Raw genomic sequence first — 144179 nt, 5'->3', positions numbered from 1 at the left:
TTTAGAGAATCTGATCGTATGACCCTGTTATCTGTATCATCAATAACATAATTCAAGGTGCCAAGAAGAATCAAACTTACTTATCCTGACACTCATTTCCAAAACCCCAGAGCACTAAAATCAGATGTTATTTTCTTAAGGACGATTTAACCACCATTGGGAACAAGAGAAACTACTACCTGGGAAAAAATATTAAATAGCAAAGTAAACTATTTTGAGTCTCATGTATCTAACATTTATTGAGCATTTACTATGTGCCTGTCACTGCTCTGAGAACTAGGGATACAAAATTGAATAAGTCCTCTGAACAAAGAGAGTGTAGAGTGGTGGCAATTTCCGCCAATTCAATATGCTGTGTTTTTGTTTTGTTTTATTTTAACTGAAAATGTATTTTTAAAGAATGTTTGGGAATTATAGCCCTACGATAAACTATGTTTTGTTTCACTTCCTTTAGCCGCTATTTTATGACAGCACTGACCTTCTGACCAAAAGCAAAATTCTGGCCTCTCTGAATATCCCATATTGGCTGGGCTTACTGGGTTTTCAAAATAAATGGATTAGATTTCTCGACCTGTCAAAATACAGAACACGAGGGCTTCTTTAAACTTGGGGGCCTGCTCTGAGTGCAGATTCAGAGTTCACTCATCTGAGCAGGAGGGCTGAAGTCCAGCTTCTCAGCAACTTGTTATTTTTGATGGAAGCAGAGGTGACTAGAACAAAGAAATTTGCTCAGGCTGGTCAGACTAACTGAAACTTGATGTCACTGGGGCAATCAAGGCATCAGATGCCTTGGACTTCCTCAGGAGCATATTTCAGAGGATCCTATCTCAGATGTAAGCCTAATCTCCTGAGCGTTCCTGTGGTTACATCCCAGGGAGGGGTCCAGGGAGGAGGTGGGGCCCCTGGGAAGATGGTCTGAGGTGCCCAGTGCACCACAACAAATAGGGATAGCTATACAATGATGGACTGTGTTGTCAATAATGGAAGGATGGAAAGACGCTTAGAACAACCTGGATTTGCACCTCCGCTTCACTACTTTCTAGCTATATGACCTTGAGGAAGACCTCAGTTTCCTCATCTGTGCAATGGGGCTGATAACAGTACCAACTTTATAGGACTGTGAAGCTAGCAGGCCGGGCGCAGTGGCTCATGCCTGTAATCCCAGCACTTTGGGGGACCAAGGCGGGCGGATCACTTGAGCTCAGGAATTTGAGACCAGCCTGGGCAACATAATGAGATCTCGTCTCTAAAAAATAAAATAAAATAAATAATAATAATACTTTTCTATCTTCAATAATAAATTAACCTTAGCTTACTATACCTCTTTTACTTTATAAACTTTTAGATTTTTTAAACTTTTTGGCTCTTGTGTAATAACATTTAGCTTACAAAAATATTTGTACGAGTATACAAAAATATTTTCTTTATGTTCTTATTCTATAAGCTTTTTTCTATTTTTAAATTTTTTACTTTTTAAACCTTTTTGTTAACAAGACACAGAGCTGGGCATGATGGCTCATGCCTGTAATCCCAGTAACCTGGGAGGCTGAGAAGGGAGGATCACTTGAGTCCAGGAGATCGAGGTCAGCTTGAGCAACACAGCGAGACGCAGGCTCTACAGAAATTTTGTAAAAGTTAGCTGGGCATGGTGGTGCTTGCCTGTAGTCCCAGCTACTTGGAAGGCTGAGGCTGGACGATCGCTGGAGCCCAGGAGTTCAAGGCTGGAGTGAGCTATGATGTCACCACTGTACTCCAGCCTGGGCAACAGAGCAAGACCTTGTCCTTAAAAAATGTGTAATTAAAAAAATTTAAAAATTTTAAAAAAACAAAGACACAAATACATGATTAGCCTAGGCTTACACAGTCAGGATCATCAAGACATCACTAGGTGATGGGAATTTTTCAGCTCCATTAGAACAGTATGGGACCACTGTCCGTCACTGACCAAAGTGTCATTATTACGTGCATAACTACATATTAGAAAATGCCAAAACTGGGTCAAACAGAAATTGTGATGCTCTAACAATTAAATTCTTTTTTTCTTTTCTTTTTTTTTTTTGAGATGAAGTCTTGCTCTGTTGCCCAGGCTGGAGTGCAGAGGGGCAGTCTCGGCTCACTGCAACCTTCGCCTCCCAAGTTCAAGTGATGCTTGTGCCTCAGCCCCCTGAGTAGCTGGGACCACAGGCATGCACTACCATGCCTGGCTAATTTTTGTATTTTTAGTAGAGACTGGGTTTCACCATGCTGGCCAGACTGACCTTGAACTCCTGACCGCAAGTGATCTGCCTGCCTTGGCCTCCCAAAGTGCTGGGATTACAGGTGTGAACCACCACACCCCGTCTAATGGTTAAAGTCTGTTGTTGTATTGTTGTGGCTATATGCCAACGCTTACTCAGAGATAACGTATAACGTCAAATTTGAAATATTTTGTGAATGTGAGGCTGCTGGGAAATGACTGACCCCTCCACCCCACCCCTGACCCTGCCCTGAGGCCCTGATCTCTCCTTGTATATGAGAAGGCTTCAGGAGTGTTTAAGGTTTGGCTCACCTTATCTTCTCCCCACTACCTTGTCGCTGTGTAACTTTTTAGGACCTGAGCCCAAAGCATGGGGAAAGAGAGAAGCAAATCCCAGAGTCCATTTACGGCATGTGTAGGAACAGCAAAGGCCTCACAAAGAGGGGAACTCCGCTGCAGGAAGTGCGTTTATTTCGCAATTTACAAAGGGAAAGGGAAACCTTTCTGGAGTGTGCTTTGCCCTCCAAGGCCACAGGATTTAAACTTCTCTGCCCCACCGCCATTGCTTTGAATGAATTATGGGGGCCAATTATCCTGTGGGCATGTGTTTCCTCTATTGTAACAGACTCCATGGTGCTTTCTGTACCTTTCTACACGGTCAGGGTGGGGGGATCTTGCCAAGGTGAGCCAGAAGCATCCTATATGACTGCATGAAGACCCAAAGTCTTCGTAAAGAGAGGGGAGAGGGGTGGCAGGCAAGGACAAGAAAGGAAGTGCAGGAGAGAGGAATGGAGCCACCCCCCCTTTTTTTTTTTTTTTTTTTGAGACTCCTCTGTTGCCCAGGCAGAAGTGTAGTGGCGCAATCTTGGTTCACTGCAACCTCCACCTCCCAGGTTCTCCTGCCTCAGCCTCCCAACGAGCTGGGATTACAGGCACCCGCTACCACACCCAGCTAATTTTTGTATTTTTGGTAGATTCAGAGTTTTGCCATGTTGGCCAGGCCGGTCTCAAACTCCTGACCTCAAGTGATCCACCTGCTTCAGCCTCCCAAAGTGCTGGGATTATAGGCGTAAGCCACCACGCCCGGCCTGGAGCCACTTATTAATTCCATCTGGCCACAACCAACAGCTCACCCAAGACATTTGCAGAGTGGTTTTGGGATCACAGAACACATCTCAGAAAGAGGCACATGAAAATCCAGCTCCGGCTCTGCCGCGGTGGGGTGCAGAAGCCCAGTGGAATAATTCCACACTTTCATTTTGCTGGCTCTAGTTCCTAGCAGATCATTAAATGGACATCAAGAGCTGTCCCAGGTGTTGGGAATTATATGATAGAAGGGTTTCCCAGCTAGGAAGTGAAATAAATCATGGAATGAATGCCCACAGACAAAGGGAAGTGCCTATCAGCACTAGGCCAGTGAACAACCTGGGAGCCACAGGAGCGTAAACCAGAGAGGGTTGACGCTGCCAGTTTATATGCTTCTGTCTAACTGTTACTGTGAATTGGGAGCCAGGGAGCAATGTCTGTAGCATCTTGAACTGAAAAAGAATCGTCCATGGTGTTCCCAAGTTTGTCTTCTTTATATTCTTTATTATCACCATTACCTTGACCTTCCCCATCAACATTGCTATCATCATTATCGATCATTTTTATCATCATCCCTGGCCTGTGCACAGTCTCTCACAGTTTACAGAGAACTTCTGCACCCACTATGACAATTGGATCATCACACTAACTCTTTGACGTGGACACAGCAGGATTAGTATCTCCATTTTTCCAAAGTGTAAACCAAGGCTTAGAGAAGGTAAATGGTGGGCCCTAAGTCACACTCAAGTTCAAGTCTCATGTAAGTACTGTCAATTTACAACACTAAAACTTTACCTTGAGAATATCAAAATACTTAACAACTGATAAGGTATGGGTACTAACCAGTCAGGACAAACACCAGCCATAAACAGTGAATGTGGCCATTCTGATTCATGTATTCGAATCTCTCCCAGATATTTGACCCAAAGCCACTACTCTCAACACCACAACTGTGTATCTTTGGGTCCTTCTCTGCCACTTCACATAAGCTCTTCTGTTCCCAAATAACACTGCAAGATGAAGCCCTAAGAGGTGAGATGGTGAGTTATTATAATAAAGAGGGGGCTCTCAATCTTGTCTTCCTTAATGATCTTGAGACAAGGAAGAGGGGAAAATGGCTTAGAGGGGTTCTAGAGGACATGACAGCTAGGACATGGGATTGTGGGCTGAAAGAAGTCACCACTCTTGAGAGCTGGAAGGTTGACTTCAGACCAAGTCTTTAGAGTGTCATGAGGGAATCACAGGTGTTTGTTTGTTTGTTTGTTTGAGATAGAGTCTCTCTCTGTTGCCCAGACTGGAATGCAGTGGTGTCATCTCAGCTTACTGCAACCTAAACCTCCCAAATCCAAGAAATTCTCCTGCCTCAGCCTCCCAAGTAGCTGGGATTCCAGGCACCCACTACCACCCCCAGCTAATTGTTGTATTTTTAGTAGAGCCAGGGTTTCACCATATTGACCAGGCTGGTCTCAAACTCCTCACCTCAAGTGGTCCTCCTGCCTTGGCCTCCCAAAGTGCTGGGATTACAGACATGAGCCTGTAATCAAAGACAGGAGAAAAAGCCAGGAATCAGGAGCCAGGTGGAAATAGGATTGGAGTGGGAGCCAATTGCGAATCAAATGAGAAACCTATTTTCCCACTGGAAAAGAGTCTGCTACTTGCTTCTCTTGGTAACATATCTGGCAAGTAGATATGTTGGCTTAGATACAAGGATGGGGATAGATAACAGGTAGTCAGTGCTTTCATTAAAACTAACAGAAAATGTACACAATAGGAACTCAGAAATTAATAGAAGTTCACCAGATTTTTCACTTTCTCAGAAGCCACTCTATTTTCCATTAAAGAATGCTAATTTTTCTATTTTTCCTTAGTTTTATCAACTCTTCCTATGTACTCTTCTTTGAAAAAGATCTTTTTTGGTCAGGCATGGTGGCTCACACCTGTAATCCCAGCATTTGGGGAAGCCAAGGCAAGTGGATCACTTGAGCCCAAGAGTTCAAGACCAGCCTGGCCCACATTATGAAACCCCGTCTCTACCAAAAATACAAAAAATTAGCCAGGAGTGGTGGCACATGCCTGCAGTCCCAGCTACTTAGGGGGCTGAGGTGGGAGGATTACCTGAGCCCAGGAGGTTGAGGCTGCAATAATCTGTGATCACATCACTGCACTCCATCCTAGTGGACCAGAGTGAGACCCTGTCTGAAAAAAAAAAAAGAAAAATATCTTCTTAAATTCAAAAGTAATATTCACTCATGGAGAAAAATTAATACAGATAAGCAAAAAAAAAAAAAGACAAAGAAAATTAAAATAACCTATGATTTCTTTATTAAGAAATAATATGGCTTAATATGTTTATATACATCTTTCCTGACATTGTCCCATACATAAAACTATCATCATAATTATTATGATTTATAAAAATTTAGCTGTTTTATGCCTAATGTTTTGTCTACCTACCGTTCTTGAAGTTCAGGGCCATTATCTTTGTTTGACAATATAGACTTAACATGAGGAGTCTGGAAATATTTTATTGCTTTGGTATCTTGTTGATATCATAAAATCAGAGACAGAATAATATTTGTTAGAAATATCCAAGCACAGGGCTCAGAAACAAATCGCTGGTGCCTGAGCAGCATTCTGTGTTTTCAAAGTGGCCATGTAAAACACGAAGCCCGGTGGAACTATATATCACCACTACATAAACAATAATAACAATTCTTGATGTGTATCTTCATATTTTCTGCCTTGTTCTTGCAGAAAAGTTGGTAAAAGCTGATTAGACTGTTACACCTACTTTTTTAGCAGATGGAAGATAGGAGAAAATATTACCACGATGAAAGTGGGGGAAAGCCCAAAGGAAAATGTGTTTTTTAAAAATCGAGGACTTGTCAGCATGATGCACAGCTCTGAAGATTAGAGCAAAGCAAAACAAATGTGTGAGTTATTTCTTGGATCAAAAGTTTCAATCATCTTTTGAGCTTACTTCTCAGGTATTGGGATATCTATAAATGCTAAGCAAGATGGCAAACTGAAAAAAAAAAATTTAATCCAGAATGAGGGGCTTTCAGGTAAAATGGTCTTTAGCCATGTTTCTGGCTGTGGTCTTCATCAAAAGAATTTCTAACAGCAGGGGGAGCAGAGTTTAACATTAAGATGAAGGTGTGTTTCTTTTTTATGATTATAATCCTGCTGAATTGATATGAGGCAGAAATGTGTGCAGAGATATGACACCAAACAAAGGACCCTGTTTCTCTGTTTAAACAGAGGCACCCGGAAGAAATTATTCTGCAGGATTTTTGAGAACACATATTATTCTTAGGTCGGTGCAAAAGTAATTGCGGTTTTTGCCATTGAAAGTAATGGCCAATAATATTATGTGATAAAGGCCAGTAATATTATGTGATTACTTCTAATAAAATTTCCTCACAAAAAGTGCTTGGTTAATTAAATTTTGTATGCTGTAGGGTACTAACAATTTCAGAATCCACTGATTCGGAATTTATGACATTTTAAGCATAGCATGCCTGAGTCTTATTGGATTTTTAAAAGGGCTGCTGACCAACCCTCTAGTGTTTATTGAGATTTACTTGTCCGGAACTCAACCAACCACTCTCTGGGTTAGAAGAGAACTTCTGTTCTTAGAGAGCCTATATTTTCATTGACGAGAAAAGTCTTACTCATAGGAAAACACAAGACCAAGAAAACACCGTGTTGAGCTGCCATTGAGGTTTCAGAAAAGAAAAATAAAATTGTTGTGGGCTGGAGAACTGAATCCTAACACTGCTTTTTACATGCTAAAAGCAATAAGAAGGGGAAAGAAAAGAAAACCAAAAAGAGCAAAAATGGATGTTCTACTCCATGGTTTCATATTTCATGAAAAACGGAAATGGAAGAAAATCCAGGCAAAAGGTGATATCAAGTGGGGGTACCAGAATCAGCAAAAAGCGAAAAGGATGCTGGGAACAGAAGAAACATTTACGATGCTCTTTTAAAAAAAATTTACTGAGGACCTATTATGTGCCAGACACTATAGTAGGTGTAAGATAGACATGGCCCTGGTCTTCATGGGGCTTAAATGAGTGGAAGAGGCAATAACCAAGTAAACAAATACATAGACCTAAAACTATAAAATATTTAGAAGAAAACGTAGAAATAAATCTTTGTGGCCTTGGTTCAGGTGATGGTTTCTTAGATACAACACCAAAGCACAGGCAACAAAAGAAGAAAAAGATATATTGGAGTTCTCAAAAAATTAAAAATGTTTGTGCGTCAGTGCACACTACCAAGAAAGTAAAAACATACCCATAAGAATGGGAGATAATATCTGCAAATCATATATCTGATAAGGGACTTGTATGCAGAATATATAAAGAACGCCTACCCTCAATAATAAAAAGGCAACCCAACTTTTCAAATGGGCAAAGAACATGAAGAGACATTTCTCCAAAGAAAATATAAAAATGACCAATAAGCACATGAAAAGATGCTCAACATCACTAATCATTAAAAAAATGCAAATCAAAACCACAATGATACCCCTTCATATCCACTAGGATGACTATGTTCAAAAAGACAGACCATAACAAGTGTTGGCAAGGATGTGGGGAAATTGGTGGGTTGCTGGCGGGTTGTAAAATAATGCAGCCACTTTGGAAAACAATTTGACAGCCCATAAAAAATGTTAAACATGGAGTTATTACATGACCCAGCAATTCCACTTCTAAGTATGTACCTGAAAGAACTGAAAACCTAAGTCCATATAAAATATTGTACACAAATGTTCATAGCAGCATCATTCATAAGAGCCAAAAAGCAGAAAAAAACTCAAGGATTCATCAGCTGATGAATGGTAAACAAAATGCATTATATGCGTGCAATGTAATATTATTTGGCTGTAAAAATGAATAGAATCCTGATACATGCTACAACATACATGAACCTTAAAAATATTATGCTAATTGAAAGAAGTCAGTTTTGTATGATTGCATTTACATGAAATATCCAGAATAGGCAAATCCATAGAGAAAGAAAATAGATTAGTTGTTGCCAGAACTAAGAGAAAATAGATTAGCTGTTGCACTCCTTCTGGGGAGAAGGAGGAATAAGGAGCTAATGAGTATGGGGTTCCTTTTTGAGGCTATTGAAATGTAAAATTAGATAGTAGTAATGGTTGCACAACTCCGTGAGTATACTCAAGAATGCTTTAAACGGGTGCATTTTATAATATGTGAATTATATCTCAATAAAGTTGTTACAAAAACAACCAACCAGGCAGGGCATGATGGCTCACGCCTATAGTGCCAGCACTTTGGGAGGCCAAGACAGGCAGATCACCTGAGGTCAGGGGTTCGAGACCAGCTTGGCCAACATGGTAAACCCTGTCTTACCAAAAACACAAACTTATTCGGGCGTGGTGATGCATGCCTATAATCCCAGCTATTCGGGAGGCTGAGGCAAGAGAATTGCCTGAACCCGGGAGACGGAGGTTGCAGTGAGCCAAGATCGTACCATTGAACTCCAACCTGGGTGATGAGTGAAACTCCATCCCAAAAACAAACAAACAAAAACAACGAACTGAAATGACAAAATAGGTCACCTTACTGCTCTATGGGGGAAAGGGAAAAAGAGTCATAGAAGGAGGAAAGTGGAAGCAGAGTAGCACAGAAGAGGCTGGTGCATTAAGGATTTTCTGGGGTAGAAATTTTTAAAAATGAAAAAGATAAATAAATAAATAATTAAATGTAAAAGAAAGAAGCTACTGCAGCCATCAAAGTAACAAGTGACAGTGATTCACGTGGGGGTAGTGGTAAAGGAAGGGGGAATCATGGGGTTTCGGCTTGGGTACATGGGTGTAGGGTGGGGCCATGTCCCATCCTCCATCAGCAAGAAATTCAGGTCTGGGTCCAAACAAAAAAACCCACATCGAATCATAATCCTAATGCTATGAGGTAGGTATGACTATCCCCATTTATAATTTTCTAAAACAGCTTTATTGAGGCCAGGCACAGTGGCTCAAGCCTGTAATCCCAGCACTTTGGGAGGTCAAGGTAAGTGGATCACCTGAAGTCAGGAGTTTGAGACCAGCCTGTCCAACATGGCAAATCCCCATCTCCCCATTGCTACTAAAAATACAAAAGTAAGCCGGGCATGGTGGCGGGCACCTGTAATCCCAGCAACTTGGCAGGCTGGGGTAGGAGAATCAAATGAACCCAGGAGGCAGAGGTTGCAGTGAGCCAAGATTGGCCACTGCATTCCATCCTGGGTGACAGAATGAGACTACATCTCAACAAATAAATAAATAAATAAAACAGCTTTATTGAGATCTAATTGACATGCAATAACTGCACATATTTAAGGTGTACAATTTGAATAAAAAAATAAAGTGTACAATTTGATAAGTTTTTAGTTTTATTTTTTTAGAGATGGGGGCTTGCTATGTTGTCCAGGCTGGAGTACAATGACTACTCACAGGCACAACTATAAAGCACTACAGCCTTTAACTTCTGGGCTCAAGCAATTCTCCCACCTTAGCCTCTCGATTAGCCTGGACTACAGGTGAACACAACCACACCCAGTTTCCCTATTTACAATTGAATAAATAAATGTGGTTCAAATAAGTTAAAATACACACCCTAATAAACCTTACTGCTGTGATTAATGACAGCCTGACTCACACCCAGACTCTTTACTGTAGTCTATATAAGGAGACATTTTAGAAAGAAAATTAAAAAGGAGGAAGAGAGAAAGAAATTGTAGGTACAATACTTCTAGTCAAGAAGGAGGGGTCAGGCATTCACATGGAACATTTTTGTCCCCTTTGGTTTTGGCCTAATATCTTGCACATACTGTCATTAAGAACCAGAGAACTCCCCAAATATTATCCTCAGCTTCCAGCCTGTAGCCAGAGGTTGTTAATTCTTCCCAAATGTGTTTACAGCTCTCTCCATTCACGATGCTGTGGCTTTCTTAGTTCAGTGTCCCCTCATCTCTTCCAGGAGGTATTGCAACACCCTCCTAACATCCAGGGAGTTGGATTCTCCCTGCATCCAACCCTAGCTACCACACCATCCCTTCCCCAGCACATTGGTGGTGGAATGTGCATGCACGCACATGCACACGCACCCACACACACATACACACACCCATCCTTCTTGATCCCTTCTCCAGCTGGGATGCTCTTTCTAAAATGCAAACCTGTTCCATTCACCACCTTCCTTAAAACCCTTCAGAGATACCTACTGTGGCTCAGGATCAAGCCTAAAGTCCTTAACACAACTCCCACGGCCCTTCCCAAGCTTGACCCTGCACACCTCTCCAGCCTCTTCCTCATTCTCCCTCCCCATGTGCACACCCTATGCCCTATGTGCCAGCCACACTAAACTACTTCCATTCCCCTGAATGTGCCATGTTCCACTGACCTCAGGTCTTTGCACATGCTATTGCATTCCTGCCAACTGCTTGCATAGCTAACTCCTACATATCCTTTAGTCTTCCTGACCCTCCAATTCAGGACCAGGTACCCTTTAAGCCAGCCTCAGGGTACTCTGTACAGCCCCCATGAGCAGAGAGGGGTTAAGGGGTGACGAGCTGATCAACCACCTGGGGCAGAAATCTACAAGTGGGAATAAAAATCATAGGAGGTGTAACAAGATTAGAAAAATTTTATCTCCTAGAACCACTCAGGATAATACACTATGTGGTTAGAAATAATATGCTGATAAGTCCCTCAAGGTTGGGGGTAATGTGCCCCAAGGGGCATGCCCTCCAAGGGTGTCACCCCCATTTTACTATAGACTGGTTGTTTGGTCCAGTGGGGAATGTGAGTTTGGGGCCAGAGTGGAATTGCTCAGACCTTTGGATGTCAGGCTGAGTGTTGACATCAACAGGCCTCCTTTCTTCATCCTTCCCTCCTGATAGGGTCCCAACATATGTTATAATATATATGTCTAGCGTACATGCTAGAAAGCTCTAGAGGAAGGGAAAGTACCACCAAAAAACTCTGGTGGGTGAGCAGCAGTCCTACCTCCCCAAGTGCTCAGCCTCTTCTGTAACAAAAACTGAATAAATGGCCAAGTGTGGTGGCTCATGACTGTAATCTCAACATTTTGGAAGGCTAAGGTGGAAGGACTGCTTGAGCTGGGAGTTCAAGACCAGCCTGGGCAACATAACGAGACCTTGTCTATGCAAAAATTTTAAAAATTAGCCAGATGTGCTGGCACATGCCTGTGGTCCCAGTTACTTGTGAAGCTGAAGGGGAAGGATCGCTTGAGTCTAGGAGGTCGAGTCTGCAGTGAGCCATGATGGCACCACTGCACTCCAGCCTAGATGACAGAGCGAGACGCTGTTACAAAAAACCCAAAACTGAATAAAGATTTACAGCACATTGATTCGATAAAGTTTCTATTTATTAACCTGTCCAGGTGCTCACATATGCCAGTCTGGATGCGCCCATCAAAGCATCCATCACATAATAGTAACTTACTTGTGGCCCTGCTGGAAAGGCTGTACCATGATAATCATGATGAACATTTGAGTGGTTAATACCAAGTGTTAATTCACTTAGTTATCAAAATAATTCCTTCGGGTGAATGCTATTTCACCCCCATTTTATAGTTGAGGAAACGGAGGCATAACAAAGTAAAGTAATTGGCAAGGCTGGATTTCAAACCCAGACAGTCTGGCCCCACCTGGTGCTCCAACCAGGATGACACACTCCCCCTTAGGATGGGACTGAGTCCTCCTTTCACCTGAAACAGCCTCTGCAGCCGAGCACAGACCTAACACACAGGAAAATTTAATAAATGTTAGTTGAATGAATCTTCAATTAGTAGAAGACTGTTTATTCACTTCTTCAGTAAATATTTATCAAGTGCCTTCTAGGTGGCCAGCATTATTCTGGGCACTGGCACAAAGTGGTGACAAGACGGCTGCATGCCTGAGTGGCCTCTTGTTCAGCCTGACACACGATGCAGAAACCCCTTCTCCCACATTCCCACCTGATGGCCATCCCACCTCTGGTTCAGGAGATGGAAAGGCCATTGCTGTTAGATTATTTTTTGTTTAAGAGACTGGCCTTCCTTGGCCTTCCACTTGAAGACGCACAAACTTGCACCACAACCTCATGCCTACAACAGCCTTTTACGTCTTGCAAGATAGTTGTAGCTCCTTCAGGTCTTCTTTCTTCTAGGCTGGACTAAGCTTCCTCCTTAGTTCACATTCTGATTACATTTCTGCAGGAGACAGCCTTCATTTACTCACTCACTCATTCATTTAAACTTTACTGACTGGGTGTGGTGGCTCGGCCTGTAGTCCCAGCACTTTGGGAGGCCAAGGTAGGCAGATCGCTTGAGCTCAGGAGTTTGAGACTGACCTGGGCAACATGGCAAAAACCCTGTCTCTACTAAAAATACAAAAATTAGCCGGGTGTGGTGGCGTGTGCCTGTAGTCCCAGCTAGTCGAGAGGCTGAGGCAGGAGGATCTCTTAAGCCTGGCAGAGGTTGCAGTGAGCCAAGATCGTGCCACTGCATTCCAGCCTGGGCCACAGAGCCAGACTCTCTCTCAAAAAAAAAAAAAAAAAAGCTTTACCAATGACTTACCATTAATATGTACTGGGTACTTTGCTAGGCCCTATGAATGCAGAAATGAAGGGCATGGTTTCTTCCCTCAAGAAATGCAGGGTCCACTGGGAGAATGAGGCATTTAGGGAAATAATTTCAACATTTCCTAGGTGACAAGTGTAATACAGATACAGTTATACTGAGTAGAACCACTCAGTGCTACAATTAGACTTTAAGCCGGCCACGCCGGGATCATTCAGTGTGGCCATGTTTATCTTGCATAGTGGCCACCAGAATAAAAAGAAGAGCTAGGAAATAAACATCTCCACTATTCTGACATGAGTGTTGTCATTTAAAAGATGCAGTCCAGAACTGTAACTGATTTATTTAGCAGGTGGCTAACTTTAAAAAAAAACCCAGTATTAATTTCATGAAATTAATAATTAATTAATAATCAGGCCCATCCTACACTAATGAAATGAGAGATAGATGAGAGATAGATTAGATAGATAGATAGATAGATAGATAGATAGATAGATAGATAAACATTTTGCATGTTTCATCCCTGGTAAATATCCTCTTATTTCAATCTAGCAAACCTCTCATATACAATACCAGGCCTTAGGAATCAAGGTCCAATTTCCAGCTCCATTATTGCAACCTCCAGGACCTACCTCATAGGTCTGTTGAGGGCATTAAAAGAAACAGTGAATGAAATGATCTGGCATGTTGTAAGCCCCATAGTTGGTGCTCAATAAATGCTAGTAATATTCATTGAGATTCTTTAAAATCTGAGTCTGGACACCCAACGTATGAGACTGCGCGCCAGCTTCATATCAACTGCAAACCTGACAGTGTGTCTTCTAATTTTCAATAATCACTCCACTCCCAACTCCATTCCTCATCCGCATCTGCTTCCCTTCTGTTTCCATCTTTGCTCGGCCCAAGTATCAGGTGCTATCTCAGAAGGTTGACAAACCAGCATTGCCACCTGGAGGACAGCATGAGAATCTGGGTGACAGAACAATTTCATGGCACCAGATCAACCAACTCAGCTGTTCCGTGCCGGCACTAACGAGGCCAAGTTCACAGGTTCATCCCCAAAGGGACCAATTAGCTTTACACCAAGAGGCACTCTGGAGTGCAGCCCCAGCCTCTAACCTTGGCCCTCAAGTCACACGTGTGAGGCTGTTGGTTAGAAGTGATTCATCAATCCAATCCCATTTTCCATAATTTCTTTAAAACCCAGTCGTAAGGCAGTGTGGAAACAACAAAAACGCACAAGACCTTCTTCTTCCTCTTAAAGAAGCTTCAGCCTGCAACAGTGTTTCCCCAAATGAGTCCCGAGACATTAACAGGAGTTATGAGAATAAGTGGCTCCAGTGTTAAATCAGTTTGGAAAATAATGATCTAATCAAAGTCGAGGGGCTTGTTTAAAAGGGCTTCGCAGAGCTTGCTACTTGCTAACGTGCACATGCTAATTTTCCAAGAAGGAAATGCAATGTGCAGAATTTTGCAGATTTGGGCGGCCATGGGCATCAGCACCTTTAAAAAAAAAAATAAAAGAATAGTAACTAAACCACTAGCCTAGGATATGGCTACTTTCAATGGAACATCTATTTTAAGAAGCAATTCATCCATGGGAAAGGTTCACAGTCTATTACTAAGTTTAAAAAAGCAGGGAGGGGGAAGCATACTGTAGAACAGTATCACATTTTGAAAAGATAGAAAAAGATGTACATATACTTGGGAGAATAAAAAACAAAAAGACACAAACCAAAATGTTAGCAGCCGCGATCTTTTTGTTGGAGTGGTGGTTCTCTGTGCTCTGCTTTTCAAGTTTTCTGCCGTAAACATACAGCACATGTCAATTTTAATATAAAACCACCGGCCGGGCATGGTGGCTCATGCCTGTAATCCCAGCACTTTAGGAGGCCGAGATGGGCAGATCACCTGAGGTCAGGAGTTCGAGACCAGCCTCACCAAAATGGCAAAACCCCATTTCTACCAAAAATACAAAAATTAGCCAGGTATGGTGGCATGCACCTGTAATCCCAGCTACTTGGGAGGCTGAGACAGAAGAATCGCTTGAACCCTGGAGGCAGAGGTTGCAGTGAGCCAAGATCATGCCACTGCACTCCAGCCTGGGTGACACAGCAAGACTCCATCTCAAAAAAAATTAAAAATTTAAAAAATTTAAAAATAAAACCACAAAGCCCTTATTTTAGGACAGTATACCATCTTCATATGACTATTATTGTGGAATGCAAATGTTTCTTACTTACAATGGGGTTACATCTTGATAAACTAAGTTGAAAATATCCTAAGTCAAAAATGCATTTAAGGCCGGGCACGGTGGCTCAGGCCTTTAATCCCAGCACTTTGTGAGGCTGAGGCGGGCAGATCACGAGGTCAGACGATCGAGACCATCCTGGCTAACATGGTGAAACCCCGTCTCTACTAAAAATACAAAAAAAATTAGCCAGGCATGGTGGTGGGCACCTGTAGTCCCAGCTACTCGGGAGGCTGAGGCAGGAGAATGGCATGAACCCGGGAGGTGGAGCTTGCAGTGAATCGAGATGGCGCCGCTGCACTCCAGCCTGGGTGACAGAGCGAGACTGCGTCTCAAAATAAATAACTAAATAAATACGCATTTAGTACATCTAAGCTACTGAACATCATAGCTTAGCCTCGTCTACTCAGACATGCTCAGAACACTTAAATCAGCCTACAGTTAAGCAATAGCATCTAACATGAAGCCTATTTTATAATAAAGTGTTGACTATCTCATTTCCATTTTAACATTACCAAAAGTGAAAAACAGAATGGTTGCCTGGGTACTTGAAGTATGGTTGCTGCTGAACGTGTATCACTTTCACGCCACTGCAAAGCTGAAAAATTCTAAGCGGAACCATCGTAAGTCAGGGACCATCTACACTCCTAAGAGCTAACATTTAATGAAGAATAACTAAATGCCCGAATTACAAATTGCCTAGACTATTTCATCCAATCTTCATGTAAATCTTATAAGACAAGGTACCATTTTCTTGCCCCAATTTAAAGATGAAAGGCCAGGCATAGTGGCTCACGCCTGTAATCCTAGCACTTTGGGATGCTGAGGCAGGTGGATCACCTGAGGTGAGGAGTTCAAGATCAGACCGGCCAAGATGGCAAAACCCTATCTCTACCAAAAATACAAAAATTAGCTATGTATGGAGGTGCGCACCTGTAATCCCAGCTACTCGGGAGGCTGAGGCAGGAGAATTGTTTGAACCTGGGAGCCGGAGGTTGCAGTGAGCTGAAATTGCACCATTGCTCTCCAGCCTGGGCAACAGATCGAGACTCCATCTAAATAAATAAGTAAATAACTTGAAGAAACAGAGAAATAAACCTGATGGAGCCAGAATTTGGACCCATTACATCCCTGTGTGCCATCTACCTCTATGCCCCAACACACACACATACACACACACACACACACACACAGAGAGAGAGAGAGAGAGAGAGAGAGAGGACACTGACACTGTTCCTCCATGGAGAGATACTACACTTGGCCAACAAGATAGCTTTGCTATCTCATTGGCTACTGGCTGCCATTTATTAAGGGCTCACTGGTGCCTTTTATTTTGCTGGATGGAGCAATTCAGCTCTTTCCAGCTTCTATGCATATATTGTACTGCCGCCCCTCCTCAATACATCCAAACACCATGGCTGTGCTCTGTTAAGTAGCAGATCTACCTGATCTCACGCTAGTGCATGCACACATCCTCTCGCTTTCTCTTTCTCTCTCCCCCTCTCCCTCCCTGAGTGCTTCTGTGTCATGTGTACTCTCTATCACTTCTGGGGAAGGGCACAAACGAAAAATGAATTTTCTCGCTGATATGAAGTGTGTCTACCTCCCTTAAAAGGCAGAAGTGGCTGTAGTCAGTTTGGTTTAATACACTATTTTTATTTTCCATTACACATACATTATCCAAGTAGGTTATTTTATTAATTGGATTTTACAGATGAGGAAACTGAGGTCAGATAACTTGTCTGAAGCACCAAGGCAGATGGACCTTTGTTTAAACCAGGCCTGTCTGACTTCACATCTTGATGTCACTAAGATGTAAAGAAGAATGAGTACACTCTAAGCTTCAGGACATGAGAAAGTCCCCTGAAGAAGTGGTTCTTAAAGCATGAAAAGGCTGACTCAGTTTCTTCAATGTTAGCAAGGACAAACTGGTTAGAAGAGACCCCAACTAAAGCAAGCACACAATTCTTCACCCTTCAGGTCAGAAATCTGGTCCCACAAACCAGTTTAAAATGATTAACCTGACTGCTTACCTCACTGATAGCCGTGGCCTTCTAAGAGAAAATTCCTCCTTTTTCTCTTCCCCTGCCCCACTCTGGATTCCTCTTTAGGAGCCAGGCCATCACCCACATTTGAAAACTACTTCATTGTGCTTTTTTTTTTTTTTTTTTTGTATTTTTGATAGAGACAGGGTTTCACCATGTTGCCCAGGCTGGTCTCAAACTCCTGAGCTCAAGCGATCTGCGGGCTTTGGCCCCCCAAAGTGCTGGAATTACAGGTGTGAGCCACCACACCCAGTATTGTTGTGCTTAGTCTTAAAAAAAAAAAAAAGCCAGGCTCGGTGGCTCACGCCTGTAATCCCAGCAGTTTGGGAGGCCAAGGCAGGAAGATCACCTAAGGTTGGGAGATCGAGACCAGCCTGGCCAACATGGAGAAACCCTGTCTCTACTAAAAATACAAAAAATTAGCCAGGTGTGGTAGTGCACGCTTGTAATCCCAGCTACTCGGGAGGCTGAGGCAGGAGAATCGTTTGAACCCAGGAGGCAGAGGTTACGGTGAGCCGAGATGGTGCCATTGTACTCCAGCCTGGGCAACAAGAGCAAAACTCTGTCTCAAAAAAAAAAAAAATTCTGAGAGATCTTTTTCTTTGCCTCCTTAGGTCTAAGGAAAGGTGGTGACTTGGCCCTTTCCTTGACTGTGTGGTACCTTTTAACCAGACTCCTGCAAAGCTGAATAAACAAGTTTTTTGCCCTTCCACTGCCTTCTAGGTGAGTTTGTAGCTAAATTTTCCCACCAGCCTGGTCTCAAAGGTTGAGCAGGGCTCAGGGCAGAAGGCATAACAAAACAATCTTAGACAATATGGGTTCTTCATTACGTCTGCAAAATGGCACTAGCACCTTTGACCAACCGTTAATATTGCATGACGCTGACATCCTGTGATGTAGCTGGAGTTTGAGAAATGGAGCTGAGGGTTGATTCTGGTCCAAAAAATAAATCTTTTCTATTGCCATGGAGCAGTTGCAGTTGCACAACTGAAATACCAGCCCTTTGGAAAAGCTATCAAACCCACTCGTGCAGTTGGGTAATATCATCATCCGAAGCATTTCTTAGATGCCTGTGTTGGAAGCACAGGACAGAGTAAGTTAAGCGGATACAATCTATTATGTGAGACATTTCCAAGACAGGATGTAAGTTTCTGGTGCAAGCAGTGAGACTGGTTGAGACAGGCCAGCGTGGTATCTTATAATAATAATAATAACCAACATTTATTGGACCCCTTCCCTTTGTCAGGTCTGAGCTATATGTCTCACATACACTGTCTCACATAATCCTCAGAGCAACCCATGAGGGAGGGGCTATTACTACCCCCGTTCTACAGATAAAGAAACACAGACTGCTAGATGTTGAGTAACTGGCCCAAGACAATAGAGCTAGTAAATGGTGGAGTATAACTCAAGTCCCAATCCCTCTTCCACCACAGTCCTCACAATTGACCACTGCACCCTACCTGTATGATCCATGCAGAGTAGCTCCAGCATGAATTTTAGAGTTGGATAGCCCTAGATTCAAATTCTGGTTGCATTACACAACTGGATCAGGTATAGAACCTCTGTAAACTTTAGTCACCCCATCTGCAAAAATTAGTGGTGACACTAATACCCAGCTTGCAGGGAAGTAAAGAAAGAAATATTTTGTAACTGTATTGCATCCAAAGGCCCACATGGATGGGTCCCAGAACCCAAATCCTTTTTTCAATGCACAGCAGGAGGAAAAAGACTCCAATGTCGATAGTTGTTGTTTTGTTTCATTTCTAAAACCTCTAGCCCATGGGCTGGGCATAGTGGCTCACCCCTGTAATCCTAGCATTTTGGGAGGCTGAGGTAGGAGGATCTTGAGGCCAGGAGTTCAAGACCAGCCTGGGCAACACAGCAAGACCCTGTCTCTACTTTTTTTTTAATTAAAAAAAATTTTTAATTTTTCTTTTTTTTTTTGAGATGGAGTCTCAGTCTGTTGCCCAGACTGGAATGCAGTGGCGCAATATTGACTCACTGCAACCTCCAGCTCCCAGGTTCAAGCAATTCTTCTGCCTCAACCTCCCAAGTACTGGAATTACATGTGCCCGCCACCATGACTGGCTAATTTTTGCATTTTTGGTAGATACGGGGTTTCACCATGTTGGCCAAGCTGGTCTCAAACTCCTGACCTCAGGCGATCTGCCTGCTTTGGCCTCCCAGACTGCTGGGATTACAGGCATGAGTCACCACACCTGGCCAAAAATTATTTTTAAAAAAAGAACAAACAAACAAAACCCTCTAGCCCATGGTAGGCATCCAGTAAGTTGTAGCTATTATAACTATTTTTTTTACAAGTTATATCTTTAAATAACTAGCCCAATTCATCTAATTGAAATGCTATTTCAATCATCCTACTTTTCCCCCACCACTACTTTTCTTAGAACCTCTAAACTGTTTCTACTAATTTGCACTAAAACAGAACAGGATGAGTAGCAGAAGCTCCATCATAGCAGCACCAAGCTATGTTCCCTCAAAATTTTAGATTGGGCTGGGGACGGTGGCTCGTGGTTATAATCCCAGCACTTCAGGAGGCTGAGGTGGGAGGATTGCTTGAGCCCAGGAGTTCAAGACCAATCTGGGCAGCATCGTAACAGTCTGTCTCTGTAAAATACAAAATAAAACAAAATTTTAGACTAATCTGTACCAGTTTGGAAATCTGAATAAAGGAACCCCCTCAAAGCTCTCCAGGCAAAGAAGTTTTATTTATAAAACCTCTAGCTCATGGGCTAGGTGCAGTGGCTCTCACCTGTAAGAAAGCTTGGTCCAAAGAGGTGAGACCCACCCACCAGCTTGGTTTAAGTACAAATACAACTTCAGGGTTGGAGAGGAGAGATAGGTATTTGACACATAGATTTTCTGTGGGCCCAGCACTTGAGAATTTGTGTCTAATTTGAGACAGCAATCTGTACTTCTTCCTTGATCCAAGACTTTTCCTGCATGCATAAATATCACCAGTAGTTTCCTTCTGTTACGAAAGCTGAGGGTGGTCTAGCTAGGGACCCACAAGACCAATGCCATCAGGAGAGAAGCACCTGGATCTGCAGCACACACTCTGCCTTTCCTCCTGTTAGGATGGGGAAAAAAGCAACCAGGTCCTGTGCCCAGGACCCCATCTGTCATCACTTTCTCAAGGATTTTATTTCTACAGGTTATCTTTTTATCTCCTGCAGGGTTCAAGTCCTCCTTCTCCTCTGTATCACTGCTATCTGTATACAAACATCTCTTAAAAGTTATCTAGGACCAGGCGTGATGGCTGACCTCTATAATCCCAGCACTTTGGGAGGCCAAGGTGGGAGGATCACTTGAGCTCTGGAATTCAAGACCAGCCTGGGCAACATGACAACACCCCATCTCTACCAAAAATACAAAATACTAGCCGGACATGGTGGCAGGCACCTGTGGTCCCAGCTTCTTGGGAGGCTGAGGTGGGAGGATGATTTGAGCCTGGGAGGCAGAGGTTGCAGTGAGCTGTGATCACACAACTATACTCTAGCCTGGGTGACAGAGAGAGATCTTGTTTAAAAAAAAAAAAAAGAAAAAAATTATCTGGACCATCTATCTGTTCCCTACACTGCTCCTTTGCACAAAAAAGCTCTGAAAGAGTTGCTTATATCTCACCTCCCATCCTTTTCCTTTTCTCAGCCTACTCAGATGAGGCTTCTGTGCCCCAGCTACCCGCTATTCCACTAAAACAGCTCTAATCAAGGTGCCAAAGGCCACGCCTCTGTCTTCATCTTAATTGCCTTACTAGCAGCCCCTTGCTTGATCATCTTCTTCCTGAAAAGTATTCCTCCTGAGGGCTCCATGAACTCCTGCTTGCTTGGCCTTTTCCTACCTTACTTTATACCTCCTTCATCTGCTGGTTGTCTCCTCCTCATTCACCACCAGCCCTCTAAATGTCGGAGTGCTCCAGTCTCCATCCTCAAAACTCTTCTCTTTCTTTTTTTTAAATGTATTTATTTTTATTTTTTGAGACGGAGTCTCTCACTCTGTCACCCAGGCTGGAATGCAGTGGTGCAATCTCAGCTCACTTCAATCTCTGCCTCCCAGGTTCAAGTGATTCTCCTGCCTCAGCCTCCCAAGTACCTGAGACTACAGGCATGTGCCACCATGCCTGGTCAATTTTTGTATTTTTTTAATTTTTATTTTACTTTAAGTTCTGGGATACATGTGCAGAACATGCAGGTTTGTTACATAGGTATACATGTGCCATGGTGGTTTGCTGCACCTATCAACCCATCATCTTGGTTTTAAGCCCTGCAGCATTAGGTATTTCTCCTAGTGCTGTCCCTCCCCTTGCCCCCCACCCCCTGACAGGCCCTGGTGTGTGTTGTTTCCCTCCCTGTGTCCATGTGTTCTCATTGTTCAACTCCCACTTTTTTTTTTTTTTTTTTTTGAGACGGAGTTTGGCTCTTTTTGCCCAGGCTGGAGTGCAATGGCGCTATCTCGGCTCACCACAACCTCCGCCTCCTGGGTTCAAGCCATTCTCCTGCCTCAGGCTCCCGAGTAGCTGGGATTACAGGCATGCGCCACCATGCCTGGCTAATTTTGTATTTTTAGTAGAGACGGGGTTTCTCCATGTTGGTCAGGCTGGTCTTGAACTCCCGACATCAGATAATCCACCTGCCTCGGCCTCCCAAAGTGCTGGGATTACAGGCGTGAGCCACTGCACCCGGCCACAACTCCCACTTATGAGTGAGAACATGTGGTGTTTGGTTTTCTGTTCCTGTGTTAGTTTGCTGAGAATGATGGCTTCCAGTTTCATCTATGTCCCTGAAAAGGACATGAACTCATTCTTTTTTATGGCTGCAAAAAAAATACAAAAGTATTTTTGTTTTTTTGTTTTGTTTTGTTTTGTTTTGTTTTTTGAGACGGAGTCTCGCTCTGTCGCCCAGGCTGGGGTGCAGTGGCCGGATCTCAGCTCACTGCAAGCTCCGCCTCCCGGGTTCCCGCCATTCTCCTGCCTCAGCCTCCCGAGTAGCTGGGACTACAGGCGCCCGCCATCCCGCCCGGCTAGTTTTTTGTATTTTTTTAGTAGAGACGGAGTTTCACCAGGTTAGCCAGGATGGCCTCGATCTCCTGACCTGTGATCCGCCCGCCTCGGCCTCGCAAAGTGCTGGGATTACAGGCTTAAGCCACCGCGCGCGGCCATTTTTGTATTTTTAATAGAGACGGGGTTTCACCACGTTGGCCGGGCTGGTCTCAAACCCCTGAGCTCAAGGGATCCGTCCGCCTCAGCCTCCCAAAGTGCTGGGATTACAGCTATGAGCCACCTCGAAGCTCTTTATGGGTGCTACTCGCAAGTTTCACCTAACCTCAATGCCTGCTTTAAACACCTTTCACAGATGCCTTGTGAACACCAGTGCCTCTCAAACACTTCTCTGTAGTCCAGAACTCATCCCTGAACCCAGATACAGATACTACTACTATTGTCCACTTCACTTCTGCACTTAGAAGGATGCCTAGCATGTGCTTCAAACTCAACAGTGTCAAAATAAAGCTATGGTCTTTCCCCCAAATCCACTCCCCTTCAATCCTGTGCCACCTGAGTAGATGGCACCACTGCCCACACATTTGCCCAGGCCCCAAACCCAAGAGTCCCCTTATTTTTCTTCCCCTCGTGTTCCAATTCCAATGCATCAGTAAACCCTATCAGATCACTCTCCATAAGAGATCTTGAATCCAACTTCCTTCTGTGACAACTGCTCCCATCTTATCCCAAACAACCACCATTTGTTGCCTGAACTGTTTCAACTACCTCCTAACTAGTCTCATGACCATAACTCTTGTCTTAACTATAATACATCCTCCACACAGCAGCCACAGTGATCTTTCCAAGGTGTAACTGGGATCATGCCGGGCCCGCTTCCCTATTTAAAACCTCCGGTAGCTTCCCATTATGTTGATAAACCCAGCCTCTTTGTCGTGGCTTACAAAATCCTATGTGATATGGTCCCGCCTACCTTTCCAGTCATTTCCTTCTTCCTCTTTGTTCACTACACTCCAGCTACAACAGCTGCCTTCTGTCATTCCTGGCTAAGGGCCTCTACCCTTGCTGTTCTTCCTGCCTAGAATACCACCTTGACTAAAACAGCCTTCCTAGGAACTCTCCACTTGTTATCCTATGCTATCTTTCTTTATAGGACTCAGCAGCGTGTGAAATTAACTTATTTACTCACCTAGTCTCATTGGCATGTAAACTCCTGGGATCGAGAATAATAGCTGGAGAGCAGAGGCACACACTGTGGCTTGCACGCACCTCCCTGGATTCAACCGCTGCTCTACACGTCGGATTTCAGCACAGCTTCTGCCTACCCTGACTTGGTGACCCATGTGGATTGCATTGTCTGGTTTTTGACGCCCGCTCCCCATTTGACTGTTGGCTCAGCAGGTTCCCTGTATTTCAGCAGTGCTCAAAGCCTTGCTTGACAGACACTTCCTCTGCCATCTTGGACCCCAGACCTATTTCTCTGTGAAGAGAGTTCTGTCTGAGGTCAGTTAGCCCACCGGGTGCAACAGTCTAAACTGGCCCTCTAAACTATAAGAAGGCTTCACCTGAGGCCAGGCACAGTGGCTCACACCTGTAATCCCAGGACTTTGGGAGGCCCAGGAGGGCAGATCACTTAAGATCACGAGTTTGAGACCAGCCTGGCCAACATGGCCAAACCCCGTCGCTACTACAAATAAAAAAATTAGCCAGGCGTGGTGGCACCTAGCTACTCAGGAGGCTGAGGTGGGATAATCGCTGTAACCTGGGAGGTGGAGGTTGCAGTGAGCCAAGATCACACCACTGCACTCCAACCTGGGTGACAGAGTGAGACTCCGTCTCAATAAAAAAGAAAAAAGAAAAAAAGAAAAAAAAAGAAAAAAAAGAAAGAAAAAAAAGAAGTATTCACCTGAATAGGCCCACTTCGACCACTGGGTCTTGAAGCAACTAAAGCAAAAAAAGAAACTCAAACCACTCCAAGGGAAGTGAGATTATTTCTTTCTTTTGTAAATTTTTTTTGAGACAGAGTCTTGCTCTGTTGTCCAGGCTAGAATGCGTTGGCATGATCACAGCTCACTGCAGCCTTGACCTCCTGGGCTGAAGCAATCCTCCCACTTCAGCCTCCCCAGTAGCTGGGACCATAGGCGCATGTCACCACACCTGGCTAATTTTTTTGTTTTGTTTTTTAGGGATGGGGGTCTCACTATGTTGCCCATGCAGAAGGTTCCTTTTTTGTGATTTTCCGCATGCTAAGCAGCCAAAACCCACTAGGCTATCCATAAAACTGGACTGTCAGGATGTGGCTGAAGCTCACGTGACCAGAGAAATTGTCTGGCCCTGGAACAATGCATCCATCTCATCCCAATGGTGGCCGCCTGGAATAGTCTGTCAAGCATGATGTTACACAATGGTCTGAAGCCCTATTCCCTACTTCACAAAGACAGCACCAATAATAATGAATACAATGAATGAATGCGATGTGCTGAGCCTATTACTCAATACTAAGTGTCGCGTGCTTTACGTTTATTATCTTGCTTAATTCTCACAACAAAATCAAGGTAGGTTATTATTCTTATTTAACAGATGAGAAAACCAAGGCTCAGAGACAGGTGAAAGAATTTGCCCCAGGTCATATAACAAATGAGTAGGAGATGAGTATAACAGATGAGTAGGGAGCCTGCATTTCTGACTCCAAAGCCCATGCTCACAACCCTTACCCTCTAAATAGTTGGTTATGAGTGCATTCACACACCCCCACACACCAAATTATATACTCCTTAAGAGCTAGGAGTTTATTTTTGTTCCATAAAATCCTTAAGAACTAGGAATCTTTTTTTGTTCATCATCACAAAGCACAGGGACTGATGCTGAATGGATATCAGCACATTTTGGTGAATGAATTCCTAGTACTATTGCATTTGTACTTTTTTTTTTTTTTTTTTTTTGAGACAGAGTCTCACTCTGTTGCCCAGGCTGGAGTGCAGTGGCATGATCTCAGCTCACTGCAACCTCTGCTTCCCAGGCTCAAGCAATTTTCCTGCCTCAGGCTCCCAAGTAGCTGGGATTACAGGTGCCCGCCACTACGCCCAGACTAACTTTTGTATTTTTAGTAGAGACGGGGTTTTACCATGTTGGCCAGGCTCATCGTGGGCTTCTGACCTCAAGTGATCCGCCAGCCTCAGCTTTCCAAAGTGCTGGGATTACAGGCGTGAGCCACTGCGCCCAGCTGCAACTGTACTATTAATTAACTTTTTTATTTATTTATTTTTTAGAGACGAGGTCTTGCTCTGTCACCCAGGCTGGAGTGCAGTGGCACCATCATAGCTCACTGCAGTCTCGAACTCCTGGCCTCAAGAGATCCTCCCACCTCAGCCTCCTGTGTAGCTGCTATTGCATCAGTGTTATGATGTATACATAGTATTATTAATAGATCAATATAAATATCCATTGCCATAACACCACTGTTGGCTTTCCTATTCCCTGCTGTTGGTCATTTGGGCTATTTCTATAGTGTGTGTGTGTGTGTGTGTGTGTGTGTGTGTGTGTGTGTGTGTGTGTTTTGTTTTGTTTTTAAGACGGAGTCTTGTTCTGTCGCCCAGGCTGGAATGCAGTGGTGTGATCTCAGCTCACTGCAACCTCCGCCTCCCAGGTCCAAGTGATTCTCCTGTCTCAGCCTCCTGAGTAGCTGGGATTACAGGTGCACACTACCATGCCTGGTTAACTTTTGTATTTTTAGTAAAAACGGGATTTCACCATGTTAGTCAGGCTGGTCTCAAACTCCTGACTTTGTGATCTGCCCACCACAGCCTCCCAAAGTGCTGGGATTATAGGCGTGAGCCACCACACCTGGCCTAATTTTTAGTTTTAATGTACAGTACAGTAATTTGCTCTTACTGGAACATGGAATGGGAAAGAAAAGTGGAAGATGAACCTAATGAAAGAAAAATAACATGCTGCATCGTTCATGAGACTATTCAGGTGAATCCAATTAAATGATATGCTAATTATACAATGGAGAAACAATTATGGAATTACAATAATAAAATTACTAGCCTTTTCTAGTAAATGTAAGTACCACAATTTTCACTAGAAAAACACATTTAATATAGTGTGTGAAATACACAGTACTCCCACCCCCAACCTAGGTTAGATTCAAAAAATTTTCAAAAGTGAGTATAAGAATACAAATGAGATTCTAACTTGGCCAGGCATGGCAGTTCATACCTGTAATCCTGGCATTTTGGGATTACACTTTGGAAGGCCAAGGCAGGAAGATCACTTGAGTCCAGAAGTTCGAGACCTGCCTGGGCAACACACAGTAAGACCCTGTCTCTGAAAAAAAGAAAAAAAATTAAAAACAAATAAACAAAAAGCAAATGGAAGAGTATCCGAATTCTATAATTTAGTGGGAAAAAAATGTGGCTATCTTTTAGCAAAATGAATTTGGTTAATAATGTACCAGAAGTGTGTGTGTATATATCACTCTAGGACTGTGGTTTCTAGTTTAAATTTTTAAATTTGCTCTCCCAAGTTCTTTTATTGAATAACTCTCAAGTACCCTCTGGTGGATGAGATGAAGAATACTTTGGTACCAGATGTGCCGTCTGTCACCTATTCATGTATTATGTGCCTAAAAGTAATCATAACCCACATTGTTAGGTTTACATATATAAAAGATACAGGAATAATGATTATTTTTAAAGAAGTGCTTTAGATATTTATAGTCATAGCTAATGGCGAGGATTTACATTTATTTTCTGAGGTGGGATCCCCCTATGTTGCCCAGGCTGGAGTGCAGTGGCTATTCATAAGGGTGATCATAGCTCACAATAGCCTTGGACTCCTGGGCTCCTGCATCAGCCTCCTGAGTAGCTGGGACTGTAGGTGTGCACCGCCATGGCTGGCTAGAGTTTACTTTTATATTTATTAATATTAATTGTTAAAATTAATTGACAAGCCAAAATATATCAGATAATTAATAATTAATTATTAGATAATAGTATTAATACATTATATTTTTGACTTGTCAATTTATTTTAAATAACTGCCACTGGAAATTTCCCTCTTACTACTATCTTTGGAGTAAAAAATTAATATGATGGTTTTAGTCACCTTAAATAGTCATTAAACATCTTTTCAAAGGACCCATAGGTAGGTTAAAGAAAAATATTAACTTTCACTCAAATGTAAATAATTTAAAAGACTACATAACCTAACTATAATTTCTGCTTTAAGAAAACCTAAAAATGGGAAACAAAAAGTCCACATTTTCCCAAATGTGTGCTGTAAGAAACTAGTTCCCTGATGTGCTGGAGGGGGAGTAAGAGAAGGGTACTCTTTTAGTTGAGAGACATTTCAGAAGATTAATTTCCTCCCTTTGTTTTGTTTCCACACTCAGATTGTAAGTTTCTGACAATTTGCTTTTCGTGCTACTTGCTCATGGGAAGAGCATGTCCTGGGCCACACAACACAAATTTTCCAGTTTGCTTCACAGCTCAAGTTAGCCTTGTGAAGTTAAATGTCAGCATTCATGGTCAGGCATGGTGGCTCACACCTGTAATTCTAGCACTTTGGGAGACCGAGGCAGGAGGACCACTTGAGGTCAGGAGTTCGAGACCAGCCTGGCCAACATGGCGAAACTCTGTCTCTACCAAAAATTCAAAAATTAGCCAGGCGTGGTGGCACATGCCTGTAGTCCCAGCTACTCGGGAGGCTGAGGCACAAGAATCACTTAACACAGTAGGTAGAGGTTGCAGTGAGCCAAGATGGCACCACTGCACTCCAGCCTGGGCGACAGAGTGAGACCATGCCTCAAAAAATAAATAAAAAATAAATGTCAGCATTTATATTTATATAAAAACATATATGCATGTGTTCTTGTATACATATAGTGATTTAGCTGAGTAGTTAATTTAGTCATAGCAAATACGCTTAACACTTAACAGACTTTTTTCTTCTTTAAGTGGAAGGGCCATAGTGGCGGACTTTCACCTTCAAAGCTATACTTTCTCTAATATTTGAAATTTTTACAATAGCGTGTTTAATGTATATAACCAAAATATATACATATATTTAAGTTACCTTTTCACTTGTAGAATTTGAGAGGTAAAAAATATTTTCCCAAAAATGTTCCCAAATGCACCTCTCAAGCTTCCACCTGCCCAGACTAGCAGAAAATCCAGTTTTCCTAAGCACAGCCCGCCTACCTCCTTTTCTGCAAAATTCCCCTGCCTCTGCTTGTAGTCAAAGGAAAAACCCTGTCGGGATGCTCTTGCCAAGTCCCTAGAACTGAAGCTTAGAGCGCCCCCTTGAGGCTTGAGGGGCATCCACAGTACTGCCCAGCTCTGATTCTTTAATATGCAACCCACAAAGGTGACTTGGTATAAGAGACCCTCTTGTCAATGCTGCTGCTGTTACTCCTCCCAGTGACCTTAGAGTTCTTTATAGAAATAGTTTCTCTCACTGAAAAATATAAAAGTCATCTTCACCAGACTCTAAACTTTTCTGTTTTTTTTTTTTTTCAAGACAAGCTCTCACTCCGTCACCCAGGCTGTAGTGCCATGGCACAATCTCAGCTCACTGTAACCACCGCCTCCAGGGCTCAAGCGATCCTCTCACTTCAGCCTCACCACCCCGAGTAGCTGGCACTACAGGCATGCGCCACCACGCCTGGCTAGTTTTTTTTTTTTTTTTTTTTTTTTTTAATAGAGACAGGGTTTCACCACATCACCCAGGCTGGTCTTGAACTCTTAGACTCAAGCAATCCACCTGCCTCAGCTTCCCAAAGTGCTGGGATTACAAGCGTGAGCCACCATGCCCGGCCTTATGTATTATTTGTTTAAACTTCACAACATACCGCTATGATAGGTGCTATTCTTCCCATTTTATAGATGAGAAGACTGAGATTTGGAGAACATAAATAAAGGAGTTTAAGGAGACATTGCATGAATGCTCAACTTCTTGGATAAATAGGACACGAAACCCATATGGAGGTGATTCTGTCAAAAGCATCTACTCAAGGGGTCTTCAGTCTACACTTAGGATGGGCTAAGCCTAGGTTTTCCACACTAGGATGTGTGGACTTCCTGGAATAAGCAGAATCCCATAGGTACTGATACTGCAGGTAAACACAGTGCATCATCTAGGAGTATGTATTAGTCCATTTTCACCTTACTATAAAGACATATCCAAGACTGGGTAATTTATAAAGAAAAGAGGTTTAATTGACTCACAATTCTGTATAGATGGGGAGGCCTCAGGAAACGTACAATCATGGCAGAAGGCAAAGGGGAAGCAAGGCACGTCTTACATGGCAGCAAGTGAGAAAGAGAAGACAGGGGAAACTGCCAAACACTTTTACAGCTTCATGAAAACTCACATATACCGTCACGGGAACATCTTGGGAGAAACCGCCCCCATGATCCAATCACCTTCCACCAGGTCCCTGCCTTGACATATGGGGATTACAGTTCGAGATGAGATTTGGGAGGGGACACAGAGCCAAACCATATCAGTTTTCCTTCAAGGTTTTTTGGGGGAAATGTTATTTTGTAGTAAGACCACTGGCTATATTAAGGAGTATAAATAAAACATTGTAAAATATTTTGAGATAAAAAAGCAAAAAGATAAAACTAAAGCCATCCCGTTGGTGAAAGGTTGCATCACAAAATCCTTTAGGACAATGCTTCTCATGCTTTCACGTGCAGATGTCTCTCCTGTGGGCAGGGCCAGCTCCACAGATGTGAGGCCTGTGGAGTCGCACCTACACTTGCAGATCCTGATTCAGGATGGCTGGGCTAAGGCTGCGACTTTGCAGTTCTAATGAGTCCCACGTAATATCTGTTGTTGGTCCAAAGACCACATGTTGAGTGGCAAGACCCAGCCTTTCTCTCTATTCCTCTATTTGTAAGACTTAACTTGGAAAGTTTAAGAAGCAGTAGAGAAAGAGGGCAGTGAATCACAGCAGTCAAAATCATATAGTGAAAAGCATGGGTCTTTACCGCCACTTACTCTGTAAAATACCACAGATTGCTTTTCTCCTGCCTGATGGCTCAGTTTCCTCATCTGCAAAATGAGAGTAGCAGTCACCTCACAGAATAGCTGTGGCAGTTAAATGTGTGTAAAGCATCTCACATTCACAGTGTTCAGTAAAGACAGCTACTTTCAGGCTTTAAATGGTAGCTAAACATGAGATCATAGTGGAAAAGAAAACATTCAGGATGCTTCTTTCTTTACGTTAATCACACTTCCTATTTTCCAGTCTCTCCTCCTTGCACCTAGGAAAAAATACTCTTGGAGACAGCAATTCTGTAAAGGAAATATCACAGGACCTGCTTATTCTTTTTGTTTGTTTGTTTGTTTTTTTGTTTTTTGAGACAGAGTCTTGCTCTGTTGCCCAGGCTGTAGTGCAATCTTGGCTCACTGCAACCTCTGCCTCAAGGTTTCAAGCGATTCTCCTGTCTCAGCCTCCAAAGTAACTGGAATTACAAGTGCAGGCCACCATACCCAGGTGATTTTCTTATTTTTTTAGTAGAGGCAGGATTTCACCATGTTGGCAAAGTTGGTCTCGAACCCCTGACCTGAACTGATCCACCTGCCTCAGCCTCCCGAAGTGCTGGGATTACAGGCGTGAGCAGCCAGGCCCTGCTTATTCTTCATGCAAAACTATTTTGTTGATTTCATGGGAAATATTATTAGTAGCAAGAGCTACAAGTACAAGATTAGTTTACTAGGGTTGTCATAACAAAGTAGCACAGACTAGGTGGTTTAAACAACAGAAATCTGTTTCCTTGCAGTTCTAGAGGCTAGATGGCCAAACTCAAGTCATTGGCAGGTTTGGTTTCATGCTAAGGCCTATTTCCTTGGCTCGTAAATGGTTATTTTCTTAGTTCAAGCTGCTACCACAAATTACCATAACTGGTTGGCGTGAACAACAAACATTTATTTCTCACAATTCTGGAGGCTGGCAAGTCCAAGATCATGACACTACCAAACCCAGTGTCTGGTGAGGACCTGCTTCCTGGTTTACAGGTGGTCATCTTCTCATTATATCTTCACATGGCAGAAAGCAGACAGAGAGGAAGCTAGCTCTCTCCTCATAGGAGCACCAGTCCCAGCATGAGAGCTCCACGCTTATGATTGAATTACCTGCCAAAGTTCCCTTCCTAATGCCATCCCAGTAGGGGTTAGGGTCCAATATAAGAATCTGAGGGGAGGCCAGGTGCAGTGCCTCATACCTGTAATCCCAGCACTTTGAGAGGCCAAGGCCAGGGGATTGCTTAAGCCCAGGAGTTCAAAACCAACCTGGGCAACATAGCGAGACCCCATCCCTACAAAAAAAAAAAAAATGTTTAAATAGCTGGGCATAGTAGTGCATGCCTGTAGACCCATCTACTTGGGAGGCTGAGGTAGGAGCATCACTTGAGCCTAGGAAGTTGGGGCTGCAGTGAACTGTGACCATGCCACTGTACTCCAGCCTGGGAAACAGAGTGAGACCCTATATCAAAAAAGAAAGAAAGAAAGAGAGAAAGAGAGAGAAAGAAAGGAAGGAAGGAAGGAAGGAAGGAAGGAAGGAAGGAAGGAAGGAAGGAAGGAAGGGAGGGAGGGAGGGAGGGAGGGAGGGAGGGAGGGAGGGAGAGAGAGAGAGAGAGAGAGAGAGAAAGAAAGAAAGAAAGAAAGAAAGAAAGAAAGAAAGAAAGAAAGAAAGAAAGAAGGAAAGAAAGAAAGAAAGAAAGAAAGAAAGAAAGAAAGAAAGAAAGAAAGAAAGAAAGAAAGAAAGAAAGAAAGAAAGAAAGAAAGGAGGGAGGGAGGGAGGGAGGGAGGGAGGGAAGGAAGGGAAAGAAAGAAAGAAAGAAAGAAAGAGAGAGAGAGAGAAAGAAAGAAAGAACGAACAAACTTGGGAGGGAATGCAAACATGCAGTTTATAACAGTCGTTTTCTCCCTACAACTTCACATGGTCTTCCCTCTGTGCACATCTGTGTCCTGATCTCCTCTTCTTTTGTTTTTTTGAGATGGAATCTTACTCTGTCACCCAGGCTGGAGTTCAGTGATGCAATCTTGGCTCACTGCAACCACCGCCTTCAGGTTCAAGCAATTCTCGTGCCTCAGCCTCCTGAGTAGCTGGGACTACAGGTGCCCGCAGCCACGCCCAGCTAATTTTTGTATTTTTAGTACAGACAGGGTTTCACCATGTTGGTCAAGCTGGTCTCAAGCTCCTGACCTCAGGTGATCCACCAGCCTCCACCTCCCCAATTGCTGGGATTATAGGCGTGAGCCACCACGCCCAGCCGAACCTAATCTCTTCTTATAAAGACACCAGCCATTGGATTGGATTAGGGCCCATACATATGGCCTCATTTTACCTTAATTACCTCTTTAAAGACCCTATCTCCAAATACAGTCACATTGTTCAGTACTGGGGTTTAGGACTTCAACAAAGCAATTGGGAGGGAGAAGCACACAATTCAGCCCATCACAAACACAGAGGACAAATCCAAACATAAATAATATCAGTGAGTTAATATGAAACCCATCCTTGATTTTGGCATTCTTTGTAATATATCCTTTATTCTTAAGTGAATATTACTCATTGAGGACAGGGGGCTCTTTCCATGGAAGTGAGGCAGCATGTGCGAGAGCTTTCAGTCCGATAGAACTGATTTTGATTTGCCACTCTGCTACTGACCACTGAAAACGTGGGCAATTACTTTATGCCACTAAGCCTTAGTATTCTTAACTATCAAATGAGAATAACAATAATGCCTACTTCACAGAATTATTGTGAAGATCATATGAGATAATCTGTGTGTAACAGATTTTTTTTTTTCTTTCTTATTCAGCAAAGGAAGCTGCCAGCAGTTTAATATAGGTTACCTTTGTTCTTGTTCTGAGACAGGGTCTCACTGTGTCACTCAGGCTGGAGTGCAGTGGCTCTATCTTGGCTCACTGCAACCTTCACCTGCCAGGCTCAGGTACTTTTCTTGCTTCAGCCTCCTGAGTAGCTGGGATTACAGGTGCATGCCACCATATCCAGCTAATTTTTGTATTTTTTGTAGAGACAGGGGTCTTGCCATGTTGCCCAGGCTGGTCTAGAATTCCCAAGATCAAGTGATCTGCCCACCTGGGCCTCCCAAAGTGCTGAGATTACAGGCATAAGCCACCTCACCCAGCCTGTAGGTTACCTTTAAATGTATCTTTTTAAAAAATTTATTTTGTATTTTTTTGCTCACTCCATCACCCAGGCTGGAGTGCAGTGGTGCAATCTCAGCTCACTGCAACCTCCGCCTCCCAGGTTCAAGCCATTCTCCTGCCTCAGCCTCTTGAGTAGCTGAGACTACAGGCACGTGCCATCACGCCCAGCTAATTTTTGTATTTTTAGTAGACACGGGGTTTCACCATGTTGGCCAGGCTGGTCTAGAACTTCTGACCTCAAGTGATCCGCCCGCCTCAGCCTCTCAAATTGCTGGGATAACAGGCACGAGCCACTGTGCCTGGCCTGAAGATATCTTTAGAGTCTTCCTTCCTTAAATGTGGAGGCCGAAGCAATGCCTTTTTGGAGCTGACTCCCTGTTGCACCATGTTGACTTCTGATTAACCCCAGTTCCAGGAAAGCCTCTAAAAGTTTTGTTTGTCTATTGTTCTTTGTGTGAGAGCACCTACTTACTGTAAATCCTGCCCTTAGGTTAAAACAACTTTGTTGATTCATGAGTAAATCATGTGGCTAAGTTAAATCAAACCTCTCCTTTGCCTGAAATAGCCAGAAAATAAAATGTGAATCTGACTATGAGGTTTTCTTAAATTGGCCTAGTAATTTTGAAGGTATTATAAGAATTGAGAAAAAGGAGACATTGTCATTTCAAAGAGTTCTTCTCTTAAGATGTAATATGAAAATATCGAACAATCTTGATTTTGCCTTCTAACTGTTCATGTATTGATATATGACATTTGTAAATATTTATGGGTTACATGTGATGTTTTGCTACATGAATGCAATGTGTAATGATCAAAGCAGGGTATTTAGCATATCTATCACCTTGAAATTTATCATTTCTTTGTGTTGGGAACATTTCAAATCTTCTAGCTCTTTTGAAATATAAAATGGATTATTATTAACTATTTTTTAAAAAAACCTTGATGTAATTGTACTTCATTTGTCGTACATATTTTTTCTGAAGCACGAACACCCTTTCCCTGAATGCATAAGCCCTGGGTCTGGAGGGTGATGACGCAAGGATCCACCATCTTGTCTCACCTACACCCAAGACACAGACATGGCTTCTGTTGGCAAGTCCCTAAATTCTTTCTTTCTTTCCTTCCTTCCTTCCTTCCTTCTTTCTCTTTCTCTTTCTTTTTTTTTTCTTTTTTTGAGACAGTCTCACTCTATGGTCCAGGCTGGAGTGTAGCGGCACGATCTCAGCTCACTGCTGCCTCCGCCTCCCGGGTTCAAGAGATTCTCCTGCCTCAGCCTCTCAAGTAGCTGGGATTACAGGTGCACACCACCACGCCCCACTAATTTTTGTATGTTTAGTAGAGATGGGGTTTCGACATGTTGGTCAAGCTGGTCTTGAACTCCTGATATCAGGTGATCTGCCTGCCTCAGCCTCCCAAAGTGCTGGGATTACAGGCGCGAGCCACCATTTAGAACCACCAGCCCTATGTTTCTTTCTAAGGAACTGGATTTGTCAGCCTCTTTCTTCAGCCTCTCCAAGTTTCTTTGGACTTTGGGGGATGAGGTCCCATAGACCTGTCCACCCAGGAACACTAAGGAAACATCTAGGGGCCTGAGGCTTGAGTGAAGGAGGTTCCCTTCAGTATGCAGGGCTCTGGGAAGGGAGTTAAGGGCAAGTTTGCAGAGTGAGCCCAGAGATCTTCTGGTGGGGACGACTAACCCCTTTTCCTAGTCCCAAACCTTCTCACTGGGGTTTGGAGTTAGATATATTGGGGTGAACGTGGGCAACCCAGAAAGAATCCAGAGACAGGAGAAGGCAACAAGTCCAGGTGGGTAAAGATATACAGACCTTGTGGCCATCCTTGGCAATACACCAGGGGAAGAGTGTAGACGGTGATTCTCTGTTCTTTAAGTCCTGAATGCTGGAACTGGCTCTAGTCTATCCCTTAACACCATGAATTTGCAAAATAAGCTGATTACCTTAGTAATCTAATCCTAGAGGCTCGGCTTAGCAATGACAAGAGGCCTCTTAATTGAGCAGAAAACAGGCATCCCCTTTCCCTGAACCGGGGAGCTGAGGCCCCACCTCTGCACTTTGCTCTGGCTCCCTTCTCAGTTGAAGGGTTGGGGTGCACATCCGCACCGGATCTGCTGTTTCTCCCCACCTGGAGCTGCATGAAGGAATTAAATGTAAACCTTGGATGTTTGAGCTGTGAGCTGCCTCCGTAAGCGTAACCCCAAGGGAAGTGCAACCCATCCTCAGAGCCCCGTACCCCCATCTGCGGCAGATTCCACTCTAGCAACTGTGGTTGCTACAGAAGCAGAGAACCGGGGCCTGGATTTGACCACTGCCCGACACGCCACGGCCAGTTTCTGCAGCACTCAGGCCCTTCGCTGCAGTCAGCCCACTGAAATAGGTCCAAACCAGCCTGAGCTTCACCTCAGGCTTCACCTAGGGCTCTTGAGCCCTAGGACAACAAAAGGCAAGGAGGATGGAACCCCACAGACAAGGTGATTGAACTTCTGAACTTCCAGCTCTTACCAGCAGGTGGAACCCCAAACAATGCAATTCCAGAACAGACTAAGAACATTGTATCCAGTAAGAGAGCACACAGCGCAGTCTCTAACACGCGGTAACCACCTTTTAAAATGAGTAGTTATTACGGGAAAGGTAATTATTAACGTAATAACTTCTTCTCCCCCTCACTATTTTATTTTTGCAAAATGGAAAGAAGAGAAGGAATTTCTCCCTGTTAGCAGAAGAATGAAACTCTAGTCCAGAATATAATTTTTTCCTTAACCTTAAAGGATTGTATAAAGGATATGAAAAGTCCTAAAGTACCCTCCCTTTTACCTTCTCACCTCTCCTGCTACCCCTACTCCTTAAATTTCAGTTGCCTACTATAGCTATAACCATAGCAACCCAGCTGGTGGGAAATTATGGAAACTCCTACTCATTCTCCTAGATTCAGGTAAGTTTTCACCTTATCTGGGAAGCCTCCACCAGTCTCCACTTTGGCATCAGAAGAGACTGTCTCACTGTTATCATGACACGGACATGCCGTGCATGCCTGTATTCGAACACTTGTCTCATTGTTTCAGAACTCTGTTGGCCTCCTTCATTGCAGAATGATCTACTTGTTCATATTTGCATCCCTGGTGCAAATGTGTGGATTAGCGCCTGGCACATAGAAGCTGCTTGGTGCATTTCTCACTCGTGAACGTCAGAAACTAAAAGAAGGAGGGGTGGAGACTGTATGGCATTGGGATGGGAGGGGAAGGGGGTGTTATCCTGGGAATGAAGTGGAGTCGGAGTGGCCTAAGGGGCAAGACAGCCAGGGAGGAGATAGGAATCATGCCCTTAACCAGGAAAGCTGTGTCTGGCACACAGGCTGTCCAGGGGAGCAGAGGGGGATAAGAAACTGGAGAAAAGCAGTGAACATAGCAACCTGAGAGTATGGGGGTGGTGGGGCAGGGAGAAGTTGAAGTTCAGATCAGTCCACAGCCTTTGAAATGGGTTGGGCAAGAGGTTCAAGACTGCGACCTGGTGAGGCCGGGTGTGGTGACTCATGCCTGTAATCCTAGCTCTCTGGGAAGCCAAGGCGGGCGGATCACTTAAGGTCAGGAGTTCGAGACCAGCCTAGCCAACATAGTGAAACCCCATCGCTAGTAAAAATACAAAAATTAGCCAGGCATAGTGGCACACGCCTGTAATCCCAGCTACTTGGGAGGCTGAGGCAAGAAAATCACTTGAATCTGGGAGGCGGAGGTTGCAGTGAGCTGAGATCGTGCCACTGCACTCCAGCCTGGGCGACAGAGCGAGCAAACAAAACAAAACAAAACAAAAAAGACTGATACCTGGTGAAAGGAGGCTACAGAACTTTTTAAAATGGTGTTAACTGTATAGTGGAGAGGGAGATGGAGTCTAGCAGAACTGCACAGTGAAATCAGGGGAAAAAATACCTGTCCTTAATTCCTCTTCTAGTGGCTCAGGGAGGTGGGAAAGAAACAGATCCAGTATGAATACCTTGTAATCACACCCTTAACCTTTTAAACTGCTAAATGACACACATGATTTTATTTAAAAGCAGTATGGACTGCTAGCCCAGCTGAACTTGGTTCAAATCCCAGCTCTTCCACTTATTAGCTATGTGAATTTAGATGTCACCTCAAGTCGCTGAGCTTCAATATATCCTATAAATAAAGGATGTTAAAACCTTCCTCAAAAGACTATGAGAAAATTTAACATAATGCATGTAAAGTGCTTAGCACACGGCCTGACACAGGGAGACACTTAGCACTTATTCCATCCTTGGTCTGGTTTTTTTGTTTTTTGTTTTTTGGGGTTTTTTTTGAGACAGAGTCTTGCTCTGTCGCCCAGGCTGGAGTACAGTGGTGCAATCTTGGCTCATTGCAAGCTCTGCCTCCCGAGTTCAAGCGATTCTCCAGCCTCAGCCTCCTGAGTAGCTGTGATTACAGGCGTCAGCCACCACGCCTGGCTAATTTTTCTACTTTCAGTAGAGACAGGGTTTCACCATGTTGGCCAAGCTGGTCTCAAACTCCTGACCTCAAGTGATCTGCCTGCCTCAGCCTCCCAAAGTGCTGGGATTACAAGTGTGAGCCACAATGCCTGGCTGGTTCTTTCCTTCCAGTGCCAGCCAAGAATGTGTTGTCCAAATAGTTCTTCCTGAATCCATCTAAATTGTACTAAATCATATCATGATTTGTTTTACAAATGGAGGCTGGGGGTTGAGTGCTCGATATGATTGCAATAATCATTTCTCAGGGTCTACAGAAGACTATATTAGTACTTGCTAACTTTTGAACTATATTCTTCTTTCTCTCATCTGTTACCTGGTGGATGCAATCTGTGCCATTTTTCCCCTGTTCTTTCACCTTTGAGTGATGAGGCAATAATCGCTGCAGGAACATTTACTCAGCCAAACTATTTCACCAACATTTTGTCCTCAAATACATTATTTGTTTCCCATGTGAAAATTGGGCTGTCTTTCATGAACAGAGATGACAATGTGATACTCTTCATCTTCAATGAGCTTTGTTAGCTTTCTTAGAATAACAATAGGTGGTGGTGAGCTGTCCACAAACTGCTTCACTTGGGATCTCAACCTTATTAAGTAAGAAACATGATTGGAAGGCTGAAGCAGTAGACTAGAAATTTGTGTAATTACAATTCCTGCATTAGCTATAAAACTGTCCCATATCAAAGGATAGATGGGTGAACCTATAGACTGAAATTTCAAATAAGAAATCTGAAGGATGGGCCGGGCGCGGTGGCTCAAGCCTGTAATCCCAGCACTTTGGGAGGCCGAGACGGGCGGATCACCAGGTCAGGAGATCGAGACCATCCTGGCGAACACCGTGAAACCCCGTCTCTACTAAAAAATACAAAAAACTAGCCAGGCGAGGTGGCGGGTGCCTGTAGTCCCAGCTACTCGGGAGGCTGAGGCAGGAGAATGGCGTAAACCTGGGAGGCGGAGCTTGCAGTGAGCTGAGATCCGGCCACTGCACTCCAGCCCGGGCTACAGAGCGAGACTCCGTCTCAAAAAAAAAAAAAAAAAAGAAATCTGAAGGATGGTTCTCTTTGTATAATAACCATCTTACATAGGGAAAGAGGGAGTGATCTCCTATATGTTGTATCATTAATCTACTCTCAGCATATTGCCTGTCATTTGTCACTTCTTTAGAGTAATAATGAGATTGTGTAAGCACACTGGGGAACGTAAGGTCCACAAGGAGTCAATTTTTTTTCTTTTTTTTTTTAGAAACAAGGTCTCACTATCTTGCCCAGGCTGTTCTCACACTCCTGGGCTCAAGTAGTCCCCCTGCATCAGCCTCCCAAGTGGCTGGGGCTAAAGGCATACACTACTATGCCCAGCTAAACAGTCAATTATCAATATACGGCCAAAACTAAGACCAAAACTCCCATTATATATGGTTTACCACTGAGATATTTGGGGATTCCCAATAGTAATAAATCTGATAATAGAAAAATTATCCATATGGTGAAATGGTCAGCATATTCCAGTGAATTCAAGTCTACAGATGCTTCATCCCCAAATACAGGTGAGTTCTAGATGGATTTTGCCACTTGTTAGATGTGTGAGCTCAGACAAGTCATTTAACCTTTCAGATTCTCAATTTTCTTATAAATTAGGAAAAACAATAACAATTGGAGAAAGAGGACAGTTTATGAAAAAAAGTGGAGCTATACTACTAAACAACAAATACTTGGAAGAAAGAAAGTTGATTGCAGATAAGGCATTTTGCAGTCCTTATATTGTCTAGGATGAAGAGAAAGCCATTGATTAACTTGAAACTTTGTTAGGGTAGTTACACCCTTCACTGAATAATCAATATAAGAAGGGAAATAGAATATGTAACTTTCAAATAAGCAGAAGAAAATACAGAAAACTCAGTAAACTCAATAGAAGACAGGAACTGAGTGAAAAGAAGTAACCAAACATTAGTAAGAAAAAAAGTAAGTGGGAGGCCGAGACGGGCGGATCAGGAGGTCAGGAGATCGAGACCATCCTGGCTACCCCGGTGAAACCCCGTCTCTACTAAAAATTACAAAAAACTAGCCAGGCGAGGTTGCGGGCGCCTGTAGTCCCAGCTACTCGGGAGGCTGAGGCAGGAGAATGGCGTAAACCCGGGAGGCGGAGCTTGCAGTGAGCTGAGATCCGGCCACTGCGCTCCAGCCCGGGCGGCAGAGCGAGACTCCGTCTCAAAAAAAAAAAAAAAAAAAAAAAAAAAAGATGGTAGAAATAAGCCAATACACATCAAAAATAATAATAAATGTAAAAGGACTAAATTCACCAGCTGTGTTGCAGAGATTCTGAAATTGCTTTTTTAAAAGAAGAAAAAGATATTTGCTGCTTACAAGAGATACCATTTTAAAAAGATGAAAACCACCTAGGTAAACTAACTAAAACTAATTCTTGAACCAAAACTAACTAAAAGAAATTTAACGTAGCTACATTATTGTCACACAAAATAGACTTTAAAAAATAAAGCATCACTAGAGAGAGGATGGTTATGGAATTATAAGATGAGTAATTTACTAGACAGTTATTTATAAGCATTCTCAAACTTGTAAGTAACTATCAACATGGCCTCAAGACATTTATAGCAAAAATGGACATAATTACAAAAATAAGTAATTCCCAATCATAGCTGGGAAATATTAATATACTTCATTCAGAAGTTGCTAAAGAAGACAAAAGAAAAATAAGAATGCTTAAAATTTAAACAAATGTAATCAAATAACTTATACAGAACTCTGTACTCAGTGTTTCGGTATTATATATTCTTTTCAAGCACACATGGAACATTTATAAAAACTGACACCAATATAAGTAATAGAGACATTTCAATAAACACAAAATAATTTATATGATTCAAGCTACATTATCTGTCTAAAATACAATGAAATTAAAAATCCTTTAGCAGAAACATAACCAATCAACCTATCGTACTATACTCCCAATATAGTTAGAAAATTTAAAACACTTTTCTAAGTAAATACACCAATTAAGAAATTATTAGGAAACTTATTAAATATTTATGACTAAGTGACAACCAAAGCACTATATATCAAAACAACTAAAGTAGTTTTTTGTTTTTTGTTTTTTGTTTTGAGATGGAATCTCGTTCTGTTGCCCAGGCTGGAGTGCAGTGGTGCGATCTCGGCTCACTGCAACCTCTGCCTCCTGGGTTCAAATGATTATCCTGCCTCAGCCTCCAGAGTAGCTGGGACCACAGGTGCACAGCACCACGCCTGGGTAATTTTTGTATTTTTAGTAGAGATGGGGTTTCACCATGTTGCCCAGGATGGTCTCGATCTCTTGACCTCGTAATCCGCCCACCTCAGCCTCCCAAAGTGCTGGGATTACAGGAGTGAGCCACCACACCCGGCCTAAAGTAGTTTTTTGTTTTTTTTTTTTTTTTTGAGACGGAGTCTGGCTCTGTCACCCAGGCTGGAGTGCTGTGGCCGGATCTCAGCTCACTGCAAGCTCCGCCTCCCGGGTTCACGCCATTCTCCTGCCTCAGCCTCCCAAGTAGCTGGGACTACAGGCGCCCGCCACCTCGCCCGGCTAGTTTTTTGTATTTTTTAGTAGAGACGGGGTTTCACCATGTTAGCCAGGATGGTCTCGATCTCCTGACCTCGTGATCCGCCCGTCTCGGCCTCCCAAAGTGCTGGGATTACAGGCTTGAGCCACCGCACCCGGCCTCCTAAAGTAGTTTTTGAAGAGAAATGTATAACCTTAAATGCATATATTTGGGGAAAAAAGGATTAAAATTAATTTATCATGCAATTAAAGATGTTGGAAAAAACCACAGTGTGTATACCAAAAAGGAAAAGGAAAGAAAGACTAAAGATAGGCAAAGAAATTAACAAAATAGAACACAAACAAATAAGAAAGAGTACCAACAACAACACCAAAAGCTTGTTTATTTGGAAAGATTAATATACTAGATAATCTTCTAGTGAGATATATCAAAAAGATATTAACAATATCAGGAATGAAAAAGGGGCCAGGTGCAGTGGCTCTCACTTGTAATCCCAGCATTTTGAAAGGCCAAGGCAGGTGGATCACTTGAGCTCAGGAGTTTGAGACCAGCCTGAGCAACGTGGAGAAACCCCGCCTCTACTAAAAATACAAAAATTAGCTGGGTGTGGATGGTGAATGCCTGTAATCCCAGCTCCTCAGGAGGCTGAGGCAGGAGAATCATTCAAATCCAGGAGATGGAGGTTGCAGTGAGCCGAGATCACACCACTGTACTCAAGCCTGGGTGACAGAGCGAGACTCTGTCTCAAAAAAAAAAAAAAAAGAAGAAGAAGAAGAAAAATTCCTTTGTGGCCAGCACAGTGGCTCACACCTGTAATCACAGCACTTTGGGAGGCCCAGGCAGGCAGATGATGTGAGTTTGAGTTTGAGTAGAGTTTGAGAGTAGAGTTTGAGTTTGAGTTTGAGTTTGAGTTTCAGTAGAGTTTGAGACCAGCCTGGCCAAACATGGTGAAACTCTGTCTCTACTAAAAATTCAAAAATTAGCCAGGCATGGTGGCAGGTGCCTGTAATCCCAGCTACTTGGGTGGCTGAGGCAGGAGAATTGCTTGAACCTGGGAGGTGGAGGTTGCAGTGAACCAAGATCATGCCACTGCACTACAGACTGGGCAACAGAGTGAGACTCTGTCTCAAAACAAAACAAAAAGAAATGTTAGTTTGCCATTCTGTAGGGTCTGTTTCACTTGTTCGGGCAGCTTCTTTGACGATGCCTTTTGCTCTTGAGTCTCAGACTGCATTTCTCATATATCTGTTACATTGGACTTTCTGTTGTGGAATAAAAATGGTTGCATTTACCATTAGTTAGGAGCCTGGGCTCTAGGGTCAAACAAACCAGATTTCGAATCCTGACTGTAAAACATAGCAGCTAAGATGTTCTTAGAAAAATTGAGCCTTCATTTTTTTCATCTGTAAGATGAGGCTAATGAAGGGGCCTTCCCTGCTGGGATGGTAATAAATCAAGCTGGGTTCTCCTTGCACACAGAAGTCTATGTGGAAAAAAAAAAAAAGAAATCAAGGGCCAGGCGCATTGGCTCATATCTATAATCCCAGCACTTTGGGAGGCTGAGGAAGGTGGATTGCCTAAGTTCAGGAGTTCGAGACCAGCCTAGGCAACACAGTGAAACCTTGTCTCTACTAAAATACAAAAAAAATTAGCCAGGCGTGGCAGCATGTGCCTATAATCCCAGCTACTTGGGAGGCTGAGGCAGGAGAATCGCTTGATCCTGGAGGCGGAGGTTGCAATGAGCCGAGATCGTGCCATTGTACTCCAGCCTACGTGACAGAGCAAGACTCTGTCTCAAAAAAAGAAAAATTAAATTAATTTAAAAAAGAAATCAAGCCAGGCTCAGTGGCATGTGCCTGTAATCCCAGCTGTGGGGGAGGCTGGGGCAGGAGGATAGCTTGAGTCCAGAAGTTCAAGACGAGCCTGGGAAGACAGAAAGACCCCATCTCAAAAGACAGAAACAGTTAGCAGCACAGTGCCCACCAGATGAAACGCTTAATGAGTGTTGTTTTCTGCTAATACTGCTAACAATTATAGCATGGTTCTACAAAGATTGTCAGTCATCTAAAAACAACAATGTATTTTACCAAATATTGACTTTTTAAAAATTCTAGAGTAATGTCAGGAAAGATGATACGCATTACCCAATTAACCAAAGACAAAATTGGTGCTTTTGTGGGCCAGTCCCTTTGCAAATAGGTGCTGCCATTTGGCATTTCCAGGCAGCAGAGCCCTGTCCTCTGCTGGCAGTCACAACAGATGCCATCAGCCTTGTCAAACCAGTCTGATTAGGTCACATGGCTTCAAGTAATCTCTTTTAGTTCCCTCTCTGGCCAGTCTATAAACTGAGGTAACCAAGGAACTTGGTTCTAACACTTGATAAAGAAGGAGAATGGGGTGGGGGTGCGGGCAGAAGGATAAACAAGAGAAAATGTATTCTGGAACTAGATAGAGGTGAGGGTTACACAACATGAATATACTAGATGTTACTGATGGTAAGTTACGTTATGTATATTTTACCAAAATAAAAGAGAGAGAGAGAATGATGCAGGGTTGACCCTGAGAGTCACAGAATAATCTGCTATGTACAAATACAGAATTGGGCTATGATTCCAGTAAATAACAAAAGAAACATATAGTCACTTTACAAATTAACAGAGATGCATAAACGTGTCATGCATAAAAGATGAAAGTATTCCGTGTCTGATATGGTTTGGCTCTGTGCGCCCACCCAAATCTCATCTCGATTTGTAACCCCCACGTGTCGAGGGAGGGTGGTGATTGGATCATGGGGGTGGTTTCTCCCATGCTGTTCTCATGACAGTGAGTGAGTTCTCACAAGATCTGATGTTTTATAAATGTTTGGAAGTCGCTCCTTGGCTCTTCTCTTTCCTGACTCCTTGTGAAGGAGGTGCTTGCAACCCCTCCACCTTCTGCCATGACTGTAAGTTTCCTGAGGCCTCCCCAGACATGTGGAACGGCAAGTCAATTAAACCTCTTTCCTTTATAAATTATCCAGTCTTGGGTATTTCTTTATAGCAATGTGAAAATGGACTAACAATGTCATACATTCATGATAAAGTAAAAGTGACCTTTAGCTTATCAAGGAGACCTGAAACTTGGATCTGTATGACCTCTAAGGAGCAACTATGTACAATTCGGACTCAGTTTTACAGGAATAAATGAAATGTAACAGGTGCAAATGGTGCCACTTTCTTGCCCGTGGAAATGGAGCATTGTTCTTCAGTCTATCAAAGTTGCCTAGTGTAGAGCTTACGTTTCCTAAGAATAGCATAAAATCTACTGACTGTTCTTTTCCCGCAATTAAAGTCAGGCATTGGTTATTTTTGGCTTCATATATTTAAAGTAGAAATAAGAATGTGTTCCAGCCTGGGCAACATGGTGAGACTCCATCTCTACAAAAAAAATACAAAAAGAAAATAAAATTAGCTAGGCATGGTGGTCTGTGCCTGTGGTCTCAGACACTTGGGAGACTGAGGTGGGAGGATCACTTGTACCCAGGATGTAGAGGTTGCAGTGAGCCAAGATTGTGCCACTGCACACTAACCTGGGTGATAGAGTGAGACCCTGTCTTGAAAAGAAAAAAAAGAAAAAGAATGTGTTAACTGGTTCAGTGTAGTGGCTCACATCTGTAATCCCAACACTTTGGGAGGCCAAGGTGGGAGGACTGCTTGAGGCCAGGAGTTCAAGACCAGCCTGAGCAACATAACAAGACCCTGTCTCTATAAAAATTTTTAAACATTAAAAAGTTTAAAAAAAAAAAAAGGAATGTGTTAATTAGAAGACTTCTGGTGTATAATATATTCTGCTATATGTTAAAGATTTTCCAAGTTTCTACTTGGACTGGGACCTCTGAGGTCCAGAACAGGAAGGAGAATGTCTGTAGGAAAGAGGATCTAAATTTATCTCAGTATATGCAACAGTCATTTACTGAGAGCTTAGGCTATGTCCAGCACTTTGCTAAGCTCATTACAAAAGTTATCACACTTAATCATCACAACAATCCTATGGAGGCAGGTACTATTTTCATCCATAGTGTACAGATGATAGGTCTGAGGCTTGGAGATATTATATAACTTACCCAAAGTCATATGACTAATAATTAGCCAGGATGAGAACTAAGGGCCATATCACTCCAAATCTTATACTCTTAATTACTAGCTATGCCACCTCTCTGTTCCACCTGAGAGGAAAACTGAGTTTCACCATTTTTTTCTCCACCTCTTGGCTCTGCTTTCCTCTGAAATGGCTTCATCCTCAAGCAGGCTTTGTCCATGTGGCTGCAAAGATGGCCCTAGCGGTTGTGATTCTTAGCCTCTGTGATTCCCAGGAAAATGGGTGTTACAATTGCCCTGGAGAGGGCTCCGGGGTAGATTCCCTGCGAATAGTTCTTCCCTTTGTTGTGTGAGCATGCTACTCCTCCCATCAAGAGGTGGCGTTTATTTCCTTTTCTCCTGAATCAGAGACGGTTTCTTTGACTAACGCGCATTCTAGAACTTCTGAACCCAGGCCTTTGAAAGACAAGCGGCCTTTGCTTTGCTGTCTAGGAACCTAACTGCCATGCTGTAAAGAAGTCCAGGCTATGTCACTGGAGAGAGGCCCCACAGAGAGGCCCTGCAGGATGAGATGCCACGTGGAAGGAGGCCCATGAAGGAAAATCGAGGCACCTCAGCACCAGAGTCCCAGACCTTCCATCTCAGCCCAGCTGCCAGCTGAATGCAGCTGTGAGTAAATCCAGCCAACACCACACAGGGCAGAAGAACACCCTGTTGACCCACAGAGTCACAAGAAATAATACATCCTTGCCAAGTTTGGGGGCAGACAGTTATTGCTATTGGCTTGACATGAGTAATGTGCCCATTTCTGGATATTTCATGCCCAAGAGCATGCAGGCCTCTGATTGGAAAGGTGTGCTTCACCTGCATCCTCCCTTGGCACCTCGGTAGGTACCCACAGAAATGCCAGACAGATGGAAAAAACCTGTGTCCACCTGTCTTGTGTGGTTTTTGTTAATGTGGTAGAAAGAGCAAGGACTTTGGGGTTCAAATACCTGGATTCGAATATCTGGCCATCTCTCTTTCCAGTATGCCACCACGAACAGGACATATGGTTTCTCTACATCTTTCTGAAAACTAGAAATAATTTTTCACACAAGGTTCTTTTGTGGAGATGAAGAGAGATTTATTTTGCAAATATTCACTGAGTTCTTCCAATAGACCTGGCATTATCCAGTGCATTATAAGCACTTTGAAGACAAGCTCTTTGTACTACCACTTTTTCTGAAGTTCCAAACACATTTATCGAATGAATGAATTGTGTCAGATCCTGGTGACACAAAGGTAAGTGCAGAATTGGTCTCTGAAAAGTTCACAGTTAATGGTAAAAATGTATACAAGACTACAAAGTGGCATACAAAATTTATTATTATTTAACCTTTTAAATGCAGTGACTAATTCACTCATTCATTCATTCATTTACCAACTCTTCCTACCTCATTCCCAACAGTATTTGCAGAAGCTTTAAAAAATCATTAAATATAAAAGGATAAAATACAGATGAGGAATTAGGGCAAAGGGAAAATAAAGGTTAGAACAATGATTTATTAATCTATAACTTAATTGCAACATGCTTTGGCTTTAAAGCCAAGGTACATTGCATCGTTCTTATTGCAGCATTGACTGTTGTTTTTGTTTTTCATTTTTGAGACGGAGTCTTGCTCTGTTGCTCAAGCTGGAGTGCAATGGCGTAATCTCAGCTCACTGCAACCTCCGCCTCCCAGGTTTAAGTGATTCTCCTGCCTCAGCCTCCCGAGTAGTTGGGATTACAGGTGCCCGCCACCACGCCCAGCTAATTTTTGTATTTTTAGTAGAGATGGAGTTTTGCCATGTTGGTCAGGTTGGTCTCAAACTCTTGCCCTCAGGTGATCCATCCGCCTCGGCCTCCCAAAGTGCTGCGATTATAGGCATGAGCCAACGCACCCGGCCTGTTTTTAAGCTACTGTCTTCACTTAAGGTAATTAAGCTATCACTACTGCCAAGATTTCTAGAAGCAATAACTTCTCAGTTAGCCAACTGTAGTTTTGCCATAAATATATCCTCTCAGATTTTATTATACCTCTCAATTATGTTCAATTGGTAGAAAAGGTCTTGGAAAAACTGCTTATACTCCATTTGGGTTAAATTGGTAGGTTCAGTCTAAAGATCTAACCATTGTGTATATGGTGATCAAATGGGAAGCAGTGGACACTAGTAGGTAAAAACTAGGAAGGAAGCTGCTGGAAGCTAAAAACGAAACATCAGATTCCTCCTCTATCACTCACTATGTATATAACCTTAAGCAGGTCACCTCACAAAGACTGTTCCCTCATCAATACAATAGGTGTAATAGTAGTATTTACAACATAGGGTCATTATGAGAATTAAATGAGATAACCTGCATAGTACATCATAAATGTTCATAAATGTTAGCTATTATCACCATTGTAGTGGAGAGAGGATCAATTATGGAGGTGCCTGGCTTTGGGGCAGCTGTAATTTTATTGCAAGTCTGAGTAAGTGGGTATTAATTAGGAAATGCTGATGACAAGTGAAATGGAGGTAATACTGGTTGTTTGAAAATTACTCATGTGCTTTTATATTTAGCTTGTCAGAACACATGACTTCCACCCTTGTCTTCCTGAAGCATCCTTTTTCCTGGGGAGATTAAAAGTGTTACAGAGGAATGCAAAGAGGAAATCCAGCTTCTGACACTCAAAAATAGGATTTTCAGGCACTACTCTAGCAAGACAGGACTGCAGATCTTTCTTTACCTCTATCTTTATTTATCAAGGTCCAGACTAGTGAACTGTAGAGTTCCATATAGGAAGAAGAAGGAGGACAGTGCTACCCCTTCCTGGCCTCAGAGGTATTGTGGGAGGAAGGATAAAGAGAGGGGGATAAACCAAACGTTTAAATATGGGTCCCAGTGTTTCCTCCCTAGGTTTCAGCAAGAATCTTTTGCCCTATTGTCCATTTGGGTTTCTGTTTAGGAAAGAGACACCTTGAAGGCTGCTCACAGGTAATTAGCAGAGCAGGAACATCCATTAAATTTGGTAGCTCAGCTGGGCTGGGCAAAGACATTCTTTTTTTTTTTTTTTTTTTGAGATGGAGTCTCGCTCTGTCACCCAGGCTGGAGTGCAGTGGTACAATCTTGGCTCACTGCAACCTCCGCCTCCCAGGTTCAATCGATTCTCCTGCCTCGGCCTCCTGAGTAGCTGGGATTACAGGTGTGCGCCACCACACCCAGCTAATTTTTGTATTTTTAGTGGAGACAGTTTCACCATGTTGGTTAGGCTGGTCTGAAACTCCTCACTTTGTGATCCAGCCACCTCAGCCTCCCAAAGTGCTGGGATTACAGGCATGAGCCACCGCACCTGGCCTTTGTTGTTGTTGTTGTTGTTGTTGTTTTTGAGACAAAGTCTCACTCCATCAACCAGGCTGGGTGCAATGGCATGATCTCGGCTCACTGCAAACTCCACCACCTGGGGTCAAGCAATTCTCCTGCCTCAGCCTCCATAGTAGCTGGCATTACAGGCACGTGCCACCACACTGGCTAATTTTTGTATTTTTAGTAGAGTGGAGGTGGGGTTACCAGCAGTTCAACCTCACCAGTGTCCCATCAGCTTCTGTGATGAGGTAGATGACCTTCCTCCACCATAGCAAGCTGATTGCAGCCCTTTGATGCTTGAGAGCAGCTCAGAAACCTAAACTTCAAGAATGCTTCTGCCCAGCCAGGTGTGGTGGTTCACACCCGTAATCCCAGCACTTTGGGAGGTCGAGGCAGGTGGATCACCTGAGGTCAGGAGTTCGAGACCAGCCTGGCCAACCTGATGAACCCCCATCTCTACTAAAAATACAAAAAAATTAGCCAGGCATGGTGGTGCATGCCTATAATCCCAGCTACTGGGGAGGCCAAGGCAGGAGAATCACTTGAACCTGGGAGGCAGAGGTCGCAATGAGCCAAGATGACACCACTGCACTCCAGCCTGGGCAACAGAGCGAGACTCCGTCTCAAAAAAAAAGGAAAGAAATCCTATGTTTCCACACTTCAAATCAATGCTAAACTTTCTCCTAACACATGCAATTTGTAATATGAATATAACCTAATTGAACTGCTAAAGTAGAGGTGTCCAATGTTTTAGCTTCGCTGGGCCACACTGGAAGAAGAAGCATTGTCTTGGGCCACACATAAAATATACTAACACTAATGATAGCTGATGAGCTATAAAAAAAAAAATACCAAAAAAATCTCATAATGTTTTAAGAAAGTTTACGAATTTGTGTTGGGCCTCATTCAAAGTTGTCCTGGGACACGTGCTGCCCATGGGCTTCAAGTTGGACAATCTTGTGCTAGAGACTTCAGGTCATGGGGAAACCTGGTAACCCCCAGAGGAGCAGCAGAATTATAAGGCCTCATGTCTAGTGAATTTCAGACCTACCACTTCTGACAAAAATCCCCTCTATTATCATGTTCAAGTAAAAGATTAAATAGAGCCAGGCGCAGTGGCTCATGCTGTAATCCTAGCACTTTGGGAGGCTGAGGCAGGCAAATCACGAGGTCAGGAGTTCAAGACCAGCCTGGCCAACATGGTGAAAACCCTGTCTCTACTAAAAATACAAAGATTAGCTGGGCGTGGTGGCTCGCCTCTAATCCCAGATACTCAGGAGGCTGAGGCAGGAAAATCTCTTGAACCTGGGATGGGGAGGTTGCAGTGAGCCAAGATTACGCCACTGCACTCCAGCCTCAGCAACAGAGTGAGACTCTGTCTCAAAAAAAAAAAAAAAGATTAACAGAATTAACAAACTTCTATTTTATGAATTTTAAGATCAGCTATTAAAACTCTATATTCCTTATTACTCAGTAATAAAACTACTAATATGTGCAACAACATGGATAAATCTCAAAATAATTATGCTGAGTGAAGGAAGCCAGACATAAAAAAGTACACACTGTATGATTCCATTTATATACAAAACTTTCTGTCTATAGTGGCAGGCAGATCATGGATGCTTGTGAAGAGGGTGGGGGCCATGGGGGCACTTACAAAAGTGGCATGAGGAAACTTTTGAGAGCAATGCATCTATTCACTATCTTGATTGTTGGTGATGGTTTCATGGGTACATACATATGTCAAAACTTACAAACGGAACATTTTAAATATGTGCAGCCTACTATACATCCCTTATATGTCAATAAGTCTATTTTTTAAGAATCAAATTTTTAAAAGTAAAAGAAACTTCATGCATTTCTTCATTTGTCAGCTTTAGCCAAAATAAACATTTTAGTTGGGTACAATGGCTCAGACCTGTAATCCCAGTGCTTTGGGAGGCCGAGGCGAGAGGATCGCTTGAGGCCAGGAGTTCAAGACCAGCCTGGGTAACATAGGAAGACCTCATCTCTACAAAAAACATTTTTTAAGAATTAGTCAAGCATGGTGGCACTCACCTGAGGTCTTGACTACACGAGAGGCTGAGACAGGATGTTCACTTGAGCCCAGGAGTTGGGGGCTGCAGTGAGCTATGATCACGCTGCTGTACTCCACCCTGGATGACAGAGAGACCCTGTCTCAAAAAAAAAAAAAAAAAAAGAGAAAAGAAAGAAATTTCAAAAAATGTTAACTTCTAGTTGTTATATATGAGAGAGAAAAAAACAATAAAAGAGAATGTATAAATATATGACATATGTATGTATATGTATCATGTGCGTGTGTCTGTGTGTCTGTATACATATACAATTATGTGTCTTTTAATAAGGCCTTACCCTTTAATTATTGAAAGACAGAAATCAGATAGGCTAGATTTAAAACATCCCACAAAGTAACAAAACGTTAAAGCATAAGATGCCATGTATTTCTGATTCGTACATGATTTGAGATACTTAAACTTCAACAATTTAAGAAGTAATACTGTCATTTGTTTAGGTTTTGTGCAACTAGTACTTGAGATGTTTTTAGTTTCCTTTGGATGCTTTGCCTACAACTAAAGTATGCCGTCACCAGTGGGCAATTATGTACTTATGCCTCAGTTATAGCCACACAGTATAAATGGCAGATCTTCCACCTCAAGTGTGGTTAACAGAATAAGCAGCAGAAATGGGCACTCAACTTTTTTTTTTTTTTTTTTGAGACCGAGTTTCACTCTTGTTGCCCAGGTTGGAGTGCAATGGCGCGATCTCGGCTCACTGCAACCTCCTGGGTTCAAGCAATTCTCTTGCTTCAGCCTCCCGAGTGGCTGGGATTACAGGCGCCTGCCACCACGCCCAGCTAATTTTTGTTTTTTTAGTAGAGAAGAGATTTTGCCATGTTGGCCAGGCTGGTCTCGAACTCCTGACCTCAGGTGATTTGCCCACCTTGGCCTCCCAAAGTGCTAGGATTACGGGCGTGAGCCACTGCGCCTGGCCATGAGCACTGAACTCTTTTTTTTTTTTGGAGACGGAGTCTCACTCTGCCACCCACGCTGGAGTGCAGTGGCGTGAACTTGGCTCACTACAAGCTCTGCTTCCTGGGTTCACACCATTCTCCTGCCTCAGCCTCCCAAGTAGCTGGGACTACAGGCGCCCGCCACCACACCCGGCTAATTTTTTTTGTTTGTTTGTTTTTTAGTAGAGATGGGGTTTCACTGTGTTAGCCAGGACGGTCTTGATCTCCTGACCTCATGATCCACCTGCCTCGGCCTCCCAAAGTGCTAGGATTACAGGCGTGAGCCACCACGCCTGGCCAAGCACTCAACTTTTTAAAAGACTAAGTAAGTAACTTTTTGCAATGATGTTTATCAATATTGATTATGTCAATTTGTTTCCATTTTAAATGTGATAATTCTAGAAATCAATATAGACGTATTCTTTTCTTGCAAATGCCTAATTGTTATATATTTTAGTTACCTGTTTTTAAGAAGCAAGCACCACAACTCAAATAGACAGCATGAGAAAAGTGTGTCAGAGAAGCTAAAAACAAAAGTCCCTTGTTCTGGAGAAATTTGTGGATTTGAAATAATTAGCAGAAGATGAGCTTAATTTATGTAATAGCATATACACATTCTTAATTAAAAATTCAAAATGTTTTCTGTTTTCAGGACACTAAACTGGTGTGTAACAAGGTTAAGGCCATATGTCATCAGGCTTTGCTTGTCTAACATCTGAAGTTGACTTTAAATTCTAAAGTTGACTTTTCTTGTTTTACAGGCAGACAGGCAGTGAGGTTTTTTGTTTTTTGTTTTTGTTGTTTTGGAGACCAAATCTCACTCTATCACCCAGGCAGGAGTACAGTGGTGGATCTCGGCTCACCTCAACCTTCCAGGGTTCAAGAGATTCTCGTGCCTCAGGCTCCCAAGTAACTGGGATTATAGACATGTACCACCATGCCCAGCTAATTTTTGTATTTTTAGTAGAGATAGGGTTTTGCCATGTTGGCCAGGCTGGACTCAAATTCCTGCCCTCAAGTGATCCGCCTGCCTTGGCCTCCCAAAGTGCTGGGATTACAGGTGTGAGCCACCATGCCCAGCCTCAGGCAGTGAGTTTTCAAAGTTGAGTTTCATGCACATGGTGACTCAACTTTTGTGGGGAAGCATTGACAATTCCAGCTATATTCAAATTCATTAAAGAGCCCCTTCATTCTGGAGTACTTTGAAAACTTAAACTCTGAGGATCAGTGACCATCCCTGTCTCATCTTCTTGTCATTATATGAATAGCAGTGGAGAATGAGATCAGAACACCAGCGAGGGAAAAAAAGTGTGCTAGAATATGGCTAAGGAGGAGAAAACATGAAATTATGCTATTTGGGATGGTGGATGGGAGCTCCTGGGCTGGGGACGAGGATAAAGTGTTTTTGGTGGGCATTTCCTCTCCTGGTAATAGCCCCAGTTTCGTTTCGAGGGAAGCACCCTACCCCCATGGTCAACCATGTGGTTTAAGTGCAACTGGCCCCTGCTCTAATCCTAGGATGGGCTGTAATTGGCTTAAGCCAGTCACTATACACTAGCCCCCTTGGTCACCATGGTCTTTCCAAAATAAGCAAACAATGCAATCTAACTCAATGGAAGGAGATATTGGGACCTCTGAGGGGGTGAGAGTTCCACAAGACACTCATTCTGTTCCCTAAAGAGTGGCCATAAGGACTAGAGGTATGACCTGGTTGGTAGCCATTTTATTACCAAGAGTGGGGTGCCTGGGGCTGCCAGGAATCCACTTTGTGGAGAATAAAACCAGTTGAGCAGGGAGCAGAGAAAAAATATGGAGTGAAACAAGTCCTTAGTTGAAATCACTTGAGCTGTTGGATCAAATTATATGTAAAGTCACTTTCAGTTAAATAAACCCATTATTCCCCTCTTTTTTTAAATGAATTTTCTATATTTTGAAATATAAGGAGTCCTAACTAATCCATGATCATTTTACAAGAGTTGTGGACAGTGCTAAATATGGCCCAAGATAAAAATAGTTAAAGAGGTAAATTTCACCACAATTTGGAAACACTCAGTAATGTCTGTCAGTAAAGAAAAAAAAGATGCCTGAGTTTATGAGTCTGGAGCTTCTGAGTATCCATAAGGTACCTAAAAAGGTCACACGGTTATTCAAAACCCACCTTTGCCACAGGCCTCCAGAAAGACATTTTCCTGCAGGTCTATATAAGCATCCCACCGTGATGGCAGTGTCTTCCTTTTTTTTTTTTTTATTATTTCTGGACCATTTGGGCTCAATTTAAAAAAAAAGAGAGAGATCTAACTCTCAATTGGGTGCTTATTCTGTACCAGGTACTTTACTGAGTAATTTCTGTGTATCATCTAATTTTATTTTCTTTCTATCTATCTATCTATCTATCTATCTATCTATCTATCTATCTATCTGTCTATCTATTTATTTATGAGACGGAGTTTTGCTCTTGTTGTCCAGGCTGGAGTGCAATGGTGCGATCTCACCTCACCACAACCTCCACCTCCCAGGTTCAAGCAATTCTCCTACCTCAGCCTCCCGAGTAGCTGGGATTACAGGCATGCACCACCACACCGGGCTAATTTTTGTGTATTTTTAATAGAGATGGGGTTTCTCCATGTTGGTCAGGCTGGTCTCAAACTCCCGACCTCAGGTGATCCACCCACCTCTGCCTCCCAAAGTGCTGGGATTACAGGTGTGAGCCACCACGCCCAGCCTAATTTTCTTCCAGTAGCCACTACTCTTATGACCATCTTATTTTATAGATGGAAACATTAAGAATTAGAGGAGTTAAGAAACTTGCCCGTGCTCACACAGCTGGTAAGAGACAGGGCTAGGACTTAAACTCTTTCAGGGCCATGTTGTAAGTCAGTTATCAGTGGAGGAAGCCAGAGAGGCTGGTCCAAAGTCTCCAAGGCATAGAAAAGCTCTGGCCAATGTTTCCTCCTCTCCAGGCAACGAAAATAGAAAAACAAATACTGGTTAGCAGCACACTTACTTCCGCGTCAATTATATTGAAAACCCAGGATCATTTATTTCTGATTAGAAATTTCCCAACAAGTTCTGCTTTGGGGAGGAAAAGATCTGAAATTTCTTCTGCTTTTGTTCCTTTTGGATTGTCATTGTATGTGCTGGACTGTGATCAGCTGTGGGGAGAGAAGACAGGGTGGGGCAGGCCAAGAGCTGGTAAAGGAGACAGAGAGAGACTTGAGGGATCCTGAATGACCTACAAAACCTGTGGGTTTACAGAGGTGAATCTGAGATGTGGCATGAGAGGGGCTCCAAGGAGATGAACTGGAGATGCCCAAGTCATAAATTGGGCATTATGTAGCAGAGAATCGGTAAGACTGCTGTCCAGATCTCCAAAGCTGCCAGGAATGCACTATCAGGATGTCCAGGCTGGGATCCATCTCCAAACCAGGAAAAAGAGCAAGGAGGATCTGTTGGAATTCTGGCAACCCTGGGCACAAGGGAATGTTATTAGCACCTAATATTTGAATGATCATTTGGTGTCAGGCACCACGCAAGCTTTATTTGCATTGTCTCACATAATCATCCTTCATGAGTTAGGTATAGGTGAGAAAGGTGAAGTTTAAAAAGATAGTTAAGGCTGGACATGGTGGCTCACGTCTGTAATCCCAACACTTTGGGAGGCTGAGGTGGGTGGATCACCTGAGGTCAGGAGTTCAAAACCAGCCTGGGAAATATGGCAAAACCCCATCTCTACAAATCATAGAAAAATTAGCCAGGTGTGGTGGCTCGTGCCTGTAGTCCCAGCTACTTGGCGGGCTGAGGCAGGAGGATCACTTGAGCCTGGGAGTTTGAGGCTGCAGTGAGCCATGTTCGTGCCACTACACTCCAACCTGGACGACAAAGTGAGGCCCTGTCTCAAAAAAAAAAAAAAAAAAAAAAAAAAAAGACAGTAGTTAACTCACCAAGATCTCCCTAGGCTGGCTAACTAAAGACACCTGGTTCTCAATATAGTATCCCTAGGTAAGGAACTGAGATAAGACCTTGAGGCTGGGAATAGCATCTTGCCTTGTTGGTCCAGGGACAGAAACTTGAGACTATTCTGGTTTTAAGCTGATCAGAATAAGTCGGACTCTGGAGGTCCTAATAATTGCAAGAGCAGAATTGATTCTCTGAGTTGCCATAACTTTTTTTTTTTTTTTTTTTTGAGACAGTCTCACTCTGTCGCCCAGGCTGGAGTGCAGTAGCGCGATCTCGGCTCACTGCAACCTCCGCCTCCCTGGTTCAAGTGATTCCCCTGCCTCAGCCTCCTGAGTAGCTGGGATTACAGGTGCATGTCACCACGCCCAGCTAATTTTTGTATTTTTAGTAGAGACGCGGTTTCATCACGTTGGTCAGGCTGGTCTCGAATCCCTGACCTCATGATCCACCTGCCTTGGCCTCCCAAAGCGCTGGGATTACAGGCGTGAGCCACCGCGCCCAGTCTGAGTTGCCATAACTTTCATAACATGGTCAGAAAGGAGTTGCTGAGTTGTGTCATAGCCGATTATCATAAATAATAATGGCTTTGAAAATTTTCCATCTCTTGCATCATATGTAGACACATTTATTTGACAAACATTTATTGATTTCCTACTTGTGTTGGGCACTGTTCTAGGAGTTCGAAGTATAAAAATAAATAGGACACAGTCCTTGTCTTCAAGGAGCTTTTAGTCTGTTGGAGAAAATAAAATGCCATGTGCTAACTGCTAAAACAGAGGTCTGTGGCCGGGCGCGGTGGCTCAAGCCTGTAATCCCAGCACTTTGGGAGGCCGAGACGGGCGGATCACGAGGTCAGGAGATCGAGACCATCCTGGCTAACACAGTGAAACCCCGTCTCTACTAAAAAAATACAAAAAAATAGCCGGGCGAGGTGGCGGGCACCTGTAGTCCCAGCTACTCAGGAGGCTGAGGCAGGAGAATGGTGCAAACCCGGGAGGCGGAGCTTGCAGTGAGCTGAGATCCGGCCACTGCACTCCAGCCTGGGCGACAGAGCGAGACTCCGTCTCAAAAAAAAAAAAAAACAAAAAACAGAAAAAAAAAACAGAGGTCTGTGAAAAACTCTGCCAAAGAAGCTTCGCAAAGATAACACTGGAGTTGGATCTTGAAGGTAAGTAGGCATCCTTTAAGAACATTACAGGGGCCGGGCACGGTGGCTCACGCCTGTAATCCCAGCACTTTGGGAGGCTGAGGTGGGCAGATCACCTGAGGTCGGGAGTTTGAGACCAGCCTGACCAACATGGTGAAACCCCGTCTCTACTAAAAATACAAAATTAGCTGGGCGTGGTGGCACGTGCCTGTAATCCCAGCTACTCGGGAGGGTGAGGCAGGAGAATTGTTTGAACCTGGGCAGCGGAGGTTGCAGTGAGCTGAGATGGCGCCATTGCACTCCAGCCTGGGCAACGAGAACAAAACTCCATCTCAAAAATAAAGAAAATAAAAAATAAAATAAAAAAGAACATTACAGGAAGGGCAGATTATGGGCAGAAGAACTGGGGTCTGTGAGAATGGGCAAGAACACAGTCTGTTTATAGAATAGCATCATAGTCTCTGAAGCTGAAATATAGGGCATATCAAGAAGGATTTCATGGTAGGGGGAGCAAAATGGAGGAGGTAAAACTCCAGGACAATTCAGATGTCAAAAGGAAATTAAAATGCATTGCATTTGTTTATCTTTTTTGAGTTGACTGAGAAGACAGACAGTAGGGTGTAAGTTGTGATTTTTACCAAGGTATATCAGCCTGGGTGTAATCAGGAGAGGGAAACCAAATAGGAATTACAGCAGGGAAAGCTTAATAGAAATATGGCCAGGTGTGGCGACTTACACCTATAATCCCAGCACTTTGGGAGGCCAAGGCGGGTGGATCACCTGAGGTCAGGGGTTCAAGACCAGCCTGGCCAAAGGCAAAACCCTGTCTCTAATAAAAATACTATAAAAAAAAAAAAAATTAGCTGGGCATGGTGGCACACATCTATAGTCACAGCTACTCTGGAGGCTGAGGCAGGAGAATTGCTTGAACCCAGGAGGCAGAGGTTGCAGTGAGCTGGGATCATGCCACTGCATTCCAGCTGGGGAGACAGAATGAGACTCTGCCTCAAAAAAAAAAAAAAAAAAAAAAAAAAAAGGCCAGGTGCCGCAGCTTACGCCTGTAATCCCAGCACTTTGGGAGGCCGAGGTGGGCAGATCACCTGAGAGGTCAGGAGTTCAAGACCAGTCTGGCCAAAACGGTGAGACCCTGTCTCTACTAAAAATACAAAATTAGCCAGGTGTAGTGCATGCCTGTAATCCCAGCTACTCAGGAGGCTGAGGCAGGAGAATCACTTGAACCTGGGAGGCAGAGGTTGCAGTCTCCCAGCCAAGATAACACCATTGTACTCCAGCCTAGGCAAAAAGAGCAAAACTCCATTTCAAAAAGAAAGAAAAAGAAATAATGATGAACTATATACAGGAGATTGGAGTAACTAGGGATTCATTAGTAAAAAGAGAAATCTAAAGAATATAGGAAATCACAGATATATATATATATATATGCATATATACACACACACACAGGTCTAACATATAACAGTACATCTAATAGCCATTCCCCATAGCCCCCAAAGTTGAGATCCAGATCTTATTGGAGGGCTTGGCCATGGCTCATTAGATGACTTAGAAGTCCATCATGGTGCTATATTAGTAAAGCATGCTGGAAATCTGCTCCCTGGAGTGCATGCCACTATAGAACCACTGAGGAGAATACCAGGGGAACCTGGCTGCTGAGCTGCCATGCACTTCAAGGGCAGGACACTAGAGAAGCACCTCATGCAATAGGAGCTGGCCTCCAGGGAAGTGACGTGTGCTGCCTAAGGGGCCTGGTATTGGAGGAAGCTACACAGGAACTCAAGCATGCTGCAGGAACCAAGAAATAAAATCCTTTTTTCCTGCAATGTCTCTTCAGCTCCCTCTACTGACAAACTTCAGTGTCAACTGGCAAAGGACAAATATTTAAAGGCCCAGGCCTATTTTCACAGAACAGGCAAAAAGGTTGAATTTGGAGCTGTGAGGCGTTAAATCTGCAACTGGCACACAAGAACTGGTAAAAAATATTTTTGACTGGCATTTCTTGGGAAAATTATGCCCAAACTAAATTCACATTTTTGAAGTGCTGTATTTAATAAAATCTGTGCAAATTCAGTGCCAGGTGGAGAAAAATAAAATAAAATAAATAATAAAATCGCATACTGGGTAAAAATCTGACAAATGGTTCACGATCCTGGAAAATTTGCACCAGGACATCCCACTTACTAATATTACCTTTCTGTTATTGATAATGGTGAAAGTTACATGATCTTATATTTGTCACTAAAAGTGGTGTGATGTGCATTATTATTATTATTATTTTTTTTTTTTTTTTTTTTTTTTTTTTTTTGAGGCAGAGTCTCGCTCTGTCGGCCAGGCTGGAGTGCAGTGGCCGGATCTCAGCTCACTGCAAGCTCCGCCTCCCGGGTTTACGCCATTCTCCTGCCTCAGCCTCCCGAGTAGCTGGGACCACAGGCGCCTGCCACCTTGCCCGGCTAGTTTTTTGTATTTCTTAGTAGAGACGGGGTTTCACTGTGTTAGCCAGGATGGTCTCGATCTCCTGACCTCGTGATCCGCCCGTCTCGGCCTCCCAAAGTGCTGGGATTACAGGCTTGAGCCACCGCGCCCGGCGTGCATTATTTTTAAATGGCAGTTAAGGGCAAATGCTTTATACTTTCTTTCTGAATGTACAAAGAAAGAAAAAGCAAGAGCTTTGGAGTTGACAAACCTCATTTGAATCTGGGCATGACCACTTACTAACTGTATGACCTCAGGTAAATTACTTGATTGATTTCCTCACCTGTAAAATTAATATACCTACTTTTGGGATTGTGGTGAAAATTTACTGAGATATGTTTAAATTTCTTAACCCAATGCACATAAATATTATCAAACAGTTGATAATAGCAGCTCAAAGGATGATAGCTACTGTAATAATATTTAAAGATAACTTACCGGCCGGGCGCGGTGGCTCAGGCCTGTAATCCCAGCACTTTGGGAGGCCGAGGCGGGCGGATCACGAGGTCAGGAGATTGAGACCATCCTGGCTAACACGGCGAAACCTCGTCTCCACTAAAAATACAAAAAATTCTCCGGGCGTGGTGGCGGGCGCCTGTAGTCCCAGCTACTCCGGAGGCTGAGGCAGGAGAATGGCGTGAGCCTGGGAGGCGGAGCTTGCATTGAGCCGAGATCGCCCCACTGCACTCCAGCCTGGGCAACAGCGAGACTCTGTCTCAAAAAAAAAAAAAGAAATCATGTATCAGGAATAACGATGGCCTTAAATTATCAATACCATATTATCAATACCGTATTATCAATCTTTATTAGTTAAATCCTGGAATTTGAGGAAGAAATTGGTTACAAATGTCACAATTAGATGGCAATTAAAGTGCATTCCTCCTTTCTATGCACTTCTGAAATGCCTTATTTGTGTACCTATTGTAGCCCTTATTATAATATTATAGTACCTATAGCACTTATTTCATTATCTCCTGTATCACAGTATTATAGAAGATGGTCTTCACGAGACTGATTTCTTCATAAGCAAGATTGTTTAGTCATTTTTCTTTCCCACCAGACTTTTAAAAATTATGTATTTTGCATATAATAGTCAGATATTTGCCAAGATTTAATTTTCTCATTTTACCACTAGTTTTTCCATTAGTATTGCAATTCTTGAAACTCTTGCAAACTCCTTATGAAGCTTTGGAGCTCAAAGGGACCAAAAATTTTAATAATCTTGTTTGACAGAAGAGGATCCTGAGAGCAGAGGGAGCTACCTGCCTAGGGTCACGCAGCTAGTTTAAGGACATGCTTAGGACTAGAACTTACATTTCATTTATGTATTAATAATTTGTCAAGGTTGGGCGCCCTGGCTCACGTCTGTAATCCCAGCACTTCGGGAGGCCAAGGCAGGCGGATCACGAGGTCAGGAGTTCAAGACCAGCCTGGCCAACATGGTAAAACCCCCGTCTCTACTAAAAATACAAAAATTAGCCGGGTGTGGTGGCACGTGCCTGTAATCCCAGCTGCTCAGGAGGCTGAGGCAGGAGAATCACTTGAACCCAGGAGACTGAGGTTGCAGTGAGCCGAGATCGTGCCACTGAACTCCAGCCTGGGCGACAGAGCGAGACTCAAAATGATGATGATGATAATAATAATAATAATAATAATTTGTCACATATTCAGTAAGGCACAATGCTGAGCTCTAGAGGTAAATTAAGCATATGCCTTTGCTTTCAAAGAGCTGATAATATGTTTAGGAGGCAAATAAGGATTATCCAATAAATACAAAGCAATGTGATGAATGCATTACAGGAAAATATGGGCTGATAGGAGCTGCTGCTGTCCAGCACAGCTGCATGATGGTCCAGATACTGAAATATGTCCATACTGTTGATCAAGAGCCACCTTCCCTACCTCCCTTTCCCAGATATCTTCATGATCTAGAGACGAAAGAGCTGAAGCATGAATGCGCAGGGCTCCGTTTTAGTTCTTGGGACCAGGCTGTATTCCGACTGGACATACTCAAAGCAGAACTAAATTTTCAATATCTTTAAATATTTTGAATATCACCCTTGGTGATACGCATAGAGAGTTAGATTAGATGAAATATGTATAACAAGGATAGAGACCTAATTCAGAACAAAAGGTTAAAAAAACACCTTCAATAACTGGAAAAAGACTTTCTTTTCCTATTATAAAATATTATAGAGAATTTGAAAAATACCAATATAGTCATGTAAGATGTTACCAAGGGATAAAATGAGTAAAGGGTACATGGGAAACAAACAAACAATAAAGAATACAAGGGATCTCTCTGTACTATTTTTGCAACTTCCTGTGACTCTTTAATAATTTCAAAATAAATAATGTTTTAAAATGTGAAGCAAGCCTATCTATCTACTTGGTATTGTTAATTACAAAGATATACACACTATACCATTGCAAATGGAATTCTGTTGGTGCTTTATTGAAATAAAACAATTTTAGGCCAGGTGTGGTGGCTCATGCCTGTAATCCCAGCACTTTGGGAGGCCGAGGCAGGCAGATCGCCTGAGGTCAGGAGTTCGAGACCAGCCTGGGCAACACGGTGAAACCTTGTTTCTACTAAACCTACAAAAATTAGCCGGCCATGGTGGCAGGTGCCTGTAATCCCAGCTACTCAGGAAGCTGAGGCAGGAGAATCACTTGAACCTGGGAGGCAGATGTTGCAGTGAGCCAAGATCACACCATTGTACTCCAGCCTGGGCGACAAGAGCAAGATTTTGTCTCAAAAGAAAAAAAAATTAATAATAAAAAAGCATAAGTCTTAAAAGGATGGAAATATTCCATTTCACTAGTTTGGAGTATAACATAGGTCATATCTCTTATAGTCAGATATAAAGGACTTGGACTTCCAGGAAGTCTCTTTTTGTCCTGAGGTTCTTAGAATCTCATGGATGCCCATTCTCTGTGATGGCTGTTGGGCCTGTTGCACGTCATCACCCCTGAAACCCAGCTACCTGGTCAGTCCTAGGAACTAGTGATTCACTGCTGCCATCACCACGTCCCTCAGCAATTACCTGTGGGAGTAACTGGTCAGAAAAACATTTAGCATTCACCCCTTGCTCAACATAAAAGCGTTTGCCCCAAGCAGGAACAGTTATCACCCTTGAATTCTCAGAGTTAAAGACAGACCTCACTATGCAAGGAGGCAATCACGATAGTTTACAGTGCTTCCCTATAGTTGCTAAATCATCTAATCTAAATCACTAAAATTTTAGAAAGCCATTTCTTCACCTCTTCAAAGGCATGCAGGCTGGCTAAAGGAAAGCTCAATTTGCATTACTAAACAGAATACAAAAATCTCAGTGCGTAGCATCAGCATGCAAACTTAAGGTGAGTTGTACAGCTTTCTTCAAGATTAACAGGTGAATATTATTACCTTGTATATAAATGAATAAGGTGTCCATTGTGGTGAGCATCCCAAAACCAAGGAGTCAGCTTCAAAGGCAATTCCAGAAACTGAAACAAGTGAAGCTCCTTTGGGTGAAACAATCTTTTTATCACAATATGCAGATATACACCTACACATGTGTGCACACACATTTACGTATCTTTTTTTTTTTATTTTTTATTTTTTTGAGATGGAGTTTCAGTCTTGTTGCCCAGGCTGGAGAGCAATGGCACAACCATGACTCACAGCAACCTCCACCTCCTAGATTCAAGCAATTCTCCTGCCACAGCCTCCTGAGTAGCTGGAATTACAGGTACCCACCACCATGCCTGGGTAATTTTTTGTATTTTTAGTAGAGACGGTATTCACCACGTTGGCCAGGCTGGTCTCAAACTCCTGACCTCAGGTGATCCACCTGCCTCAGCCTCCCAAAGTGCTGTGATTACAGGCGTGAGCCACTACACCCAGCCTATATATCTTATTCTTAAATCTTTTTACTTTTTATATTATTCTTTTTTTTTTTTTTTTTTTTGAGACTGAGTCTGGCTCTGTCGCCCAGGCTGGAGTGCGGTGGCCGGATCTCAGCTCACCGCAAGCTCCGCCTCCCGGGTTCACGCCATTCTCCTGCCTCAGCCTCCCGAGTAGCTGGGACCACAGGCGCCCACCACTTCGCCCGGCTAGTTTTTTGTATTTTTTAGTAGAGACGGGGTTTCACCGTGTTAGCCAGGATGGTCTCGATCTCCTGACCTCGTGATCCGCCCGTCTCGGCCTCCCAAAGTGCTGGGATTACAGGCTTGAGCCACCGCGCCCGGCCTTTTTTATATTATTCTTAAAGCCCTTCTGGTACCCCACAAAATAGATCACCTGTAAATACAAAATCACAAATAAATGAAATTAAATTTTAGAGTATATCTTTCCACTCTGCTTTTGGCACATGTAAATACACAAATGCACAGATATATTTCACTCAAATGCACAGATATATTTCACTCTAATCCTACTAAAAGAAAATGTGAAAATCATACACTATATATGTGAAATGCTTCCTCTGCTAGAGTAGGAAAGGAGTATTGATAAGAGTAGAGATTAGATGGAAATTAATCCATAGAATATTCATATTTGAAGGTTTGGTAGCCATTTTCCAAAGATGACTGAAATAGACTCCACCTCCTAGTAGCCACATCCTTGTGCAGTCTCCTCTCACAATCAATCTGGGCTGACCCTGCTACTTGCTTTAACCAATAGAATGCAGTAATAGTGTGAGGTTGTCTCAGTTCTGAGCCTAAGCCTTGAGAAAGTCTGCCGGTTTCTGCATTGCACTGCATGTTGAGGACTCTTGAGTCACCATGAAAAGAAGTCTGGTTACTCTGTTGGAGAGACCACATGGGGAGAGAGAAGCTCTGAGACTGTAGAGAAAGAGGGCCAGTTCTCCCAACATTCCAGCTGAGCCCAATATCCCAACCATCCTTACTAGGGTGCCAAGCATGTGAGTGAGCCCTATCAGACATTTTAACCTGATTGAGCCTCCAAATGATTGCAGTTCCAGATGACATCACAAGAGGCAGAAGAACCATCCAGCTGAGCCCAGTCAACCCACAGAATTGTGAGGGTTTTTTTGTTTTGTTTTGTTTTGTTTTTTTTGAGAATGTGCCACCACACCTGGCTAATTTTTGTGAGACTTTTTTAAAAGTTGTTCTAAGCCAGCCAGGCACAGTGGCTCATGCCTGTAATCCCAGCACTTTGGGAGGCCGAGGCAGGCAGATCATGAGATCCAGGAGTTTGAGACCAGCCTGGCCAATATGGTGACACCCCATCTCTATCAAAATACAAAATTAGCCAGGTGTGGTGGCTTGCACCTGTAGTCCCAACTACTCAGGAGGCTGAGGCAGAAAAATCACTTGAACCCAGGAGACAAAGGTTGCAGTGAGCTGAGATGGTGCCACTACACTCCAGCCTGGGTGACAGAGCGAGACTCCATCTCAAAAAAAAAAAAAAAGTTGTTCTAAGCCATCAAATTTTGCGATAATTTTTTATGCAACAGTAGATAACCAAAAGAGAAGGCATCATAAAAATTTAATCAGAGAGATTATCCAGCCAACATTCTCATTTGACATGATTCTAAAAGATTTAAAAACTTCTTTGAGGGCCTTAACTACTTGTTGGATAGATCGGAAATAAAATTCTGGTCTCAAGTTTTAGTTGAACAGTCTTTTCACTATATCTTGAAATGTGAAAAATGGCCACTCACTGAGGGGTTTTGTTGTTGTTTTTTGTTTATTTGTTTGTCTGGTTGGTTTTGTTTTGTTTTTTTGAGACAGGGTCTCACTCTGTCACCCAGGCTGGAGTGCAGTGATGCGATCATGGCTCACTGCAGCCTCAACCTCCCAGGTTCAGGTGATCCTCCCACTTCAGCCTCTCAAGTAATTGGGACTACAGACATGTGCCACCATGCCTGGCTAATTTTTTGTAAAGATGGAGTTTTGCCATTTTACCCAGGCTGGTCTTGAACTTGTGAACTCAAGTGATCCTCCTGCCTCAGTCTCCCAAAGTGCTGAGACTACAAGTATGAGTCACCGTGCCCAGCCCATTAACTGAAATTTTAAAAATGACCAAAGAGGTTAATTTTGCTTGAAAAGAACTACTCACGGTTACTTGGGCTCTAAATTAGTATTCAATTTATAAAACGTATAAATTAACGCATATTTTTTCTTAAGTTTATGTTTAACTTATAAATCTTGTTTTAGCTATAAATCAAGTAATGTTTTTTGGTATTTAGTTATTTAAAGCTTACCAGATGAAATTTTCCCAAATAACTAGTATCATTTACAAATGTAGTAATTAAATCCATTTACATATTTTGAAATAACTTTGCATAATACCTCCCATCAGCAAGCACTTCAAGTAATTTACAGGATAGACTTACAACTCATACTTGTAAAATCTTTTTAAGCACTTAAGTAGTTCTTATACATGTAACACATCAAATCCATTAATGTGGTAAATCAGCTTCTCTTGTAAAGAGTCTAATTCTGTTAAAAACTATTTTACATCCTGCAGCTTAAAATTAGTCTAAAATAAATTGCATATTTCAGGTAAAATAAGCTAATTTGTGAGATTCTCTAATATGCCAGTTCTCTTAAATATTAGGTACCGTATCAGCTAGGATGCTCTGAGGTCATGTAACAATTCCAGCCGGGCGCAGTGGCTTACGCCTGTAATCCCAGCACTTTGGGATGCCGAGGCGGGTGGATCACCTGAGGTCACGAGTTTGAGACCAGCCTGGCCAACATGGTGAAACCCCATCTTACTAAAAACACAAAAATTAGCTGGGTGTGGTGGCAGGCGCCTTTAATCCCAGCTACTCGGGAGGCTGGGGCAGGAGAATCGCTTGAACCCGAGAGGTGGAGGTTGCAGTGAGCCGAGATTGTGCCATCACATTCCAGCCTGGGGACAAGAGAGACTTCATCTCAAAAAAAAAAAAAAACAACAAAAAAACCAATTCCAAAAATCTCAGTGACTGAAAACAACAGTTTGATTTCTCACTCATACTACCTATTCACTTTGGGTTAGCTGAGGGAGTCTGCTTCAGGTCCTGCTCTCTCTGGGGCCCACACAAATGGAGAAGCCACTAAATGGAATGCCAGCACTGCTGGTACTGTGGTAGAGGAAAAGAGAGCGTGCCAAAGCAAACCCTAGTTCTTCAGCTCTCACCCTAAAGTGACATATGCTATTTCTGCTCACATTTCCTTGGCTAAAACAAGTCTTTTTGGCCACCATTAACTCCAAAGAATCAGGAAAGTACAATTTTATCGTATTTCTCCATTCATAAGGTGGAGAACTAGAAATACTTCATAGGAATAACACTAATGGCCATCACAGATACTTGAAATAGGAAATATGTATATGATCCCGATGACTGAGAATAACACTAAACTGAAGGTATTGCCTGCTGTTTGATTTACCCAGTGGTGTTGAAGAGGCCAATTTTTACTGGCGTGTTAGAATCAATTGTTAAATTTTTAGGAAATTTGCAAGCCAATTGTTAAATAGAAGTTATTAAAAATTAAATTATGTAAACTTGCCATTAAATAAGTTATACTTAAAACAAAGGTCACATATATTCAAAATGCATTGCTTTCTAATTATCTTACTATTAAATACATTCTGCTAATACCTATGTTCTTAAGGTTATTTACATCTATTTTATCTGTAATAGTACAAAACTTCATAATAGTGTTCTATGGCACATTTCTTCCCACTGTTCATTCAGTGACATCTCGTTGTTAGCTTACAATTGGCTGTGGTGGGAGTATATTTACACCAGGGAAATCAGCAAACACTACCAATTATGGTTTGATTCATTGTCTATTCTTAAGAAAGTGACGTAGAGAATGTAAATAACATAGTGTAGTGTCTCTAACAATTACATTGTGAACAGCACATAAAATTGAAGAAATGTTCTTCCAATATTCAAAATATATTATCTCACTCAGTAAAGAAGTCACTCATGTATTGATAAACAAGTGAAGTTCTGACATTATTATTGCTTCATTTTCTTCTCACTGATTAGTGGTAAGGAAAACATTAACCAACATTCACGTCAGAACTACTCTTGTTTGTCAGTTACAACCATGGGTTAACCATGGATATAAGAGGCAAAAATCAACAAAAGCATTTTGTGACAATCAATTGGCTATATATAATTCAAAATAAAAAATATTGGCCGGGTGCAGTGGCTCACGCCTATAATCCCAGTACTTTGGGATGCCAAGGCAGGCGGATCACTTGAGGCCAGGAGTTCGAGACCAGCCTGGCCAACATGGCAAAACCACATCTCTACTAAAAGTACAAAAAGTTAGCTGGGCATAGTGGCATGCACCTCTAATCCCAGCTACTTGGGAGCCTGAGGCACGAGAATCACTTGAACCTAGGAGGCAGATGTTGCAGTGAGCCGAGATGGTGCCATTCTACTCTAGTTTGGGGGACAGAATAAGACTCTGTCTCGGCCGGGCGCGGTGGCTCAAGCCTGTAATCCCAGCACTTTGGGAGGCCGAGACGGGCGGATCACGAGGTCAGGAGATCGAGACCATCCTGGCTAACACGATGAAACCCCGTCTCTACTAAAAGATACAAAAAACTAGCCGGGCGTGGTGGCGGGCGCCTGTAGTCCCAGCTACTCCGGAGGCTGAGGCAGGAGAATGGCGTGAACCCGGGAGGCGGAGCTTGCAGTGAGCCGAGATCGGGCCACTGCAATCCAGCCTGGGCGACAGAGCGAGACTCCGTCTCAAAAAAAAAAAAAAAAAAAAAAAAAAAAAAAAAAAAAAAAAAAAAAAAGACTGTCTCAAAAAAACAAACAAGCAAAACAAACAAAAAACAAAATTAAAAAGTATTATATATCTTTTTGTAAGTTGTGTATTATTCATTACATTAAAATGCAAGCTAAACATACATACACATATACATACACGCATGTAGAAACAAACAGTTTTTCCTATTCTCTGCTTTCATACAGTCATTCAACATTTCTGACACCACATGTGTGGGATTTTTTTCCTCACACACCAAGCAATTATCTGGCAGATCTTCCAACAGACACTAGCTGTGTGTCCTCTAATTCAATTCACTTTTGACACCGTCCACCTGGAGTTAGCATCAGCTCCCTTAGGTTGAGGTCTCCATCCCACAAGACTGCCCCCTACTTCAGCTGCCAGTCGCAATCACAGGTTGTGACTGTGCTTCTGACTGACCAGCTATACATCAGGGTTCCCACAGCCCCCTCCTCAGTTTCAATTAATTTGCTAGAGCCGCTCACTGAACTCAGGGAAACACTTTACTTATGTTTATTAACAAATAATATAATAAAGGAGACAGGTGAAGAGACAGAAGAGAGACACATAGAGTGAGGTCTCGCGGGGTCCCAAGCTCAGGGGCTTCTGTCCCCATGGAGGGTCAGTGCACCACTCTCCTGGCACACAGATGTGTTTGCAACCTGGTAGCTCTCCAACACCAGTCCTTTTGGGTTTTTATGGAGGCTTCATTTCGTCAATATGACTGGTTAAAGCCTTGCCATTGATGATCTCCTCAGTCTTCAGCTCCTCTCCTCTCCTCTCCCCAGAGATCAGGGAGTCAGCCTGAAGATTTCAGTACTCTAATCGCATGATTGGTTCCCCTGGCAACCAGCCCCCATCCCAAGGCTATCCAGGAGCCCCACCAAGAGTCACCTCATTCAAATGAAAGATGCTATTATTATTCAGGAAATAGCAAATGTCTTAGGAGCTCTGTGTCAGGAACTGGGGTCAAAGACCAAATAGCAAAACAGAAGATTCTCCTAGCACCCCTATTTACAAAGGTTTTAGGACTTCTGTGCCAGAAAATAGGGATGATGACCAAATATGTATTTCACAATATCACACACGTGCACACACCTTTCCCCCAGAGAGCTGGTTGTTAAACATTCACCAGCACCGTTGGCCTTACGTCATCTCAATATACCTTCCTGGAGTTGAAATCTTCTGGAAAAGATCAAGTTTTTAACCTTTGTAGTCTGAAACTGAAAGTTAATGGAACCTGCCAGGGTGGACTTGGGTGACCCTTACAAAGCGCTTATGATAGGAAAGACAAAAAAAAGAAAAGAAAAGAAAAGAAAAGAAAAGACACTCCCCATAATGATAGGAAGAGCCTGAAGAGCCTGAACCAGTGGGCTCACTTCTGCCTCACGCAAAGGAAACTGAAGGTTCTGGGTCTACCAGAAGGCCCTGCCTCAATGCCCTTGAAGGGAAGCTTTAAGAGTTGATGCTGAGAAGCTGTGCAGAGGGAATCCAGGGTGATCTTGGCTTACAGCACCTTAAGGAAATGACCAACAGCCCTAGTCCAGACTGTAGCCCGCCAGAGTTTCAGCAGGCACAGAGGCCGAGTGCCAGGGTGACACTGTTGAGCAGAAACTTCTCTTCACAGAACTCAGTTTCAGCTGAGTGAACAGGCAGCATCCAAGAGCAGATGTCCAGTCTCAGGCACTTCACTCTGGCTTCCAGCTCCAAAGCTTTGAGAGCCAAGCTGTGTTAAGGCCCCAAGTTCTAGAAGGCTTTTGGCTCTAAGTGAAGTTTCTATGTTAGATAAGATTTGTTTTCTATAAGAAGTAGCAGTTTAACTTTTTAAAAGGAGGAGGAAGAGGAAGAAAAGGAAGAGGAGGAAAAGATAGTTTGCTTGGTCTTTAAAGACCAACATTCAGGCCGGGGTGCAGTGGCTCACGCTTGTAATCCCAGCACCTTGGGAGGCCGAGGCGGGCGGATCATGAGGTCAGGAGTTCGAGACCAGCCTCGCCAACACAGTGAAACCCCATCTCTACTAAAAACACAAAAATTAGCTGGGTGTGGTGGTGGGTGCGTGTAATCGCAGCTACTCAGGAGGCTGAGAGGAGAATCGCTTGAACCCGGGAGGCAGAGGTTGCTGTGAGCTGAGATCATGCCACTGCACTCTAGCCTGGGTGACAGAGCGAGACTCCGTGTCAAAAAAAAAAAAAAAAAAAAAAAGATCAACATTCAGTTGGGCTCAAATCCAGCACCATGACAAAGAGCATAACATTTATCTTAAAGCAGAAGTGGAAAGGCAGTGAGGGTCCTCACATAGTCAGATCTCAGCAGGTTGCCAAGGGGCGATGTCCCAGTATACATGAAAGCTTGCTACCAAAGCCAGAGGTAGGGATATAAAGGTGGAAAATGTTTCCTAAAGGAAGAAGCCACTTTAAAATGTAGTATTTTTAAATAATTGTTTTCTTGTCCCTCTAAATTTTAGGCCCAACATCAGACAAAGTCTCAGTCCACTCTGATCTAAACTGTAGCTCTAGATCATGTAAACCAAGCCGAACATGTAAACTCTCCAAGTCTCCATGCAATCTTATTGGTAAAATGGAGAGAGTAACCCGACTCACTGGGTCATTGTACAGATTAAATAAAAACATATAAGTCGGGCATGGTGGCTCACGTCTGTAATCCCAGCACTTTGGGAGACCGAGGCAGGTGAATCACTTGAGTTCAGAAGTTCAAGTTCAGCCTAGGCAACATGGCAAGAACCCGTCTCTACCAAAAACACAAAAAATCAGCCAGGTGTGGTGGCAGGCCTGTGGTCCCAGCTAGTTAGGTGGCTGAGGTGGGAGAACTGCTTGGGTCCAGGAGGTCGAGGCTGCAGTGAGCCGAGATCATGTCACTGTACTCCAGTCTGGGTGACAGAGTGAGACTCTTTCTCAAAAAAAAAAAAGAATAGGATGGAAAAGAAAACATATAAGATGTGCTTGGCACAGAGTAGGTGGTCAGTAAATGGTGGCCATAATTATTATAAGAAGGTACTTGACCTTACTGGGTTTATTTCTTTTTTCTCTAAAATTAGCAATTGCTTTATTAATGATTTCTGCAGAGAATCTATTGAGGATGTTTTATTAGAGTAGTTACCTGAGAGTTGGGAATAACAATCCATTTTGACATGTAATCCTACATGGGTGCCATCATTCATCTTTTTTATATTACTTGAATTTCAGGCATAGCATGTAGGAAGAAATAAATAGCTTCTGAAGGACTATGCAAAGCAAACTTATAAAGATATGTGTATTTTGTGGGGAAAAAAGTGATCCTGGTGATTCTGATTGTGCCCATAAATATTTATTTAAATGAATGGATGCCCAATCCCCTAAACTCCACAGTGGAGAACCTCTGGGAGCATATTCAAATTCTGTTGCCAAGCTCTGCTTACTTGCCCTAATTTCCAATTAACTTGAGCATGTCCAGAGGGTACATAGTACTATACTTTTAGACCTTCTACGACTCACGAGACAGATATTTCATGTCCTGGTAGGTCCCTGGCTCTGTAAGGGCTTGCCCTGCACTAGCCCTGAGCAAGGTTACACACAGGTATTTGTGGGTGGCCCCACCGTTTTTTCCATAGCCAATTAAAGGGGAAGGCCCAACAAAAATCTAGTCTTATCTTGAGAAGTAACAGAAGTGAAGTTGGTTGGTTTTGTTCTTTTCTCTTTTTTTTTTTTTTTTTTTTTGGACAGAGTCTTGCTCTTGTCACCCAGGTTGGAGTGCAAGGGCACCATCTTGGCTCACCGCAACCTCCACTCGCTGGGTTCAAGCAATTCTCCTGCCTCAGCCTCCCGACCAGCTGAAATTACAGGTGCCCGCCACCACGCCAGGCTAATTTTTTGTATTTTTAGTAGAGATGGGGTTTCACCATGTTGGCCAGGCTGGTCTTGAACTCCTGGTCTCAGGTGATCCACCCACCTCAGCCTCCCAAAGTGCTGGGATTACAGGCAAGAGCTACCGCGCCCAACCTGTTCTTTACTTTTTAAAAAAAATTTAACATGCGGGCTGGGTAAGTGACTCATGCCTGTAATCCTAGTACTTTGGGAAGCCAAGGCGGGAGGACTGCCTGAGCCCAGGAATTCAAGACCAGCCTGGGCAACATGGCAAGACCATGTATCTGTTTTTTTTCTTTTTAAATTAATGTGCACACAAAATGAGAGCAGGGAGAATTGTCCCAAGTTTTGCTCTCTTCATGGGGACTAATAGGTTAAGTTACTATTGACTTTGGCTCATTAGCCTCCTCGGAAGATCTTGTAGAGTTCTTTGTACCCCTCTAGGACATTGGTGCCAGAAGAAGATTCTACCTGCAGTGCTCAGAGAGTTGGCTGATTCCAAATGCCACCTCTTTCCTACTGCAGTTCTAACATTCTGTTAGGATTGAACCTCCAGCATGATCCTGACTCCCACTGGTGCTTCTTCTTGAAAGGGCACACATGACTTGTCCCTCTACTAGCAGGCTAGCAGCAAACGATGGCCACAAGTGATTCATGGGCATGTATAATTTTTCCTGGGAATTTCACAAATGTTAGGAAAGAGGGAAACCTGAGTGATACCATCCCACCTTCAAAGCAAGTAAGTCAGGGTTTGGAGCTTTCCCAGAATTCAAGCCAAGTATCAATGAGATTATTCTTGTAAGAGCATCCCAAATCTCAGTTCTACAACCCCTTTCCAAATATTTTCAGAGAAAACACTGGAAATGATTGGAATCCCTGCTAGTCAATCCAGTAAGGTCTTTGAGCATCAAGATAAGGTGTATTGGCATAGTTGTGACTTCATTTTTATGATCCAGCATGTGAAGTCCGAGACCTAAGAGTTATTGGCAGCTCTGGGTTCTGATCAAGTTGTCTATTGCCTGGCAGCCCTTGATTGCTTCAAGCACCATCGCTGCTTGTCAGTGGAGTCAGACATCTGATTATATCACTGCTGAGACTTCAAAATTCAAGCACCAACAATCCTACTAGGATGCAGCTTTAATCTGGTCTCTGATTCCACTGGACTCAGTATAACTATCCTCCAGTTCACAAGACACCACTGCTTTGTGTCAGGTCCCTGAAGCAGATGTGTCATAGTTCCTCCATAGTAGCAGATTTCTGTTCCCCATGGTGTATTATCTGGAACTAAGCTGACACTATTGAAATTAAGACCAAACTCTCACTATTGCCCCAACTTAATGGACTGAGGCCACAGATGTCAAGTTGCTACCACCTGCAATGAATGGAGCCAAGCCCTCTGTCCATTAGGCTAGAGCCTGACATCCTTCAGGAGATGGCTTAGAGTGATCCACTCTGAACTTTCATCCCTGTTTCTATTGCCACATTTGTCACTGGTCTTCCATTACATCAGTGGTATGAAAGTGTGGTCCTTGGACCAGCAGCATCCATATCACTTGAGAACCTGTAATGCATATTCTCAGGCCAGCCCCAAATCTACTCAATCAGAAATTCTGGGGCTGGGGCCTAGTGCTATGTGTTTTCACAAGCCCTCTTTGCCATTCTGATACATATTAAAGTTTGAGAATGACTGCAACTACATCATCATCCCCACAGTACTCCACATTTCCTTGTTCCTCAGTTCCCCACTGTTGGAATGTACCCGCCTACTCCCAGCTCTCCACCCACCCACTCCCAGCTCTCCAGTGTAGCCTCTGAAGCACCTGCTCTGCGATTAACAAATTCCTCTATGTCTTACACATCTCTTCTGGGGACGTTCTCCATAATTCATTCCATTAATTAAAACCTGATCTCTCTCTCTTTCTCTTTTTAGATAGGGTCTCCCTCTTGTCACTCCGGCTGGAGTACAGTGGCTCGATCATGGCTCACTGCAGCCTCAATCTCTAGGCTCAAGCAATCCTCCCACCTCAGCCTTCTAAGTAACTGGGACTACAGGCATGCACCGCCACACTCAGTTAATTTTTAAAACTTTTTTAGTAGAGATGAGGACTTGCTATGTTTCCCAGGCTGGTCTCAAACTCCTAAACACAACTGATCTGCCCACCTTGGCCTCCCAAAGTGTTGGGATTACAGGCATTAGCCACCATGCCCAGGCTTAAAGCCTGATCTCTTCTGTAGCAGCCTTCTGTGATACCAAATCTGTGCTCGCAACTATCCACTACAGGACAGGTTCTTGTCCTCCCTTCTCCTCGTCACTATCTCTAGATCATTACTTCTTCCCTACTCTCTTGTAAAAACTCCCACTCCTTTGAGGCTCATGCCCCATGATGGTTAATTTTATATGTTAACTTGACTGGGCTAAGGGACGCCCAGATAGTTGATAAAGCATTATTTCTGGGTGTGTCTGTGAGGATGTTCCAAGAGGAGATTAGCATTTGAATCAGAGACTGAGTAAAGAAGATCAGCCCTCACCAGTGTGGATGGGCATCAATCAATCTCTTGAGGGCCCAAATAGAAAAACAAGGTGGAGGAAGTGCTGGATGTAGTGGCTTACACCTGTAATCCCAGCACTTTGGGAGGCCAAGGTGGGAGGATTGCTTGAGGCCAGAAATTTGAGACCAGGCTGGGCAACATAGCAAGACCCCATTTATATGTGAAAATTTTTTTTTTTTTTTTTTTTTTTTTTTTTTGAGACAGAGTCTTGCTCTGTCGCCCAGGCTGGAGTGCAGTGGCCGGATCTCAGCTCACTGCAAGCTCCGCCTCCTGGGTTTACGCCATTCTCCTGTCTCAGCCTCCCGAGTAGCTGGGACTACAGGCGCCCGCCACCTCACCCGGCTAGTTTTTTGTATTTTTTAGTAGAGACGGGGTTTCACCGTGTTAGCCAGGATGGTCTCGATCTCCTGACCTCGTGATCCGCCTGTCTCGGCCTCCCAAAGTGCTGGGATTACAGGCTTGAGCCACCGCGCCCGGCCGAAAAAAATTTTTAATTTAAAAAAAATTTTTTTTTTTTTTTTGAGACGGAGTCTTGCTCTGTCGCCCAGGCTGGAGTGCAGTGGCCGGATCTCAGCTCACTGCAAGCTCTGCCTCCCGGGTTCACGCCAGTCTCCTGCCTCAGCCTCCCAAGTAGCTGGGACTACAGGCGCCGCCACCACGCCCGGCTAGTTTTTTGTATTTTTTCAGTAGAGATGGGGTTTCACCGTGTTAGCCAGGATGGTCTCGATCTCCTGACCTGGTGATCCGCCCGTCTCGGCCTCCCAAAGTGCTGGGATTACAGGCTTGAGCCACCGTGCCCGGCCAATTTTTAAAAATTTTTTAACGAGGAGGATGAGCAAATTATTCATTCTCTCTCTCTCTCTTTTTTTCTTTTGAGACAGAGTTTTGCTCTTGTTTCCCAGGTGGGAGTGCAATGGCATGATCGGCTCACTGCAACCTCTGCCTCCCAGGTTCAAGAGATTCTCCTGCCTCAGCATCCCAAGTAGCTGGGATTACAGGCATGTGCCACCATGCCTGGCTAATTTTTTTTTTTTTTTTGAGACGGAGTCTCGCTCTGTTGCCCAGGCTGGAGTGCAGTGGCGTGATCTCTGCTCACTGCAAGCTCTGCTCCCTGGGTTCATGCCATTCTTCTGCCTCAGTCACCCAAGTAGCTGGGACTAGAGGTGCCACTCCCAGCTAATTTTTTTTGTATTTTTAGTAGAGACAGAGTTTCACCATGTTCGCTGGGATGATCTCAATCTCCTGACCATGTGATCCGCCTGCCTCAGCCTCCCAAAGTGCTGGTATTACAGGTGTGAGCCACCACGCCCAGCCACACCCAGCCACGCCTGGCTACTTTTGTATTTTCAGTAGAGACAGGGTTTCACCATGTTGTTCAGGCTGGTCTTGAACTCCTGACCTCTGGTGATCCGCCTGCCTCCGTCTCCCAAAGTGCTGGGATTACAGGCGTGAGCCACCATGCCCGGCCCATTCTCTATCATTTTGAGCTAGGACATCCATCTTTCCTGCCTTTGGACAGCAGAGCTCCTGGTTCTCGGGCCTTCAAACTCCAGAACTTGTACTTTACACTTGGGACTTCTTTCTATGGGCTATGGAAAGCCATTGAAGAGTTTAATCAGCTGATTGAATTGGTCTGACTTTACTTTGAAAAGAGCACTCTGGCTACTATGCAGGAAATAGCCTGTGGGGGAGGCATGGATGGGGCTGAGACACAGTGAACAGAACATGGGTGTGGTCCAGCTGGAAGCTGAAGGTGTGGGCTAGGGAGGTAACCCAACACTTTTTTTTTTAGATGAGGTTTCGCTCTATCTCCCAGGCTGGAGTGCAGTGGCATGATCTCGGCTCACTGTAACCTTCGCCTCCTGGGTTCAAGCGATTCTCCTGCCTCAGCCTCCCAAGTAGCTGGAACTATGGGCACACACCACCACACCTGGCTAATTTGTGTATTTTTAGTAGAGATGGGGTTTCACTATGTTGTCTAGGCTGGTCTTGAGCTCCCGACCTCAGGTGATACACCAGCCTCGGCCTCCCAAAGTAGTGGAATTACAGGCCTGAGCCACCGCGCCCAGCCAACCCTACACTTTTAACCATATGCTCTCCTTGTACTTTTCTCTGAACGTGCAGTACCTGGACCAGCAGCATCCAACATTACCTGGGAATTTGTAATGTAAATTATCAGGCTCAACCCACTTACCTACTTACTTTTATGAAACCTCTGATTCTTTACATCCCCTCTCATATCCATGAAATAACTTTCACCTCTTAATTCACAGTGGGGGAAAAAAGAATCTGTTGTGCAGGAATTCCTTCAATTTCCAACCACCATACCTATAAATGCCTATAAATTATTTTCTTCAGGTCCATTTCATACTAAAGAGGGATCCCTCCTTCTAAGTGTGGCTGAACCCTCTGTTTGTGCTTACCATTTACGCATGCTCAAGTCTCCATCAACATATTAAAACCAATAAGTGATTTCCCCTACCTCTGCCTCCAGCCATCACCCTGTCTGTCCCAAAGTCAAACATCTTGGAAGAGTTGTCTACATTCATTCTCTCTACTCTCTCATCACCTCCCCAGCCTACTTAAACCTGGCTTCGGTTCCTGCCGTTCCACTGACTGAACTCTCACTGGGCTTCCCAATGATCTCTTGCTGCTAAAAACACAGAAAACATTCAGTCATGTCACAAGTATGCCTGTACTTCCTGTTAAATTATTGAAATATTTTGCGCCAGTTTTAAAAAGAGCTGCCACCCCAAGTCCCCTCAGTACCTCCTCTCTGGTCACTGCCTCAGACCTTCCTCCATAGCTTCCCATCATCTAGCAACTAAAGAGCTAATGCCACCCACCACAGGCCTGCCTCATCCTATCCCGTGTCAGGCTACTGTTCATTCTGATTGGTTGGTGTTCAAGCCATATCAGTTGTTAAATATTTTTAGTGTAGCCCACCCTGGCAAAACTCAGCAAATTTTCCAATCTCCATCTTGACTATTCAGAATCATTTAACATAATCAACTCTTTAAAACACTCTCTTCCTTTGATTTCCGTGATGCCATACTCTCTTGATATTTTTCCCTCTACTTCTCAGTTTCCTAGACTGACTTTCCCCATCCATATAACCTTTAAAATGTTGGTATTGCCCTCAGTCCTGTTCGCTTTGATATCTCAGTAGATCTCACTATTCTCACATCATGGCTTCAATGACTATCAATACGTGAATGAATTCCACATTGAATCCAAGACTTCTCTGAACTGCAGACAGGACTTAAATGTCTGCTTAGTGCATTCATTTGGCTGTCTTGTAACTCCCGCAAACTTAACATGCATACAATTGAACTTCCTGGCTGGGTGCGGTGGCTCAAGCCTATAATCCCAGCACTTTGGGAGGCCAAGGCAGGTAGGATCACCTGAGGTCAGGAGTTCAAGACCAGCCTGGCATACATGGTAAAACCCTGTCTCTACTGAAAATACAAAAAAATAGCTGGGTGTGGTGGTGAGCACCTATAATCCCAGCTACTCGGGAGGCCGAGGAAGAGAGAATCCCTTGAACCCGGGAGGCAAAGGTTGCAGTGAGCTGAGATGGTGCCATTGCACTCCAGTCTGGGCAAAAAGAGTAAAACTCCTTCTCAAAATAAATAAATAAATAAATAAATAAATAAATAAATAAATAAATAAATAAAATTGAACTTCCCATCTCTTAGCTGCCCTTCTAGTCCTTCTACCAGGATGGTTCTACTATCCACCCAGATGCATGAATCTAGAAAACTAAGAGTCATCTGTGACTCCTCTGTCTCCCTTACTGCCCTCTCATATTCAATCAATTACCATGTTCTACTTATTCTACCTCTAAAATATATGTAATGAATATTAAATCCATTAAAATCTCTCCATATGCCCTGCCAGTACTTTGCTCAAGCCACCATCGACCCTATGATTATGGTGGCCTCTTGTATTCTTGCCTCCATATTTGCCTCTCTCCAATCTATTTTTTGTAAAGCAGCCAGAGTTATCTTTTAAAAATGCAAATCTGATTAGACCAATATATCCTTTTTCATTCTCCTGGGGTTCAAAATGAGGTCACTTTCCTTTCAACGCTCAAATCATATGACTTGGAGCCTTCAACTTGTCTCCCTTGTGTGGTAACTTCAGATTCCAAAGGTACAGATTGTCTTGATAAGTGGAACTGGGAAATTTGCTCATATTCTTTTTGCCTGCTGTGACTTTCAGTAAAATACCTGATTCTATGTGTTCTTCCATCCTCATGTAGTCCTTATCCATTGAGGTTATGATGTGCTGTGACTAGGCACAGATGTCTACCAAATAGCCTAGGGTAATCTTTATTCAATGAAAGAAAGTATTTTGATTATCTAGGGGCCCAAGAGTGTTTCAATTCTAGAACTAGGAAAAATATACATACATCTATTTCTTTCAAAGTATTGCATTCGGCCGGGCATGGTGGCTCATGCCTGTAATCCCAGCACTTTGGGAGGCTGAGGCAGGCGGATCACCTGAGGTCAGGAGTTCAAGACAAGCCTGGCCAACATGGTGAAACCCTGTCTCTATTAAAAATACAAAAAATTAGCCTGGCGTGGTGGCGGCTGTAATTCCAGCTACTTGGGAGGCTGAGGCAGGAGAATCGCTTGAACCCGGGAGGCAGAGGTTGCAGATTGCGCCATCGCACTCCAGCCTGGGCAACAAGAGTGAAACTCCATTTCAAAAAACAAACAAATAAACAAACAAACTAAAATTAGCCGGGCATGGTGGCGCACGCCTGTGGTCCTAGCTACTTGGGAAGCTGAGGTGGGAGGATCACTTGAGCCCAGAGAGATCTAGGCTGCAGTGAGCCATAATTGCACCACTGCACTCCAACCTGGGTAACAGAGTGAGACCCTGTCTCAAATAAATAAATAAATAAATAAATGAAAAGAATATTGCCAGGACCTCAAAAGCCTCTCTTATGCCAAATCCCAGTCATTACCTAATGACAAAGGTAATTACTGTTCTGATTTCTTTTACCATAGATTAGTTTGTTTTTATTGTTCCATACTTTTGTGTGTAGTTTCTTTGATTCAACACTATGTGTGTTGAATTCATCCATGTGGTTGCTAGTAGCAGTGGTTTGCTCGTTTTCACTGCTATATGTATTAAATACATCATATATTTATCTTTTTCTACTATTGATAGAAATTTGGGTTGTTTCCATTTTTGGTTACTAAGAACAATGCTGCCATGAACATGCCTGTATATGTCTCTCAATTACCATATCTATGCTTTTCTATTAGTATATGCCTAAAGCAGAATTTCTGAGTTATAGGGTATGTGAATACTCGGCTTTAGGAGATACTGACAAATACTGTTCTAAAATGGCTGGGCCAATTTATTTATTTATTTATTTATTTATTTATTTAATTTTTTTGAGACAGAGTCTCGCTCTGTCACCCAGGCTGGAGTGCAGTGGTGTGATCTCGGCTCACTGCAACCTCCACCTCCCAGGTTCAAGTGATTCTCCTGTCTCAGGCTTCCGAGTAGCTGGGATTACAGGTACACCCCGCCATGCCCGTCTAATTTTTTGTATTTTAGTAGAGACGGGTTATGCCATGTTGCCCAGGCTGGTCTCAAACTCCTGAGCTCAGGCAATCCACCCGCCTCGGCCTCCCAAAGTGTTAGGATTACAGGCGTGAGCCACTGCGCACGGCTGTCTGGGCCAATTTATACTCCCATCCGCAGTGCGTGGAATTTCCAGTTGTTCTGCATTCTTGCCGTTCCTTGTTTATTTCAGGTTTTGCTTTGTTTTTGTTTTGTTTTCTTTTGTTTCTAAGACAGGGTCTTGCTTTGTCACCCTGGCTGGAGTGCAGTGGCATGAACATGGCTCACTGCAGCCTCAACCTCCCAGGCTCAAGAGATCTTCTCCCCTCAGCCCCCCAAGAAGCTGGGACTACAGGCGTGTGCCACCACACCCAGGTAATTTTTTCTTTTTTTTTTTTTTTTTGAGACGGAGTCTCACTCTGTCGCCCAGGCTGGAGTACAGTGGCCGGATCTCAGCTCACTGCAAGCTCCGCCTCCCGGGTTCACGCCATTCTCCTGCCTCAGCCTCCGGAGTAGCTGGGACTACAGGCGCCTGCCACCTCGCCCGGCTAGTTTTTTGTATTTTTTAGTAGAGACGGGGTTTCACCGTGTTAGCCAGGATGGTCTCGATCTCCTGACCTTGTGATCCGCCCGTCTTGGCCTCCCAAAGTGCTGGGATTACAGGCTTGAGCCACCGCGCCCGGCCACGCCCAGGTAATTTTTGTAGTTTTTGTAGAGATGGGGTTTTGCCATGTTGCCCAAGCTGGTCTTTAATTCCTGAGTTCAGGCCATCTGCCCGCATTGGCCTCTCAAAGTGCTGGGATTACAGGCGTAAGCCAATGTGCCTGGCCCATTTCAGTTTTTAAATTTTAGCCATTTTGGTGACTGTGTAGTAGTAACTCACTGAAGTATATTACATTAAATTTTATCTCTTTATATATTTGACTACCCTTCTTAATACTAATTTTCTGGAGGCCATAGGATTATGTCTTATTCAACATGTGAATAAACACAGATAGTGCCTGCCATGCACAAGGTGCTAAGTGCTTGTTGCAGAAGTAATGAGGGACTGAGAAGTCTTCCGAAAGCTAAAATCAAACATTTCCGGTACATAAAAATCGACCTTGCCTAAGTTTTTTTTTTTTTTTTTTTTTTTTTTTTTGAGACGGAGTCTCGCGCTGTCGCCCAGGCTGGAGTGCAGTGGCCGGATCTCAGCTCACTGCAAGCTCCGCCTCCCGGGTTCACGCCATTCTCCGGCCTCAGCCTCCCGAGTAGCTGGGACTACAGGCGCTGCCACCTCGCCCGGCTATTTTTTGTATTTCTTAGTAGAGACGGGGTTTCACCGTGTTAGCCAGGATGGTCTCGATCTCCTGACCTCGTGATCCGCCCATCTCGGCCTCCCAAAGTGCTGGGATTACAGGCTTGAGCCACCGCGCCCGGCCTGACCTTGCCTAAGTTTAATCATCATCAAATCCCAGTCAACAGACATGCCTGAGTGTCCACTCACTGCCAGTATTAGTCTTCCGATACTTTCTTCCCAAGGCCTTGTCAGCTGAGTACTTCATAGCATTGCCTGGCAGTGTAGACATTAGAGCTGTGACGGTACTAATCATAAAGGTAAAAGAGCCCTCGAAATATAATTCCATTTCCCCCACTTTCTGGCAAAATCATTTGTAAATCCCACAAAGAGTGGAATAATCTAATCCTTGTCTAAAGACAACCAGTTATGCAAATAAAGCCCCAAGAAATCTCAGCACTTTGGGAGGCCAAGACGGGCGGATCACAAGGTCAGGAGATCGAGACCATCCTGGCGAACACGGTGAAACCCCGTCTCTACTAAAAAATACAAAAAACTAGCCGGGCGAGGTGGCGGGCGCCTGTAGTCCCAGCTACTTGGAGGCTGAGGCAGGAGAATGGCATAAACCCGGGAGGCGGAGCTTGCAGTGAGCTGAGATCCGGCCACTGCACCCCAGCCTGGGCGACAGAGCCAGACTCCGTCTCAATAAATAAATAAATAAAGAAAGAAAGAAAGAAAGCCCCAAGAAGGTACCGCTTCTGAGACACATTTGCTAGCATAGCTATAATTAAAAACATGGCTAAGGGCAGGGCACGGTGGCTCATGCCTGTAATCCCAGCACTTTGGGAGGCCGAGGCAGGCAGATCACCTGAGGTCAGGAGTTCAAGACCAGCCTGGCCAACATGGTGAAACCCCGTCTCTACAAAAAATGCAAAACTTAGACGGGCATGATGGCAGGTGCCTGTAATCCCAGCTACTTGGGAGACTGGGGCGGAAGAATAGCTTGAACCTGGGAGGCGGAGGTTGCAGTGAGCTGAGATTGTGCCATTGCACTCCAGCCTAGGCGAAAAAGCAAGACTCCATCTCAAAACAAACAAACAAACAAACAAACATGGTTAATAACAAGTGTTTGATGAGGATGTGAAGAAACTGAAACCTCATACAAAGCTGAATATAGTGCAGCCACTTTGGAAAACACTTAGGCAGTTGCTCAAAACATTACATGTAGGCCAGGCACAGTGGCTCACACCTGCAATCCCAGCACTTTGGGAGGCTGAAGCGGGCAGATCACGAGGTCAGGAGATTGGGGCCAATGTGGCCAACATGATGAAACCCCATCTCTACTGAAAATACAAAAAAAATTAGCTGGGCATGGTGGTGCGCACCTATAGTCCCAGCTACTTTGGAGCCTGAGGCAGGAGAACCTCTTGAACCCGGGAGGGGGAGGTAGCAGAGAGATGAGATTACGCCACTGCACTCCAGCCTGGGCAAGAGTGAGACTCCATCTCAAAACAAAAACAAAAACATTACACATAGAGTTACCATATAACCTAGCAATCTACTGTAGGTATATACCTAGTGAATTGAAAACATGTGTTCATACAAAAAATCTGTACATGAATGTTGCATTAGTCTGTTCTCTCATTGCTATAGAGAACTACCTGAGGCCGGGTATGGTGGCTCACGCCTGTAACCCCAACACTTTGGGAGGCCAAGGCAGGTGGATCATGAGGTCAACAAATCAAGACCATCCTGGCCAACATGGTGAAACCCCATCTCTACTAAAAATACAAAAAAATTAGCTGAGTGTGGTGGCGTATGCCTGTAGTCCCAGCTAATCGGGAGGCTGAGGTAGAAGAATCACTTGAACCCAGGAGGCAGAGGTTGCAGTGAGCCAAGATTGTGCCACTGCATTACAGGCTGGTGACAGAGTAAGACTCTGTCTTAAAAAAAAAAAAAAAAAGGAACCACCTGAACCTGGGTAATTTATAAAGAAAAGAGGTTTAATTGGCTTACTGTTCCACAGGCTGGGGGGTCCTCAGGAAATTTACCATCATGGCAGAAGGCAAAGGGGAAGCAGGCACAATCTTCACATGGTGAAGCAGGAGAGACACAGCGAAGGTGGAAGTGCTACACACTTTTAAATAACCAGATCTCGTGGAAACTCACTCACTATCACAACAGCAGCAAGAGAGAAGTCTGCCCTTATGATCCAATCACCTCCTACCCACCAGGCCCCTTCTCCAACATTGGGGATCACAATTTGACATAAGATTTGGGTGGGGACACAAATTTAAACCATATCAAATATTCACAACAGCATTATTCACAACAACCAAGAAGTGGAAAACAACCCAAGTGTCTATCAGTGGATGAATAGACAAACAAACTGTAGTATATCTATTCAGTGGAATATTATTCAGCCATAAAAAGGAATGAAATTCATGCCAAAACAAGGATGAATCTTAAAAATACTATGATAAGTGAAACAAGCCAGGCACAAAAGGCCCTATATTGTAGGGTTCCATCTATCTAAAACATCCAGAATAGGCAATTTCGTAGAGAAAGTAGATTAGGAGCAGCCAGGGGCTAGGAGGAGGGGTAAATGGGGAATGACTGCTAATGAGGTACATGTTACTTCCTGGGGTGATAAAAATGTCCTAAAATTAGGTAATGGCAATGGTTGCATTACTCTCAAATATCAAATATACTAAAAACCAGTTAATTGTACACCTTAAATGGGTTAATTTTATGATAGGTAAATTAGAGCCCAATAAAAGTTCTACAACACACTGAGCTGTTGTTTTGCTTTTGCATAATTTACTTACCTAAATTATTTGCAATAAACTTGTATTACTCTTGCAATTTTTAAAAAATGAAGGTTTAAAAATATTTAATTATAATTTATACTTTTTTTTTTCTGTGAAAAGGCTGCATAAACGCATTCCTTGTCACACCATCATTTATTTTTCTCTCATCAAATCAGCCCTAGCTATCCTAAAGAACGGTCTTCTTTCTGCTTTAGGTGGACATTAGCACAGCGTTCACGAGGAGAAGCACCACCAGCTCTAGCTCTAAAGAACGCCAAGGAATATGATCTTGTTGTACTACAGGGCTGCCAGATCTGCATTTGGTTTAGACAAGGAGGGTCCGGAGAAAAGGTTGCTCCCTTCTTTCATTGTCCTCTGTAGGCAAAGTCTAAATGGGGTATGACTAGCCTATCCAATATCCCCTTCTATTTTTTCTCTTCTGCCCCCTTTTTTTTGGAGACGAAGTCTCACTCTTGTCCCCCAGGCTGGAGTGCAGTGGCGCAATCTTGGCTCACTGCAACCTCTGCCTCCCGGGTTCAAATGGTTCTCCTGCCTCAGCCTCCCGAGTAGCTGGGATTACAGGCGCCTGCCACCATGCCTGGCTAGTTTTTGTATTTTTGGTAGAGACGGGGTTTCACCATGTTGGCCAGTCTGGTCTCGAACTCCTGACCTCAGGTGATCCGCCCGCCTCGGCCTCCCAAAGTGCTGGGATTACAGGTGTGAGCCACGGCGCTGGGCCATCTTCTGGCCTCTTTAAGAGGAAAATACAAAACAAAAAGTAGCAGCAGGAAACATATATATTATAGTATACTACTGTCATTTTTATGACCTTTTTTTTTTTTTTTTGAGACGGAGTCTTTGTTGCCCAGGCTGGACTGCAGTGGTGCAATCTCGGCTCACTGCAACCTCCCCCTCCTGGGTTCAAGAAACTCTCCTGCCTCAGCCTCCTGACTAGCTAGAATTACAGGCATGAGCCACCACGCCCGGCTAATGTTCGTATTTTTAGTAGAGAGGTGGTTTCACCATGTTGGTCTTCAAACCCGTGACCTCAGATGATCTGCCCGCCTCGGCCTCCCAAAGTGCTAGGATCACAGGCGTGAGCCACGGCACCTGGCCGCCTTTGATTACTCTTTTTTTTTTTTAAATTTTACTTTAAGTTCTAGGGTACATGTGCACAACGTGCATGTTTGTTACATATGTATACATGTGCCATGTTGGTGTGCTGCACCCATTAACTCGTCATTTACATTAGGTATCTCTCCTAATGCTAACCCTCCCCCCTCCCCCACCCCACGACAGGACCTGGTGTGTGACGTTCCCCTTTATGTGTCCTAGTGTTCTCATTGTTCAATTCCCACCTATGAGTGAGAACATGCAGTGTTTGGTTTTTCGTCCTTGTGATAGTTTGCTGAGGATGATGGTTTCCAGCTTCATCCTTGTCTCTACAAAGGACATGAACTCATCCTTTGATTACTTTTTAAAATTTCTTCTTACCCTTAGTTTTTTCCTTGTTCCAATAATTTCCCTAGATCTGCCATACCAGCATTGCAAGAGGGCTTGTCAGAAACTCAAATGATCAGCCAGCCCTCAGAGTCTCTATTAGCCATTCAGCCGGCGGGGCCCAGCCAGCAGCGCTTTAGTAAGCCCTCCAGGCCATTCTGACTCTCCCCGAAGTTTTAGCACCATTGCTCTAATTGGCTTTTCAAGTATAATGTACCATACAAGAGCGGAAACTACAGACTTGCTGAGTCATCCTTCCTTTCTCTTGGTCACCCTAACCTTCCATTCACCATTCTGCCTGGATTCCATTCTGCCTGGATTCTTCTCTCGGCATATTTCTCTCGACATTTTCTCTTCCATCTTGGAATCCTTTTGCTTCTTCCTGAATCAGCACCTCGAGTTTGCTGTCCTTTTCCATCTATCAACATGCCCTACTTAAGACACTGTCACAGCACTACCTGGGAAGCAAGATAGGAAGATACCATGAAAAGAAGAATTTTTTGGAACATTTTCGGCACTTATTTTTGTGAAAATGAGTAGTATATACACTCTACGTCTATAGAGCAGAGATTCACAAGCTTGAATGTGCAAAGGGGAGTTTGGTTTTTTAAATGGATGTTCCTAGGTTTCAGATTCTGGGATGTAGAGACAATGTCTGGGGTGGAGTCTAGGAATTTTCATTTTGATAAGTACCTCAGGTCATTTTGAAATTGGTGGTCCTTGCCTACTTTAGGAAGCGCTGAATCAAGGACGAGAATTGGGGTGGGGGGCAGGGCTCTCTCCTTTGCAAATTCTACATCCACTGAAAATCTATGCAAGAAAAAAAAAAGCACGGGACCTACATTTTCTCATGACATTTTTCATGTCTCTAGCGATTTGGTGCTTAGGAAACCTTTAAATCAAGTTCTCAGGCTCTCAAGATAAAAAAAAAAGTTATCAACACACAAACAGTAAACCATTAATATAGGGGCAGTTGTGCTGTTAGGTGTGAAAATTATTCTTGAAATAATACTATCCTGACCAGCTACAGGAACAATCTTGAATAAGCTGATTACTTTTATACTTATATTCCTCTAGTATGTATTAACTGAGACACATAAAGTTTTATTCCTTCCAAAATTCGTGGAGCAGCTAGTTGTTACCTTGAAGGAAGTTATTTTTCTCAAATTACTGTTCACAGTGGTTGTATGTATTAGTAGGAGGATTGATACATAGAATACTTTATTGCCTGAAATGACCATGATTATTCATGTTGCCAAGATGCAAGATCACCCTGTGAACAGATCAACTTGCATCTTGGCAACATGCATAATGCAGTTCTTTTCTTTCTTGTCTTCTTTCCTTTCCTTCCTTCCTTCTTCTCTTCCCTTCCCTTCCCTTCCCTTCCCTTCCCTTCCCTTCCCTTCCCTTCCCTTCCCTTCCCTTCCCTCCCCTTTCCCCTTCCCCTGCCTCCCTCCCTCCCTCCCTCTCTCTCTTTCTTTCTTTCTTTTTCTTTTTCTTATTTTTTTTTTTTTGACAGAGTCTCGCTCTGCTGCCCAGGCTGGAGTGCAGTGGCATGATCTCAGCTCACTGCAACCTCCACCTCCTGGGTTCAAGCGATTCTCCTGCCTCAGCCTCCTGAATAGCTAGGATTACAGGCATGCTGCAAGCCCGCCTAATTTTTGCATTTTTTTAGTAGAGACGGGGTTTCGCCACATTAGCCAGACTGGTCTTGAACTCCTAACCTCAGGTGATTCGCCTGCCTCAGCCTCCCAAAGTGCTGGGATTACAGGCATGAGCCACCTCACCGGGCTGCATAATGCATTTCTAAACGCATTTTTTATTTGGGGGGCCAGTGTCATCAGAGTAGTTTTACTTGTGAAGTACTAGAACAAGTTGTTTTGTTTTTTTGGAGACACAGTCTTGCCCTGTCACCCAGGCTGGAGTGCAGTGGTGTGATCTCAGCTCACTGCAACCTCCGCCTCCTTCAAGCAATTCTCCTTCCTCAGCCTCCTGAGTAGCTGGGATTACAGGCACCCGCCACCATGCCTGGCTAGTTTTTGTATTTTTAGTAGAAACAGGGTTTCACCATGTTGACCAGGCTGGTCTCAAACTCCTGACCTCAGGTGATCCATCCGCTTTGGCCTCCCAAAGTGCTGGAATTACAGGCATGAGCCACTATGCCCAGCCAGTGACTACATTTTTTCTCTCATAAAATAGAATAGCTTTTCCCAAACTCGGCATTATTGACGTTTTGGTCTGAATAATTGTGTGTTGTTTTGTGCATTGTAAGATGTTTAAAAGCATCTTTGGCCTCTACATACTGGATGCAATTAACATTTTCCCCTCAAGTTGTGACAACTAAGTACTTCTAGACATTGCCAAGTGTCCCCAAGGGACAAAATCACCACAGGTTGGGAACCACTGAAATAGAAACATGACGTTAAGACAACATACAAGGCCGGGCGCGGTGGCTCAAGCCTGTAATCCCAGCACTTTGGGAGGCTGAGACGGGCGGATCACGAGGTCAGGAGATCGAGATCATCCTGGCTGACACGGTGAAACCCCGTCTCTACTAAAAAATGCAAAAAATTAGCCGGGCGAGGTGGCGGGCGCCTGTAGTCCCAGCTACTCGGGAGGCTGAGGCAGGAGAATGGCGTGAACCCGGGAGGCGGAGCTTGCAGTGAGCTGAGATCCGGCCACTGCACTCCAGCCTGGGCGGCAGAGCCAGACTCTGTCTCAAAAAAAAAAAGAAAAAAAAAAAAAAAAAAAAAAAGACAACATACAATTCATGTAAGTAACTATATGAAAGATTTTAGTGCCTGTGGCCAAAGTGTTTTTGCTTTTTAAAAATTTTTATCTTTAGGCCGGGCACAGTGGCTCAGGCCTGTAATCCCAGCACTTTGGGAGGCCAAGGCAGGTGGACTGCCTGAGCTCAGGAGTTCAAGACCACCCTGGCCAACATGGTGAAATCCTGCCTCTACCAAAAATACAAAAATTAGCCAGGCATGATGGCAGACACCTGTAATCCCAGCTACTCAGGAGGCTGAGGCAGGAGAACAGCTTGAATCCGGGAGGTGGAGATTGCAGTGAGCCGAGATCTTGCCACTGCACTCCAGCCTGGGCGATAGAATGAAACTCCATCTCAAAAAAATAAATAAGTAAAATAAAATAAAAATAAAATTTTTATTTTTATTTTTTAGATTGTGGGTTTCACTCTGTTGCCCAGGCTGGAGTGTAGTGACATGATCATAGCTCACTGCAGCCTCGAACTCCTGGGCTCAACTAATGCTCTCACCTCAGCCTCTCAAGTAGCTGGGATAACAAGCACATACCACTGTTTTTGCTTTTACGTTGAGTCAAGTGTGTAGCTTCTAAGAGTGTTCAATAACAAACAACAGTATTTCGTGAAATCTGAAATAACTATTCTGAACATATTGTACCTCTACAAAACATGAAGTTCTATTTCTTTTTTTTTTCTTTTTTTTTTTTTTTTTGAGACAGAGTCTCACTCTGTTGCTCAGACTGGAGTGCAGTGGCACGATCTCGGCTCACTGCAAGCTCCGCCTCCCAGGTTCATGCCATTCTCCTGCCTCAGCCTCCCAAGTAGCTGGGACTAAAGGCGCCCGCCACCATGCCTGGCTAGTTTTTTTGTGTTTTTAGTAGAGATGGGGTTTCACTGTGTTAGCCAGGATGGTCTTGATCTCCTGACCTCGTGATCCGCCCGCCTTGGCCTCCCAAAGTGCTGGGATTACAGGCGTGAGCCACCGCGTCCGGCATGAAGTTCTACTTCTATAATATTACAAGTAAGAAAAGGTGGACATAGGAAAATATAAGCGGAAAAGGATGTTATCTCAGCTGACGACCACAATGTAAGAATTCAGAAACAGTATGGACCAATAGTAATAATAATATTATAACCGCACTGAAATGTTAATACAGTAGGCAATACTTAGTAACAAAATAGTTGTGCTGGGCATGCTATTGCTTATGAGGATCCAGAGATGAAAAAACGACTGCTCTTTTTCTTTGAAAAGCTTAGAGTTTAGTGGTGGTTTATGGACACATAGACAAACAATCATTGATTGACTTATAATAAAAAAGACTGTACTGGAAAAATTATGATAGAAATGTCTATTACTGACTTGTAAAATGACTGAAAAACAAATTTAAAAGACTTTAAGAGCCTTAGCTATGTGAACAGTGTAGTTCACACTCTGGTCAGGTTTCTGTCAACCTGAAGCAAAGAGGCAGTTCATGTAATTCAGATGAAGAGTCCCCTCTTTTGCTACAAATAAGCTTAGCATTAGCTTATTGGATGATTCAAGTTGAAGCAGTTGAATTATTTTGCTAAAATGATCACGATAGTTTAATTATTCACTTCAACTGTGGAGACTTCAAAGTGCTGGGGTCTAATGAAAGGAACAAGCAAATGTCAGCTTGAAAGATTTGCGTTATTGAAATGTATTATGCATATTGTTGTATTTACTTTATGTTAATGTATTTAATATTGGCATATATTAAAGTATACCAGGGTTTTTAAATTTATAAACCATTTATAAACATATTCTGCTCTTCCACTGTGTTTTCCGGGAACTCTTTATTTCTTCTATGATACAATGACCTCAAGCTACTGCATAGCTCTGTATTAGAAAAAAGGGTTTAAAAAATGAGTATTTAAAATTCACATAAACATAGCTTCAGTCCTCTTTTGGTCAAGCAGGAAATAGACAAATTTGAAAGACTGAGACCTTGGCATTGAGCTGGGCAGGAAGTCAGCTTTAGGACACAGCTTTGCCTTAAATTTATTGGTCTTTCTGGACTTGCTGACCTGAACAGACAACCACAGAATGTCAGAACACCAGTGAAATGGGATTGGGATGACATAGGAAGTGAAAGCGTGACAGCTACATATATTCACCAAATATTTCTGGTTCACCTGCTTGCTACCCGGTATCTGACAGAATACCATCTCTTGACTCCCTTATGGTTAGATAGGGTCATGTGACTCTTTCTGGCCAATGAATTTAAGCAGATGTGATGCATATCTACCTGTCTAAAGCATTTAATTGACTGAGATATTCCTGAGTTCTCTTGTGGTACAGTGATCAGCAACATTTGAGATATGGCATCAGCATGAATCTACTGAGTGACTACTATGAGCAGGGCATTCTGTTGAACTGTGACAGATGTGTACCATTTGTAGTTGTTTTTTGCTTTTTTTTTTTTTTTTTTGAGACAGCCTCACTCCGTTGTACAAGCTGGAATGCAGTGGCACGATCTTGGCTCACTGCAGCCTCTGCCTCCCGGGTTCTCGTGCCTCAACCTCCTGAGTAGCTGTAATTATAGGCATGCGCCACCACACCCAGCAAATTTTTTTGTGTTTTTAGTAGAGACAGGATTTGCCATGTTGGCCAGGTTGGTTTCGAACTCCTGACCTCAAGTGATCTGCTAGCCTTGGCTTCCCAAAGTGCTGGAATTACAGGCGTGAGCCCCTTTACCTGGTCCCATTTGTAGTTTTAAACCAGGGATTGGCAAACACTTTTTTTGTAAAGGAAGAGATAGTATTCTAGGTTTTGCACACCTTACTGTCTGTTGCACACCCAACTACTCAACTCTGCCTTGCTATGGCAGAAAGGCAGTCATAGAATGGATGTAGATGGATGTGGATGGGTCCCAATAAAACTTTAGACATTGGTCAGGTTCTGAGGAATAAAGCAGTGATTTTCAAAACTTTAATGTACACATAAATCTCCTGAAGATCTTGTTAAAAATGCAGATTCAGTTAAGTCTGCTATGGAGTCCAAGATAGTAGTGACAGTGGTAGTGAGAGAGGTTGGGCTGAATAAACTTTGAGCTGCAAGGAGCTAAAGGATTATCATCTCCCTTTCTAGCCTCTAGGCCTGGCATAATTGCTCAGCGTGGTGCTAAGCATGGTTTAGGTGACTAAATTTTGAAACTAGTACTCCCCATCGAATGCAGCAAAAGCCAAAGTCCTTACTACGGTCTTTCAGGCCCTACAAGACCAGTTCCCCCTGCCCCCCCCCCTTTTTTTTTTGAGACGGAGTCTCGCTCTGTCGCCCAGGCTGGAGTGCAGTGGCACGATCTCCGCTTACTGCAAGCTCCGCGGCCTCCCGGGTTCACGCCATTCTCCTGCCTCAGCCTCCCTAGAAGCTGGGACTACAGGCGCCCGCCACCACACCTGGCTAATTTTTTTGTATCTTCAGTAGAGATGGGGTTTCACCGTGTTCGCCAGGATGGTCTCGATCTCTTGACCTCGTGATCCGCCCACCTCGGCCTCCCAAAGTGCTGGGATTACAGGAATGAGCCAAAGCGCCGGGCCAACCAGCCCCCTTTTATATGTTCGATCTCATCTCCTACTCTCTGCTCTTGCCACTATGGCTTCCATGCTATTCCTTGAACCCAGCAAGCACACGCCTTCTTAGATCTTAGTACTTGGTGTTTCCTCTACCTGAAAAATTTTTCCTCCAAGGTAGCTACTTAGCCTTCTTCCTCGCTTCCTTCAGTACTAGCTCAAATGTCAGTAAGGCTTTCCCTGACCACCGTTTTTTCTTTTCTCTACCATTTCACTATCTGCCATATATTTACTTGTCTTCCCCTTACTTAGAATGTAAGCTCCATGTAAATATGTTTTGCTCATAATCCCTAGCACTTAAGAGTTCCCAGCACACAGGAAGGTGCACAATAAATACTCCAATGAATATATAACAGACTTTGCAGCTAACCAGGATATCTTGAGGTCGGAGGCTGCTGTTGTTTCTCCAGGCTCCCTCCGGATGCACTGTTGCCAGCCAGCGTTACTCATTTCATTCCCTAGGCAACAGTGGGCTTGGTAGAACTCTCTTCTAAATCTCTTTTTCATAGAATTTAAATTATAAATTGGTCGTTTACTGTTGTCGCACAATATTGCGTTGCTGAATTTTCCACTGATTATATTCATTTTATTTCCTTCCAGAACTTGGTTTCTTGTTTCTCCGCTCACTATCCACACCCATTCCACTCCAAGGCTGGAATAATTCTCTTGGAAAAAAAAAGTAATCGTTTTCTTTGTATTTCATTGAACATTCCCTTTACAGTGTTGGGTAAACCTGAAACAAAAGGAAACAAAAGTCTAATAATTCGTAATACTCAGGCCTACTGGATATATAACATCATAGGGTAGCTGAAGACTCTGAGGCCAGAGCTTTAGGATTTAAAAAGCCACCAACCATGACCATGTCCGACACGTTCTACAGAGAACTCCTAGGTCACTGGGTGATTGTTTGGTGGGGAAGCGGCGAGTTGTCTTGTTTTCAAAAGACGTTATGGGGTATGCAGTTTGCTCGCTCTGCATACAGAAGGAATTCTAGAAGCCGGGATTGCACCACCCACCCCACGCACCCCTTACTTGCAGAAACCTTTGCCCCCCAACCCCCACCCCCACCAAATAAGGGCTCTTCAAGGGGCAGTTGCCAGCTCCAGACCCAGCTGCTTGACACCTATTGTCCCCGCTTGGGCGTCAAACGATTTCGCCTGAAGAACCCTAGCGTTGATTGCTCTCAAAACTCAAGGCGCCTTTCCCTCGGCCTTGGCGGGGCCATCCCCACCTGCGTCCAGGAGGCGCCCCACAGCGCAGGGGCCAGGGGACAGCAGAGAGGCTAGCAGGCTGCCTCTTCCAGGCAGGCGTTCGCGCCGGGCAGCCCGAGCGGCCGCGAAGGCCCCCGCTCTCCGCTTCTCCCGCCCCCCGCGCCCCAGAGGGCTGCTGGCTGGCTAAGTTCCTCCCGCTCCCGGCTCTCGCCTCACTAGGAGCGGCTCTCGGTGAAGCGGGACAGGGCGAAGCGGCTTGTGCCCACGGAGCGCGCGACACTGCCCGGAAGGCACTGCCACCCTTGCCCCCTCAGCTGCCCACTCGTGATCTCCAGCGGCCTCCGCGCGCGCACGGTGAGCGCCACCCGGGACCGAGCCGCTGCAGGGGAAGAGGGCCGCTGCGCCCGAGTGTCCTTTATCTCCGGACCTGCTGGAGCTTCCGAAGGGCTTGCCCCCAAGTCCCCCCACCCCACCCCGGCCATTTCCCATGCCCTTCTCTGCCCCCAAGCCCCGGCCTCTCTCTTTCCTCCCTTCCCTGGAAGCCGGCGAAAGCCGGCCCTCCCAGCTGGGGACCGTTGCACTGGCCGTTGGCGGCCGGCGCGGCGATGCCCCGCCCCCGGCGCGAGCCTCGTTGCCCCGGGGCTGGTAGGCCGAGCCGGCGGTTCCGCGGGGGAGGGGCGGGTCGGGGGGCGGTGCGAGGCCCGGCCGGGCGCCCCGCTGGCGGGTCGCGCGCGCGCCCGCGCACTCTTCCTGCCCTCGAGGCGCGCCGCGCCCCCTCCCCCACCCGTTCGCGTAGGCTCCCGCCCGCTGCGCGTTTTGTCCCGCGTCTCGCCCCGTCCGTCTCCTGACTCGCCGCTCTTGTCCTTCCTCCCGCTTTTTCTTCTCTCCCCTCGCGGTCTGAAGATGCCCTCGGCCACCAGCCACAGCGGGAGCGGCAGCAAGTCGTCCGGACCGCCTCCGCCGTCGGGTTCCTCCGGGAGTGAGGCTGCCGCGGGAGCCGGGGCCGCCGCGCCGGCTTCTCAGCACCCCGCAACCGGCACCGGCGCTGTCCAGACCGAGGCCATGAAGCAGATTCTCGGGGTGATCGACAAGAAACTTCGGAACCTGGAGAAGAAAAAGGTGCCAGGAGTTGGCGGGGAAGGGAGGGGTGGCTGCGGCCGGGCTCTGCGCCCCCTCCGACCCTGGTCGCTGGAGTCTGCGCTTCTTTCCGTCTCGGGAGCGTTATTAGGTCCCCTCCTCCCACCCCCTGGTCCCCACGTCCGGTCTCCACGTTCAGCGGGAGCTTCGTGCCCAGAAAACGGGCTCCTGGAGGAGGCACTTGTCACCTGACTCCGACGCGGCACTGTCCTCCAGGCCTCTTTATTACTCTTCCGCTGTGGGTCTGGCTTTTGGCCTTTGGGAGTGGGACATGTGAGGGTGGGGGCCTGTCGTCAGGACATCACTGTATGATGCCCTTCTCTCCGTCTCCGAGACCCGATTTCTCTGACGAGGGCCCAAAATGAAGAGGTCCCTGCGCGGGGGGCTCCGGGCTCAACCAACCGCCTCGTGGAGTTGGGGCGGCCTGTGTCCTGTAGCCTTGCGGTCTGTCCGCTCGGTTACCATGCATTTGAGACCTGTCGAGCGTCCCCTTTTCTTCCGTGGGAGAGAAGTGTGTTTAGAATCTTAAGGCGGAACTGCCTTTCCGGCAGGCCCATTTTGAATGGATCTTCGATTTGCTACCCCCGCCCCCATGCGATGGGCTCCCCTGCGTTTTCCTCTTTGTTTCAATTGTTTAGGTGTCCCCCCTAGCCTCACGCTCAGCTCAATCGCGAGATGATTTTCTGCAGCGACTTTTTGTTCCTAGGGGACTCTGAAGGGGCGGGGGACTGCCAGGATTTAGATTCGTTGGGGGCTGGGTCCTGGGGAGACTGGAGAGGATGGCTGGGACTCGGGGCACATGGAGAGAGCGTCTAACATGGCGGCGGCTGCGGGGAGAGGGAAGCGCTTTACTGGAGCTGCATTGTGAGCACAAAGCGAAAGCAGAGGGGGAGGGCAGAGACCAGGCAGCCGCCCGGACTGGCCTCCTTAGGCCCCCCTCTAAAAAGAAAAATCGAGCCACACCCACGATTTTTTGGATTCAATATTTAGTCCTTGTAGATCACACTACTGAGGTGTATCTTCATCTGCAAGTCAGCCTTTTGTTTTATGCTTTCATTGCAGGACAGTGTAAACTCTGTTTAGAGGGGCGTGTGTATGTATGTAGAGAAAAGGTCTGGGCAGAGTGAATAATTAAAATGAGTAAGATCAGAGGTGGAAGGGGAGAAACAAGTTAGTCGTTTGTGAAAACGAGGTAATTACGTCTGTGACTATCATGTTAACTTGAATTTTACCTTGTAAAGTAAAATGAAAGTTTGATAACTTCTACTGTCTGTCTCTAGGAAAACATTTTTATAACATCTTGAATTTCCAGGAAATCATTTTGCAGTGTTTATGTAGCCAGATACCTAATAGCGTTACTTAGGTGCTGATATAGTAACTGGCTAAAACTTGGGCTGTGGGAAATAAGTTGAAGAAAACTGGCGATGTTTAGGTCTTACTAGTTTTACTTATTTACTGATATATTTTACATTTTGGGCGAGTTTTAAAACATTTAGATTTGATACTTCCTGTCTCCTCTTCAGTATTAAAGGTTGGGAGTTTTGCTTGAATTTCATGGACTTTATTTGAAATTGAGAGATGTTCTAATCTTGGGATTTCTATCTTTTTTTTCCAATCATTTATTTTGATAAATGGGTGTTTTGTTATAGGTATTTGGAATAGTAGATGTAGTTACATCAACAAAGTAACGAAAGTATTTTCACTGTAAGCTGTGAGGTAGCTACATTCAAATGTTGAGTGGAATAAGCATGCCCAAGGCCAGTATCTTCTGAGTCTGACACATGATTTAGTTTACCCTGTTGAAATTGAGACTAACTTGGGTATCTTCTTAAATTTTTTTTTTTTGAGACGGAATTTCGATCTTTTTGCCCAGGCTGGAGTGCAATGGCGCAATCTCAGTTCACTGCAACCTCTGCCTCCCGGGTTCAAGTGATTCTCCTCCCTCAGCCTCCCAAGTAGCTGGGAGTACAGATGCCTGCCACCATGCCCAGCTAATTTTTTGTATTTTTAGTAGAGACAGGGTTTAACCATGTTGGCCAGGATTGTCTCGATCTCTTGACCTCATGATCCGTCTTCCTTGGTTTCCCAAAGTGCTGGGATTACAGGTGTAAGCCCCTGTGCCCGGCCTCTTTTTAAAATTTTAATGCAGTAAGCAAGCCTACTGATCTGGCTGCTACTTGAATTTTTGATTCTTCAGAATTTCTTTGAAATATTTTCTTCTAGGATAGTAATCTGAATGTAAATATTAATTATGAACATTAATAATGTATTAATACTAATTATGAACATTAATAATTAGTGATATAAAGTGTAGAGACATTAATGACTGAAAGATAACTCCTCAAAGAAGTTAATATAAAGGTAGGTGCTGACTGGCAGTCAATCTAGTTGTGAGGTGGCTTTTAGAATCTAGTGTTCACGTACTTCTGAAAAAAAAATATAAATCTAGTTTATAAGCACCTCCTGAGGACTTGAACCGTGACTGGTTATTAAATGTGTATAGGTGCATGTGAATTACTATACTCTGTCATACCCCACCCTCAAGTTTTTTTTATTTTTTGAGATGAATCTTGCTCTGTCGCACAGGCTGCAGTGCAGTGGGACGATCTCGGCTTCCTGCAACCTCCACCTCCCGGGTTCAAGTGATCTTCTTGCCTCAGCCTTCTAAGTAGCTGTGATTACAAGTGTGCACCACCACCCCAGGCAATTTTTTTTTCCTTTGAGAAGTCTCGCTCTTGTCCCCCAATCTGGAGTGCTACGGCTTGATCTGGGCTCACTACAACCTCCGCCTCCCAGGTTCAAGTGATTCTCCTGCTCGGCCCCCCCAAGTAGCTAGGGTTACAGGCGCCTGCCACTACTCCCAGCTAATTTTTGTATTTTTAATGGAGACAGGTTTTACCTTGTTGGCCAGGTTGGTCTAGAACTCCTGACCTCAGGTGATCCACCCGCCTCGGCCTCCCAAAGTGCTGGGATTACAGGCGTGAGCCACCGCGTGCAGTCAGATTTTTTGTATTTTTAGTAGAGACGGCGTTTCACCACGTTGGCTAGGCTGATCTCGAACTCCTGACCTCAAGTGATCCACCCGTGTCCACCTTCCAAAATGCTGGGATTACAGGTGTGAGCCACCATGCCCGGCCTCCCCTCAAGTTATAAAGGAGAAAATAATGTAATTATTATATAATTAATTAGGCTAATCCATACTGAAAGATTGCCATGTTAATAATGGAGATTTAGCAAACTGCACAGAGTAACTTTTTTTTCCTGTTGTCTCAGTGTTTTAAGTGGTAGATAGCAGTAAAAAGGTCCTAAGTTACAGTTAAGTCTTGAGACTTTTCTGTAAGCCACAGATGGAACTCTACCCACGTAAGTAGTTAAGTTGGGAGTATTGATGTTGACTTAATTGCTATTAAAACTATATATTTTGCCTTTTGAAGAACTCAGGGCATTTGGATTTTCCCTAAATTTAAGCACATCTGGTTTTTAGTTTAAATCCTTTTTATATTTAGATGATTTACTTGTGAGAAGACTTAACTGTTTTTAAGTATGAGTGAGCATTTCTAATGCACTAAAATAGGATTGCTTTACAAATCAGTTTTGAATTCCTCTTTAGAAACCCTTGTGGAGTAAAGTGAGGTACTGTTTACAATTGGATTTGTTTTGACTTCAATCCATTTAGCAACTTACATTTGAGCTATATTTCAATCTTGACCTATTATCGGAGCCTTCTGGACCAAAATGCTTTTTTTATGGATTTTAAAATCATGTATCCTGGCAGAAATGACTATGGATATGTAGTATTGCTTAAATTAAAACAGATAATTGAAATAATTTTACTGTATTTTAAAAAACAAAGTTGTTTATTTTCTAATAATTTGAGCCATTAAAGAAAAAGCTAAGCATCTGCTCAATGAGAATGCATGCTTAACGTTGATGAAATATGATCCTATTATGTAATGCAACAAAAAGGCTTGGTAGGTTTTTAAATTCAGGCTTACAAAGAGTACATGAGGGCTGGGTGTGATGGCTCACGCCTGTAATCTCAGCACTTTGGGAGGCCGAGGTGGGTGGATCACCTGAGGTCGGGAGTTGAATACCAGCCTGACCAACATGGAAGAAACCCTGTCTCTACTAAAAATACAAAATTAGCCGAGCGTGGTGGCACATGCCTGTATTCCCAGTTACTCGGGAGGCTGAGGCAGGAGAATCGCTTGAACCCAGGAGGCGGAGGTTGCGGTAAGCTGAGATGGCGCCATTGCACTCCAGCCTGGGCAATAAGAGCGAAACTCCATCTCAAGAAAAAAAAAAAAAAAAAAGAGTACATGAATGTTTATCAAAGAGAAGAAATACAGCTGTGTTAAAGAGAATCAAGTGTAAAACTCCATTTGCAAATCTTTTTTTTTTTTTTTTTTTGAGACGGAGTCTTGCTCTGTCTCCCGGGCTGAGTCTCCCGGGCTGGAGTTGCAGTGGCCGGATCTCAGCTCACTGCAAGCTCCGCCTCCCGGGTTCACGCCATTCTCCTGCCTCAGCCTCCCGAGTAGCTGGGACTACAGGCGCCGCCACCTCGCCCGGCTAGTTTTTTGTATTTTTTAGTAGAGACGGGGTTTCACCATGTTCACCAGGATGGTCTCGATCTCCTGACCTCGTGATCCACCCGTCTCGGCCTCCCAAAGTGCTGGGATTACAGGCTTGAGCCATCGCGCCCGGCCTCCATTTGCAAATCTTACAGGTAGTATTGAATTGAGTGATTAACTGCCTAGTTTTCTTTATCAGTTCATTGGTGCTGAACTGGGCCCTAGGCTATGCAAGATATTTCGAAACTAAGTCTTAATTTTAACTGAAGAGAGACCTCATTTGATTTTATTAGATGTAATCACTTGTGATATAGAATAAAGGATGTTTTAATAGATGACATTTAAAATTGTTATATTCTTTGTGAATATAATAGGTTTAGATTCTAGTGACTTTGGTAGGTGAAAGATTAACTAATGTTCACTTGCGTAAAATGCTAAAATAGCCTGACAGCTTTTTAACCAGTATGTGACCAAAACTGATAGCCAGAAGTGTAGTGTTTTTTATACTTCTTCCTGAAGGCTTTCTGCACTTCATTTTTACAGTTAGTAGTATTTAAAAAGAATGCTGTTGTTGTGAGGGTAACATTTCTTTCTAGAATGTTGCAGTGTGTCTGTGCTTAGAATTTTCGTTGCAGCTGTTGTGCAGAACTTAGGTGTTCAATGTTTTAAAATAAAAACATTCTTAACTATTTTATAAGTAAAATCTTTCCTTGAGGCTATTACCTGAAGCCTTCTTTGACATTTAAGATCTCTTGATGTGTTTGCTTTTCCATGGGTTGCAAGAACTATCCTTCTGCAATGCAGAGGGCAAGATTATTTTGCATTCAGCTTGTCACAGAAAAAAGCTGTAATGCTTAATTTGTTTCCGTTTGCTTGACTGTGTGTTTTTATGTGTAGCACTGGGAAGTATTTAAAAAGGTAAAGCTGTGAATTCCCCCAAGTGATAATGGGTATCTTTTTCTAGGTTGAGAGTAGAAGCGTATTACATTGAGAATGTATTGTTTTAACCTGGCCAAATTTGTTTAGGATACTACCCATGTGGCAAATATTTGAATGAGACTATATTTTGTGTGACTTACAGATTAAGCATACAATTTGCCAAAATTTTATGTAATTAATTTCCTAGTTTACATTTAGGGCTAGATGAAGACTAGTACTATTTCATCTTCTAGAAAAACTAATACTTTTCCTTTAGTAAAAGTGTTAATTTTTGTAATACTTTTACTTTTGCAGAAGGTTAAACTTACAGCAACTTAGTCATAGTTGTAATCTTATACTGTTATAAAATTTAAAAGATTTTTTATTTTTATTTATTATCATCATTTGAGACAAGTTTTGATCTCGTTGCCCGGGCTGGAGTGCAGTGGTGCGACCTCGGCTCACTACAACCTCCCACTCCCAGGTTCAAGCTTTTCTCCTGCCTTAGCCTCCTGAGTAGCTGGGATTACAGGTGCCCACCACCACGCCTGGCTTAATTTTTTGTGTTTTTAGTAGAGATGGGGTTTCACCATGTTCGCCAGGCTGGTCTCAAAACGCCTGACCTGAAGCGATCCACCTGCTTCAGCCTCCAAAATGTTGGGATTACAGGCATGAGCCACCACGTCTGGCGTAAGAGTTTTTTTTGGAGCTTAAACCACCTTAGAATTTAGTCCAATTCATTTTATAGAAGACAAAATTGAGATGTTTATATGGAATGAGTTAGGTTGGAATGGGCGATTTCCAAAGTTTCTCCCAGTTTTTTTTGAAACCGAATTTTGCTCTGTCGCCCAGGGCTGGAGTGCAGTGGTGCAATCTCAGCTCACTGCAACCTCTGCCTCCTGGGTTCAAGTGGTTCTTGTGCCTCAGCCTCCTGAGTAGCTGAGATTTACAGGTGCATGCCACCACACCTGGCTAATTTTTGTATTTTTAGCAGAGACGGGGTTTCGACATGTTGACCATGTTGACCAAAACTAGCCGAGTGAGGTGGCGGGCGCCTGTAGTCCCAGCTACTGGGGAGGCTGAGGCAGGAGAATGGCATAAACCCGGGAGGTGGAGCCTGCAGTGAGCTGAGATCCGGCCACTGCACTCCAGCCTGGGCGACAGAGCGAGACTCCGTCTCAAAAAAAAAAAAAAAGAATGTAGTTCAAAGTAGGTGATGCTGGAACTTGTTAACATTTCTTTTTCCTGCTAGTCAGCTGCTTCAGTTCACTCAGACTTACCTGCCTAATTATAACCTTGGACAAGAAATAAGGGTTTTTACAGGATTGGCTTTTATCTTTTTTAAAAAATTGGACAAATGGCTTGTCAAACTTAACTCCTGGATACTTAACCTGCTTGAAAAATTATCTTACAATGGAACCTTAGGTAACATCCTTTTTTTTTTTTTTTTTTTTTGAGATGAAGTTTTGCCCAGGCTAGAGTGCAATGGCGCGATCTCAGCTCACTGCAACCTCTGCCTCCCGGGTGCAAGCGATTCTCCTGCCTCAGCCTCCCCAAGTAGCTGGTATTACAGGCTCCCACCACCACACCTGGCTAATCTTTTGTATTTTTAGTAGAGACCAGGTTTCATCATGTTGCTCAGGCTGGTCTCCAACTCCTGACCTCAGGTGATTCGTCCACTTTGGCCTCCCAAAGTGTTGAGATTATAGGTGTGAGCCACTGCGCCCGGCCTAGGTTAGCATTCTTATGCCATTCTTAGCATTCAGAAATCCAGCATTCCCAACAGGTGTTCATTCAGCTTCTGCTTTACCCAGTCTTCTAGGCCCTGGTGGAATGCTCGTTTCTCAATGAAAGTTTGTTTCATTGGTGTGCCACTCTTAAGTTCTTGGTATTAGAAGTATATCCTTACCGGCTGGGCACAGTGGCTCATGCCTGTAATCCTAACACCTTTGGGAGGCTGAGGCGGGCAGATCACCTGATGTCAGGAGTTCGAGACCAGCCTGGCCAACATGGTGAAACCCTGTCTCTACTAAAATTACAAAAATTAGCTGGGCGTAGTGGCTCATGCCTATAATCCCAGTTACCTGGGAGGCTGAGGCAGGATAATCACTGGAACCTGGGAGGTAGAGGCTGCATGAGCCAAGATCGTGCTACTACACTCCAGCATGGGTGACACAGCGAGAGAGTGTCTCAAAAAAAAAAAAAAAAAAAGTATATCCTTACCACCACTGTTTAATAGTCTTTGTTTTCTAGTCTTTAATAGTCTTTGTTTTTTGGAACAGCATAGACTCCCACTATGTGAGCATGCTTTCAGCGTTTGAAGAAAGCTGCTGTGGATCAGCTATGGATTTGTATGTTCTTTCTACCCTGCTTTTAAAAATTGAGGAAACTTTTGCTTACTATCTTTTCTGTCTTCTGGGGATTTCACTAGCTAACAGTATCAGTTGAATTTGTGGAGGGCAAATAGGAGACAGTCAGCTGCCTACCATTGTGGGCAAAGTCAAAACTGGTAATTGTCTAAGTGAAGAATAGAGAATGTGGGGATTGATGACTTGAAATAATACCTAGAAAAACTGCTAAAGATTGGGCTGGGCGCGGTGGCTCACTCCTGTAATCCCAGCATTTTGGGAGGCTGAGGCGGGCAGATCACGAGGTCAGGAGATCGAGACCATCCTGGCTAACATGGTGAAACCCCCTCTTTACTAAAAATACAAAAATTTGGCGGGCGCCTGTAGTCCCAGCTACTTGGGAGGCTGAGGCAGGAGAATGGCGTGAACCTGGGAGGCGGAGCTTCCAGTGAGCTGAGATTGCACCACTGCACTCCAGCCTGGGCAACAGAGCAAGACTCCCTCTCAAAAAAAAAAAAAAAAAAAAAAAAGGAAACTGCTAAAGATTATAGAAAGTTGAGAGGAAAAGAAATATTTTGTCTTTGCAAAAGTTGGTGCAGTACTCTAGAGGTGATTTATTTGGCCTGGATACATAAAATATAGCTAGATGCTCTTAACTACTTTGGTTATTTTAGGGTTCATTTTTAAGTATTCCCTCCAGCTTAGAGATCTCCTTAGTTGAGAATAGGAATTACATAGTTTTCCTGGATAGCCAAGTTGGTTTTTTTCAGATGTTTCCTCCTAATCTTTCTTCCAACTATTTATAATTGTTTAGTTGAAGAATTTTTTTTTTTTTTTTTTTTTTTTGAGACGGAGTCTCGCTGTGTCACCCAGGCTGGAGTGCAGTGGCGCGATCTCGGCTCACTGCAAGCTCCGCCTCCCGGGTTTATGCCATTCTCCTGCCTCAGCCTCCGAGTAGCTGGGACTACAGGCGCCCGCCACCACGCCCGGCTAGTTTTTTGTATTTTTAGTAGAGACGGGGTTTCACCATGTTAGCCAGGATGGTCTCGATCTCCTGACCTCGTGATCCACCCGCCTCGGCCTCCCAAAGTGCTGGGATTACAGGGTTGAGCCACCGCGCCCGGCCTAGTTGAAGAATTTTTAGGGTTTTTTGGAGTTTATCATCTCTCTTGCTATTTATTTTTAATTGCATAATTAAAAATTTCTTCTTATATTTTTTATTTATGGAATTTGTTGGCTATAACAATAAAGAAGCAAAGCCCAGGAGGGCATCTATCATGGATATCCCTCTTCTGGCACCCTAATGGCACTGTACTGAACTTAATTTTAAAAATCCATTTCAAGAAAGTAACTTTGGTGGTAATGAAAAACTCCTTGGGAAGAGTGGAAGATCTAGATGTACTGCGATTCAGCAACATAATAATCTGATTGGAGAAAGGAAGAAGACAGCAGCAGCAGAGGCAGAGCGGGAATGTAGCAACAGCTGGAATCCAGAATGATGTTCTAAGAGGGAGGGTTGTTAAGGCACAAATGATTTTTCTGGGATTTAAGACCTCACTTAGGTAAGTTATTTAACTGTCTTTCAATTTGCAGTTAGGTGAAATATGATTGATAGTAGTGCCTCCCTGATAGGGTTAGCTACCTTTTACATTTGAATGTCTGTTACATAGTGAATACTGTCAACTATTAAAAGCAGTAAAGAAACAGGAAATAAAGTGAGACTGGATAGCACTTGTTGGGATAATTATTTCCCAGTACCACATGACTCTACTGGGTGTGGTCACACCTGTCTATCCCATGATTCCCCCTTAAAGACTCTGGGTAATCTGGGAAATGGACTGATATTTATCTTGCTCATATGTGTGCTATAAATGGATTTTTAATACACTTAGGATACTCAGTAGCTGAAAAGGAACTCTGAATTTCAAGATAGAAAGGATCTAAGAGGGCAGGTTTGTGTTATCAACATTGTAACGTATTAGGCTTTCTGATGAAGATAGTGCTTTTTGTTTTTTGTTTTTTTGAGACAGAGTTTTGCTCTTATTGCCCAGGCTGGAGTGCAATGGTGTGATCTTGGCTCACCGCAACCTCCATCTCCTGGGTTCAAGCGATACTCCTGCCTCAGCCTCCTGAGTAGCTGGGTTTATAGGCATGTGCTGCCATGCCTGGCTAGTTTTGTATTTTTAGTAGAGACGGGGTTTCTTCATGTTGGTCAGGCTGGTCTTGAACTCCTGACCTCAGGTGATCCACCTGTCTCGGCCTCCCAAAGTGCTGGGATTACAGGTGTGAGTCACCGTGCCCGGCCTGAAGATACATTTTTATGCTAGGAAAATGGTTTCATTCTCTAGGAAAAATGCTTAATATTTATTTTATGTGTTTCATGAGTAGTTGACCAATTTATTGTTACCTATTATGTGTTAGCCATGTTCCAGCCTAAGAAAGAATAAAGCTGTCTGGAGACCTTTATTACTCCTATCTTTACCATTCTGTTCTTAGTATAATGTTGGATCTGTCAATGTGACAAGCCATTTGTTGTATATTCACTTAGTTCATGCTATAAATTTTAACACCAGTAGAAACATTTTCTAGTTGGACTTTAATGTAAGCCATTTGAATAGGAAGTGACAATAGGAATGAAGCCACTTAAGATGGCATCATTTTTTTCTTGAGTAGTCTGTGCTTTCAGAGATTAGGCAAATTGTATTTGGAGAAGTACAGATACCATATCCTTTTCCTTATCGTGGAAGGCCACTTGAGTGACCTGAGATTCTAGCTATAGTAATCTTTATAGCTATTGTAATAGCTACTTTCATTTTGAAAAGTAGAAAATCAGACCAATTGTCGTAAGAGGCTTTCTGTTTATAGTGTACATTTTGGCATTTACCGCTTAGTTTAACTTCTGAGGTGTCAGGTAAGAATGCAAGATTTGACAAAAGTACTATTTATAAATGGAAGATGGTAAACTTTAATTTTTTTCTCTCTCACCTCTGCTTTTCAAAGATGGTAAAACCCCTAAGGGTGTTCAGATCATAAATGGGTATTCTCTTTTTTTTTTTTTTGAGATGGAGTCTCCCTCTGTGGCCCAGGCTGGAGCGCAGTGGCCGGATCTCAGCTCACTGCAAGCTCCGCCTCCCGGGTTTACGCCATTCTCCTGCCCCAGCCACCTCGCCTGGCTAGTTTTTTGTATTTTTTTAGTAGAGATGGGGTTTCACCGTGTTAGCCAGGATGGTCTCGATTTCTTGACCTCGTGATCCGCCTGTCTCGGCCTCCCAAAATGCTGGGATTACAGGCTTGAGCCACCACGCCCGGCCACGGGTGTTTTCTTTATGAAATAGTTACTTAGATTCGTAAGCTGGTCTAGAAACCCAACCACAGTTCAAGTTTTCTGGGTTGTTTTAAAGTTTCAGCTTTAAAGTTTATTAAACAGCTTCCAAATTAAAGCTGCCATATAATGGTTTTTAAGGTCACTAATCATATCATATGTTTGATTCAGAATAATTTACTTCCAGGTTCTACTGGGCTATTACAAGTTAATTACAATGTATTTGAATGAGATGAGTGTTTCTCACACTTAAGCATGCATCAGAATCACCCAGAAGACTCAATAAACTATAAATTGCTGGGTTCCCCCAACCCCCACTGAGTTTCTGATGCAGTAGGTCTGGGGTAGTGCCGGAGAATTTGTGTTTCTAACAAGTTGCCAGTTGATGCTATGTTGCTGGTTTGGGGCCCATAGTTTTAAAAATCACTGACCTAAACCAACATAGGGTCTCTGCTCTGCAGAGATCTGATTATATATAATAGTAAAACAAAGTCCCTACCAGATCAGATTCCATGGTGATAAAGTTCTTTGTGTACCTGAATAGCTGAGAGATCAGGAAATCCTATATTTTACTGATAAGGGAAAAACTAGTGCCTTTTAATTAAGTTTTTATTGTCATCCTGCAGTTTTCTTAACAAGTTTTGGTATTTCCTCAGATGAGTGCTATTTCTTTTTTTTTTTTTTCTTTTTTTTTTTTTTTTTTGAGATGGAGTCTCCCTCTGTCGCCCAGGCTGGAGTGCAGTGGCCAGATCTCAGCTCACTGCAAGCTCCGCCTCCCGGGTTTATGCCTTTCTCCTGCCTCAGCCTCCCAAGTAGCTGGGACTACAGGCGCCCGTCACCCTGCCTGGCTAGTTTTTTGTATTTTTTAGTAGAGACGGGGTTTCACCATGTTAGCCAGGATGATCTTGATCTTGTGACCTCGTGATCCGCCCGTCTCGGCCTCCCAAAGTGCTGGGATTACAGGCTTGAGCCACCGCGCCTGGCCGATGAGTGCTATTTCTTAGAAACTTTGATCAGACTTAGGATCCTGATTTCCTGAAGCTTAGGCAAGGACAGGGGATAGGATATTTATAATAGTAGTGTAGAAAGTGTTAACAGTCATGGAAGAACATGTGTAATGCTATGATGAAACTTTCTTTTTTTATCGTGGTTAGAAAAATGTTATATAGGCCGGGCGCGGTGGCTCAAGCCTGTAATCCCAGCACTTTGGGAGGCCGAGACGGGCGGATCACGAGGTCAGGAGATCGAGACCATCCTGGCTAACACGGTGAAACCCCGTCTCTATTAAGAAATACAAAAAACTAGCCGGGCGAGGTGGCGGGCGCCTGTAGTCTCAGCTACTCGGGAGGCTGAGGCAGGAGAATGGCGTGAACCCGGGAGGCAGAGCTTGCAGTGAGCTGAGATCCGGCCACTGCACTCCAGCCTGGGCGACAGAGCGAGACTCCGTCTCAAAAAAAAGAAGAAAAATGTTATATATATGACCTGTCGTTTCTTTTGTTCTCACTCTTGGTCAGATTGGAGTGTGGTAGCGTGATCAGGGGTTGAGGCTACTCACTACAGCCTCAACCTCACCAGACTCTGTGATCCTCCTACCTGCACCTCCTGGGACTGCAGGTGCACGCCACCACGCCCGGGTAATTTTTGTATTTTTTGCAGAGACAGGGTTTTGCCATGTTGCCCGGGCTGGTGTCGAACTCCTATTCTTGAGCTCAGATGGTTTGCTCACCTTGGCCTCTCGAAGTGCTAAAGTGCTAGGATTATAGGCGTGAGCCACTGTTCTCGGCCAAGACCTATAGTTTCTGTACGTTTTAAATTTATTTTTATTTATTTATTATTATTATTTTTGAGACAGATTCTTGCTGTCACCCAGGCTGGAGTGCAGTGGTACGATCTTGGCTCACTGCAACCTTTGCCTCCCAGGTTCAAACAATTCTTCTGCCTCAGCCTCCTGAGTAGCTGGGACTACAGGTGCCCCCCACCATGCCCGGCTAATTTTTGTATTTTTAGTAGAGACAAGGTTTCACCATATTGGCCAGGCTGGTCTCGAACTCCTGACCTTGTGATCTGCCTGCCTCAGCCTCCCAAAGTGCTGAAATTACAGAAGTGAGCCACTGCACCCGGCCACCTTATTTATTTTTTTTGAGACGGAGTCTCACTCTGTTGTCCAGGCTGGAGTGCAGTAGCATGATCTTGGCTCACGGCAACCTCCACCTCCTGGGTTCAAGTGATTCTCCTGCGTCAGCCTCCCGAGTAGCTGGGACTACAAGCATGCGCCACCGTGCCTGGCTAATTTTTGTGTATATATATGTATTTTTTCCCAGTAGAGATAGGGTTTCATCATGTTGGCCAGGCTGGTCTCCAACTCTTGACCTCGTGATCCACCTGCCTCAGCCTCCCAAAGTGCTGGCATTACAGGCGTGAGCCACCACACCCAGCGTTTTTTTTTTTTTTTTTTTAAAGACAGTCTTACTGTGTCGCCCAGGCTGGAATGTAGTAACACGATCTCGATTCATTGTAGTCTCCACCTCCTGGGTTCAAGTGATTCTCGTGCCTCAGCCTCCTGAGTAGCTGGGATTACAGGTTTGTGCCACCACGCCTGGCTAAATTTTGTAGTTTTAGGAGAGACGAGATTTTGTCATGTTGGCCAAGATGGTTTGAACTCCTGACCTCAAGTGATCCACCTGCCTTGGCCTCCCAAATTGTTGGGATTACAGGTGTGAGCCATGGCGTTGGGTACCTTTGATTTACTACTTTTTTTTGATTGGGTAATTCAATTTGGTGGGTATAGGAACTGTGGTTTGCTCTTTGAAAATTCTGTAAAAGATTCTTGAGATTGTTCAGTTATGATTTACATACTTCTTTCTTTACAGTAAACTCTTTAAGTTCTTCACCTTTTAAAAATCTCAGTTCTTGGATTGAAAAACAAGGATCATGTTAATAGTATTACTAAATCAGAGTAAATAGACGTATGAGCTTTAATAAAAATGCACAGTTTTTGTTGTTGTTGTTGTTGTTTTAGCCAAGATACTGCACTGTCACCCAGGCTAGAGGGCAATCGTGCTCATCACGACTTCCAACTCCTAGTCTCGTGATCGTCCTGTCTCAGCCTCCCAGGTGGCTAGGACCATAGGCACTAAGTTAAAAAATTTCTACGCCTTGATAATTTTAAAATTTTTTATAGAGACAGGTTCTCACTATGTTGTCCAGGCTGGTCTTGAACTCCTGGCCTCAAGTGATCCTCCTGCCTTGGCCTCCCAAAGTGCTGGGATTGCAGATGTGAGCAACCATGCCTGGCCATAATGCATAGATCTTTTTTTTTTTTTTTTTTTTTTTTTTTTGAGACGGAGTCTCGCGTTGTCGCCCAGGCTGGAGTGCAGTGGCCGGATCTCAGCTCACTGCAAGCTCCGCCTCCCGGGTTTACACCATTCTCCTGCCTCAGCCTCCCGAGTAGCTGGGACTACAGGCGCCCGCCACCTCGCCCGGCTAGTTTTTGTATTTCTTAGTAGAGACGGGGTTTCACCGTGTTAGCCAGGATGGTCTCGATCTCCTGACCTCGTGATCCGCCCATCTCGGCCTCCCAAAGTGCTGGGATTACAGGCTTGAGCCACCGCGCCCGGCCAATGCATAGATCTTTATTTTGGCTATGCAGAGTTCTTTTTGCATACTTTCTTTTGTTGTAATGTTCCATGAAGAGGTGTACTATGAAGCTGAGTTTCACATACTGGCTGTTTGCCTTTCTTTTTCGTTTCCTCTTTAACCTTGTTCCGGTTATTGCTGTGTAACAGATTAATCCTTTAAGGAATTAAAACCATGATTTTCTTATGCGCAAAGATTCTGCCTGTCAGGGATTCAGACAGGGCACACAGGAGTTTTGATGTTTCTGTTCGATGACACCGGGGGCCTCATGTGGGAAGACTAAGACTTGTTCATTCATACGTTTGTTGCTTGGACTAAAATGAGTAGAACCACAGGGATTGCTGATCAGAAGCTATGAGGCCTTTCTTCATGGCATGGCTTCCTTATCATGTAGCAGTCTCAGAGTTACTGTGTTTGTATGATGGCTCAAGGCTCCACATACAAGTGTTTGGATCATCAGCAAACAAGGCAGAGATGGATTGCTTTTATGACTCAGCCTTGGAAATCATAGAGCATCACTTATACAGTCTCACTCAGGTGCAGTGGCAGGGGAAGTGGACTAGTCGTTAATGGAGTAGTGTCAAGGTCACATTGTAGAACAGTATGTGAGACTGCATGCAGATTTTGTAGCTATCTTTGGAAAATGTAATCTGCCATAGCTCTCACTTCGGATGAATTCTAAATTTGTTATTGTGTAGAAAATTGGAGGTTTTCTACTATAGGATAACTTGTCCTACTATAAGAGTAGTATAGGTTCATAATTAAGGATTGTTATTGGTGAGAGTCCTGACAATGTACTGAAGTCTGTCAATTTTAGTGTCATTTATATTGCATGGAATTCTTATTTTCATTGTACAAACTATATGTTCATTGCACAGTAGTTAAGCATATAAAACAAAGCAAAAGGAACACAACTCCACCTATAATTTTATCACTCAGGTACCATTCTTACCTTTTTTTTTTTTTTTTTTTTGAGGGGGAGTCTCACTCTGTCGCCCAGGCTGGAGTGCAGTGGCCAGATCTCAGCTCACTGCAAGCTCCGCCTCCTGGGTTTACGCCATTCTCCTGCCTCAGCCTCCCGAGTAGCTGGGACTACAGGCGCCCGCCACCTCGCCCGGCTAGTTTTTTGTATTTTTAGTAGAGACGGCGTTCCACCGTGTTAGCCAGGATGGTCTTGATCTCCTGACCTCGTGATCCGCCCGTCTCGGCCTCCCAAAGTGCTGGGATTACAGGCTTGAGCCACCGCGCCCGGCCCATTCTTACCTTTTTTATTGTTTATCTTTTTTTATTTATTTTCATCTCTACACAAGCATTTTTTAGGAATTTGATTCTATGTCCATTTTGGTTAGATATATAAACTCTACCCCATGAGAGATGTATGGTGTATTTCTAGATTGAGCAACAATTTTCTTAAATGTATAATACTATAGAAGAAAAGGAAGGTGATAAATACCAGGTATAAGTTAATAACAGTGTTTCTTTTGTTCAGTACTAATGAACTGTGTACTAGCACTGAACTTTAAGCCCTCCTCTTTGTGTATTTTCTGTTTGTATATTTTTAAATAGAGGAATTGTGATTATAATACTATTATTTTGGAATATCCTAAATCATAAATTCAAATCTTACTTAGTTTTTTCTTTTTTTAAAGACGGAGTCTCGCTTTGTCCCAGGCTGGAGTGCAGTGGTGTGATCTCGGCTCACTGCAACCTTTGCCTCCTGGGTTCAAGCGATTCTCCTGCCTCAGCCTTCCGAGTAGCTGGGATTACAGGTGCGTGCCACCACGCCTGGCTAATTTTTGTATTTTTGGTAGAGACAGGGTTTCACCATATTGGCCAGGCTGGTCTTGAACTCCTGACCTTGTCATCTGCCAACGTTGACCTCCCCAAATGCTGGGATTGCAGGCGTGAGCCACTGGGCCCGGTCTAGTTTTTTATTTCTTAAAAGAGAAAATAGCCTACCCTTTAAAAAAATAAAATTTTTTATTTTAAAACTTTTTTTTTTTTTTTAAGCTTCCCAAGCTTATGAGTCTTCCCTTTTTAAAAACAGAATGAACTGTCTGTTGATCCTCAGAGTATCGTGAGGTAATTGGACACATCTTCTGCACCTGTGGTCAGATCTGTCATATCAGTGTAAAAAAATCTTTCTTTTTTTTCTCAAATCAGTAGACTGAAATTTTATACCTGTTTATTTGGAGGCTTATAGCTTGTGTGAAATAGTTCATCTAATAATAAAATTGAATACTTTTAAAAGCCTATAATGTCTTAGTGATTATCTTGGTTTTATTTACCTCCAGTGTTATGAAGGAATTGTGGTAGGGTTTTCAATCTGGGGTAGAATGTCTAGGCAAGTTGACATTTGTTTATGGTACAAAGAAAATAGATCATTTGACCTAAAAAAAAAAAAAAGAAAAAAAAAAAACTTATTACCATTGCTTTTAAACTGGCTTCTGTGGTTTCTGAATGCCCTTTATTAGAATTTAACTTTGTACTTTGTTTCACAATTTTATTATTGGTAAGGGGGTAAGGATCTATGTATGTTCATAATTTTCTGGGATTAAGTATTGTCCTGTTAATTTAGATCTATCCTCATTCCCTGTCTTCTGACCTTTACAATAGTAACAGTTTGTGACTGTGTTGCATTACCTGAATATCTGTGGGGTCTTATCTAATAGTAGTAGCTCAGGAAACCTGCAAAGTTTTAATCTTAGCAAGAAAACGTGATCTTAAACCAGATGTTAGTTTTCTATCCTCACCCCTGAACTAGTAAAGCAAAGCTGTTGACTTGTGTACTAGTGAGCTGGTAGCTATCTTGTTCAAGATAAATGGATGAAGTACATTGAAGACAATATGCCCATGAGTTTATTCAGAAAAATACTTTTTTTTTTTTAAATCGGGGTGGGGAGCAACGTCTCACTCTGTCGCCCAGGCTGGAGTTCAGTGGCATTATTTCAGCTAACTGCAACCTTCACCTCCAGGGTTCAAGCGATTCTCCCACCTCAGCTTCCCAAGTAGCTGGGACTACAGACTTGCACTACCATACCTAGCTAATTTTTGTATTTTTTGGTAGAGATGGGGTTTCATCATGTTGTCCAGCTGGTCTTAAACTCCTGACCTCAGGTTATCCACCCACCTTGGCCTTACAGAGTGCTAGGATTACAGGCGGGAGCCACTGTGCCTGGCCTGAAAAAAGTACTCTTTTCTTCTTTTTGAGATGAAATTTCGCTCTTGTGGCCCAGGCTGGAGTGCAATGGCACGATCTCGGCTCACCGCAGCCTCCATCTCCTGGGTTCAAGTGATTCTCCTGCCTCAGCCTCCTGAGTAGCTGGGATTACAGGCATGCACCACCATGCCCAGCTAATTTTGTATTTTTAGTAGAGATGAGGTTTCTCCATGTTGGTCAGACTGGTGTTGAACTCCTGACCTCAGGTGATCTGCCCACCTTGGCCTCCCAAAGTGCTGGGATTACAGGCGTGAGTCACTGTGTTTGGCCTAATAATACTCTTATATCACCTAGTCACATGAATTCTTCTTATGGGGAGAGGGAGAGACAAAAATTTAACCTGATAAATGTCTGATATGCTCACCTGATACAGGCAGGATCCTAACCAAATTGTGGCCCTTAGCCATGTGGGTGGGAGCCATATGCCTAGTCCATCTAATACTCTTTCTTGTAGGAAGGAATAATGTGTCATTGATTTACAATACAGTCTTTGATATCATTCAGCAATGGTTGGAGTAGATCTAAAAAGTTTTATGTACTTAGGCTGGGCATGGTGGCTTATGCCTGCAATCCTAGCACTTTGGGAGGCTGAGGCAGGTGGATCACCTGAGGTCAGGAGTTCGAGACCAGCCTGACCACGTGGTGAAACCCTGTCTCTACAAAAAATACAAAAAAATTAGCTGCGCATGGTGGTGAGTGCCTGTAATCCCAGCTACTTTAGGGGCTGATGCAGTAGAATAGCTTGAACATGGGAGGCAGAGGTTGCATTGAGACAAGATGGTGCCATTGCACTCTAGCCTGGGTGACAAGAGTGAAACTGTCTCAAAAAAAAAAAAAAAAAAAAATTTTTTTTTTAAATGTACTTAGACTGGAATATATCTTAAAAGTTTATTTAAGGCAAAATTTGAGACAAACTTAAGAGGATTGTGTGGGTTTTGTCAAGCATGCTTAAGCTGGTATATACCTTCAATAGGGAATGTAATTTTTTTTCTTTTAATATAGGGTAAGCTTGATGATTACCAGGAACGAATGAACAAAGGGGAAAGGCTTAATCAAGACCAGCTGGTAAATATGTTATATATTTTTTTTAGACCTAATGCTTACTATTTTAAATAGAAAAATTAATTTTGTGGTGTTTTGTCTTCACAGTAAAGTTGGGTTGTCTGTCTTTTTAGGATGCCGTTTCTAAGTACCAGGAAGTCACAAATAATTTGGAGTTTGCAAAAGAATTACAGAGGAGTTTCATGGCACTAAGTCAGGATGTAAGTAAAAGAAAGTATATATATTTATGAAATACTTTTGTTGTTTCTTTGGGTTTTAGTCCTTCCATTACTATTGATAAGCTGTCTGCAAGGTGAGATAGTTGTATCCAGGTATATCTAAGATGCCTTCACATTCTGTAAAGTTTAGCGTAACACCTGAAAGATGTCTTTTAAAAATACTAAGTTTGAAACTGAGGGCGGTGGCATATGTTTGTAGCCCTAGCTCCTCAATAGGTTGAGGCCAAGAGTTCACGGCCGCTGTGCATATGATCACTCCTGTGAATAGCCACTGCACTTCAGCCTGGGCAACGTGATAAAACCCCATCTCTTAAAAAAAAACCATTAAATTAAAAAAAAATTTTAAAAGGACCAAGTTTGAGATTTGACAAACGTGTTGTAACTAATGCTAAAGGTCTCATTGGTTTAACATGTTAGCTCTGCAAATACATATAAATAAGATAGTCGTTAGACATAAATAAAGAAATGTTTTTTATTTATCATGTTCCTTATGTCTAATGACTCACAATTTAACAGTCAGAAAATAAAGAGGCTCATTTATATAATTGGTAATTATTCTCTGCTTTAGGAACCTTAAGGGGTATGGCAAACTGATGTGCTCCTATATCAGCACTCGATCCAAAACAAAAACCTTTGGGAATAAGGACAAAAGTTAAATGCAAGCAAAGTCAGATAATTTGTTGAGGCCAGAAAATTAAGCCATCTGAATAAGTGTCATCTTCTTTGGAGAAGGCTAATAACATTGAAATACAGGCATATACTCCATAATGATGTTTCAGTCAACTGTGGACCACCTATATGATGGTGGTCCCGTAACATTATAATACTGTATTTTTATTGTACCTATTGTATGTTTAGATATACAAATAGTTACTACTGTGTTACAGTTGCCTACAGTAGTCAGTACAGTAACATGCTGTACACATTTGTAGTCTAGGAGCTAATATGCTAAACCATATAGCTTAGGTGTGTAGTGGATTGTACTATCTAGGTAATCTAAGTACACTCCATGTTTGCACAATGATGAAATTCCCTACTGACATATTTCTCAGAATGTATCCTTGTTAAGTAATGTGTGACTATATAAAGTTTCCTCTAATTTGCTGAAACAAAAAAAAAAACAGTTTATTATATGAGACAATGCAGTGTAGGGATAAAGAGATGTGATTCTAGAAGCAGACTGCCCAGTTGAATCCTAATTTTGTGACTTGACTTAGTAGTATGACCATGGATGAGTTACTTAATTTCACTGTTCTTGTATTAGTCAAGGTTTTCCAGAGTAACAGATCCAATAGGATAGAAAGGGGGCTGATGGGCAGAGGCCATCAGTGCCTTGGTTTTCTAATCTGTAAAATGGTGATAATAATTGTACCTACCTCATAGGGTTGTGCTTAGAACAGTATTTGATGCATAACTAATATATTTCAAGCACTTAATCCTTTGTTTGTTTGTTTGTTTTGTTTTGAGATACAGCGTTGCTCTGTTGACCAGGCTGGAGTGCAGTGCCGCTATCTCAGCTTGCTGCAACCTCCGCCTCCCGAGTAACTGGGACTACAGACCAGCGAGCACCACCATGCCCGTCTAATTTTTAAATTTTTAGTAGGGACGGGGTTTCGCCACGTCGGCCAGGCTTGTCTCAAACTCCTGACCCCTCAGGTGATTGGCCTGCCTCAGCCTCCCAGAGTGTTGGGATTACAGGCGTGAGCCAATGTGCCTAGCTTCAAGTACTTAATCTTAGAATTACTTATTATATCTGATCAGGGAAGGAAAATCTTTGCCTGGAAACAAAAAAAGTAATTTAATTTTGTACGTAGTGTCTTAGTCAACTTTGTGTTACTATAATGGAATGCCTGAGACTGGATAATTTATATAAAGAACATAAATTTGTTTCTCACACTTCTGGATGCTGGGAAGTCCAAGATCAAGGTACCAGCATCTTGCTGCATTACTGTGTCCTCACATGGTAGAGGGCTTAAGGGCAAGAGAGAGTGATCATACTCCTGCAAGCTCTTTTTATAGTAGTATTAATTCATTCTAAATAGCTCCCAAAAGGCCCAGCCTCCCAACACTATTGCATTGGGAGGGTTAAGTTTCCAACACTTGAATTTTTGGGGGTGCATTCAGACCATAGCACCAAAGGAGAGATTTATTCCACTTAGCTTGATGAACCCTGCCCAATTTCTTTTTCTTTTTTAAAATAGAAACAGGATTGCTATACAGTTTAATGTAACATCTATTTTGGAAGTTACTATCACTGTGTAATGAAAATACCTGTATCCTTTTTTGCTCCTCTTGTAACACTTTGGTATTTTCAGGACTTTTCTCTGAGCTTTGACTTCGTTAGCAGAGCTTTTATTTATCTTTGATCCTTTGGTATACTTTCCACAATTATTAAACATGCTTTTTGTTCAGCATTCAAGAACTTCCTTAGCCTGGCTCCAGCCTACCTTTTCGCCTTTTTCCTTCTTGAACTGTTCATTTCATACAGAATAGCTTTCTTAACTTCTTTTGCTTTGTTAACTTCCTTTCACATTCCTGCCCGTCTTCCTATGTTTCCTGCCTCCACCTACCTATAAAGACCTTCCTGCGCAGGCTGTGGTTGCTCACGCCTGTAACCCCACGGATGGATCACCTGAGGTTAGGAGTTGAAGACTAGCCTGGCCAGCGTAGTGAAACCCTGTCTCTGCTAAAAATACAAAAATTAGCCGGGCGAGGGAACACACACCTGTAATCCCAGGAGGCTGAGGCAGGAGAATTGCTTGAACTCAGGAGGTTGATGTGTCAGTGATCCAAGATTGTGCCACTGCACTCCTGGGCAAGAGTGAGACTCCATCTCAAAAACAAAACAAAAAACACCTTCCTGGCTGGTCATGGTGGCTCATACCTGTAATACTAGTATTTTAGGAGGCTGAGGTGAGAGGATTGCTTGAGGCCAGGAGTTCAAGACCCAAGACTGCCTTGGAAACATAGACCTTGCCTCAAAAAATTTTTATTAAATTATTATTATTATTATTTTTTTTGAGACGGAGTCTCGCTCTGTCGCCCGGCCTGGAGTGCAGTGGCGCGATCTCGGCTCACTGCAAGCTCCGCCTCCCGGGTTCCCGCCATTCTCCTGCCTCAGCCTCCCGAGTAGCTGGGACTACAGGCGCCGGCCACCTCGCCCGGCTAGTTTTTTCGTATTTTTTAGTAGAGACGGGGTTTCACCGTGTTAGCCAGGATGGTCTCGATCTCCTGACCTCGTGATCCGCCCGTCTCGGCCGCCCAAAGTGCTGGGATTACAGGCTTGAGCCACCGCGCCCGGCCAAATTATTTTTTCAAAAAGAATACTTTTTTTGTTTTTTGAGACAGTCTCACTGTTTCACCCAGGCTGAAGCAGTAGCATGATCTCAGCTCACTGTAGCTGTCACTTGCCATTTATTGCTAAGATATTTATTCTGCACGCTTTGTTGCCATTATAGATTTGTCTTGTTCTTTTTTTTTTTTTTTTTTTTGAGACGGAGTCTCGCTCTGCCGCCCAGGCTGGAGTGCAGTGGCCAGATCTCGGCTCACTGCAAGCTCCGCCTCCCGGGTTCACGCCATTCTCCTGCCTCAGCCTCCCGAGTAGCTGGGACTACAGGCGCCCGCCACCTCGCCCGGCTAGTTTTTTGTATTTTTTAGTAGAGACGGGGTTTCACCGTGTCAGCCAGGATGGTCTCGATCTCCTGACCTCGTGATCCGCCCATCTCGGCCTCCCAAAGTGCTGGGATTACAGGCTTGAGCCACCGCGCCCGGCCAGATTTGTCTTGTTATTGCAGCCTTCATCATTCCTCCCAGGTGTCCTTCCCCATTTTTCCCTTTAATATAGGTTTCATATGTCCCCATTTTGGTTTTCTGTGTCTTGGTTCATCCTAGTGAGGCTTGAGAAAGGAGAAAAAGTGGAAAGGAAAACATTGCCATTCCTCTTGAAAAGACTGGCCTTCCTCTGTCCCCAGCCTGATGTTAGATACACGAGAGAGGGAGAGAAATAATTGAGTTTGGCTGATGTTTTCCTTTCAGCCTTTCTAGGGAAGAAAAAAAGGAATGTGGGGAAAATACATTCAGACTTAGCTTTAGCTGTTTTTCTCCACCAGCATCATCTTATTCATAAAAAAAATTAGGCACTCTTTTCAATAGAATGGAATGTCTTTCTGAGACTGGCAGCGGATTATTTGGGGGCAAAGGGGCACTTGTGGGTTTTTGGCATTTCCTTGTGAGTCATTAGTAGATACTCAGAGTTAGAACTTTGGGTTATTTGTCCATAGAGGAGCTAGATTGAGGTAAGATTTTTATTGTTGCTGTGGTTGGGTTTCTTTTTTAATTGGCCTAGGCCTTTAAATTTCTGTATAATTTCTAACTTCATAAAATTTTTACCTTTTATATGCATAATGAAAAACTTCAGACATATATACCTAACTAAAGAAAACAGTACAATGAAACTCTTTGTACCTGTACCGAACTTGTTTATTTATCATCTCATGGTCAGTTGTATTTCACATAAATCCATATTCATTTCCTTGCTCCTTTTGCCCTCTAGATTATTTTGAAAGAAGCCCCAAACACATTGTTTCATCAGTAATATTTCAGTAGTAAAATACCTTCTAGGGAAAGAGCTGTTCTGAATTTTTAACAATTGCTTAAAATAGATTATGTTTAAAACTGTATTTGTAAGTCAGGAATCATCCTTTTGTGTACTGGGGTCATATCTCACTCATTGAGTAAAACATGCCTTATTTAAGCTGAACCTGAAATGGATTGAACTAAGTTTTATAGAACTCATTTTGGTGTTTTACATTGATATCGTTTTGCAGATTCAGAAAACAATAAAGAAGACAGCACGTCGGGAGCAGCTTATGAGAGAAGAAGCTGAACAGAAACGTTTAAAAACTGTACTTGAGCTACAATATGTTTTGGACAAATTGGGAGATGATGAAGTGCGGACTGACCTGAAACAAGGTTTGAATGGAGTGCCAATATTGTCCGAAGAGGAGCTGTCATTGTTGGATGAATTCTATAAGCTAGTAGACCCTGAACGGGACATGAGCTTGAGGTATTAGTGGTATTTGATAATAGAAACTTCTGAGTATTTAAGTTGACAACTGAAAGGTTATTAATTAGCTATTTACTATTAAAAGGTTGAATGAACAGTATGAACATGCCTCCATTCACCTGTGGGACCTGCTGGAAGGGAAGGAAAAACCTGTATGTGGAACCACCTGTGAGTATCACTGATAACTTTGATTTTATAACTAGGAATCTTTAAAAATTAATTTTCCTATGTTTATAGTTCACTTGGGAGAAAAAAAATTAGTTTTCTTTTTTTTTTTTTTTTTTGAGATGGAGTCTACTCTGTTACCCAGGCTGGAGTGTAGTGGCGTGCTCTCAGCTTACTGCAACCTCCGCCTACCGGCTTCAAGTGATTCTATCACCTCAGCCTCCCAAGTAGCTGGGATTACAGACATGCGCCACCACGCCTGGCTAATTTTTGTATTTTTAGTAGAGACAGGGTTTCGCTATGTTGGCTAGACTGGTCTCGAACTCCTTACCGTAAATGATTCACCTGCCTGGGCCTCCCAAAGTGCTGGGATTACAGATGTGAGCCACTGCGCCCAGCTAGTTTTCCTATTTAAAATTAATATTAATTGAATAAAATTTAGAAGTGTCTATATAACATTCATCTGCTATTTACTGCTTGGTTTCTTTTTTGTTTCTTTATATGTTTAATCTGTAATGTGGAAATCAGAACACAAGCAACAAACAACTGAAACTGGGAGTATGATAGTCCTAACTTCACATGGTCTTGTATGTAACTTAATTATGTTTGAGGTAGACAGATTAACATCAGATTGAGTTTCCACAGCTTTTAGTAATAGATGGGGGGACTGTTTGTTTTATGGCTGAAGTTTCATGAAACAATTATTGCATTTCATACATTCTGCTCATGTTATTGCCTTAGTTTTTCTTTAGTTTGTCTTAGACATCTGCTAATTTGAGGATGTTAGTTTTTTTCTGTATTTAAAATATTCTGATACTTGGTCTAGTTTTCTGTGTGAGCTCCTTATTCTCAAACATGCAACTGTGAACTGATTTTTTAAAAAACGGACATTCACGTTTCACTCCTTCAGTAAACTAGGAATTTACGCTTTAGCCTTTTGTGAAACCAGGGAATAGATTCTTATCTTTGCGATTTGTAAGGTTGAATTAGGAAGGTAGATTTTTGAACATAAAATGAAAGCATCTGTATTTATGCATTTTTAGCTGTTGGTTGAAAAGAAATCAGATTGAATTATAAGCTTTAGTCACCAAAATGGTATGAGCTTTAATTGGCAAAATTTAGAAGAGTATGTTTGCTTTAAGGGTACCAGTCCTTGTCTGTCCTTTCTTCATTTAAGAAATAATTTTCTTGGTTTGTTAACTTTTACTCTGGTCTGTATTTCTTTGTAAAATATGTGTTTACCTTTTTGCTTTTAGTTCTGCAAGTTCTATATGTATAAGCTTGTTAGCTTAAAAAAGTAGTTTTAGGTCAAGCTTCATCAAATTTTCATGAGCATTGCTGAGTAACAAAGGTGTTATTAAACCTTTAAGCTTATAGCTTGTTTTGGGGTTATTTTCTACCTAATCTTATTCCCACATCATAGGAATGTGACATCTTTACAATGGAAAGGTACTAATCTTTATAATGGAAAGGTACTAATATACCCAAATTAGTGTTTTTATGTACATTTGATTTGTATCTATAACTTCTTGAAAACAGTTTTGAGCCAGGAGCTGCTGAAGTGAAATAAGGAAGACATATGAAGTGTTCATTATCTAAAGAGTTGTTGGTAGTTTATTAGGATTAATTTCCCAAAGCTTTTGATACAGTATAGTCCTCAAAATTTTATTTTTCTTTACAGTGACCTATCAGGGAGTGGCCCTACTGTATAACTATTAATAATATACAAGCCAAGGAAATTGAAAGTAATAACTCTTTATACATCTCCCCCTCTGCCCTGCACTGTTTTTAAATATCCTGGTACACCAAATTCTGATAGTTTTTGTTTTTAAATATCTTTCAGTTGTCTACTTCTTTCTCTTCTACTTTTATGCCTTTCTCTTGTCTGACGCAGTTGCTTAACTGAGTCCACCCCTCTGCCTCTTTAAAATCTTTAGTGGCTTCATCTCAGTTTTATTTATATAAGTTTGTCCTTAACTTCAAGGACATTCATGGTCTGTTTTTTACCAGTTTCTGCAGCCACATCTTTCCCTATGCTTTTTCTTTGTTCCCTGTATTTTAGCCATAGTGGCTTCCTTTCCTTTTCTTGTATTTGACATCCTTTGTATAGGACTTTGTAATGCTCTTTCCTCCATCTTGAAACACTTCCACCCCTCTACTCTTCTATATTTCAACTCTTGTAGCACTTACCTAGGAAAGCCTTTTGTGGCCTCACTCTGATTGGGTCCAATCCATTGTACTTCTGTGTAGTACTTTTCACAGATGTAAGTTTTCTGTAGTTGTATTTGATACCACCTCTGTTAGACCATAAGCTTATTGAGGGGAGATACTGTGTCTTTACATACCTTTTTGCTTTCCTAGTGCCTAGCATATTGCCTAATATGTAGTAGGTGCTGAATAAATACTTTTTGAATGAATAAATGTTAAATGTCATCTTTTTCCCCCTGACTAATTTACTTAAAATACATAAAGTTCAGGCCGGGCACGGTGGCTCATGCCTGTTAATCCCAGCCATTTGGGAAGCCGAGGTGGGCAGATCACCTGAGGTCAGACCTTCACAGGGCAACATGGTGAAACCCCGCCTCTACTAAAAATACAAAAATTGGCTGAACATGGTGGTACGCACCTGTAATCTCAGCTACTTGGGAGGCTGAGGAATAAGAATTGCATGAGTCTGGGAGGCAGAGGTTGCAGTGAGCTGAGATAACGCCACTGCACTCCAACCTGGGTTTCAGAGCAAGACTGTATCTCAAAAACAAACAAAAAACCCCGTAAAGTTTAATATAAGCACATTCTTCTTGTTCCCTATCATTCTGTAATACATTTCTGTTCTTGGTGAAATGTAATCTTTTTATGTGTATATGTGTTTTAGTAATGGTTGTTTTTTAATCACAATATTTTATAGAATGTTGGATCTTCTTCAAGCCAGGCATCCTCAGATAAGTCTTACATTATAATTCATGCTCTTTTTCTTAGATAAAGTTCTGAAGGAAATTGTTGAGCGTGTTTTTCAGTCAAACTACTTTGACAGCACCCACAACCACCAGAATGGGTTGTGTGAGGAAGAAGAGGCAGCCTCAGCACCTGCAGTTGAAGACCAGGTACCTGAAGCTGGTGAGTATTAGGTGGATATGAACTTTAGTTTAGGGTTCTGGTTTTATTTGATTTTGCTACAAGTTTATATATGTACTTAGTTTTCATATATGTACACTAGATTTTATTTTTAAAGAGACTTTAAGCATGACAAACTGTTAAGAGAGATTATTGAGTAATTCCTACCAGTATTCATTATCAGTCATTTGTCTTACTAGTCTTGATCACTATTACAAACTGATAGTTCTTTTGCAGCAGTATTGATGGGCAGGAGTATGGGTGAGGGCCAGCTGTTAACAAGGATTTTCAAATAGGTTTCTGTCTGAAATGCCCAGATTTGCTGTTTACCATGCCATTGCATTGGATGAATAGTATGAATTGCTTTTGTTTTGTTTTAATCATGGGGAGATTATAACTCCATAATCTTGAACTATAAATTCCTCCAAGGCAAGGAGTCTTTTCCAGTTAATTTTATCATGGGACACAACACTAATTATATAGCTAGACACCGAACTGTGAATACTTTTATGGTAACTCTTACATTGATGAGTGAAATTCTGAATACAAGGAAACATCGGAGTATAAATTTTGCTAGAATCAGAGTACCTGAATTTAAATCTTGGCTTCAACATTTACTAGCTTTGTAACTTTGGGCAAGTTAGTAAAACTCTTGTACCTCAGATTCCCTATTTAGAAAATACGTCAAGGCTGGGCGCGGTGGCTCATGCCTGTAATCCCAGCACTTTGGGAGGCCGAGGCGGGCGGATCACGAGGTCAGGAGATCGAGACCATCCTGGCTAACATGGTGAAACACCGTCTCTACTAAAAATACAAAAAATTATCCGGGCGTGGTGGCGGGCGCCTGTAGTCCCAGCTACTCGGGAGGCTGAGGCAGGAGAATGGCGTGAATCCGGGAGGCGGAGATTGCAGTGAGCCAAGATCTTGCCACTGCACTCCAGCCTGGGTGATACAGCAAGACTCCGTCTCAAAAAGAAAATATGTCAAGTGTGTATATAGTGCCTGGCACACGGTAAGCACTTGGTAACGGGTAGCTAGTAGGTTGAAACTAGAAGGGAAGATTGTACATTGGTAGGATTAGTAGTTGGAGATTAATATAAGGCAATCTTTTTCCCCCTCTTACAACTTTACTAAGTAAGATTTTTATTTTATTTTATTTTTTTTTTATTTTTTTTTATTTTTTTTTTTGAGACGGAGTCTCGCGCTGTGTCACCCAGGCTGGAGTACAGTGGCGCGATCTCGGCTCACTGCAAGCTCCGCCTCCCAGGTTCAGGCCATTCTCCTGCCTCAGCCTCCGAGTAGCTGGGACTACAGGCGCCCGCCACCACGCCCGGCTAGTTTTTTGTATTTTTAGTAGAGACGGGGTTTCACCATGTTAGCCAGGATGGTCTCGATCTCCTGACCTCGTGATCCGCCCGCCTCGGCCTCCCAAAGTGCTGGGATTACAGGCTTGAGCCACCGCGCCCGGCCTAAGTAAGATTTTTAATCTGTATGCTGCTTTATACTATTACTTATGAGAAGAAAGAGGGCTTTTAATATAGTAGCTCTTTATTTGCGTTATACATGATCTGAAATAGCTACTGTTGAACCTAAAGTAATTAATTCTGGAATAAATGGTAAAGAAAACTTTCTAAAATATAAAACACTGTTAATTTAAAAATACGTTTGTAAGTAAATTTAGATTATGTGATGGTGAACTATTTACTTTGTTTGGAATTTAAGTTGAATTTTTTTTTTTTTTTTTTTGAGACAGTCTCTTGTCTGTCACCCAGGCTGGAGTGCAGTGGCGTGATCCTGGCTCACTGCAGCCTCTTGCCTCCCGGGTTCAAGCGATTATCCTGCCTCAGGCTCCTGAGTAGCAGGGACTACAGGCGCACACCACCACGCCAGGCTAATTTTTGTATTTTCAGTAGAGATGGGGTTTCACCATGTTGGTCAGGCTGATGTCGAACTCCTGACCTCAGGTATCCACCCGCCTTGGCCTCCCAAAGTGCTGGGATTAAAGGCGTGAGCCACTGCGCCCAGCCTTGTTTTTTTTTTGAGTCAGAGTCTAGCTCTGTTGCCCAGGCTGGAGTGTAGTGGCATGATCTTGGCTTACTGCAGTTTCTACTTCCAAGGGTCAAGCAATTCTCCTGCCTTAGCCTCTCGAGTAGCTGGGATTACAGGTGCACAACACCACGCTTGGCTGATCATTTATATCTTTAGTAGAGATAGGGTTTGACCATATCGGCCAGGCCGGTCTCGAGCTCCTGACCTCAAGTGATCCGCCTGCGTTGGCCTCCCAAAGTCCTGAGATTATAGGCGTGAGCCACCATACCTGGCCTTAAGTTAAATTCTTTTTTTGGGCACTGAATCTCACTCTATCACCCAGGCTGGAGTGTAGTGGCACGATCTCAGCTTGCTGCAACCTCTGCCTCCCGGGTTCAAGTGATTCTCGTGCCTCACCCTTCCCAGTAACTGGTATTACAGGCACACACCACCACGTCTGGCTAATTTTTGTATTTTTAGTAGAGACGGGGTTTCACCATGTTGGCCAGGCTAGTCTCAAGCCCCTGACCTCAGGTGATCCCCCTGTCCCGGCCTCCCAAAGTGCTGGGATTACAGGCGTGAGCCACCGCGCCTGGCCTAGTTGAATTCTTAACTTCAAAAAAGATTTATTGTACTTTATGGTATCATTTCTAAAAATAGACTTTATTTATATTTATTTATTTATTTTTTGAGATGGAGTTTTGTTCTTGTTTCCCAGGCTGGAGCGCAATGGCCTGATCTCGGCTCACTGCAGCCTCCGCCTCCCGGGTTCAAGCGATTCTCCTGCCTCAGCCTCCTGAGTAACTGGGATTACAGGCGTCCAGTACCATGCCTGGCCAATTTTTTGCATTTTTAGTAGAGATGGGGTTTCACCAGATTGGCCAGGTTGGTCTCGAACTCTTGACCTCAGGTGTGCACCCATCTTGGTCTTCCAAAGTGCTGGGATTATAGGCATGAGCCACTGTGCCCAGCCGACTTTATTTTTTAGAGCAGTTTTAGGCTCACAGCAAAACTGAACAGAAGGTGTAGCCATCTCCCATTTACTTTCTACCCTCACTGATGCACAGCCTCCCTCATTGTCAGCATCCACCTGACCAGAGTGGTACATTTGTTAACAATTGATAAACCCCCACTGACACATTATTATCACCCAAAGTCCATAGTTTACATTTGGGTTTACTCTTAGTGTTGTAATTCTCTGGGTTTGGACAAATGTATGATGACATGTTATCTACCAATATCACGCAGAGTAGAGTAGTATTACTGACCTAAAAATCCTTTTGTTTTGCACCATTTTTTAACCTCTTAGAACCTGAACCAGCAGAAGAGTACACTGAGCAAAGTGAAGTTGAATCAACAGAGGTATGATTTTAATTTAATGCTGCCTTTACTTTGCTGCCTTTCAAACAAATGTCTCAAACATTTACTTTGCTTTGCAGTATGTAAATAGACAGTTCATGGCAGAAACACAGTTCACCAGTGGTGAAAAGGAGCAGGTAGATGAGTGGACAGTTGAAACGGTTGAGGTAAGAGTTCTCTGTATTGCAAGGTTGCTGTCTTTGTCTTCACTTAGTAATTTTTATCTCTACTGAGAACAAATTAAGATTGTTTTTTGCATTATTAGTACATTTATTATAATAACAAACTCATTACACCAGACTGTTACTTCGAAAAAATGAATGTTTATCCCTGTGGATGTTTAATAGGATCACTGTTTTGCTGAACCAATGTAAAAAAATTATTTTATACAAAGTTATATGTGGATTAATCTGTTACCATGATTTGTCTCTTACTGAAATTAGGTTGCTTTGTAAAAATCAGGGCTCCTACACTGATCTGTGTTTTGGGGTATCATCTTGTACTCCTTTACCCTAATGCTGTTTGGTCACCAGGCTGTAGACTTCCTCTAGTGTTTTCTAATGCTGTCTCTCAACTGATACGATGATTTTTTTTTGGGTCCTCATGTCTAGTTCAGTGACTCTCTTCATATTACTCCTCTCTGACTGCCTCTGGACCATCCTATTCATTGTCACAACTTAATTTTATTGGAAAAGTTAGCTTTAAGTTACTTGTACTTGAGGCTCTCAGTGATGCCTTGTTACCTGTAAGATACAGTCCAAAAAAACCTTACCAATGGGTCCTGGCCTTCCTTTTGATCCTCTTTTAGATGTCTTTCTTTACACCCCCAAAGTGCAGGAAAATAGCTGTAAGCTGAGGGTAATATGCTTTTCTTTTTAATATGTTATTCTTCTATCAAGACCATTCTCCTGGCCGGGCATGATGGCTCATGCCTGTAATCCCAGCACTTTGTGGGGCTGAGGCAGGTGGATCACATGAGGCCAAGAGTTGGAGACCAGCCTGGCCAACATGGTGTGAAACCCTGTCTCTACTAAAAATACAAAAATTAGCTGGGCGTGGTGGTGGGTGCCTGTAATCCCAGCTACTTGAGAGGCTGAGGCAGGAAAATTGCTTGAACCTGGGAGATAGAGGCTACAGTGAGCCGAGATCCTGCCACTGCTCTCCAGCCTGGGCTACAGAGCTAGATTCCATCTCAAAAATAAAAATTAATCAATCAATCAGTCAACCAACCTGAAATGCTACATAGTGGTCCTATGGAACTGAAACACTGTAGAAGTGACGATATTTTTCAGAATGTTAAATTTGGCATAAATGTAGTCCATTTGTGTAACTGCATTAAAGCCTGTTCTGTTTATAGTATTAGATGGTATATGTAGTTTGGGGGACACATCATGATAGTAGTGAGTGAAGCTTTTTTGCTCTCCTGTTGTTTCTCATCCTGTTTTTTCTACCTTAGGTGGTAAATTCACTCCAGCAGCAACCTCAGGCTGCATCCCCTTCAGTACCAGAGCCCCACTCGTTGACTCCAGTGGCTCAGGCAGATCCCCTTGTGAGAAGACAGCGAGTACAAGATCTTATGGCACAAATGCAGGGTCCCTATAATTTCATACAGGTATGTTCATTTTAGTCAAACACTGTAACAGAAACTTTAAGTGTTTATATTATTTGACTTTATTCTATCCTAACTTAACCTGTAGGATTCAATGCTGGATTTTGAAAACCAGACACTCGATCCTGCCATTGTATCTGCACAGCCTATGAATCCAACACAAAACATGGACATGCCCCAGCTGGTTTGCCCTCCAGGTTAGTAGTGGTACATTTGTATGTGAGAGAAGTATAAGGCCAGTACTTTTCAGGTTTTATAAAGTTTGTGAAAATTAATTTTATTTTAATGACTTTAATTTTGACTTAGGTCTTTTAATTTGATAAAAAGAATGTTATCGTTCCTATAATTTGAATTAAAAATGTAGTTCCATAATTGTTTATTTTTAAACTTTTTATTGCCATGTAGACATAGAAAAATATATGCAAGTTTAATGAGTTTTTATAAACTGAAAACACCTGCACCTAGATTAAGAAATGAAACATTACCAGTACCCCAGAAACCTACATTGTGTTTCCTTTCAATCACTAGTTATCCTTGCCCCTAGCGATAGCAATCACTTCCGTACTTGTAACTATAATAGACCAGTTTTGCCTGTTTTTGTAACTTTAACAAGTGAAATTTTGCTTGGCTTTTAAAATTTCCAAATTTAGGAGTAAAAATAATAGAGATGTCTTTCTTTGAATGCTTATAGCTTTCTAGGAGAATTTCTGGATTTTATTACCTTAAAGAAAATACACAGCAATGAAGTGGGTAAGAGGCAAAGGGAAGAGAGAAACCACAAGATAGTTTCAGACTCTTTCTGGACTTACACCATTATTTGAAGTAGTAGCACTAAATAGAGTTGGTGCCTTCCATTGGGTTAAGTGGACCTTCTCTGCAGGACTATTAGTGATTGTAAGTCATCCTGGTTTTTCCCAGAACACATCAGTGTTAGTTGCACAAAAGTGGAACCAAGTAAAATAACCTATTTAATGTTGTATGATCTTAAATATCATAAAAAAAGTTGCTGAGTAAAAGTATGTTTAATGACACTTAATTTGGTGTAAGGTAGTTAGGATTTTTCTGAAGTAAAGGGAGCTCATATCTCTGTCACTTTTCTACCAAGAGTTAGAAAACAAATCAAAGGTGACACCTACAAGAGAGCAGTCATGGTTTTTAGTGTTCATTTTCTGAGCTCTACCAAAGGAAGATAATAAGTTGTTTTCTCAGCTGGGAAATTGTGTGAAAGTCAGTATAGGTAGCACTGATAAAACCTGTAAGGCTATTTAGATATTTACATAATGCTGAGTCCATTAGACTCTCCAGTGAAAATGGGTGCTTTCTTAATGACTAACCAAAGATCGTCGTTTTGATTATCTGTTTAATCATTGTTGGGAAGGGAGGTGGGAGAATGATGGGAATTGTTAAGATGCATGCTGAGTTGAATATAGGCTCTTAAAAAGTATATATTATTTATTTAGAGATGGAGTCTTGCTCTGTCACCAGGCTGGAGTGCAGTGGCGTGTTCTTGGCTTGGCTTACTGCAACCCCCGCCTCCTGGGTTCGAGCGATTTTCCTGCCTCAGCCTTCCAAGTAGCTGGAAGTACAGGTGCCTCGTTAATTTTTGTATTTTAGTAGGGACAGGGTTTCACCATGTTGGCCAGGATGGTCTCAAACTCTTGACCTCATGATCTACCTGCCTTGACCTCCCGAAGTGCTGGGATTACAAGCGTGAGCCACTGTGCCTGGCCAAAAAGTACATATTTTAAATTTTATTTTCTCTAGAAACATTTGAAATTAATTGAAAGTTGGTTAAGATATATTGAGCTGGGTATGGTAGCTCATGTCTGTAATCTCAGTACTTTGGGAGGCTGAGGAGGAAGGATCACTTGAGCCCAGGAGTTTGAGACCAGCCTGGGCAACATAGACCTTGCCTGTACAAAAATTAAAAATTAGTCAAATAAAAAAAGTTAGGTCGGCAGGGTGGCATGCACCTGTAGTCCCAGCTACTCAAGAAGCCAAGGTGGGAGGATTTCTTGTGCCCAGAGTTTGAGACTACAGTTAGCTATGCTGGCGCCACTGCACTCCAGCCTGGGCAACACAGTGAGACCCTGTGTCAGAAGAAACAAAAGATAAAAATAGAATACTGTCTGTCTGAGGTCTGGAGTATGAATAATGCTACTTTATTGTACAGCTTTAAAAGTTTTTCTCATGGCACTGATTATTTTTTAGTGCATTCTATTATAACACTTTACTCTTGGAAAAAACAAGATGAAACCAGTTGTGAAAGTAAACTATTAAATAATTATCACTGCCAGTAAACCAAAATGCTCACTTGAAAGCTAAAATTTTATCTGCATTTCCCAATTTATTTTCATGATTGCTAAAAAGTTTATTTATGGTTTACCTTTAATTGCCTTTAATTTACCTTTAATTGCCGGGCATGGTGGTTCATCCCTGTAATCCCAGCACTTTGGGAGGCTGAGGTGGGCAGATTGCTTGAGCCTAGGAGTTTGAGACCAGCCTGGGCAACATGGCGTAACCCTGTCTCTACTAAAAATACAAAAATTATCCGAGTGTGGTGGCACACACCTGTAGTCGCAGCTGCTTGGGAGGCTGAGGTGGGAGGATCACTTGAGCCTGGGAGGCAGAGGTTACAGTGAGCTGAGATCACATCCCTGTACTCTAGCCTGGGTGACAGAGCGAGATCCTGCCCCTCCCCCCTCCCCCTCCAAAAGCCTTTAATAGTGAAATAAAAGGTATTTAGACGCGTCTCTCTAAAAATTTTAATTTTGTATGACAAAAATATTTTGGTCACCTTTGCAGTTCATTCTGAATCTAGACTTGTTCAGCCTAATCAAGTTCCTGTACAACCAGAAGCTACACAGGTAAGAGTGATAAAACTATTTTCTTCAGGGCCAGGTGAGGTGGCTCATGCCTATAATCCTAGTACTTTAGGAGGCTGAGATGGGAGGATCACTTGAGGTCAGAAGTTCAAGACCAGTCTGGGCAGTGTAGCGAGACACTATCTCTATTTTTAAAAAATAATTTAAAAATATTTTTTCACTTTTGTTTTAATTGGTTCCTTGGTTTCTTTCTTAGCTTATGAAAGAAAGTATGAATTTCATCAGTGTCCAAGTCTTCTGTTGGAATTCAACAAATTTATTGTTGTGGATAGCTGTCAGCCTTTATTTTTATGTTTAGGTTCATTGTTCCTCTTGATGACTTTTTAAGTTTTTCTTAAGTCTTGCATTTTAAATAATGTATTATAATGAAATAAACTTTTTAAATTTAGAACTGAGAATTTCAGAAGACATAGTTTAGACATAATTCTAAAATTTAGTGCAGATTTCTCCATCTTAGAAGTACTTGTAGAGGGTCTTTATAACGAGACTTGGGTTTATTTAACATCAAGCTTCAAAAATGTATATGTTTTTTGCAATTTTTAGGTTTTATACAGATTTAAAAAGATGATAGTATTAATTTCTCCCTTTTTTAGCAGTTGTATCTGTTTCTTAGCCTTTCTTAGCCTTATGTGTGTTACAGGTAACTTGTTTTTTTAACAGTCAGTTTTGTAAGCAGGAAAAAGCTTTTATTTCTTTACTTATGTCTAGGTTCCTTTGGTATCATCCACAAGTGAGGGGTACACAGCATCTCAGCCCTTGTACCAGCCTTCTCATGCTACAGAGCAACGACCACAGAAGGAACCAATTGATCAGATTCAGGCAAGTTCTGTTACCAGGCCACATACATTTGATGAGGCACTTACTCATGAATTGGACAGAGGTACATTACCATTAATAACATTCTTCTTCTTTTTGGACCTACTTTGCTTTCATGAAATATTTGAGTTTGTTAATACACATAAGTTTGAGATTAATTTACCACTTTAGTACATCTATTCACTTTTTGTTTGGCTAAGTTTAGTTTACCTCTAAAGTGCATGTATTCACTTTGTGTTTAGGCAACAATCTCTTTAAATACAGACCAGACTACAGCATCATCATCCCTTCCTGCTGCGTCTCAGCCTCAAGTATTTCAGGCTGGGACGAGCAAACCTTTGCATAGCAGTGGAATCAATGTAAATGCAGCTCCATTCCAATCCATGCAAACGGTAAGCAAATTAACATTAATTGCCTAGTGTGTAATGTGAATCATGGTAGATTTTCTTTTCTTTTTTAAAGGTCTTCATTTAACTGTGCTTGAGTCTGCATCTTTCGTAACTGTAGGGTATATTTAATTGAACATAAACTGATTATTCCAGAGATTAACTGATATTAATGGATATTCTAGAGATAAATTTTAGCCTTATGAGTGATGTTCCTGCATCATCTTAATTTGTAGTTTTACCCTTTTGATTTCGTTAACCAAAAGTTTACACATTCAGAGAAATAGACTAATATAACATCCACATAATCATTACCTAGATTTAATAGTTGCCCTGTTTGCTTAATCTTTTATTTTACTGAAGTATTTTTAAGTTTCAGATGTTAATGCTTTACCTTGATTCTTGAGCAAGCACCTTTAGAGAATTTCTAGAAAATAATAATAATACTGTAATCTGTGGGGTTCAGCTAAATCAGTGCTCAGAGGAAAGTTCATAAGATTAAATATTAAAATATTTAACTTGATTAAAATGTCAATAAAAATGAAAAAAACATTCAACCTTGTTAAAGTTCATAGAATAAATTTCTGTAAGTGATACTGCATCAGGAGATTTTCTTATTTATTTATTTATTTATATTTTGAGACAAAGTCTTGCTCTGTCGCCCAGGCTGGAGTGTAGTGGCGTGATCTCACCTCACTGCAATATCTACCTCCTGGGTTCAAGCGATTCTCATGCCTCAGCCTCTGGAATAGCTGGCACTACAGGCATAAGCCACCATGCCCAGCTAATTTTTGTGTTTTTAGTAGAGATGGGGTTTCACCATGTTGGTCAGGCTGGTCTTGAACTTTTGGCTTCAGATGATCTGCCTGCCTCAGCCTCCCAAAGTGCTGGAATTACGTGAGCCACTGTGCCCAGCCAGAGTTTGTCTTTTAAAAAGATTTCTCATATATGTAAAAGTGTTTCCAAGGCTGCTGATTGTATGTCTTTTTATTTTTTTTAATTCCCTACTTCCATTTCACAGCATGCTATACTCCCCTTTAAGTACTATACAATATATATGTCTTTTTCCATAGTGAAGCACTTGGAGAGATTTTTGTGTGTGTGTGTGTGTGTGTGTGTGTGTGTGTGATGTTTTTGTGTTTGAGACTTCTGTGATGTCTTTATTTATGTCTGAGGTAAAACCACCATTGAGTTTGGCCATGTTATAAAGCAGAGAATAAAAGGATGAACTAATCATTTACTTTATTTACTAACAGGTGTTCAATATGAATGCCCCAGTTCCTCCTGTTAATGAACCAGAAACTTTAAAACAGCAAAATCAGTACCAGGCCAGTTATAACCAGAGCTTTTCTAGTCAGCCTCACCAAGTAGAACAAACAGAGCTTCAGCAAGAACAGCTTCAAACAGGTACGAAATCCAGTGTCACCTCATTGGCTCCTTGCTTTCCAGCACAGTTATTGACAGTGTTAGGACAGTTTAGACTTCAGAGTGGTGGTGTCAAGAGTTTCTGTTTTAGTAGTAAACCATATAAATTTTTCATTTCAGATCATGAGTTAAATTGAATCTGTACTTTGATATGTGAATTATGTGCAAGTTTTGGAGGCTTTATACCCATTTTCCTTTTGTCACTGAACTTATATAATATCCCTATTGCATTGTATAATTTATATGGAATTAAATTTGTTACTTGAATTACCATAAACTATACTTTTTTTTTTTTTTTTTTTTTTGTTGAGATGGGGTCTCACTCTGTCACCCAGGCTGGAGTGCAGTGCTGTGATCTCGGCTCACTGCAACCTCTGACTCCTGGGCACAAGCAATCCTCCCTACCTTAGCCTCCCAAGTAGCTTGGGAATACACGCATGTGCCACCACGCCCAGCTAATTTTTTGTATTTTTGGTAGAGTTGGGGTTTCACCATGTTGCCCAGGCTTGCCTCAAACTTCTGAGCTCACGTGATCTGCCCACCTCGGCCTCCCAAAGTGCTGGAATTAAAGGCGTGAGCCATTGCGCCTGGTGATAAACTATACTTTTAATTGTTAATTGACTGAAGGCTTTTAGCATGATATCTGGCATTGAGTCAGTTAGACAAAGTTAAGAAAAAACTCATGGTGGCTGCATTTCGTGGACTGGGTTGAAACATAATCTATTTTGTCAAGTAAGGTCATAATTTGGCTAGTTACCATACCTGTCACAATAGTAATGTAGACAGAGACATTTATTTGAGACAGGTTCTCACTTTGTTGCCCAGACTGGAGTGCAGTGATGCTAGCATAACTCACTGCAGCCTCAAACTCCTGGGCTCAATGATCCTTCTCCCTCAGCCTCCTGAGTAGTTAGGACTACAGGTGCTTACCACCACACCTGGCTAATTTTATTTATTTATTTTTTTGTAGAGACAGGGTCTCCAGGAGCTTACTATGATGCCAGGCTGGTCTCCAATTCCTGGCCTTGAGCGAACTTACTGCCTCTGTCTCCCAGAGTGGTGGGATTATGGGCATAAACTACCTTGTCTAGCTCGATAGAGATACTTTAGATTTTTTTTAAGAAATTGGGTCTCTGTTGACCAGGCTGGAGTGCAGCGGTGTAATCATGTACTGGACCCTTTAACTCGGGGGCTCAAGTGATCTTCCTGTCTCAGCCCCACAAGTAGCTGGGACTGCAGGGTTTTCTCAAATTCAGGGCCTCCAGCAGTCCTCCCACCTCTGCCTTTCAACGCATTGGGATTATAGGCATAAGCCACCATACCCAGCCAGATGGTTTTAAGTCTTCTAGGTCTTTTAATGTCTTCTTTAGGTCTTTGGTTCTTTAATTCCTCGGAATTTAATTGGAATCCCACAACAAACCAGCAATCAGAGGAGTTAATACTTTGATTTTGTCAGCCCAATTTTGAAAAGTTGTACAATTTTCTAATCATTCAATTTCTTGGTAAACTTGGATCAGCATTAGATTTTTCAGTAGTAAATTCTTACATGTCCTGTAGTATTCAGTATCTCTAATATGAAGTTCAAATTTTCCGTACTCTGATAGAAGTTACCAGTTATACTACGCTCAGCTTCTGAATGATAAAAACTAGTGGTGCGATCACCATGGCTCACTGTAACCTCTGCCTCCGGGTTCAAGGGATCCTCCTACCTCAGTCTCCCAAGTAGCTGGTACCACAGGCATGTGCCACCATGCCTGGCTAAATTTTTATTTATTTTATTTTTTTTATTTTTGTATGTTTGTATTCTTGGTAGAGACAGGATTTCACCATATTGTCCAGGCTGGTCTCGAACTCCCGGTTTGGGCTTAAGTGATCTGCCTGCTTCGGCCTCCCAAAGTGCTAGGATTACACTCACACCAGTCACACACACAACAAGTTCTCTTTTAATCTCAGGGCCTTCATACTTCCTTTCCAAGTTCTTGCCGAAAACTTTCTCCCACTGATAAGTACATGGATTGCTTTTCTATTTTTGTTTTTAAAAGTTCATTTATTTATTTTTAATTGAGAAATAGAAACTATATATATGTGTATTTATCATATACGGCATGATGTGTTGAAATGTGTGTACATTGTGGGCAGGCTTCATGGCTGGCACCTATAATCCCAGCTACATTTGAGGCTGAGGTGGGAGGATTGCTTGAGGCCAGGTGTTCATGATGAAATAACATGTATACATTGTGGGCCATTGTCCAGTGCCATGACACGATCTCGGCTCACTGCAACCTCTGCATCTTGGGTTCAATCGCTTGGGTTCAAGCGATTCTCCTGCCTTGGCCTCCTGCCTCAGGCCTCAGGTGATCTACCTGCCTCAGCCTTCCAAAGTGCAGGGATTACAGGCGTGAGCCACCATGCCTGGCCTGATATTTGTTGAACAAATCATTTCAGTATGTCCCATCATTCTAGAAATTGTGTTTTAATTTGAATTAGTGTCTAATCAGGAACAACATGACAAAAGAATCTTTGGCTTTTTAAAATGGCCTACACGTTTATACTTTACCAAAATTTAAGTAGGAATGTGGGTATTTTAAAATAAAATGAAGACTGGGTGTGGTGGCTCACGCCAGTAATCCCAGCTCTTTGGGAGGCCCGCTTAAGACCAGAAGTTTGAGACCAACCTGGGCAACATAGTGAGAGCCCCACCTCTATAAAGTAAATACAGAAATTAGCAGGGTGAGGTGGTGAATGCCTGTAGTCGGAGCTCCTCAGGAGGCTGAGGCTGGAGGATCACTTAAGCCCAGGAGTTCAAGGTTGCAGTGAGCCATGATTATTTGACTGAACTCCAACAGCAACACTGAGTGAGAGAGCTAGACCTTGTCTTAAAAGTAAAAATTAAATAAAGATCACACTTAAGTTGTTGCTGTGAGTTGCTTCCTTTCTTTCTTTCCTTCTTCCTTTCCTTTTTTGAGACAGAGTCTGGCTCTTGTCTCCCAGGCTGGAGTACAGTGGTACCATCTCGACTCACTACAACCTCTGCCTTCCAGGCTTAAGCCATCCTCCCACTTCAGCCTCCCAAGTAGCTGGGACCACAGGCATGCACCACCATGCCTAGCTGAGTTTTTGTATTTTTGTTGTTGTTGTTGTGGAGATGGGGTCTCACTGTGTTGCCCAGCTGGTCTCAAACTCCTGAGCTCAAGCAGTCTACGCTCACCTTGGTCTCCCAAAGTGCTGACCTTGGTCTCCCAAAGTGCTGGGATTGCCAGCGTGAGCCACTGCACTCACCCTTGCTATGAATTTCTTACAGTAAGATTTGATCAAGATTACAAGCTGTTATTGATAAAAAGTGATTCTAAAATTCAGTTCTTTTGGATACTTTGTACATGGATACAAATGAACCATTTTACATGGCAAATGTTATGTGTATTTGTAATTCACTTATAATTTTAAATTTTGGGAATATAATAAAAGGCAATCTGTATAAAAAGATGACACTGATGTAGTTGGTTTATTAAGTAATTCAAGAGGAGCCATGGCTCTCTCTTTTCCTTAGGTATTCCCTAGTGCTTTCATCTAAAATAGGATTCTAACAACTATTAATGTATTTGGAGTTTCTTAAGGATGTAAAAATAGGTCAAGTAAAGATTTTTAAGAGTCATACAGCTGCTTTTCTCTCTGCCCCAAAAGAGGAGATTTGGGTTGGCCAGCACCTTTGACCTTGTTGTTAGTGTGTGGGCTTTCCTTTGTTCTGTTGCCTTTCTCACCTCCCAGAGGTACTTTTAGCACCCTATTTTTTTCTCCTCTTTGAATTATATACATTGTTCAGTAGTAGTTAATTTTTGAAAATTTCTAGATTCTAGAACTCTCTCCATTGTGGATGGAGCTTGTATATATGTTAGTGTGTATGTTCTAGAACCTTAGCTTCAAGTGGGTTGAGTGCCAATGTGAGTACCATGTGATTGTTTTCTAAATTGGCTGTACTTGCCATTTTAAATACTTTGAAATGGAATTTGGCATTAAGGGCTATAAATTGAAGGCCTCTGCTGATTAAACTATGTAATTGATGACATATTCTACCATATAGCTCCTTAAATATGAGAGAGTGGTTTTGTATGTTTTACTAAGTACCAAAGGATATTTAAAATAAGAAAATTTCTACCACTAAGGAGCTTTATAATGAAAATAAGTAATTACATGGTACAAAATATGGTAATGTACTAAGAGTAAATCTTTTGAGTTATTTTGGGTCTCTTGTGCTAAAAAGTAGATGCCTTTCAGAAGATGTTAATATAGCCTTTCAAATAATTTGTTTGGAAGAATCAATCATGCACCCTGCTTTCAAAGGTTTGGAATTGTGGTTGGAGAATTTTACCCCCATTAGCTTAGTCTAAGGGTAGGAGAAAGGTAAGAGACTTTATTCATGTTTAGTTTTCCTTATCGTTGTATGCACATTTATTTAAGGATTAAACTTCAAGGAGACTGTGTAAGACACTTAAACTAGAAAGTGCATGGGAGAACAAACAGTAATGAGCTGTGTATATATATACCCTTTTCTTTCTTTTTTAAATTACAGTGGTTGGCACTTACCATGGTTCCCCGGACCAGTCCCATCAAGTGACTGGTAACCACCAGCAGCCTCCTCAGCAGAACACTGGATTTCCACGTAGCAATCAGCCCTATTACAATAGTCGTGGTGTGTCTCGTGGAGGCTCCCGTGGTGCTAGAGGCTTGATGAATGGATACCGGGGCCCTGCCAACGGATTCAGAGGTAAAAAAAAATTTAAAAAGGAAGTTCTATGACCTTTTACTAGTTCAAATTAGTTTTTGATTTGTAAAATATTATCACAGTTTTTTGAAAGGATGTATCTGTATTAGCCTCTTATGTACAATTTAAACTAAATGTATATATTTTGATACAATTGGTATAATTTGTGTATTTGGTATAATTTGTTATTTAAATAACAAATCATGGAATTTTTGTTCATTTGGTTATGTCAAATTAATGTCTACCACTGTCTCCTGGAGGATAAGTATTTTCCACATTACCAAAACTTATGGGGATTGTTTATTATGTTTGTATAGATGTGTGTTTACATGCATAGATGGGTTAAAAGTTTATCTTCTGAGGGGCCGTTAGTACTTATAGAAATTTATAAACAGATTGGATCAAGATAGGAAATTGGAAATTAATTTGATTAGCCTAGCTTACAATTTTCTAGTTCTTCCCATCTTCATTAATAAAAGTAAAAATTCCTTGTGAAGATAAGAAAATTATTTCTTTTCTTGTCCTAAATTTTAGGAGGATATGATGGTTACCGCCCTTCATTCTCTAACACTCCAAACAGTGGTTATACACAGTCTCAGTTCAGTGCTCCCCGGGATTACTCTGGCTATCAACGGGTAGGTAAAGCAGTTCTAAAGTGTAAACCTGAACTAAGTATACCAATGAAAGTGACTTAGTGTAGTTGCTTAATGAACCTAAGTAACTAATTTGGCATTAACTTTGTGGTGTCCAAGACACTTTGTTGAAACAAAAGCTTTTAGCACTCATAACATAAGTACTCCTTTAGTAAAGCCTGTTAAAGACAGTGATTTCCAAGAGCAGAGAAATATATTTCACTGAATGTTCTTGAGAATAGAAGTACAACAATTACAGAATAAGGTGTAGCCATGATACACTGAAGTGTCTAAAAGATTAAGGAAGAATTCTGTATTGAGTGTTAGACTGAAAGAATAGATGGGTAAGCATTTTTAAAAAAGTACCTTTTCAATACTAACTAGCTTGTCTTTTAGGATGGATATCAGCAGAATTTCAAGCGAGGCTCTGGGCAGAGTGGACCACGGGGAGCCCCACGAGGTAATATTTTGTGGTGGTGATCCTAGCTCCTAAGTGGAGCTTCTGTTCTGGCCTTGGAAGAGCTGTTCATAGTCTGCATGTTAGGAATACATTTATCCTTTCCAGACTTGTTGCTAGGGATTAAATGAAGTGCTCTGTTTCTAAAACTTAATCTTGGACCCAAATTTTAATTTTTGAATGACTTTCCCTGTTACTATATAAACTGTCTTGAAAACTAGAACATATTCTCTTCCTCAGAAAAAGTGTTTTTCCAACTGAAAATTATTTTTCAGGTCCTAAAACCTGCTAAATGTTTTTAGGAAGTACTTACTGAAACATTTTTGTAAGACATTTTTGGAATGAGATTGAACATTTATATAAATTTATTATTTTCATTTTTTGGAAACATGCCTATCATATTTTAAGGCCAGACACCCTTTAATGGCCGGATAAGCCATAGTTAACATTTAGAGAACCATTTAGAAGTAATAGAACTAATGGAATTTGCAATGCCTTTTGGACCTCTATTAGTATATAAATATCAAGTTATTTCTGACTTAAACAAAACCCCCAAATTCCTAACTTATTGAACTAAAAAAAATGACAGGTTTGGAGAGTTTTTTGTTTTTCTTTTACTATGGGAAAACTACTTCCCATTCTGTCAGGAAGTTAACCTATTTAACAATTAGAGCTAGCATTTCATGTAGTCTGAAATTCTAAATGGTTCTCTGATTTGAGGGAGGTTAAACATCAAATAGGTTTCCTCTATTGGCCATAACATGTATAAAATGTGTGTTAAGGAGGAATTACAAAGTACTTTGATTTGAATGCTAGTAGAAACTGGCCAGGAAAAAGGTAACATTTTTCTAAAAATTAATGGATCACTTGGGAATTACTGACTTGACTAGAAATATCAAAGGATATTTGCATGTGAATGTGGGTTATGTTCTTCTTTCCCACTTTGTAGCGTATTCGATGAAAGTTGAGTTCAAACTGATAGCTAAAAATCTGTTTTAACAGCATGCGAAAAGTTATTTTATCTGTTAAAAGTCATTATACAATTTTGAATGTTATGTAGTTTCTTTTTAACAGTTTAGGTAATAAGGTCTGTTTTCATTCTGGTGCTTTTATTAATTTTGATAGTATGATGTTACTTACTACTGAAATGTAAGCTAGAGTGTACACTAGAATGTAAGCTCCATGAGAGCAGGTACCTTGTCTGTCTTCTCTGCTGTATCTATTCCCAACGCTTGATGACGGTGCCTGGCACATAGTAGGCACTCAATAAATACTTGTTGAATGAATGAATGAATGAGTACTGGTGGAATACTCCATTAGCTCTACTCTTCTTTTAGCTAAGAGAACATGAGCAAATTTGCGCATGACAACTTCCAGGACAGGGGAAACTTGAACACTGAAGAATTGACCTCTTAAGCCTAATAATGTGGTGACAGGATGCCCACATGCTTCTTGACTTCAGATGAAAATCTGCTTGAAGGCAAAACAAATAATATTTGAAAGAAAAATCAAATGCCATTTTTGTCTTCTAGGTCGTGGAGGGCCCCCAAGACCCAACAGAGGGATGCCGCAAATGAACACTCAGCAAGTGAATTAATCTGATTCACAGGATTATGTTTAATCGCCAAAAACACACTGGCCAGTGTACCATAATATGTTACCAGAAGAGTTATTATCTATTTGTTCTCCCTTTCAGGAAACTTATTGTAAAGGGACTGTTTTCATCCCATAAAGACAGGACTACAATTGTCAGCTTTCTATTACCTGGATATGGAAGGAAACTATTTTTACTCTGCATGTTCTGTCCTAAGCGTCATCTTGAGCCTTGCACATGATACTCAGATTCCTCACCCTTGCTTAGGAGTAAAACAATATACTTTACAGGGTGATAATAATCTCCATAGTTATTTGAAGTGGCTTGATAAAGGCAAGATTGACTTTTTCGACATTGGATAAAATCTACAAATCAGCCCTTGAGTTATTCAATGGTAACTGACAAACTAAAATATTTCCCTAGAAAGGAAGATGAAAGGAGTGGAGTGTGGTTTGGCAGAACAACTACATTTCACAGCTTTTCCAGTCAAATTGGAGCACTGAACGTTCAGATGCATACCAAATTATGCATGGGTCCTAATCACACCTATAAGGCTGGCTACCAGCTTTGACACAGCACTGTTCATCTGGCCAAACAACTGTGGTTAAAAACACATGTAAAATGCTTTTTAACAGCTGATACTGTATAAGACAAAGCCAAGATGCAAAATTAGGCTTTGATTGGCACTTTTTGAAAAATATGCAACAAATATGGGATGTAATCTGGATGGCCGCTTCTGTACTTAATGTGAAATATTTAGATACCTTTTTGAACACTTAACAGTTTTTTTGAGACAATGACTTTTGTAAGGATTGGTACTATCATTCCTTATGACATGTACATTGTCTGTCACTAATCTTTGGATTTTGCTGTATTGTCACCTAAATTGGTACAGGTACTGATGAAATCTCTAGTGGATAATCATAACACTCTTGGTCACATGTTTTTCCTTCAGCTTGAAAGCTTTTTTTTAAAAGGAAAAGATACCAAATGCCTGCTGCTACCACCCTTTTCAATTGCTATCTTTTGAAAGGCACCAGTATGTGTTTTAGATTGATTTCCCTGTTTCAGGGAAATCACAGACGGTAGTTTCAGTTCTGATGGTATAAGCAAAACAAATAAAACATGTTTATAAAAGTTGTATCTTGAAACACTGGTGTTCAACAGCTAGCAGCTTATGTGATTCACCCCCATACCACGTTAGTGTCACAAATTTTATGGTTATCTCCAGCAACATTTCTCTAGTACTTGCACTTACTATCTTTTGTCTAATTTAACCTTACCTGAATTCTCCTTTTCTCCTGGAGGCATTTATATTCAAAGTGATAATTCCTTCCCTTAGATGCATAGGGAGAGTCTCTAAATTTGATGGAAATGGACACTTGAGTAGTGACTTAGCCTTATGTACTCTGTTGGAATTTGTGCTAGCAGTTTGAGCACTAGTTCTGTGTGCCTATGAACTTAATGCTGCTTATTATCTCATTCTGACTTCATGGAGAATTAAGCCCACCTTTAAGCAAAGGCTACTAAGTTAATGGTGTTTTCTGTGCAGAAATTAAATTTTATTTTCAGCATTTAGCCCAGGAATTTTTTCAGTAGGTGCTCAGCTATTTAAAAACAAAACTATTCTCAAACATTCATCATTAGACAACTGGAGTTTTTGCTGGTTTTGTAACCTACCAAAATGGATAGGCTGTTGAACATTCCACATTCAAAAGTTTTGTAGGGTGGTGGGAAATGGGGGATCTTCAATGTTTATTTTAAAATAAAATAAAATAAGTTCTTGACTTTTCTCATGTGTGGTTGTGGTACATCATATTGGAAGGGTTAACCTGTTACTTTGGCAAATGAGTATTTTTTTGCTAGCACCTCCCCTTGCGTGCTTTAAATGACATCTGCCTGGGATGTACCACAACCATATGTTATCTGTATCTTAGGGGAATGGATAAAATATTTGTGGTTTACTGGGTAATCCCTAGATGATGTATACTTGCAATCCTATCTATAAAACAATTTGCTATCTATGTAGAAAATAATTTCATGATATTTACAATCAGGATTGAAGTAAGTTCTTCACACAGTGACCTCTATGAATCAGTTTCAGAGAAGGGATGGGGAAGAAATGCCTTTTAGGTTTTGAACTTCTATGCATTAGTGCAGATGTGAATGTGTAAAGGTGTTCATAGTTTGACTATTCTATGTATGTTTTTTCAAAGAATTGTTTCTTTTTTTAAACTATAATTTTTCTTTTTTTGGTTATTTTACCATCACAGTTTAAATGTGTATCTTTTATGTCTACTCAGACCATATTTTTAAAGGGGTGCCTCATGGGGTAGAGAACCTTTCAATAAGTCTCATTAAGATCTGAATCTTGGTTCTAAGTATTCTGTATAATATGTGATTGCTTGTCCTAGCTGCAGAAGGCCTTCTGTTTGGTCAAATGCATATTTTAGCAGAGTTTCAAGGAAACGATTGTCACACGTGTCACTGTAGCCTCTTGGTGTAGCAAGCTCACATATAAAATACTTTTGTATATGCACAATATAAATCATCTCATGTGGATATGAAACTTCTTTTTTAAAACTTAAAAAGGTAGAATGTCATTGATTACCTTGATTAGGGCAGTTTTATTTCCAGATCCTAATAATTCCTAAAAAATACAGAAAAGTTTTTTTCAATCATTGTACCTTGATATTAAATATCCTTTAAATATTTCTAATCAGTTAGCTTCTACAGTTCTTTTGTCTCCTTTTATATGCAACTCTTATGTGGGAGACTTTTCCACTTAAAGGAGACATAGAATGTGTGCTTATTCTCAGAAGGTTGATTAACTGAGGTGATCAGTTAACAGCTAGTTGAGCAGTCAGCTTCCTAAGTGTTTTAGGACATTTGTTCATTATATTTTCAGTAATATAACTAGAGGAAATGGAATGCAGGTAAGTGCCGAATTCAAACCCTTCATTTCATCTTTAAGCTCGGAATCTGCATTCCACTTGAGTTCTTGTTAAGCATTCTAAGTTTTAATTGATCGTAAGTTAGATTTCACAGAATCAGTATTGCCCTTCATCTTGTCCTTTTTATGGAGTTAATGGGGAGGAAAACCCCTCAGGAAAATGAAAGTAAATTGTTAAGGCTCATACCTTTTTCCATTTTGAATTCTACAAAAGTTCTGGAAAAGACTAGTGAATGTTTAAAATTACATTAGATTAAATTCTATGAAAGCCTGGTTTTCTCACTGTCCTTGAACGAAGTCTGCTTAAGTTGTTAAAAACCATCCAGCAAAAGCTATAAGTGAAGAATTGCTACTGGTATGAGGAGAGGAAAAGGTTTATATAAGAAATCTGATAGCCTCATCTTCTAATACACTTCTCAGCCTTTACTACTAATATCCTACTTTAACAAGCTGTTCTGAAGCTAATCCAGTTACGTGAGCAGTACGGCTGTTTTGAGTATAGGCAGTGGAAGATCAGCAGTTTGTTCCTGATCATCTAGCAAAGGCATTTCTGTATTGCTCATTTGGAAATACCAGCTTTAAGTACTGTGTTTAATAGGCAGACACACTGTATTAAGCCACTGAATTAAGGCTTTATTCAGCAAATTAGGGTATCCTTTGCCCAGCATCATGCCAAGGACTAGGCATTTAGTGGTAACAAAAATCACTGTGGTTTCTGCTTTCATTGAACTGTCTAATCAAAGACACTGATATGACACCAAAGTGTAGCAAATGCCATGTTGGAGCAATGTGGTAGATACTAAAGCCATGACGGAGAGTGTATATCCTAGTTAAAATGATCAGGGGAGACAACTGAAAGGGGTAATTGAGTAGATTTGAAGGGTAAGGGGTAGTAGACTAGTCAAAAGCAAGGGACAGAAGAACATATCTAAACGTCTGATCACCAGTGACTGAAAGTCCCAGGATCAAGTGGAAAGAGAAATGACTAGCAGAGTTACAGGTTAGAGAAACAGGTAAAGACTACTGTGGACAGCGTAATAGTTGCATTTC

At 42.6% G+C, this 144179-nt stretch overlaps 1 protein-coding gene across 2 annotated transcripts; it reads left to right on the top strand.

Annotated features, from left to right (window-relative positions):
* The first annotated feature begins 93547 nt into the window (after positions 1-93547).
* On the top strand, positions 93548-142735 carry CAPRIN1 (cell cycle associated protein 1). Of its 2 annotated transcripts, none has more exons than XM_025356823.1 (19): positions 93548-93807; positions 94357-94572; positions 113608-113670; positions 113781-113867; positions 118712-118950; positions 119036-119118; positions 122092-122229; positions 125564-125616; positions 125694-125780; positions 127070-127225; positions 127311-127419; positions 130028-130089; positions 130816-130926; positions 131166-131315; positions 132566-132716; positions 137302-137496; positions 138028-138128; positions 138522-138585; positions 140115-142735. In XM_025356823.1, the coding sequence occupies exons 2-19, from the start codon at positions 94357-94359 to the stop codon at positions 140177-140179; spliced, it is 2130 nt and encodes a 709-aa protein (XP_025212608.1). In that variant the 5' UTR covers positions 93548-93807; the 3' UTR covers positions 140180-142735. The 2 variants fall into 2 exon arrangements, with proteins under 2 accessions (XP_025212608.1, XP_025212609.1); XM_025356824.1 differs by lacking the exon at positions 93548-93807 and adding an exon at positions 93997-94098.
* Positions 142736-144179: the final 1444 nt, after the last annotated feature.

Source organism: Theropithecus gelada, chromosome 14, assembly GCF_003255815.1.
Source record: "Theropithecus gelada isolate Dixy chromosome 14, Tgel_1.0, whole genome shotgun sequence".
NCBI lineage: Eukaryota > Metazoa > Chordata > Mammalia > Primates > Cercopithecidae > Theropithecus > Theropithecus gelada.
This window is presented reverse-complemented; position numbering and strand designations above follow the sequence as displayed.

Coding starts and splice junctions, on each gene's coding strand:
- CAPRIN1 (XM_025356823.1), top strand. CDS start 94,357: ATGCCCTCGGCCACCAGCCACAGCGGGAGCGGCAGCAAGTCGTCCGGA. Junction 113,868..118,711: donor TCATGGCACTAAGTCAGGAT/GTAAGTAAAAGA, acceptor ATCGTTTTGCAG/ATTCAGAAAACAATAAAGAA. Junction 127,420..130,027: donor CCAGCTGGTTTGCCCTCCAG/GTTAGTAGTGGT, acceptor TCACCTTTGCAG/TTCATTCTGAATCTAGACTT.